General features: G+C 35.1%; 5 protein-coding genes across 7 annotated transcripts in view; 2 read left to right on the top strand and 3 right to left on the bottom strand.

Moving 5' to 3' along the window:
* Window positions 1-1,682, bottom strand: part of LOC126822293 (elastase) — a 5,169-nt gene extending 3,487 nt beyond the window's left edge. Inside the window, exon 1 of the mRNA XM_050551091.2 lies at window positions 1,577-1,682. Within this exon, the coding sequence (XP_050407048.1) occupies window positions 1,577-1,634 (58 nt within the window). The 5' untranslated portion in view covers window positions 1,635-1,682. The remainder of the gene's footprint in view (window positions 1-1,576) is intronic.
* Window positions 1,683-20,225: 18,543 nt separating this feature from the next.
* Window positions 20,226-45,475, top strand: LOC126822280 (potassium voltage-gated channel protein eag). Its single transcript, XM_050551068.1, has 10 exons — window positions 20,226-20,572; window positions 25,459-25,689; window positions 36,484-36,612; window positions 36,991-37,112; window positions 39,934-40,329; window positions 40,759-41,176; window positions 41,801-42,000; window positions 42,643-42,895; window positions 43,827-44,023; window positions 44,373-45,475. The coding sequence occupies exons 1-10, from the start codon at window positions 20,494-20,496 to the stop codon at window positions 45,318-45,320; spliced, it is 2,973 nt and encodes a 990-aa protein (XP_050407025.1). The 5' UTR covers window positions 20,226-20,493; the 3' UTR covers window positions 45,321-45,475.
* Window positions 45,476-47,836: 2,361 nt separating this feature from the next.
* Window positions 47,837-59,957, bottom strand: LOC126822298 (egl nine homolog 1). The gene is made up of 5 exons (XM_050551098.2): window positions 58,818-59,957; window positions 56,223-56,342; window positions 53,204-53,340; window positions 52,033-52,097; window positions 47,837-51,826 (listed from the first exon to the last, which is right to left on the bottom strand). The coding sequence occupies exons 1-5, from the start codon at window positions 59,727-59,729 to the stop codon at window positions 51,765-51,767; spliced, it is 1,296 nt and encodes a 431-aa protein (XP_050407055.1). The 5' UTR covers window positions 59,730-59,957; the 3' UTR covers window positions 47,837-51,764.
* A 940-nt stretch (window positions 59,958-60,897) lies between these two features.
* LOC126822273 (bifunctional glutamate/proline--tRNA ligase) lies at window positions 60,898-91,674 on the top strand. Its single transcript, XM_050551053.2, has 35 exons — window positions 60,898-61,502; window positions 62,673-62,760; window positions 64,152-64,251; window positions 66,103-66,259; window positions 67,073-67,233; window positions 68,310-68,395; window positions 68,736-68,862; window positions 70,362-70,554; window positions 70,826-70,997; window positions 71,894-72,018; window positions 72,226-72,334; window positions 72,654-72,738; window positions 73,343-73,402; window positions 73,724-73,834; window positions 74,092-74,228; window positions 74,413-74,467; window positions 75,331-75,483; window positions 75,936-76,048; window positions 77,573-77,687; window positions 80,343-80,501; window positions 81,596-81,802; window positions 82,031-82,246; window positions 82,507-82,713; window positions 83,420-83,662; window positions 83,892-84,118; window positions 84,622-84,673; window positions 84,768-84,977; window positions 85,773-85,925; window positions 86,199-86,300; window positions 86,555-86,710; window positions 87,226-87,420; window positions 87,844-88,017; window positions 88,220-88,380; window positions 90,179-90,322; window positions 91,032-91,674. The coding sequence occupies exons 1-35, from the start codon at window positions 61,466-61,468 to the stop codon at window positions 91,186-91,188; spliced, it is 4,947 nt and encodes a 1,648-aa protein (XP_050407010.2). The 5' UTR covers window positions 60,898-61,465; the 3' UTR covers window positions 91,189-91,674.
* Window positions 91,675-120,479: 28,805 nt separating this feature from the next.
* LOC126822292 (spermatogenesis-associated protein 7) lies at window positions 120,480-131,493 on the bottom strand. Of its 3 annotated transcripts, XR_007680756.2 has the most exons (10): window positions 131,376-131,493; window positions 128,917-129,026; window positions 128,667-128,756; window positions 128,118-128,165; window positions 127,784-127,911; window positions 125,788-126,503; window positions 123,832-123,909; window positions 123,517-123,574; window positions 121,061-122,990; window positions 120,511-120,705 (listed from the first exon to the last, which is right to left on the bottom strand). XR_007680756.2 is itself a non-coding variant. In XM_050551089.2 (9 exons), exons 2-9 carry the CDS (start codon window positions 128,963-128,965, stop codon window positions 122,193-122,195), a joined length of 1,965 nt encoding a protein of 654 aa, XP_050407046.1. In that variant the 5' UTR covers window positions 128,966-129,026; window positions 131,376-131,493; the 3' UTR covers window positions 120,480-122,192. The 3 variants fall into 3 exon arrangements, 2 of the variants coding, with proteins under 2 accessions (XP_050407046.1, XP_050407047.1); XM_050551089.2 differs by having other exon boundaries at window positions 120,480-122,990; XM_050551090.2 differs by lacking the exons at window positions 120,511-120,705; window positions 121,061-122,990; window positions 123,517-123,574; window positions 123,832-123,909 and having other exon boundaries at window positions 123,927-126,503.
* Between the last annotated feature and the right edge of the window lie 4,630 nt (window positions 131,494-136,123).

Genomic DNA, 136,123 nt, shown 5'->3' with positions numbered 1-136,123 from the left:
GGATCATCATGGGGGTCCAACCCAAGATTTGCACGACTCTTGACTTTGAATGTTACAGTCATTGTGGCATTGAATTCCAGGGTGGAAACATCAGTTTAATTGTTTTAGTGACCAGAAAACAAATTTTGATATGCTTCGGCTTACCCAAAATGAAAGGTTACGTGCCCTTGGCATGCTACAGATCGGCACAACACAGGCGGTTGTGGCGCGGACGATGAATGTTTCTCAGTCTGTCATAAGCAGGCTATGGTCCAGATACCGTGATACACAATCTGTACAGGACAGACCACGCTCAGGTCGACCAAGGGCGACAACTCAAGCCCAGGATCGATTTATCCGTACCTTGGCCTTGAGAAATCGTGTCATCACAGCAAATCAGATCAGCGCTCGTCTTCAAACAGACACTGGTGTGAGAGTGAGTGGCCAGACGATTCGGAATCGACTGCATAGGGGTCACCTTCGCGCCCGACGTCCTCGCGTGATCCCTTGTTTGAGAGATCATCACATTCAGGCAAGACGTCGTTGGTGTAGGGATCGTCAACACTGGGATAATCGACGCTGGAGCAATGTGATGTTTTCAGATGAGTCAAGGTTCACTGTTGATTTTTTGGACAGACGTAGGAGGGTGTGGCGTCGTCGAAACGAGCGCTTCCAAGACGTTAACGTCATCAGACATGATCGATTTGGGGGTGGTTCTGTTATGGTGTGGGGAGGCATCACTGTTGCTGGAAGAACGGCTTTACATGTTGTTGCAGGGCGTGTTACAGGCCAGTACTACCGGGACAACATCTTGGCAGTCCATGTTGTGCCGTTCGCACGACGTCATGGCCGCCGTTTCATCTTCCAGGATGACAACGCAAGATGTCACAGGGTCAGGATCGTTACAGGTTACCTCCAACAACAGAACATCACCACATTACCTTGGCCAGCACTGAGTCCCGACCTCTCCCCCATCGACAACGTAAACAACGTCCTGCCAATGTCCAAGAACTTGCTGCTGCGTTGCAACAGGAATGGGACAATCTGGACCAAAATGACCTTAGACGTCTCATTAGGAGTATGCCACGTCGGATCAATGCTTGTTTGGCAAACAGAGGAGGATTTACCCGTTACTGACTTGGTTGTGATGCTGTGGTAACTTTGCTGTTTGACCCCGGGTATCATTTTACCCTTATAATGGTCAGTCTGTGCCTTACTTAGTCTAATGATCATTTGGAATAAATCGATGAATGTGAACTTCATTTCATTTTGTCACTTGTTTCTTCGTCAGTTTCATTAGGTGACTTTAATAACACTTAAAAATCAAATATCCCCTACTTTTTTTGAATAGTATATGTGAACTCTTCAGACTTTACAAAAAAGACCATTCTATTGCAATAATTCAAGTGATATGTTGATATTATTGTTTACTATAATATGTGAACTCTTCAGACTTTACAAAAAAGATTGACTATTCTATTGCAATAATTCAAGTAATATGTTGATATGTGAACTCTTCAGACTTTACAAAAAAGATTGACTGTTCTATTGCAACAATTCAAGTGATATGTTGATATTATACTGATATTATACTTACATGTGCTGATTAGAATTATCAAGAAACATTTATACCATACTGTACTCATAGAAAGCATACTGCAGTTTATACAAAAATGGACGCCGATAATTTCACCAACCTTTATTTTGACACGATGCCGGTGCGGAAATAATAACGTTATTATGAACATGATGGTGACCTTTATAAGCGATTTTATTATGAGTAATACATATTTTCATTTAAACTGCTAATCCCCGGTCTATTTATGTTCACTAATGGTTAATAAATTACCCGGTGGGCGACACCATTTAAAAACAAATATATGCATATTGCTATGACCTCTAATTGGACCATCTGATTCCACAGATCTGATCCAACGATACTTCTTATTAGAATTCTGTAAATCGCTTTCTGTAAAGATTATTTTCACCTGCATCTGGTGGTGGTTCTTTACGAGGTGACGATTTGTTCGGTACGGAGTCTCTGGTTCCAGCTGTCGATTAAATTTATTAGGGATTGGAAAATTTGAGGGACAATAATAATTATATGATGACCGGTGTTTTCTAAGGCGAAATACAATGTCGGATTTACCTGTAGGCTTGCCATGTTGATGCCAAGGCCTCAAGATCTAGTGGAATGAGGCGAAGGTGTATACTATTTTGACACTGTCGTGAGCCTTTCTTACACGCATTTTAGTCTTACACACACATCACCATCAATTGTGTTTAAAATGCACTTTCATCTTCCTCTAGTCTGGAACTCATAAGTGAAATAACTTAGGGTCTCTCTCTACATCAAAATCTGGCTCTCGCAAAATACATTCAGTTATTCAATCAAATTAAAATCAGATTACTCTTTCGTTTCATTTATTTTACACTTTACTGTAATCTAACAAACCTATCAGCACGCTGTTCTCAGGCCTCTATATGTTTTTAAAAAGCTACCTGTCGCAAGCATTCAGGAAGCCCTGTACATCCAGGAACCACCCTATTTAATCCTTGTCGAAAAAGTGTCGGCCCCAGTCAATTTTACTGGGTAAATTTAAGAGCTGGGTGGCTAGAGTCTGATGAGGCAGGAGACATGTTTGATATTGGTTGAGCAATATGATTATGAGGTAATGGAGACCAGAATCTGTCAATGAATCTGTCCACTAAAATATAAACCCACACCCCACATACCCTTTCAATTAGACGATGCCCTATTTTTACTAAAGGTATATGTAGCTGTAAACCTCTAATTCAGATATGATTTAAGGCCAAAATTACAAACATATTTAAACTGCAACCCTATCTATGATTGTGTAATTTGCCAACAAAAACAGGCAAAAACTAATTATTTATTGAAGTAAAACAATTATTGAAAATCAAAATTACGCAATTACTATCATCGCTGTCACTACATGTATAACATCAAATTCGTTGTCTTTGACAGTCTTTTTGTTTCATTTTCACAATGACTACACTTATATACAGATATATATATATATACAAGATAACTCTGGTGCCCCACCCCCCACACCCACACACACGTCAGTAGTACAGGGTGGGAGGGGGCTGGAACGGATAGAGCACATTCGTTCGGATGGGAGGGAAAGCAATAATTTAAACAATATTTGAATCGGATTGAACAACAGGTCAGGGGTTACATAAGTTCTCTGAAAACAGTATTTCTAATAGAACATCTGTAAATCTTTAGTTTATATAAGATTTGAGGTTAAATTCCTAACAAATATTTGAATTGAAACAAAGCATCTATGAATATGTAATTTTCTCACTAAAATAGATATAATAGCAAAAACTAAATAATACTGTAAGGGAGTGACAATTTTAATGAATAGAAAATAAATCAAATGGAGTTTAATGTCTTATTGCTCAGTGTCAACCAAGATAATGAAGATCTACATATCTACATACGCCATGCATTATGCTTTAGGGAAAATTGGCCCAAACAGCGAATTCGAACTGCCAAAAGTTCTCTTATGTGAACGCCAACGTGTACCCGCGACCTCAGTTTTATATCCCATCTGAATAACTAGACACTGTCCCCTCTCACAGTCCCTTTGCATCACTGACAAGGGGAAACAACGCTAGAAAAATTTGGAGGAAATTTCTGTGCCAACAAGGGATCAAACCCCGGACCTTCTGATTAGTGAGCCAGCACCTTCAGCACCTTACTCAGCGAGCCCTGTCATGTAACACTATTGTCACTCCTATTACAATATTATTTAGTTTTGACCATATCTATTTTAGTGAGAAAACTAAATTTCTATAGATGCTTTGTTTCAGTCTAAATATTTGTTATAACTTTAGCCTATCTGAAAACAAAAGGTGTACAGTTATTATAGTAGATATAAATTGTGGGGAGAACTTATATAGGCGCTTGCATGAGTCTGTTGTTAAATCCTATTCAGTTTATCGAATAAATTGATACTGTTATCAATACTTATTGATATTTTCCATAAAGGGAGATGACTCTGTGTACCTTGTACCGTAAATGGATTTTCGAAATGCCTTATGTTACCTTGTCCTTTAAGTTTTCTGCATTTTGGTTTAATCAAAATCTAACCAATACCATATTCTTTGCCGAGGATGAAGGCATCGGGTGTTTTGCCAATATTTAATTTTATGTCAACTTCACATTTCTTAGTATAAATATAGCCTTTATTTAATTTTATGTCAATTTCACAATTGTTAGTATAAATATAGCATTTACTTGACAATTATGACGTTCTTAAATGGATTTTGCACCGAATTCAATTTAAATGTGAAAAAGTCCCCCTTTAGACCGTTCTTAAATGCGTTTCGCACCAAATTTGTCACTGAAGAATGGCACATCTGTAATCACAGTGCCAGAATGAAACTTGGCACCAGTTTGATCGATGTACTCAAAAATGTAATTTAAACTGACTTTCGGGGATACTTCAAGCAGCGCCCCCTACTTAATGCTCTAATTAGAAAACTTAAGAATGGTCAAACCTTTTGTACTCGAGATGTAATACAGATCTCTGGTAGCTCCCAGTCTAATCCTATTCTTAAAGGATATGGTCGACCTATTTCTACATTCTATAAATCAACTTCTGAAAATGCTCATACACAGTCTTTGATTAATAAAGATGACAGAATCCTCGTAAGATTTAGATATAATAGTTCAAAAATAGATAATGAAAAATGGCTATATTATTGAAATTTTCTTCTTTTTTTTTTTTTTACTTTATTCTATCTCAACCCGATGCTCTAGGGAGTTGATTATGGGCTTGGCATATATAACATTTAAAATTTGAAGCCAAAATAAAGACCTGCAATAGTCGGATTTAGCTCTTACACATCTATAAGTAACTTGTATTCCTTTCATATAATTGTGTCATGTGTTACCATAGTAATAAATTGTGTTCATGGCGTCCCTGTCATGGCCATACCAGAAATGTGCCAAATTGGTAGAAGCACGAGTAACAGTTAAATCTTGACACACGAAATAAAGAAATGTGGCCGAGCTATTTAAAACATCGTCATTTTAAAACTTTGGGTGCCATATTGAAACGCCACTAAACGGTGGTGCTTGAGCATACGTCATCTGGAATTTTTCTACAATATAATCAGAGTGATTGCCATCATTCAAAAATTCCACCCTAAGTGAAGCTGGGGAAGATACGATAATATTTATTAATAAACTAGAACTTGTTAATTTTAACAATCGTGTTATTGGTTCAGGTCGGCAATAGCCGAGTTTATTATCATGGGGTCGTACTGTAGATTATCAGCATAGGCGTACGAGCCGTGGGGGCTGGGGGCAGCCGCCCCCCCCCCCCATTTTGGGCACACAATGCTGGGAAAATTTGGGCACACAATTGTATTTTGTAAAAGTTGTATAAAAAAAAGATATTGTGTTCTTGAATGTGTCCAATTTAACAGCGAAATTATTATTATTATGTCACATACTAAGAACCTAACTACATTTTTTGGGCACCAACCACCACCGCCCCCCCCCCCCCCCAGTCAAAAATTTCCCCGTACGCCTATGATCATCAGTGATCCTAATGTACGACATTAACCCCGTCGATTGTGGTACTAGAATCATCTTATCTCAAAACACAAAATTCTTTATCAGCAATTTCTGAAGCGTTTCATATCGATGATGCAAAATCCTTCTGTTACCTCTACTGTATACGTGCTGAATGGTGACATTTAAATAATATGTTACTCACAACTGTTATAGAAATATATCTTCATACAATCGATGTAGGTTATGATTATAGACAAGAAAATAAAATAAACAAAGGCATAAGAACTGTTAAATCGATCTGTTTATGTAGGCAGATAATACACATATATCAGATATGATATATGCTTATGTTTACTCTAAATAAATGCGAGGTCGGTGGCAGAGGGGGAGGGGTCCGAATGGTTAACTCGTGTACGTGTTATCATAAGGTCTGTCTTTCAGTCAACTGATGTGGTTTCGATTCCCCGGTTGTACGTGACAAGAAGTAGGGTCGTCTGTCCAACCTCGTGATTTTTCGCCGGGTCCTCCGGTTTCCTCCAACTGCTAAAGACCCCTAAGCGCAAGCGAACTATTGAAATAAAATTGAACTATATGTTAGTCTCAGAATGACCTAGTTTTTGTCTAAATCATCTTAAAATTTACAGAAAATCAAAATGTCTAAGGCTGAACTGTTTGCCTCAATGGGTGTGACTAAGATGTTATATTACATTGAATTTATGCACACATACTGTACCACAGTGAATCGTGTCCAGTAGTTAAAATCACTTGAAGGATCCCGGACGGAATATGCACAGTGATGATAGATTGTCGCATAACAATAACCTCAAGCATAGTTGATTTCACACTTTTTTTATGTATTAGAAAAATAAATTTCCTATTTAAGTGTGAATGGGTATTAAAATGAGTAAAAGGCGCCATTCTGCTCGAATCTGTAACGTCTTATGTAAACAATGCACGCGCCATTGAGGCAATGATTGACGCCGCGTGATATGACGTCATTTGTTGAAGGCATCATCTTTTACAGAGATATTAGAAGACTTTCCTAATACGCTGTGAAACAGATTTGAGCTGATTTGATGCATCCGAACTATGCGCATGCACGCCATTGATACAAGGGCACTTAATGCAAAATTATTTTATGTGTCGCAGTGTCAAAAGTTAAATTTAGCAATACATTACAGTGAGTGTGATGTATATAATACCGAAATGAATGCACATGATTAATATAAGAAATGCCTCCAAGCTCCATCATAGTAGTTTAGATTGCTGAAGGGTGACACAACATCTATAATTTAGATATTATCCATAATTATATCTAATATATTTTCTCATTTTTAGTCAATCGACAAATGTTAATATATTCAATATGTTAGTCCTTGGTTCATGCTGGGTGTTAGTTAGCGGAGTATGCATTAAAACTAATGATTCATCTTAATGAATGATATTATCTTTGGTAGACCCCAATATAAATTCATATCTATCAACCTGCCAACCCCGACAATATCGATACGATTTTTCACTATTGATCATTAACGGGACAATACGCCACATTCATGGTCAAATCGGAAGCAAGTTCGAAGTTTCAGGTGGTTGTGAGTGTAGGGGTTTAAATACCAACATCCATGCAGTTGCCAAGAGGGGAGCCTCGTTTCTTGACTAGGGGCGGGGGGCAACACGAAGCCATATATGAGGCCCCACCCCAAATGGTAAGGCGCCTCATAATGTATCACACGATTAACACCACAAACGGCGTGATCTGTGAGGTGCCTTATCCCGGAGGGTGCCCATAATGACATGATTGGTGGGGCGCCTTATAATGACAATATATGATTGTCGGGCTGCACACCTGATCAATGGGGCGCCTAAAATGGCATGATTGGTGGGGTGCCTCATCCCGGACCGGCACCCATAATGCCGAGATTGGTGGGCCGCCCACGACGAAATCTACCATAAAAAAGCCAAATGTATGGAGATTGTTGGAAATTTTCCAGGTCAAATTCACGATGGGGATGAGAATGATTCAAGCCCGCGCCAAGCGTGATAATCTTCAAAATTCAAACAGGTCGAATTCTAACCCGATTCCGAACTTTTCGTTTTTCTCATAAATTATTACAGGTACGCTAAAGTCGTATTCCTTACTTCAAATTTTTATAATGTTCATATCAAAATATCATAATACGCCAATATGCAAATACAGCCTCAAAATTGAAATTTTCCGTCATATTCATAGTTCCTCTCCTCCGGTGCAAACCCTTATTTTCCAAAATGTTCTGATGGGGAGAACACCCTAGACCACGGTAGCGTTCGCCGTGGACCGTTAAGTGTAGGTACATCGGCGCCCCCGGCGAGGAGTTTGGTATAAAGACTAAATAAAACTGATCCCAGATAAGATCCTTGGTCGACTCCTGACGCTAAAGGTGAGGTAGCAGATGTTATATTATTCAGGGTAATACTTTGTGAACGACCTTTAACATTATGACCCCAACAGTGACAGCGCATTTCCAGACACACCGATCTCCCATTCCAGCCTACGAAGAAGAGTATCATGGTCGACCGTATCAAATGTAATAGATAAATCGTTGTGAACACGGACCATGCCGGTTTCGGTACTATGGAATTTCCTAGATAGGCACTCGGGATTTCGTCCATTAAAACGGTTGTCACCTGACAATCAAGGCAGTAATTATTTCCCAGGATTATGAATCAGTTTGGCCTTGTTAATCAAAGGAAACATACCCGAGTGTTTCTAGAGTATTACGTCCACTTCCACAGGGTGATATCATAGACAGTTAGATAACATGAATACGAATCAAAGTTAATTAGTTGCTAAGCAACATTTTATCACGTCATAGATAATAATTTATCTTATATTATGAAAGAAATGCAATAAAACTTCCCTTATTACATTTAAGGTTTTATTTTAAATTTACGTCACAAGTAATCTCAATCCAATAAATACGCTTAACCAAGAAAACTTAAAGGAGTGGAAATTGCATAATATACCCCCCACGTTAATTTACCATCCAATTTATCGACATGGCTAATCGAACAATACCTGATAATCGCTCACACGGTGTGTTCTACTATTATCAATATTGATGTCCAATACCTACATTAGACTGTCAGCTAAACAATCTACAAGATCGAGGTAACCTTGGTTATGCAACCTATTGAAAAGCTTCAGTGATACAGCTGACTGAGTGATATGAATAGATTTAAAACCAATGAAATAAAACACTGTTGAAAACTCAACAAACTTGATAAATCATGTATTGAAAATTTCATTACAGTGTTGACTCGATACTTTACCCAGTGCATGCCAACCGGTAGAGGTAAAATGGCACTCTAAATCCCTTGGCCCTAGATGTCATTAGTCCATTGCCTTTTTATACGCCCACGTTTTCATGTGGACGTATTATGCCCTCGCCCCTGCAGTGGCGGCGCTAGCCGTCGGTGATTGGAGGGGCAAAGCTGGGGCAAAGTCCAAGGTTAAGGGAGCAAAGGCACGAGCTTCAACTAGGGGTAGGGGGCCTCCCCCAGAAAATTTTGAAAAACAGGTTGCCGGAAATGCAGCCTGGCAGTATTTCAGGCACTGATCGATGAGGTAAAGTGTCAAACGAACGGACACCGATCGTCAGGCACCGATCGTCGAGATAAATAGATCTGCCCAGATACCGTTCGTCGCCTGATCACTAGTTTATCCGACTAGAGAACAAAATGTCAAACGAACGGACTTGCGAACCTCAACGAATTCCCCTTGTGAGCGCCAAAGTAGCGAGTCCATTGAGGACCTCGCCAAGAAAATTTTGAAAAATAGACTGTCGGAAATGCTCTACAACATGCATGTTTATGACTGAGTGGGGATGTGGGATTTATACACCGTAGAAGGTATTGATTACCGAAACGTATCACATATACTTTTTTTTTATTTTCTAAAATTATTGGGGGGGGGGGGGCAAACAGAGGGCAGACAAGATTAATGAGGGGGGGGATTAATGCCCCCACCCCTGGCGCCGCCACTGTGCCCCTGTCCGGCCGTCCGTCCGTCCGTCCACAATTTGTTTATGGAAACTCTACAGTTCACAATTTTTATCCTATTTTGACGAAACTTAAAATATAGGTCTATCTCCCAACGATCTCGGTTCCTATCGATATTGGCATGTATCGGACCATAACTTCATTTATTATAGTCCCTAATTGTACGAAAAACCACGTTTTAGCTTGTGGACACGCTAGAGGTCAAAATTCTCACCCGATTTTGATGAAACTTGAAATGCATGTTTACAATCCAAAGATCTTGGTTACTTTCAATATGCACGCATATCGGATCGTAACTTCCTGACCTATGGCCCCTTATTTTACGAAAAATCGCGTTTTTAGCTTGAGGTCCCTCTAGAGGTTACAAATATTATCTGATTTTAAAAAAAAAACGTTTGAATATATCGCTGTTACACTGTAATGTTGGTTGAGTTCGAATTTCGTGAAAATCGGACCAAAACTGCCGGACAAAATGGCCGCCCCTCGTACGCAAATAGTGTAAACAACTGGTAAATCAAGGTTTTGGACCCTCTAGAGGTCACAATTTTGATCCGATTTTGATGAAACTTGAAATACATGTTTATAACCCAAAGATCTTGGTTCCTTTCGATATCGGATCGAAACTTCCTGAATTATGGCCCTTGATTGTACAAAAATCACGTTTTTATCCGATTTTAAAAAAACGTGTGAAAGATCTTGGTTCTTTTTGATAATCGCACATATCCGAACGTAACTTCCTTGATTATAGCCCCTGATTGTTCCAAGATTCGCATTTTCAGCTTGCGGATTTTCTAAAGGTCACAATTTTTTTCCCAAATTTAAAAACCGTTTAAATGTACCACCATTCCACTATAACGACGGTTGAATTCGAATTTCGAGAAAATTGAAATGAAACTGCCCAACAAAATGGATGCTCTTTGTACGCAGAGGTCACAATTGTTATCCGATTTTGGTGAAACTTAAAACATATCTTTATATCCCAAGGATCTCAGTCCCTTTTGATATTTGCGCATTTCAGACCATAACTTTCTTGATTATTGCTCCTGATTGTACAAAAAAATCGCGTTTGTTTTTAGCTTGTTCACTCCTGGCAGCCGCTGGTTACTGATAAATATTAAAACTAAACAGCAAAAAAAAAAAACCAAAAAAAAAAACCGTCAGTACGATTTCAAAATCAGAGAGGCACTTTAATCAAATCATTCTAGAAAAAGACTTACTAAATGGATCAAGTTTGGCAAGTTTTATGCAATGCGTCTATTCAGAGTAACATACCAACTTGACGTTTCTTTTGCTGCTTAGTGTATTATTATTAGGCCATACGTTTACTCAATTGTTTGTTTTAAAGGCGAACACCAAACATTGCTTAATTTGCATTTCTTCATTATAAAGTATGGAAATAGTTTCAGCCATTCTTAACTCGTGGATGATATTGTTTCGCATTTAATTAATAATTCGCTGAGTTATTGTAATCAGGGTCGGATTAAGATCTTTATTCTGGTCAAAGTATATGTAAACAAAAAAATAAAAACTTATCTATCGAAACGAAACAAACAAGTGGGCATCACGTATATAAATGTTTCATTTGGAACATTAATGGTCTTAAGGCAAAGGTTATAGTTATAATATATATGGATTATAAAGTTATAAAGAAAATGCATGCAGCCCATTCGTTTTCACATGTTTAGCTTGTGTTGTAAGGTTGGGGTTATGACATGCGTAGACTGTGTATTGGTTAATCCAGCAATTGTTATGTTTCCTAGAATATTGAATATCGATATATAATTGGCTTTCTTAATGACTAAGATGATGAATGGAAAGTTAAAGAATTATTAAATCAAACTGGTCACATAAATCTTATATTTTAAAGTCTGATTTTTTAACCAACTTTCAACTATCCAACGGAGCATGCAGAAATGATTAGAATGGAATATGAAGCTATATGATTAAAACATTTGTATTATATTCAGTAGTTTCGTCTTTAGACAATTTCCAAACTTAGAATACATTCTCTGTCGCGCATATACAAGAGTCAAGACATAGCTAAAGGGCTTGTTGGGGTTTTTTTTCCTCTTGTCTGCGATATCACCCCATCCCTCGCCCACACACCAAAGCTACAAATGCACACATTGAATACCTTTATTTTACCTACAGCCCTGGTGGTCGTCACCTTTGCACGATAACAACTACCCAGAAAACGCCATGAATATTGTTGGGTATAGCAGATTAAAGTACTCGTAATCACACATTCTAGTCACATTTTTAGTTTTAATCGGTCAATTCTCAATTCTACAAGATATAGTGCGTTTTACGGTTTTGGGCCGTTACGGTCACAAATTACGGCGTTATGTAAAGTGACCAGATTTATACTTACATTCGCTTGTATTTTAAAATCCCTGCAATTCATCACAAAATGACTTCCTGTATCCTATTGACACTTTTATTAGTCGATATGATCACTGCGGAACAACATTAAAATTAAAACGAAGAGCAACTGACATCTGACATTAATCAGATTACGCATTTATTTGAACTTTTGTTTTTTGGAACCGCGTTTTTGGAACATCCCCCAATGAATTCTGAATATTATTACCCCGTTTTAAATTTTAATTTTTTTTGATATAGGTATATTGATTCAATTAAGCCAAAAATTCAGACTCAGAGTTTGTTAATTAGACATTGGCTGTTTGTCTCAGGTGTATTAACGTTTTACTTCTATGATGGGACCTAGAAATTGACACAAATGGGTCGCAACACATATAATAATGTAGTATGAATGTATATAAACTGATTTACATTCAGTCGTTTCCGTTTTTACTCTAATTTCAAATCCTTTATGTTCGGCGAAATACGCCAGAAGTCTCAATCTAATAGCAATCTCTAGCGTCTGGTTATTCCAGTCTCCACCGTTAGTATTTAATGGGCATGCTCTCCAGATAAGAATATGGCGTCAGTGACTTGTGGAATATGTCTAGCCTCGTTCTTCGAGTCCTATGTTACAAATGGCGCCGAAACACATTATGGTACACGATTCGTGTACCAATGGTAAAAGGTTTATTTTGTCTTAAACTTTAGATATCAGAAGCCCATCTTTTCCCGGTAAGATCACAACATCAATGTTGGATTAAATTGACAAATAATTTGTGTTTTCAATGTCGAAGACTTTGGGTGATATTTAGTTAGAGACTTAGCTACTTTAATCTTTGTCAATACATTTGACAGCATCTCAAACATTATCTGGCGCTCATTTTATAATGATATATTTCTATTATGCAATCGACTCTTCGGCTTGTGATGATTTAACATTGGTTACGGGAATTGTGAATAAGCGCTGGTGGAACAGCTAAGAAAGGACACTGCATTTGGTGTCAATCGGGATGGGAGAGCCGAACGATCTGGGGCCGGTTGTTCAAAGCTCCGTTAACTTTTACGATTCGTTAACATATAGTTAATGGATCGTTATCTTTAACGGAGAGAAAGTCTGTTGCTGGAAGCCCCGTTAACTTTAAAATGTCGTTAACTTGCCGTTATATTTATCCGAGGTGTTGGGCTCCGTTATCTATTTTCTATAGAACATTCTAGAGGGTTGGGCGATGGCTATTCCATTTTCTGTAGGATGAAATTCTATAGTATTCTACAGAATTTTGGGGGCTGTAGGAAATAATAGCTCCAAATATTCTACAGTTTCTGTTGTGCAAATCTCATAAAAATTTTCTACAGATTTATGCTAAAATCTCTAAAGGAAAACATAAAGTATTCTATAGTTTTTGTATAGTGGTATTCTGTAGTAAAGTCTACAGTTTTTTTTTGTAACGGATAATGAAATTGACTTTCCAGCAAGAAATGTACCGGACCATTAATAAACGACACGTAAGCGAAGATAACGATCTATTGGACAATGCCCTCTATGGTTCTGTAGGAAAGTTTGAGTAGGGAAAATTATTTTAAAGAAATGTTTAGTGGGTGACGAAGAAAGTATTTGGGTGAACACTCAACACATGGTAGGTTATTCCACTATGACGTCATCAAATATGGCCGCCGACGTTATATCAATTTTATCCTCCCTGCTCTAGTTTTCTGTCAATTTCTATGAAATAAAGGCCAGAATGAAGCCTTTTATGTGAACTTATTTGAAGAACATATGTTTTAGTAAATTTTTATTAATTTTCAAGAAAACACATACCACATTTTTAAGTGGAAACATGAAAAAAAGTTCAAAAATAGAAAATAATTAACACATTTGCAATGCTATAACAATAAGAATACTTTAATAACACTCAAAAGTTTTCTCTTTTTATCTAAACAACTTTATGTGCATACTAATTTATGATTTCAAGTATAATTACCGCAAGATGGAGTATCTTCTGACTGTGAAGAAATACACCGAGTGGAATCTCTCATCTGGAGTCAAAATGAAATTAGCAAACATATAAATAGCGTCAATAAAACCTATATATTTATGTGTATCACGATAATAATTGTTACCTTTATGATAGAAACATTTTAATACATGTTATTACCGTAAACATACTAAAATATCACAAACTGGCCACGCAGAAAAGGGTATGTTCACTTTGCTTCAAACAGTATTCAAACCATCTTTGGTGGCAAAATGTTTTTTATTGCACAGAATCAAGGGATGAATAAACTACTAAACTGCAAAATGTCATAAGCCTCCTAGGTTGCATTTTATTCAGGACGCCTATTTCGCACAAAATCTTATTTTAAATCCAAGTGGACCTCCCATATAAACATCTATCTGCATAATAAGTTTATGAAAATATGCATTTAAACAGCATTTAAATAGTGTCTACCACCTGTAGCACTTTCCCCTCGAACTAACCTTAAATTGTTTATTGGAATTTTCCATTAAACGGAAACGTTCTTGTTCCTGTAAAATACTCGATCAAACAACCAAGTGTTAAAGATACATTATGGGAGATTAGATAAAGAGCTGGCAGTTCTCACTATAAACGAGATAATGTAAAGGGAATTTGCTGAAAATTTCCGTCAAATTGATCCACATTGAACCGAGATTTTAGCGATTGAATTTTCGGCCTAGCCTCAGTCATCATTGCTAAAGTCGGCACGATAAAAAAAAAACATAGTCTCGATTATTCGTTTCGTGATTAAATTATGAATGAAAGTCGAACAGCAAATCGGAACCTAATCCAATAAACATCACAGGCTAGCTAGCGATGACATCGAGAGTTGATTATCGTGTGGATAAGTTAATTAATGTCTAATTAATAATTTAAATAACTTTTTGAGAAGGATTGGAAGCAAAACTTTGATAGATTAATTAGTTTGAATATGTTTTTAGTTCAAATATATCATCAGATCACCCCGTTCGTACCGTGAAATGTATCTTTAATTGGTATTAAAATGTTATAGTATTATCGTGATAAATATAACGTCATGTAGATAGGGTTTTATTGGCGCTAGGGATATGTTTGCTAATTTCATTTTGAATCCTGCTGCTGGAATATGGGTACATCAATGTCTTGATAATGTAATCATTCATTTAGAACAATGTCAATTTGGCTTTGAAATATCCAAAAATGGAGTGGCTCCGCAATTCAATGTTCAAAGTATCCTGCTGTTCGTTTTGTAGATGTATGATTGTCAAAGAATCTGATGGAACTTGTAAAAATCTGTTTAGAATGTTATCAACACATTTCTTATTGTAGGCCTATTGTAATTAATTTTGAAGTGTTATTTTTTTTTTTATATATTTTAGAGCTTTTTTCGTGAAAAATTAATAAAAGTTTAATAATAAATATATTTTTCACTTTAGTTCGCATAGACATAAAAATTGACAGAAAACTAGAGCAGGTAGGATAAAATTGAAATAACGTCGTCGGCCATATTTGGTGACGTCATAGTGAAATAACCTACCACGTGGTGAGTGTCCACCCAAGTTCAAAATACTTACTTCGGCAACCACTAAACATTTCTTTAAAAAAATTCTCCCTACTCAAACTTTCCTACAGAAATATACACTGTCAAAAATAAATGTAAAATTACAGTGAAAAATATGTAATTTCTTTAACATAACGCTGTAAAAATACCACTGCATGTTTGTACACTATAAATTTACTGTATTAGTGAGGTAACATGTAAAAATTGGAAAATTAACAATAAAAGTGTAGTTTTAAAAGTTAGAACGGTATTTTTATAACATGTAATTGGTATTCATACAACTATGTTGGTTAAAAGTACATGTATGTTGTACTTTAACTGTTTTTATGGGTAATTCTACTATTCAAACATGTTTAAATACGGGATTTGTGTACAATTACAGGAAACGTTTACTTTAGAACTTTAACATTGATAGACCTAGTCGTTGGATGGGACGAAACACTAATGTCCCGTGTACACGTTGGTGTGCACGTAAAAGACCCCTATTAGAATGTTAAAATTATATGTATATTTACAGTTATAAGTATACTTAAAATACAGTTTCATTTGTAATATCACATAGTTTGTTAATTTAGATTTAAAAGGATGTAAATGCATATGAATACAGAGCTTATGTAAGATTACATCAATTTAATGTAGAAATACAACCATATGTCAGTTTACATTATGTGAGCTGTATATTAACGGAATTGCCATTTGAATTATTATTTTTACAGCAAATTATAAATTAACTTTCAAATAGTGGCCACATCGGTTATTCCCTCTTTGGCCACATGTAAGATTACACCAAACATAATGTAAAAATACAACCATGTGTAAGCTTACATTATGTTAGCTGTATATTAACAGAATTGCCATTTGAAATAGTATTTTTACAACAAATTGTAAATTTACTGTCAAATAGTGTTCAAATAACGTTGAGGTCAATTTACTACCACAGTGTAAATTTACAGTGAGTGTAAGATAACTTTGATCTAAATTTACAACCACAGTCTAAATTTACAGTGAACGTAAATTTACCCCACTTTCTATTTACAAGAACAAGTTATTTTACACTCACTGTAAAATTACATGCTCTTTGTAAATCTAAATCTACCACTTAGGTGTAAATTTACAAGTCAGTGTTAAAATACAGTCAATGTTCTGGCAACTTTCTGTCAGTCAATTTACGGTAAAAATACACAAATATTATTTACAGTGTAGTCAGGTCCAGGACTATAGATTATCTTTGACTTATTTTAGGAAGAATTTCTACTTTTTCCTGGGCACACCTTGTAAATGTTTGTTTCGGGGTTTAGTAGCAGGGTCAATAACTCGTCAACAATTAATCACCGATATTTCTTTCTAATTGTTGGTATGGAGAATTGATTGTATGTTATTGGGACATGTTTCAATAACAGTTAACCAGATATCTGTGATGCAAAATGCATTCAAAGTTGCTTGGGAAAATTCCATATCATTCATCATAATCAGTGCGATGTGACATCAAATTGTGATTTGTTCTGATTTCGAATATCAAACAAGTATCAATACTAAACGCATTGATAATAATAATAATAATAATGAAGTTTTATATAGCGTCTTCTCCATGTTGACACATGCTCAAAACGCTTTTTGTAATGGCTCTACTGGTAAAACTGTTGAAACAGGAAAGTCTTTAGTGCGGATTTAAATTGATGAAAAGTTTGTTGATTCTTGATCTGTTGTGGAAGTTCGTTCCATAATCTAGGACCAGCTGAACTGAAAGACCTATACCCATATGACTTCAAATTATATCTTGGAACAACTAGTGACTGTTTATTTTGAGAGCGAAGTGATCTAATAGGATTGTAGTCATATAAGAGTTCAGATAAGTATTGAGGCGCTGCATTATTGCGACATTTATACACTAATGTTAGTATTTTGTATTTGACCCGCGCCTCAGCAGGTAACCAATGTAAAGAAGCCAGCACATTCTGGATGTGATCAAACTTATGTGTCCTTGTTACTATTCGGGCTGCAGTATTAAGAACCTTTTGGATCTTGGCTAGAAATGCTTGTGGGATTCCATAGAGTAAACTATTACAATAATCAATCCTTGATAAAATAAGTAATGTAATGTGCATTGATAAAAGTAAATTATACATGTACATTTATTTTAAGATAACAAAATACGTTACATCAAAGTTTTGACACACATAAGCAAGTTTCCGTTAAAAGAAGGGGTCACGCCTTTATGGAGCACCAGGTATATAGTCCCAAATATTTGACATTAATTTTCGTTAACCTCGATTTGGATCCTGACCTTGTACTCAATGTGTCATAAACAATTCCCTTTACATACCAAAATATCGCGCCTATAAGTCTTTAAAACAAAATGTAAATTAGTCATACCAATTTGATTTTCTGTTATTCGGGGTCTCAATAAAAAATATAGCCACTTACTCACGTGAAAGATGTTTTGTTTAAAATTTAGGAACTTAAAACTTAAAACTTAAAAATTGGGAACTAAAAGCGTCTGAACTGCACAGCCAAGTACTTTTGTTTTTAAATAAATATTTTCCTGAAGAAATACGAAGGAAATATTTAACCGGTATTCCGGAAGAACAGAAAATCTTGTGGCTATACCAGAGTTTAAAGTAGCTAAGTCTCTAACTCAACATCATCCAAAATCTTCGACATTGAAAACACTAATTATTTGTCAATTTAAATCAACATTGATGTTGTGATCTTACGGGGTAAAGATGGGCTTCTGATATCCAATAATTAAGACAAAATAAACATTTTACCATTGGTACACGAATCGGGGTCTTCCCATATCGCCGACTCACCGAGTTTTGGAAAGTCGACCGCGGCACCCTTTGATTGGATTAACACGGATTAAAAGCGTTAATGAGGCAGGGACCAGTCATTATTTATATAGTTCACTGAAATTGATTTTTACCACAGACCTTTATTGACTTTTTTGCCGAAACAATTATTAAAATTCGTGAAAAGTTTGTTGACTCCCCCACCCCTTACACTGATATTAATGTCCCACCCAAGTGTAATTTCTCTGCTTTTGAGCCATTGAATGTTGATGATGTAATATCAGTGGTGCGTCGAATGAAGTGTAAGTCATGTGCTCTGGACCCAATTCCTACAAAACTACTAAAAGAGTGTCTGGATGAAATAGCACCAGCTTTGACGATTATTATAAATGATGTGCTCTCCTCTGGTATTTTTCCGGATGATTGCAAGGAGGCCATTGTAAGACCTCTGATTAAAAAAACAAGTCTTGACCGTAATGCACTCAAAAGTTATAGACCAGTGTCAAATATTTCATTTTTAGCAAAATTGCTTGAAAAGATCATTTTATCTCAAATAATAGATTATCTCACTCGAAACTCACTGCTCGGTAAATTCCAGTCTGCTTATCGAGAGGGGCATAGCACTGAAACCGCACTCCTAAGAGTGCATAACGATGTTATAGATATGAACAAGGAAGACTGAATTTATTAGAATTTTTGGACTATGTTGGACTGAGTGCAAAGATTTAAAATTGTGTTATGTTATGTATTATAAATTAAAAAAAAAATAAATGCTCCCAAAATTATCTGCTTAATGAGGTTTATCCTTCAGCTTGTGTCTATTGTTCTTGGCCACTCATTCCCATAACGTCGACCAAAATTTTCCCCCTAAAACTCGGTGAGTCGGCGATATGGGAATGAACCCACGAATCGTGTACCATGGTGCATTTCAACGCCATTTTTAACAAGGGACTCGTAGAAAGAGGCTAGATATATTCCACAAGTCATGTCAAACGGTGACGTCATATTCTTATCTGGAGAGCATGCGCAATAAATACTATCGGTATAGAGTGGAATAACCAGACGCTAGAGATTGCCATTGGATTGATACTTCTGGCTTATTAGAAATTGCAGTAAAAAACAGAAACGATTGAATGTAAATCAGTTTATATACATTCACATTAAATTAATATATACGTTGAGACCCATTTGTGTAAATTTCTAGATCCAAAATATTAGCGATTTAGATCCTTTAAGTAATAATTATTTGGAATGTTGTAATATTTCCATTATGTATTTTTATAACTAAGCGCTAACTTATCAGATAATCAAAATGTTTGCTGAACAATTACTAAAAACCGAATCAGATCATCGTAAAAATAACAATGGTGTCTATACGTATAAGCCAATGAGATACCAATTCTACATGAATCCCAATTTCTAATCTTCCTTTTTAAATATCAGTCTGTCTGTTCCTATGATCAGTACTTAGAAAATGCGTTACTTCATGATTTAATGTTAACCTTTTATTTTGTATAAATACAAAAACAAAGTCACTGATTTACAAACAAATTGGTATCGCCACCTCTATGAACGATCAAAATACCAATATACCGTTGTTGAAAAATGAATACCTGAAGGTCGAATATTTAATTTATTTCTAATAACTATTGATATATCTTCTATTATAGCCTCACATCAATCCTGTTACCACGTGGAACGTCTCTTGGGATTTTATCCAATTTTACCGTTTTTGTGTTATCTACCTGTCACTGATGTATATTCGGTCAAATGTTCGTCGTACTTAAGGATGCAATTATGGCTGCAATTGTCTGGCATTCCATAGATATTATATGTATAGACAGGTATTGCATCTAGCTATATATTTTGATAAATAATTCTTATAATGGAACACTTTATGATTATTGTTGTTCTAACCCCGTGACGTCGTCACCAAGGTAACAATACACTGTGAAGGTCGGACAGGAAATCGGTAAACTGCATGATATTAATTTTGCCTGATTGGAGAAACTACCTATCTCTTTTTTAACATGCGCCGAATAGGTAATCAATTATTCGGATTCAGTGAAACCGACTAGGTAACGGCAAGGATTAGTTTTTGGGAAATGATGAATAGCTAAAACGTGATGGTTATCTAATGTTAGGAGATCAGAGAGGATAGGCGTATCGATTTTTCTACTGTCTACATGGTAAAACAGAAAGAAGAATAAAATGCCCGGAGCGAGGCGGGGACTTGTCGCCCCACAAAATACCTTCCTCGAGAACATCATCCGTCGTTCTAATGGACAACGTAAGTAGAAATTTTATCACCTTTACTTACTGACATTTTATTTTATACAAAATTGTAAAAAAGATTCTCACAGAAATGTGAATTTAAAAAACAAAACAAACGGGTTGACAGTTCCATTCTCGGCGACATTAGACTAATTGTACTTCAATAGATACATACATAAAACATAGGTGTTTTGTCTTTTTTTAAATTTATCAACATCTGTGTATATGAGGTATCAAATACTTATAGGCCTATGATATTATGTAGTATAATATACCATTGTTTATTATTACCTATATAAGTATTGAATATATGTATATACATGTCTATTGTGACAAGACTACAATGGAATGATATCTCGCACTGTATTATCGATTGCTATATAACAGTGAGTGATATGGACCCATCTTTTTAACAACTTTAGTCATTTCATTGCACAATTCCATCGACTTTAGATAAAGGAGCTGTCACATAGAGACAACACAATTCTGTGGATTTTAAAGACGGTTTTAAAGGATGTATACTTTAGTGGGTTAATGAATTGAAAATCGTTATATTATGATAGTGTAAATTAGTCAGAAATCAATGAGCTGATATACTAACGTGTGTGTTCATTTTACCGATCAATATACCCTTCGTTACCGGCCAGCTGGCTTGCCAACGGAACCACTTGATAATTATGTTAAAACATCTTTTCTATTTTTGCTTTATTAGGCGAACAAACTGCTTGGTCGCATCTAAAAGCTCTTTGAATTATTAATAGGCAGTCGCAACACGCCACTGGGATTATATTCTCGTGCCGGAATAGACACCTTTCCACTCAAACCCACTCATAGAAATTGCCAAAGCCTCTTATAAGAAATGCTATCCAGTTAATGGCTGAAACTTGTCTAATGACGGACAATAAATAGATTTAGTATTCTGAAATTAATAGAACATTAATAGTTTTGAAAATCTATTTACAGAATAAATAATTATTAAATAATTTTTCAGGAATAATATAAATTTATCGGAAAAGGGAACATCCTAAGATTGTAGAAATTACAAAAAATATCTGATAGAATTATAGAAATTTGCAAAAAATACATGATGGGATGATTGGATTTAAAAAAAAACCAACTTATGGAACAATATTTATCAACGCATTAGAAATGTACACTTACAAAGGATTATGAGAGGGGTTGGGTGGCCGAATGGTTAGCGCGTGTGTGTTGTATTATAAAGTCTGTCATTGAGTCAACTGGCGTGATTTCGATTCTCCGGTTGTACGTGACAAGGAGTAGGATCACCTGTCCAACCTCGTAGGTTTTCTCCGGGTCCACCGGTTCCCCCACCCTCTCTCTCTCTCTCTCCCTCTCTCTCTCTGCCCCCCCCCCCCTCTCTACAAAGGATTATGGAAATGAAATGGGGGTTATCGTTCTGATTTTTCAGCTAAGGATTATTGACATTCAGAAATGTTTATCTTATTTCAAAACAAAATCTAAAAATAATGTATAACGGGATTAAAGAAATTGAAGAAAGTATACGATGTCATTATAGGAATGTACATCTCATGATTGAAAGTAGAAAGATTAGCACTATATTATCTTGGGGAAAAAACCTATATAGCTATGACAGGATTATATACTTTTCCAACCCATAACCTAAATTCGATATGATAAATGTGTCTGTAATGAGCACATAATCCATATGTCTGATTGGACTACACTTTTAAATCATGACAAATGTAAAGAAAAAAAAAATCGTAGAATTATTGGAGACACACAGATAAGCACAGATCTAATTAGAACCATAGAAAACAAGCAGCAACCAATATACTCCCGCCTCCAGCTCCATCAAAAACATTACCGGAAACCGATGTTTTCTGCCATTTTTACATGACATTCTGTGGTGATTCATGTAATCCCTACACCCCCCACCCCAGAAATGTAGCGTTTTCAGGGGGATATTTACTCTTCTATCTAGGGTAATATAATTTTTACTAACCATTAAATAATTCGGAGTTAAAGAATTATTGTGCTATTAATTGTCTCCAGGGCATGAGGTATTTATTTGTAAGTGATGATGTTGTTTGAACAGTCGGACGGTTTAATTAATTGTTGCGTTCTCATTTGGATTGATACCCGAACTTTTCTATGGATTCCAGTCCACTGTTTGTATGTAGCACTGGGGTGAAACTCGTGTAAAATCGTAGTTAGCTTTCTTATGCTGTTTTTGAATCATGTCATATTTACTGTAATTACGAGTTACCGAAAATTGCCCGATTCATATTACTAGTCATAATTTTACACCCTATGGCCTTAAAGGCTTAAGTAGAAAGTGTGATTGCAACTTGATTATCGCCTCAACTGACTGGGTTTTTTTAACGGCTTCTTCCACATAAGTGATATCGCAGATAAGTTATCGCCTTATTTTCTATGGTAGATTTATACGTACGAGATAATAATAAAAAAACTAACGCATGGGGCGGGTCCAGAGGCTACATAAGGAAATGTAAAACAAAACTTTTACGAGAAAAAAAAGTGTCAAGGTCGTGTGCTTTATCCTTTATCAGACGGTGTGATGGAATGGGCATTCAAGGCGCGAGATAATAACATAGTGATATCACAATCAATGCTTTGTATCAATAAAATTGAATCACAATGGGATCCTATTGATTTATAATAAAAATTGATGTCAAACGGGGTGTTGGATTTCACTCTTTAAAAAGCTCAGTATGTATGTATGCCAACGTACTTTGCATCATGCATTGTCAACTGTCAAATTTCCTTAACGGGAACCTGGCACCCCCCCCCCCCCGCAACAGTAACGGACTAATCCATGAATTCTAATCCGCTATGTTTTGATCCCAATCTGTTTAGTTTTGTAATTTGCTTACCGAAATAGAAATTGGCATTATAGGGTTCCAGCGGTGTAATTTTTGTGACAATCCGAGAAGATTGAACTCCTGAAAGTTGCCTCCCTAGGAAAATACATTCATACGCACTTTCAATTTCTTAATCACTAGAAACGTACTTTGCCTCGGCCTCAGTCAAGGTAAAGATGACCTTTCTTCCAACTTGGAGTGTTGGAATTTTATCAAAGGTTAATCAAACTCTGAGACAGTATTACACGAACCGTTTTAAAGCTCAGTATATAAAATGAAAGATGGTAATTTATAGAATTACCAGTGGTATCCATTGTTTCGGTTAATTGCATAAACGGACGAAGATAAGCCCAGGAGAAAGCGTTTTTATTTTTATTTATTTATATATTAATATATATATATTTTTTTTTTTTTTTTTTTTTTTTTGGGGGGGGGGGGGTCTTTTAGAATCCGTTATTCTTGTGCTAAGCACACATCCGAAACTCTATGATAACTTGTCTAATCACCCTGCTCTGCGGAGTGAAAATCTCCCTCTATGCTTTCGTATTGATGTTTTCCAGCGAGAACGGTTACTGCTGCGTTTCAGTATCGATTAGTCGAGTTTGTCAGGTCACTCAAAGAAAAATTGAAGGCGAGGGATCTAAAAGAGTTGCATAACTCCCATACACTCCTTTGGCGATCATTTCCAAAATGGCACAATATTTTAAGCCGAAACGTTCCGACAAGATACATACTAGCAAGGTTTCTCATTTGGGTGATATTTAAACTTTAAGAACAGTATATTGTAGAAAAGAATATGGATTTCTCAGCAAATTAGAAAACTGAGATTGCGTGAATCTGTTATAGATTGCACCTAGCCAGTGGTATATTATAATCTTTATGCAAATGTAAAATTTCGATATGTACGTCAGTCAACTCCGTGTCTGTCCCTGGGTTATAAAATATTAAACAAAGATCACAACGACTTATAATAATAATTAAGTAAATAAATCTTCCCAAGAGTCAACTGATCTGCCAACCAGTACATGTACATGTAATAATGGAAGTTAGATACTCATGCATATAAAGTAGTCTATATGATTAAATATACGGTTGACATCGAGAGATAACGCTTTGATTTGGAAGGTGAAACCCAGAAGCAGATTATAGCAGGCAGGACTCCCGCGTACTGTGTGGGTGGATGGGGGAGGGGTCGAATCGGAGAAAAGGGCTCCTCTGTGTTAAATCGAAAGGCACGCGAATCTTCAAACAAATTTCTCCTAAAGATATTTTAATTCAGGTTCCAGATGGCGAAGGCCAGTTTCTTTTGTCAGCTTTATTTCCAGGGAGTGGGTGGTTAACAATTGTAGAACTACTGTCCAATTACAATCCTTAATCTATATCGAATTCTCTTTTTGCGCAATAAAATAATTGAGTTCAGTAAAACCTTGCCAAAGAGTTAAAACACTTATATGGATATACTACTTCTGAATTTATTAACATGCTACGTTTCGATACACATACAGATATCGTTATCAAGCAAAAGAGATTCTATGGTTTGAATAAACTTCTCATATTCTTATTATCACGTGTTTCACCTCCGTATACACAGTTTCGCCACGGCGAAAATGTCAGACGCTTTCCGTACAATCAATAGGTCGCCCTTTTTTTCGCCATGGCGAATATAAATGAAATGTTGTTTGACCTCTTACTTTTCGTCAGATTTGGCCAACGAGATGATCATTTCAATTTTGTATCTAAACCAAAAGAAAGGTCCTCTAAATCTCTTCTAAGGCGATGTAATGTTTAAAATTTTCTGGGGGAGGACACCCCCCTCGCTAGGTCCCTTCGGAACGAACTGCCTCCTGTGGCCGATCTCTTAATCCGCCCCTGGGAAACCAACCGGGCATTGTTCTTTCTGTATCACTACAGTTCAGATTCTATACGATTCACCCATTTTACCAAGCTATACATATGTACCGTGGAGTTCTTCATGGTGACTTTGTACGGGATAAATGTATTATATTAAGTATAAACATTTTACTTTGTTTTATTGTAGATAGCAGCTTTCTCTTAGCTAATGCTCGAATTGTAGACTACCCGATTGTATACTGCAATGATGGCTTCTGTAAATTATCCGGTTACAACAGAGCCGAGGTCATGCAGAAGAGCAGTACGTGTAGTTTTATGTACGGTGACCTCACTGATAAAGAGACCATTGCCAAACTGGAAGGGGCGTTTGAAACCTTGGAACAAGAACACGTTGAAATACTCATATACAAGAAAAACCGTAAGTCTTTACAAAATAACACCAATATATAATAAAACAATTAACCTAATCAGAAGAAGCAGAATTAAGTAAAGGGTCCCAAGTAAAGTTTAAGAAGATTAGGTAGATCAATGAAGGACTCATTACGTTATTTTTGGCTCCCCGACCAAACACAATTCACCCCCCCCCCCCCCACACTTCTTGATCTGGTAGGGTCGACTGCTATCTCTTGTTGCGCGGAAACTATGAAAACGGTTTTGCTTGGTACGAGTGCCTTACAAGTTACATTTTTAGTATAGTTGCAAAAGTCGACCAAAACCTGAACACTAAGTATAATGGTAGATCTGTACCGTTGGCCTAATGAAATAATACTAAGTACAAAAGAAAAATAAATTATATAACTAAAAGCTGTAATTAATTAATAACTTATACTAAAATTAACACACGAAATTACATAAGCTGTCAGTAAAATAGTTACTATTTGAAAATGAAGAAACCGAATAGAATTCCAGTGCCTAAGGAACCGAGTTAAAACACCTGTTCATCAATACTTCTAATATATTTACCTGTATTAAATTTATATATATATTGTTAGTGAGTCCATAATAGCTGGTTCAATGGACTGTATTGGGATGGCGTGGAGAAAAGGGTAGACAGAATGTAGTGATAGGTCACAAGACTATGTCTTGCTAACTCCTGACTAATTAATGTTCTATAGTTGTCTATCTACATGAACTGAATTGTTTACCAGCAATTCGCAGGAATTCGTATTGTAGATAATTAATCAGTCGTATACCGACACACCAACCAACCAGATGTTAGATAAACAAATTAGTATGGATATAGCTCGTGATATTAGAAAGATGGTTAGATTTAATCATTACATGTTTACATAGAGGTTTTATTGCATGACGCAGACAAAATAAAGCTATCCACATGATGATGTTTTACAAGTACGTGTATCCTATAGTTATGTTCCTACAATTACGAAACAGTGGCTGCATCGCCGTCCAAAATTGTGGTGTGGCTATTGTGTTTTGATTTCTTGTCATCTGAATAGTGATAAAAAATAAAATATAGCAAATACAATTTTTTAAATTACTGTGGAATTGGTGATTCTTTCGCAACCGATACAGCTTTCTACGCGTTGACCAAAGTCGTCGTTGCAAAGCTAGTTATCTTCAGTGACAACTGATAACATTGTCTGGAAAAGGGTGATCGCTTGTAACTGCCATCGTATTATCACCCAATCACCGAGCTCTCACCTTAGGTGCCAAACCACACCCCCTTCACGCGCATTTTATGGGATATCGCGAGACTTTCTCTCTTAATATTTATCTTCACTGAAATTTGGTAACATAAACAAAAATTACAAACGAAACCAAATAGTAAAACATAAAGCCGACCAGGACACGTCTACTAGCTAAACACCCAACAACTTCCTTTAAACTAAAATATACTGAAACCCCCTTTTTAAATCCAGATTCTCTTTGATCTAAACCGAGACTACCTATAAAACTTCTATAAAGACAACCTGTTGAAAAGTCCAGCATCTAAACCGTGGCTATCAACAAGTTTTGTATAAAACAATCTATCGCCAATAAGAACCGAAAAGGGCGTGAATTTTTTGTTTTGCCATAGCACCCGAAGTACATGACTATCTACTGGAATGAACGGTCAAAATCAATGATACATAACGCTTGATTTCAACCGATAATAAATTTCAGTTATGAGAAGGTGGTTTTGCTACATTGGGCTGGGTATGTTTAATTAGTCGTAATGATATATACTTATTCTATTTTTAAGGCGTTATATATGGGAGCAGGACGGGGGGGGGGGGGAGCTGACAAGGACAACTGTCTAGTTGTTCGGATGGGACCAAAATAACTGAGGTTCCGTATACACATTGGCGTGCACGTAAAATATCCCTTGACAGTTGGGATTCGATATAAGAGTAGGCCGTATTGCCGCTGTCCGGGCAAAATTTCCCTTATAGCACACTGTATGGCGTATGTCCGTCTTCATTAGCCCAGTTCGGAGCAGAACAGTAGGACGTTAAAACCCCAATTTAATTTAATTTCTCTTTCTCTCTCTCTCATCGCCAATTTTTAATATAAAATTGCACCATATTAGTCACTGAATAACTCTTAGTTTGTGTCGAGTGGACGTTACCCCCCCACCCCCCCACAGAACAATATATATTCAGCCTCTACACTGCATTTCTATCCAAGTATTTCCCTTTTTAACGTTTTGCATGTACAATATGCCTATTCTTAATTGCAGGTACCGTAATGACCCAGAATCTGAATCCTCATAGAAATTTCAATTTTATTTGTAAGACATGCTTAAAATCATTAGAGAATTTTGGCGGCGGTACTGCAATGAAACGTCACTATTCGACTCGTTCTTACATTTCCTAGCCATGGTGATAATCTAATTTGAAATAAAATAATAATATACAATCGGGAAAACCTGTATATTTTATATGCGGTATGAAACCACAGTAGGCCTAAATACAATTCAATTATCAATGCGCGTATTCTAATGTGACCTTGAAAGTAAAAACTACATCAACTTCCGAGGCGAAAAGTCGACAGCACGACAGCAAGCCAAAATCATAGGTCGCTAATATCGCCTTCAATACTAGAATTTATCATACAGACTGTTAAGGCAAATTGCATGTATACTATTCAAAAAAAGTAGGGGATATTTGATTTTGGGCGCATAATACTAAAATATGCAAATGACTACGAAAAAAGTCACTATAGAACCTAATAGAAGAAACATTTCCAGTTACATGTGACGCCCAAACGCACCAATAGCTACCGCATGGAATGCAGGTGATGCTTGGGATCATCATGGGGGTCCAACCCAAGATTTGCACGACTCTGACTTTGAATGTTACAGTCATTGTGGCATTGAATTCCAGGGTGGAAACATCAGTTTAATTGTTTTAGTGACCAGAAAACAAATTTTGATATGCGTCGGCTTACCCAAAATGAAAGGTTACGTGCCCTTGGCATGCTACAGATCGGCACAACACAGGCGGTTGTGGCGCGGACGATGAGTGTTTCTCAGTCTGTCATAAGCAGGCTATGGTCCAGATACCGTGATACACAATCTGTACAGGACAGACCACGCTCAGGTCGACCAAGGGCGACAACTCAAGCCCAGGATCGATTTATCCGTACCTTGGCCTTGAGAAATCGTGTCATCACAGCAAATCAGATCAGCGCTCGTCTTCAAACAGACACTGGTGTGAGAATGAGTGGCCAGACGATTCGGAATCGACTGCATAGGGGTCACCTTCGCGCCCGACGTCCTCGCGTGATCCCTTGTTTGAGAGATCATCACATTCAGGCAAGACGTCGTTGGTGTAGGGATCGTCAACACTGGGATAATCGACGCTGGAGCAATGTGATGTTTTCAAATGAGTCAAGGTTCACTGTTGATTTTTTGGACAGACGTAGGAGGGTGTGGCGTCGTCGAAACGAGCGCTTCCAAGACGTTAACGTCATCAGACATGATCGATTTGGGGGTGGTTCTGTTATGGTGTGGGGAGGCATCACTGTTGCTGGAAGAACGGCTTTACATGTTGTTGCAGGGCGTGTTACAGGCCAGTACTACCGGGACAACATCTTGGCAGTCCATGTTGTGCCGTTCGCACGACGTCATGGCCGCCGTTTCATCTTCCAGGATGACAACGCAAGATGTCACAGGGCCAGGATCGTTACAGGTTACCTCCAACAACAGAACATCACCACATTACCTTGGCCAGCACTGAGTCCCGACCTCTCCCCCATCGAGCATGTCTGGGACATGCTTGGACAGAGGTTACGTCAACGTCAACAACGTCCTGCCAATGTCCAAGAACTTGTTGCTGCGTTGCAACAGGAATGGGACAATCTGGACCAAAATGACCTTAGACGTCTCATTAGGAGTATGCCACGTCGGATCAATGCTTGTTTGGCAAACAGAGGAGGATTTACCCGTTACTGACTTGGTTGTGATGCTGTGGTAACTTTGCTGTTTGACCCCGGGTATCATTTTACCCCTATAACGATCATTTGGAATAAATCGATGAATGTGAACTTCATTTCATTTAAAAATCAAATATCCCCTACTTTTTTTGAATAGTATATTTAAATGCGACCTGGCAAATTGTGACTACAACCACTTCCGAGGCGAAACTCGAAAAGTCGCCAGTACGACAGCAAGCCAAAATGATAGGTCGCTAATAGCGCGTGTGTTTATTTCCTAATTTCTACTTTTCGAGTTGCATTTTGGCTTGGTATGCGACAGTTGTCCTTGTCAGTCCCCCCCCCCCCGCCCTGCATCACTGACAAGGGAGAATCCGCCGGAAAATCTGGATGAACTTTCTCGGCCAATGCAGGGATCGAACACCCGACCTCCACGTCCTGCATCACTGACAAGGGGGAATCCGCCGGAAAATTTGGATGAACTTTCTCGACCAATCCAGGGATTCAACACCCGACCTCCAGGCTGGCTTAACATCCACTCGTTGCAAACTAAATCATTTCAATAATTCGTTTGCACGTAGGGGTCTTTAGCAGTCGATAGAAACTGGGGTATCCGGAGAAGACCCACAAGGTTGTTTAAGCAAGGAATCGAAACCACACCACTTGAATCAATGTCAGACCTTGTGATTTCACGCGCACGTGTTAAACCACTAGACCACCCAATCCCCATGTATGTTATTGTATATTGTAGATATCGGTACGAGAAATTTGTTTTATAATAGGCCTATATAATAAATTAAATTGTTGTAGCCTAAGGTGTGGGGTTTTTTTTATCAGACATTTTTGGCAGATAAAATATCCCAGTTGGCGGGAAAAAAATATGAACATTTTTTTTATATAAAAATTATTATCCATTTTGACGGAAAAGAATGAAATACAGTGTGAGCCCTGATTGCACGTATTCCAATGCGACCTGGAAAACTGAAACCATAACAACTTCCGTGGCGAAAAGTCGCTAATAGCGTGGTGTGTTAATTTCCTAATTTCTACTTTTCAAGTTGCATTTTGGCTTGTATAGCGTGTTGGCGCATTCTTACTGACATCAATAAATACAAAAATATGACTAAGTCGAAAGTCGACAAGACGGTATACAAGTCAAAATGCAAACTGTTATTTCTTAATTTCCTATTTTCGAGTTGGTTTTGGCTTGTATAGCGTGTTGTCGCCACACATTTTGTCGTAACTTCTACTTTTCGACTTTTCGACTTTCGCGTTGTGAAGAGGCGAAAAGTAGAAATTATGAATGGTAGTTATAGGCTTCCATAGTTATAGGCATAATTAAACAAAATGAGCCTGCAAGGTGAAACTAAAGGTCTTCATTCGTAGCGAAAAACATATTACAACGTTCTCCTAGTAACGTGGCAATGTGTTTTACATGTAAATCGGCCCCGGATTAACAGTTTACTTCTCCATCCATATTGTTCAGCAAAAAGAAAGTAGTGGCACTTTGCATCTTTTGGTTTCCTTTGAAGTTTGATATACTACTTACGACCACGCGAATCAAGGCAAAGGTTTGATTTAAAGGGCCAATCTCGATTATAATTAGGAGAATAAAACTGCTTAATTTGGTGTGAAAAGCCCTTAAAAACCTCTACCTTAGAGCCGAGTAACTAACTCAGCTAACGGTGCCTGAATAAAATCAGACTTTTATTTTATGAAAATAACGTGTAGGTGAAATTTACCGTTCGTTATCAAGTACAGAACATGCATCACACACCGTTTTAACCTCTAAAGGACCGGTAATAGATTATAAGGTCACCCAACGAAAAAAATTGACCCGAAATCTTAAAAGGGTTAGTGTCCGAATAAGCGGTTGTGACGTTCACGTCGAAACGACTCAATATTTTGAGCTGAAATTTTCAGACAAGGTAAATACACTATTCCCGAGACTGTTAAAATCGGGTTGGTCCCTGTAAGTTCTAACATTAAAACTGCGCCACTTAAACGAGACATACGTTCTACCACGCTCAACACAACTTTTAGAAATGACGGTGATTTGATACAATTATTGAACATTTTCTCAAAACTATAGGATAGTCATTTGTTCTTTTTCAAAATTTCCTAAATTACAAGACAACCAACCTAAAACTGAGAAAAGTTCGTGCGGACCGTGATACGAAAATTTGAGTTGAACTAGAAACGTAACTACAAGGGGGTATCAAAACATAGTTAAAGGGCTAATCCCGATATTTTTTGGAGAATAAAACTGCTTAATTTTGTGTTAAAATCCCTTAAAATCCTCTAGCTGAGGGCCGAGCAACTAACTCAATATTTGTGATGAGTTTTCAACCCACTTAAACCCGTCAGTCTCCGTCTGGAAATGGAGACCGGTGTCCAAAGCTGTATTATGCGGTGTCTGGATAAAACCAGACTTTTATTTTATAAAAATAACGTGTAGTTGAAATTTACCTTTCGTTATCAAGTACAGCACATGGGTCATTCACTACATAGACCTCTCAAGGAATGGGAATCGATTATCAGGTCACCCAACGAAAAAACTGACCCGAAATCTTAAAAGGGTTACGTGTCCGGATAAGCAATTTTGACATTCACGTCCAAACGACTCAATATGTTGAGCTGGAATTTTGAGAGAAGGTAAATACCCCATTCCTCTATATTTTGGCGCTTAAATTTCATACGTACTCCGACTTTTATTTTTGAGACTCTCTTGATATCGGGATAGTCCCTTTAAAGAAAACACATCAGAATAACCAGCGTTTTTAGAAAGTTCTGGTAACAACACGGCGTCATCTTCACTCTGTTGGTTAGTGAAGAAGGTGCTGTCTTGGGAGTGACGTTTTACTTCCACGAAACAGAAAATAATATTTGAATTCATTATCTACATTGACTATTTGTCCTTTAGTTTATACAACTGGGTTAATCATAATGAATTTGTTATGTTAAAATCGAATTATTCTAGCTTATAATGACCCAATTATCCACACAACTACACTATGTACTGAGAAAGATAAAATGTTATACCCACACAAATACGTTAATACAGGACCGAATTTCATTGGGGGTGGATAAATAATTTTCCTTAATATAACAGATTTCTGTCAAATATCCCCCAATAGAGAAAAAACTAGTGTACATAATGCCAAAAATAAATCCAATTACGAATGTAAATGTAGAATGTTAGTTGGACGTGAAAACAGCAGATGAGACAATTAGCAGTGTGGTGTTTCATTAAATACGCTTATGTATACGCTTATCACTAATTGTCTGAAAGTTTTATAAATGTTTTGAGTTGTTCAAATAAAGTAGTTTTATAAAATCAATATTGATTTTGCTCGCATAGGAATCAAACTTTGCCATAATAGAAATAAATACAGCCGCATTTATTATAGGCTAGTCCAGCCATGTGTAACCGGGCTCAATTAAAGGCTTTTATTGTTGATTTTATGGTAAATTTCAGACCAGAATATATGTAAAATGTAGACTATATGAATATTTTTACTACAATATTTTATGACTACAGTGAACCTAATTGGTCAATAATTCACAGAGTTATTGTCTTGGAAGTTGTTCACTGGACTTAGATTTTCCCTGTCACCTATGCCTCCCATATTCCCATATTCCTGAATTTTCGACCTAGCCTCGATCATCATTACTAAAGTCGGTACGATAAAAAACATAGTATCGATTGTCCATTTTATGAGTTAATCATGAATGGAAGTCGAACAGCAATTGGAACCTAATTCAATAAACATCACAGGCTAGCGATGGCATCGAGAGTTGATTATGGTCTGGATAAGTTAATATGCAGATTTAGCTCTTGCATAATGTATGTTTAAACATTATGCAAGAGCTAAATCTGCCTATTGCAGGTCTTTCTTTAGGCCTGAAATGTTGTCTAAATTATTAATTAGACATTAATTAACTTATCTAGACCATAATCAACTCTCGATGGCATCGCTAGCCTATATTTACTGGATTTGAATGCATTTTGTGATGGATGATTTAACTTCAAAATGGATAATCGAGACTTTGGGTTTTTATCGTACCGACTTTAGTAATGATGATCGAGGCTAGGCCTAAAATTCAATCGCTGATATCTCGGTTCAAAGTAGAGCAATTTGGCTGAAATTTTCAGTATATTCTATTTACGTTATCATTTTTCTTTTTACTATTATAGCAAGAACTTACTGCAACTCTTTATCTGATCCCCCACAATGCCCCTTTAACATTGCGAACTTTCGTATATTGCTCTATCTTTTTGCTACGAAGGTCGTGGTACATAATAAAATAGGGCTGCTTTCCACTAAATAACCCATAGTGCCGTCATCTTCGAAGCCAATTGCCTTCTACATGTAATTCAACGCTGAAGTTCTTAAAAGTTGAAAATGCAATTGACGTTCCTGTTAATTTGTTAACAACCCAAACTCGATTGCTACCATTTCCATTTCCGAATCCTACAAGCAGACGTATCTGTTTTGTCATACTATGTAGTCAATTATTTCCATCGAACATTTAATAGCGATTTCAACAGTATCTTTAACGACGATGAAAAACACTAAACATATATTGATTTAAACTTAAGTTTATATGGAATACCGGTATATGGATTTATGGATTACCGGTAGTACACCATGACATGTTCGGCACTTATGGCACTGGTATACTAATTATAAAGGAAGTTGCTATGTAACATGTATTATTACAATGGTACTTTAGATCCCCAACTATATATTACTTTCAATTAATTATGTTTTATTGGATCAATGCAAAGAAGTTCCATTTCAAGTATTATTCTCATAATGAAATTTTCCATCGTGTGGTTGTATAATTTTGATGCCATTTATATTATATGTAGCTATTAAAAAAACACTGGTAGTTGTATCTGCAGGGTTTCCAAAAGTGGGGGGGGGGGGGGTCATTAAATTTTCAAATTAATTAAGTTGATATTAAAAAAGTAAAGTATGGATTTACAGTTAAATACCTCCAGGCCAACATTTGTTTTTACAGAGCAAAGCCTGGGTGCACCAGAAGGCTAATGTTCATTTTTACTCATTTTCCTTGTAGAAAGTGGTCAAATAAGGGTAGACGAATCTAGATGATTAAAACACAAAAAGTGAGGTTAGATACCACTGTTACATCTGAATTATCATTTGGACACGCTACTCGAATATGTCGGTGGTTTCACAAATACTACACTGTTAAAAATAATATGGCAGCTTACACCAATTCAGGTGGAAACTAGTTACCACCTAAATAGGGGTAACTCCTAGCCTTTTGTGGTGTAAACTGATAACACCCAACTAGGGTATAATATTTCACCAATTCAGGTGGAAACTAGTTGCCACTTCCAGTAGTGTAACCTGCCTGATGCACCGCATTCGGATGAGTGTTGCACACAGACAGTGAAATGTTACACTTAAACTATTTAAACATACATTATGCAAGAGCTAAATCTGCCTATTGCAAGTCTTTGTTTAGGCCTGAAATGTTTTCTAAATTATTAATTAGACATTAACTTATCCAGACCATAATCGACTCTCGATGGCATCGGATTTCTCCGATATTAAATAGATTAGAACAGTTCAGCCATATTTTGATTTAAGCTAAAAATGGAGGAGCAAGACTTAGCTTCGAACAATCAGTACGGTGGTTGAAATTATTGCACAGGTCTTGCCAAAACTTCAAAGGCTAATATCTTCGGTCGCAATAGAGTAATTTGAATGAAATTTTGAAATTATTCATTTTACATTGTTTATTTTCGAACTATTATAGTAAGAATGGCTAGCTCTTTATCTAAATCTTACACAATGTATCTTTAATAGTTTACACCCGTGGGTGTAGATTAAGCGTTACACCTCAAAGATGTTTTGTAAATTACCCTTACATTTTAATTATTACGGGGGTGTAATTTGTTTTGTTGTATATTTATTTCAAGCCAACGACTTCTAAGCTCAGAAAGCTTGAAATTGTATCTATGATAATTAGTATAGGGCGTTTAGCCCGACCTAAAGTACATATAGACCGTCGGCTATTTCGCTTCATTTTACAACGACATTAAATTGACAAATATCCATCAGACTGATTCAAATTCAACGGCTGTTGGGCAATCAGACAACCTGTATCAATTTACAATGAAAATAAACACGAGGAAAAATCAATACACATATCCTTATAACTTAGCTGAATAATGTGGTTTATTCATTTATGCACCTCGCCTGAATTAAGAATAATTAATTAAGATAGAGTACTTGGTAATATTTTGGAACAATTACACGTCTTTAAGTGTATACAAGCTAAAATAATCTATACTTGCGAGGCATTCTGAAAAATTATTAAGATTATTATACATGATAATATTCTGGAAGACTTATATTCGTTATGAGTAAACACTCTAAAATGAGTTATAGTTGTGTTACTAGTGCAATTAACGTCATCCAAAAAAAACCCAACTTAAATTGAAGTCACGAACACTTTTGCAACCCAATAAACGCTGTAAAATTAACACTGTTCTGGGATTTATTCCCCAATAATAGTTACACACCTAGGTGTAAATGCAGTATAACACTGGTAGTGGAGTAGCTTAACCAAAATACTCCACAATTACACCTATTCAGGTGTTCAGTAGTCATGAATATAGGTTACACTTGTTAGGTGTAGCTCTTTTAGTTGGTTACCCTTGCGCAAAAGTATTACATTTTAAAAACGCTAGTTGTGGTGTAAAGTTCACACTTAATTAACACTGCTTATAGTTTTTAATTACACCCATTTTGAACAGTTTTATATTAATCCTTCATATTTTATCTCTCTGATACAGGTACACCATTATGGTTGATGGTACATGTGGCCCCTATTAAAAATGAAAAGGATCAGGTGGTGTTATTTTTATCAACGTTCAAAGATATAACCGCGCTTAAACAACCTATTGATGACGAAACAGGAAGAGGTACTTATCTTTATAATAAATTACAAAATGGGTTTATGTAAATCCGTCAAACACGCATCCGAATCAAGATTCGTGGAAAGATCCCCTTCTTAGCACATACATTGCATGGTGTATATCTAACTATTTTCCCTGAATATGACATTGACATTTCCACTTGTCTTCAATATAGAACTCACTCTATAATCGAGGTTCATTATTATCAATATTTTTTCGTTGGTAATTAATTTGTGCAACTCACAATCTATACAATAGTTTAAGTACAAATCCATGCATCAATCAGGCATACTTAATCGCTATAATATTGTATTTGCTCTAACTTTTTTACATGCTCTTTTCAGAGATCCATATTACTAATCCGCGAATGTCTTTTTACAATAGGTTTAAGCAAATTTGCACGTTTAGCTCGATCTGTCACCAGAAATCGATCGACATTATTGCAGTTTTCATCACATATGCCAAATACCAAATTCGACAGCTCTAAACCATCACAGATTGCTAATGTAAGTTTCAAAGTAAAACGTTTCCATTATACGAATAAGGTCCATTATCCTGATCCATATTTGTATGGGCATGGTCTATGCTGTTGTCAGTATTTGTAACTTATGTCTACTAAATTCAGAGCTGCGAGCTTGTTTCCGGGGCAATGGTTCCTCGGAGAAATTTTTGAATTTAGAGTTACTGAAATGCCATTTCCTGGAATTCTGATGGTCCGAATACACTTATAAAAGTGTGTACTACGCATGGGAATTCATGTTATTTATTAAGAATTTTGCAAGGATGTATAAAGTACTGTGAATATGTGACAATTTACATAGACCTATATCTTCGAATATACATAAATTAGCAAAAATATGACTATGTCATCATATTTTCATCAAGTGTGACCACCAATCAGCGATGTTGTCATAGGCGTATGAGCTCGATGAAAGTTAGGGGACAAAACCCGAAATGCCCGAAAAAATTCGGGTTACAGACGGCGGCGACAGTCGTCTGCGAGAGGGGAAGAAGTGGATCTTACGTGTAGGCATCTCCAAAGATAATTTGGAAAATTTGACGGTCACAAACGCGTTTTCCTGCTATTCCAGCCCGTGAATATAGAAACTTCAAAGTGGTTTAATATAGCGTAATTTAGGTGGTTAAGTCAAATTTCCAATCAACCAATCGTTTACAGTCCCTGGAGACGGGTCCGTCGGGAGAAAATTTTGAAAATTTAACTGCCGCAGGCGAGTTTTCGTGCTATTCCAGACCGTGAATAAAGCAACTTCATTGTGGTCCAATTAGCCTGTTGGGCGTTCTTGTTTCATTACTGAACGCATAACAGTTTTTACTAATTTCAGCTTTGAAATACTGGCGCGTATTGTGATATCAAATCATACGTATACACAGATATATTCATACATACATGTACATACATGTATATCAAATATTTGGGATTTTCCCTTCTATTTTGGCATTGTTTGTTTACTCATTAATTTATTTAGTCGCCAATGCATAATTTTTATACCGACTTCAGTGACTGCACTTAGTTTGAGACCAACTATTTATTGTGACACCCAATACTCTCCACACACACATTTAATCCCCTGTGCATCTTATATCATTCGATTTTATGTGAAATAATAATTCAACTAGACCGGAGACTCAGTGCGCGGGGGTGTCCATCAAATGGTCACAAAACCAAACCAAACTTTTTTATAGTAAAATTTTGCGTAGAATACGATGCCGAGTGGGAATCAGTCCGCCGTTGGGGCGTTTTAGAGATATTCGGGGTCAAAGGTCAAATGAGGTCATTTGCACTGAAAGTGATTGCGCAGTCATTCTTGTATCATGAAATTATGCTGAAAATGATCGAAAGTAATCACTCTTTCAATAAAAATGTAAACTTGTTAAATTCACCTTTAGTCTTAGTGACCCCGGGGGTCAAAAGGTTAAATTTTCCGTTTTTGCACTAGGAAGATTTAAAGCAATAAAATGTCAGTGTAAAATATAAAAACTAGATCTCGATCTCGGTTCTATTCGATATTTGCGCATATCGGATATCGGACTGTAACTTCCTGTACGGAAAATCGCGTTTTTAGCTTATGGACCCTCTAGAGGTCACTTTGTTTATCCGATTTCACAAACCGTTTAAATATATCTCCGTTGAACCCTAATGACGGATGAGTTCGAATTTCGTGAAAATCGGACCAAAACTGCCCGATAAAATGGCCGCTCCTTGTACGCAAATAGTGTAAAGGATGTAATACCAAGGTTGTAGACTCTCTACAGGTCAACGTTTTACCCGCTTTTGATGAAATTTAGAATTTATGTTTATATCCCTAAGATCTCGGTTCCGTTACACCATAATGAGTTCAAATTTTGTGAAAACTAAAACGAAACTGCCCGATAAAATGGCCACTTCTTGTACGTAAATACTGTAGAAGTATGTAATGCTTGTGGACCCACTAAACTGCGCATATCGGATCGTAACATCTTGGATTATGGCCCCTGAAAAATCACTTTTTTTAGCTTGTTCTCTGCCCAACGCTTGCAAAATATGGGCGTATCTTGCATGGCAACCGCTTGTTAAGATACGGAATAGTGTCCTGCACAATGAAATCGCTTCTTGAAATAATGAGATAATGCCATAGTTAGAAAATATGGAGATTTTATTGATATGCTTAAGGGCTATTTATTCTCAATTAGCCAGGTAAAAAAGTAAATTGTCCAAATGGAAAATAAACAAATCGATAAATTAGTCCGTAAAGTTTATCCTTCCCCCACTAGCCTTTTATGGTTATTGTGATGACTGCCGACCAGGTGAAGATCAGCGAAATAAGATCATGCGTAATTTGTTAGTTTCCGAAGGGTCGGTGATTTTTGAGGCATCTTCAGGGGTGTTTTGGCCATACCGTCATTTGAAACCCCTGTGTAAAAATCTGCCGCTGGATGGTATACAAATCCTAGGTAAAAGATGTCCGGGGGTTTGGAGACGCATCTTGGGAAAGGTAACCATTCAGCTTTCGAAGGTAGGGGACGGAACCCATGTGTAAATTATCGTAAACCACGGAAGTTCTGAAAGAAAACACTAAAAAAAAGAACAGAACCTTCGTATCTTTTTTTTATCTTCACCGAGTATCAAACTCATGAAATTAAAAATAAAACTAACAAAAATAGGGTATCTCTGCCTCTCCAAGGACCATCAACCCTACATATTGCCATCAAAAACGCAAGTAAAAGAGTTAGACGATTCGGATTAGTAAAGAATATTGACCATTAATGGTTTCTGTATACAAAACCGCCTATGTTTTCATGTTAATGAGATATACCCTTCTTTTTCAGATGATGAATCTGAATGCAGACGTTTTACCACAATATCGCTTAGAAGCACCCAAAACACCCCCACACATTATACTTCATTATTGTTTGTTCAAAACCATTTGGGATTGGATTATTCTTTTTCTAACATTCTACACGGCCATTATGGTTCCATTTAATGCAGCCTTTAAGATTAAGACAATGGACCAGCTACCTTTATTGGTAATAGACAGTATGGTTGACGTAGTGTTCTTTGTTGATATTGTTCTCAATTTCCACACATCATTTGTTGGGTCAAGCGGTGAAGTTATATCCGACCCGAAGGTTATTAGAATGCACTACCTAAGAAGCTGGTTCGTGATTGATCTCCTGTCTTGTTTACCGTATGATGTCTTCAATGCATTCCAGTACGTAGATGATGTGAGTACCTCCCGTTATCTGTTCGCTAAAAGAGACAATAGACTAGAATATAAAGTCAAAACCTAAAGTTTTAAATTAGTTGTATATACTTTCTTGATAATAGTATTAACATTGTTTATAAAGAGGCATTATAAATTTCAATAAGAAAATTAATGTAAATAATTTCAAGGCAAAACAGACCAGATGAGTAAAGGATGGTTCTTTGAGTCATATGGCACAACCGTCTGTCCCTTTCTTTTTAACGAAGCATACAGCAGTAGCTCAAAATTCAAATTCCAGTTTTAAACCACAATAATTTCTAATATTTATTTTTAAAAAAAAAAACCAAACCAACAAGTGTCTTACAGAGTGTGGATTTCTTTTATCTGGCGTCTGTTATGTAAATGGCTTGCATTTAAAAGTCATAATTTATTTTTCTTTTTCTTTTAGGGAATAAGTACTTTATTCAGTGCTTTAAAAGTAGTCCGGTTGCTTCGGCTTGGTCGAGTGGTGCGTAAATTAGACCATTATTTGGAATATGGAGCGGCCATGTTGGTTCTTCTAATCCTGGTTTTCATTTTGTTCGCGCATTGGTTCGCCTGTATTTGGTACTCTATTGGCTACGCAGAGTTGGGTAGCAAAGTAACGTATGGATGGCTACCCGCATTATCCAGGGTAACAGGAGAGATGTTTTCCTTTTCCAATCACACCACTCCAAATCAGTTACTGGGTGGGCCGGATGTTGAAATGAGATACCTGACGTCACTTTATTTTACACTCTCGTGCATGACTGGTGTTGGATTTGGAAATGTGGCAGCTAATACCAAAGCCGAGAAACTTTTTTCAGTCTTCATGATGATTGTTGGAGGTAAGGGGGTTTTTTTCTAGGAAAAATAAATACCATGATGTTACCTTATTAACAAGTTTAGAAACTCCAATACAACATCAACGCCAATACCCAATGAATCTGCTTTTGTAATTTTAATACAAAATAAATAGTTATACGGTCATTATGATTTGCACAAATAAATGTACAATATTATTTTAGAAAATATCATATTTAGACAGACCTACTTATCGAAAATCCAAGCACTGTCCTGCTTAGAGTAAACAATATCTAATCTTTGTTATTTATAATTGAACACCCTATTAATGAAGTAAATCACTTCAAATCGAACTATTTGTTTTTGCCTACCGACGAAGACCTTCGTAAGAATAGCATGTATATGCTCGATTATATTTTACAGAAGCCGCGGTAATTAAATGAGTAAGACGTTGGCTCGCTAACCTGAAGACCCCGGGTTCAATAATCAGGCGTGGTTTGCCTTGGCAAGGAACGGTCTCTAGTCGTTCGGATTGGGTGGAAACAGGGGCCCCATGTACACATTGGATTTAGCACAGCGAATGGCGTAAATCCGTCTTCATTGTCCTGGGTGGAACAGAAAAGTAGGACGTTAATCCACATTTCATTTCTTTTATTTATATTTTACAGCTTTACTGTATGCCACAATTTTCTCAAACGTCACCACCATCTTTCAACAATTCTATGCCAGTTTTGCTAGATACCACGATATGTTAAATAGTGTTCGTGAATTTATGAAACTTCATGATGTACCTAAATCATTGAGTGAAAGAGTCATGGACTATATAGTCTCAACTTGGGCAATATCGAAGGGAATCGATGCTACGAAGGTATGTTTTTAGAAAGATAAACGCTTAATATTTAAGAATGAAAAGCAGATATAGCTTTTCAGAACAGCATATTGGTACAAATACTATTACTTAAGTTATGGCCATATAAAGTTCACATTATTTTCTATTGATTTCACGCGGCAATAAAATTCAAAATCATCGATGATCTAAAGAACACTTTTCATTTCTTAATTTAAAAAAAAAAATTTACCCTAGAAAATCTTTATTGGCCATTTTCCACACTCTGCCTTTAATTAGGTTGGGCTAGTTTATAACTAAAAATTTTATAGCAATGTTATGACGGGGTAGCTTTGATTCCTTGTCAGCGGCTTTCTTTTTTAAAATCTAACTACACGGCTATTTTCAACGGTTCTTTTCTTGTCCACTGTGCTATCTTTAAGTTGAGCAACGTCCTTTCTAAAGTTTGAAAATCCCAATAGCTTTAATCCGATACGATCGTTCGAATAACCCAGTCTGAACATTCCTTCCTGACAACTGATTAAATACATGCATATTTATATTCAATCATAACGACCTACCTGTTCAGAAAACCCCACCAATGAAAACTTGGATATATTTTACGATGACCAGCTACCTTTTGTTTATATTGTAATCGTTTTGAACATAATGGACATTTTTCAGGTTTTGAATTTCTGTCCAAAAGACATGAAAGCTGATTTGTGTGTCCATCTAAATAGGAAGGTGTTTTTAGAACATCCAGCTTTTCGACTGGCCAGTGATGGATGTTTACGTGCTTTAGCAATGCATTTTAACATGACTCACAGTGCGCCCGGTGATCTTATATTTCATTCTGGAGAAAGCCTGGATGCTCTCTGTTTTGTTGTCTCTGGATCTTTAGAAGTGATACAAGATGAAGAAGTGGTTGCCATATTAAGTAAGTTTAAGCCAGCACCCTCACCCCACCCCTGCCAAAGAAAAAGAGCAACAAATGTTCAGCTCCACCTTGAAATGAAATGTACTTTTTTATCGATTGATTCCAGGATTCATATTTAATTGTTATGTCCATCGACGTACAGTTACTTGTGATCTTTGTCAGTAATCTAGGAAACCTTTAAAGATGCATTATGTAAGATTTAGATAAAGAGCTAGTCATTCTTGCTATAAGAGTTCGAAAATAGATAATGTAAAATGAATAATTTGAAAATTTCATTCAGATTACTCTATTACGAGCGAAGATGTTAGCCTTTGAAGGTTTGACAAGACGTGTGCAATAATTTCGACCACCGTACTGGTTGTTCGAAGCTAAGTCTCGCTCCTGCATTTTTAGCTCTTGCATAATGTATGTTTAAATGACTGACTGGAAATTGCATGTCTTCTCTTTTTAACAGCATGTGGATCTGTCATTGTCTGTTATATTATATTTAGTCCTGTTTTAGCCACGCAAACAAGTTTTGCCTCAAATTCTAATAGGAAAGAGTGTAATCCTATACTGATAACTGTAAATATTATAATGTGACATTTATTAATGATATTCTATATTATAATTAATGGGAACACATGAATTAAACTAATGGTGTACTAACACGGTAGCAAAACAAACAAACATAATTAAGACTGAAGTATTTTAATAGAATCTGGTAGTATGAACACACTGCAGTGAGGCAGATATGTGAAAACGACGTCCCCCTTATTAGACAGCAGTAGCATCATAATTTGTATATATATACATGTATGAACAAGTTGAGCAGGCACTTAGGCGATCAAAGTAAACTTCTCAAAAATAAGATTGTTTAGTTAGTACTCTTGTTGTTTTAATCCCATAATAATTAGTGAGAATAAAAATAAAATAATACATTTTATTTCAGGTAAAGGAGATGTATTTGGAGATATTTTTTGGAAGGAAACTGGCATTGGTCAATCAATGGCAAATGTGAGAGCTCTAACTTATTGTGATCTTCATACAATCAAACGGGAGCAACTATTAGAAGTTTTAGATTTCTACCATGCCTTCGCTAATTCCTTTTCGAGAAATATGACATTGACATACAATCTTCGACACAGAGTAAGTATTAAGCATTTTAATGACCACATACGTGCTTTTAAATCCATCTTGTTGTCCAGCGGTTAGGAAGACCAGGCAACCAATCGTTACCATTGCTTTAGGAAAGTGAATCAAATCACGGGCCAAAAAGAATTTTCGGGTTTTCCCCAAGCCCGCCTCCCTCGTGCCAAAGATGTGCTATAGTGGCTGCAATCTAATATAAATTAGATCTTTATAGTTTTCCCGTCCTAATTTTAGTTAGTGATGGTTAAATTTTATTCAGATCAAAGAGAGGGTGCCATTTTATGCATCCGTTAACATTTTCCCTATTTCAAAACTCGACGTATATATTCTAATCTTTTATTTACAGTTAATATTTAGGAAGGTGGCCGACATGAAAAAGGAAAAAGAATTGGCTGAAAAGAGAAAGAATGATCCCCCGCTAGATTTGTCGAATGATCACCCGGTTAGAAAGTTGATTTCTAGGTTCCGTAAGATAAGCGACAACAAACACTCCGTGAAGGAAGTAGACGAAGAAGCTGGAAAACCTTCTGTGGCTAACTTTATTAAAGAAAAGAAGAAAGAAAATAGTGTTGGGCCATCTCAATGGGGAAAATTTCTCAATCGCATTGGCAGAAATAGTGCCTCAACAAATGATTTAGCCGAACAAGAAGTACAAGAGAAGGCACCGCCGACAACAAAATGGAATATCTTAGACAAAATAGACTCGGCCTACGAAAATGTGGATAATGTGGGCGTCAAGTCCAATCTTCAGAAAACTGAATCCGTAGATTCTGGGTTTCTCAAGAGTAATAATAGGCTAGATGAGACGGATGAGGAAGTTCGGTCGTACCCAGGAAAAAGTGCTCTTTCACCCGTCGAACAACACCTAATAACCTCCCTTATCAACATCAAACTTGAAATCAAGGAAGACTTGGACATTTTGAATCAAAAGATAAACAGAATTGAAGGACAAATGTGTGACATTATTCGTTTCTTTTCGCCACTTTCAACACCGAGTTATTCATTTATTTCAACATATCCAAGTTCTAAATATAATTCTCCACATGACACCGTTTCCTCCAATAGTGAAAACTTTTCTCCCAAAACATACTCACCAAAAACATCACCCAAAAATTCCCCCCAAAGAACAGTAAACTATAAGAATGATCACCAGGACACGACGCCTCGGCATCATTCGTGTGATAATTCCGGTAGTTCCTCGCGACCCAAATCACCGGATAATAATAACCTGAATAAGGTTCCATCAAATGAGAAAAAAGTACATATCAAAGATAGAGATCTAGATATTATTTAGATCAACCATTTTTTAAATCTTTATTATTATTATTACCTTTATTACTACTAATATTATTATTGTTATTTTTTTCTTCTTTGCATATTATCACGACAAATGCCTTACACACAAATTTAAAATTATTATTATCATTTTAACTTATTCTAAAATTAAAATTTTGTTTGTTGTTTGTTTCTTGATTATGCAAACACATAGTAAACAAACACTCCGTCCTAAATAATTGCTAAGGCAAAGAGTATTGATCTCGTATAAATTAAGTTATTACTTACAGAGTTATTGTTCTTGATTCAATCCCACCTTTTCCACTAAACTGATCCACGACACTGGCCGTAAACCAAACCTAATCAGTCGTTTCATGAGTGCAACATCATTGAAAAACCTAAAAAAAAAATTAGGATGATATTCATCAAGCAGTTTAGCTGTTGTCGAATATGTATAAGCTATCAGTCGGGTGACAAAACAGGTCAGAAATAGAATTGCTAGTGGACACTTGGCCTCAGAAACGCTAAAGAAAGGATGATGTACGTTATGTCAGAGATTCTTTCTAACAATGTAGGGCAAAATATTCGAAGAACCTAGTATGTGAACAAATTATTAGAAAATACAAAACGCCACGGCAAAACGGAATATGCTATCTCATCACCTTAATTTTTGAAAATGAACCAGTGCAAAACATTTTACAAGTAACTATCTCGTCAGTATTTATCAATTTGTTAGTTAGATAAGCGACTTAACAAACAGGGCCGAAGAAGCAACTCTTGGTTGGGGGGCTACCATCCTAGGACTTTAGGCGAGGGGCCAGGGGTCGCCCAGGCCCTGGAAGCTCCCGGGGGTCTAGATCATCGGCGACACTTTCAAAGCTATTTCTGGCTAGTAAAATTACTGAGCATTGAAGTGGCCGCAACTTCTTGGATTATGGCCCCTGATTGTTCGATAAATCACAATTTTAGCTTGTGGGCCCTCTTGAGGTCACAATTTTTATTGATTGTAAATGAAATGAAATGAAATGGAGTTTAACGTCCTACTGTTCTGCTCCTAACCTGGGCTAATGAAGACGGGCATACGCCATACAGTGTGCTATGAGGGAAATTTTGCCCGGACAGCGGCACTACGGCCTACTCTTATAGAGAATTCCAACTGCCAAGGGATCTTTTACGTGAACGCCAATGTGTACACGGGACCTCGGTTTTTCGTCCCATCCGAACGACTAGACAGCTTTCATTGTCAGCCCCTCCGTCCTGCATCACTGACAAGGGAGAACCACGCCGGAAAATCTGGATGAACTTTCTCGGCCAATGCAGGGATCGAACACCCGACCTTCAGGCTAGCGTCTTACCCACTTAGCCACGTGATCCCCTTTATTGATTGTAAAAACCGTCCAAATATATATCCGTTACACCATAATTATGGTCGAGTCCGAATTTCCGGAAAATCGGATCAAAACTTTCCGTCGGATGGCCGCTACCCTTTACGCTGATAGGGTAAGTATGTAATACAAAGGTTGTGGACCCTCTAGATTTCTGATTTCGATGAAACTTAAAACATGTGTTATAGGTATCACAAATTCATGGATGAGTCCAATTTGGTACGCATCCGTTCTGGAGAGTTATGCCCCTGCCTTTTACGCAAAATGTGAAATTATGGAGTTTGTGAACCTTCCAGAGGCAACAATTTTTGTCCGATTCATGAGATGAAAATTAAAAGTTCTTGGATGAGTTTCCCTTTGGTACGCACCAGAACTTCCATTCTAGAGCTATATCCCCTGCTATAGAATGTGAAAAACTCTATCCCGTCGTGGGCAGAATATTACCTGTAGATTTACTGTTCTTTGTCCATCTCTTGAAAAATATGGGCGTATCTTGCTTGGCAATCGATTGTTATATAAGATAGCCACGCACAACGTGGAATACACCCAAACAGCAGCTTTGTCTGAAAACAAAGTTTGTAGCCTCTATCATGTTTACAAGCTTTTCGAAAAAGTGAGCACGACTCCAGAAAATAAGGAAAAAATCTGTTTAACATGTGGGCTCAAAAAAATTGCAATCAGAAATGGGGCATAACTACCTTTAGAGAAGTCAATAAAAAAAATGGAATGGTTCCGTCATTTAATATGAACATGTTATTTTTCTATGGTTAGGTGTGCGCAATCCAATCAAATCTACTCTTTCTTGATTTTCAATTGCAAGGCTTTTACTATTTGCATGGTGATGTGTACACGTATGGACATTCGTTTTGCCTTCCATCAGAAGCACTAGGGACAATGTTAGTTCTACAGGCGCCACTCATGCTAAGGTGAAGACAGGGCTTGAAAAATCCAGAGACATCGTCTAACACACCCTGGAATTCAAAAATGAGATATCCGAGTCTAGGGTCCAGTGCCCTAGACTACCGCCGCCCAATATCAAAAAAGCCTCCGGCCACGAATGAGATGACCGACTGTTCCACGGGTGGGTAAGTTTACATTTCCAACAGCACCCAAGTACCAGGATTTCATCCGGAACTACAGAATTACTATAGATTTTACAATAAGATTTATTTCATAACATTAAGATTGGTATAAAAATAATTTGATATTATACAATTGATTGCCTATTTATGAGTTTATAGTGCAGTGGTTCTCAACCACTTTTTGCCAACAGCACACCTTGGAACACATGAAAAAATAGCGGCAGACTTGGCTAAATGTATATGAAAAATATTTGAATTTTGCAAAATAAAAACATGGTAAATCAGACGGCATACAACCGTAGACAGAGACTAGTCATACCCGCATAGAATGGCTCAAACTAAATAAAGCAAAAAAAAAGCTATGAACTTATCCGTTACATCAGTGAATACTCAATTGGGATCACATGGTTTTTCGCATTTTCTTAGTGTGCCGTTCAAAATTTGCGGCACACTTAGGAAGATCTCGCGGCACACAGGTTGAGAATCACTGCTATTATAATAATTAATGCAGCCTTAAAGGGACAATAACACTCTTGCTGGCTTGAAAGCTCCAGAAAATAAATAATATCGAAGTTTCATTTGAAAAGGTTTACGTTAGACCTTTCAAACCATTATGTTGAATTTTTCAAAATTTTTAAATAAGGTGTGTAAAGATAAAATTTATATCATCAATTAATTTAAATAGTCTACAATAGTACAATTTGTTGACCAGAATAAAGATTGGGACATATTATTCAGTTACAACAAGAGTGGTATTGAGCCTTTAAGAGTATATAACCTCTGAATGAGGTTTACCATTGCCCACTTTTTACTAAAAAGTCAAAAATTGTCTAATTTGTTAACTTTTCATATATTTATTAACTTGTTCATGTAATTAAACAGAATGAAGGCTTTTAGCCGAAGAACAATTAATAAATCTAAATAAATATGTTTTGCAATTTACTCATCTAATATTTAATTTGGATTCTCAAATTTCCACATCTTAAAATTTTCTCTCTTTTTAGACCAATACTGTTTGGGGTCATTTTTCTAAATGTATTATTCTCATTCCAACATACTATTTTCTCCTTCACCTGTCCTACACCATTTCAGATTATAAAATCAGAAATCCAACAAATTGTATCATAATTAAATAATTATCACAACAAAATAAAACAAGCATAGATTTAACAACCTATAACAATTAGTTACATTCGAAAACTCATTTAATACATTCTATCATATCTTGGTAAAATCGCACACTCATTTAATTCAAATACAAAAAATAATGCCATAACACATACACATAGTAACACAATCCAAAACACTGTGTTCTTTTGAAGAAACCACAATATTTATTAACATATAGCTTTTGAAAACCTATCCAGTCTCATTGCCTTACAAATTTCCCCATAACTTAATTCTTATACAGAACTGCCATTAATTGTCTTAATGTTTTGAGCTCTAATATTAACTAAGAACTAGCTAAAATATTGATAAACATGCATTATAAAATCAAACATTAATAAAATTGGTTTCCTACCATGTCACAATACAAATCATGTTTTAAAATTATTGTCAATCCCTTGTCACAAGTTCCAACATTCCAAATAAAGGTGGTGTCATCCACACAACAAAGTAATATTGATAAAGGATAGGAACTACTTCATCCATTTTTTCATGTTTCTCTGTGCCGACACTATATTTGACAAGCCAATCAAGCGGCCAAAGATAAAATTTTGAACTGATTCAGTTATGTTCTGGAATTGCTCCCTGTTTAAAAGACAACTTCAACATCCCATAGACTTTACATAATAGGTTAGAATAGGTTAAACAGACTCCAAATATAATTCTAAAATAAATATCTTTGCTGTGGTTGATCCATGGCCGTAACTCTCAAATTCCATATTTGGTATGTCAATAACAAATCAGTTGTTATTGATCAAAATAAGTAGATAGCTGTAGAACTAAGTCTTGATGGCAGCAACCACTCCCCTACTTCAGTCAAAAATAACTATAGTAGTCTTGGTGGCAGGAACCACTCTCTACTTTAGTCAGTAACAACTATAGAAGTCTTGGTGACAGGAACCACTCTACTTTAGTCAGTAACAACAATAGAAGTATTGGTGGCAGGAACCACTCTCTACTTTAGTCAATAACAATAGAAGTGTTGGTGACAGGAACCACTCTCTACTTTAGTCAGTAACAACAATAGAAGTATTGGTGGCAGGAACCACTCTCTACTTTAGTCAATAACAATAGAAGTGTTGGTGGCAGGAACCACTCCCAACTTCAGTCAATAACAACAATAGAATTCATGGTGGTAGGAACCACTCTCTAGATTCTAATTTAGTCAATAACAACAATAGTTATGTTATCTACACATTACCAATCTCTACTTCAGTCAATAATAACAAGTTTGTCACTACACATTACCACTCTCTATTTCAGTTATTAACAACAAGTTTGTTATATATGCTTCACATCTGAAAATTTGCAGATTAAGGTCATGGATCAACCACAACAAAGACCTTAGTGTTAAAATGATATGAAGAATTTGCTTATTGGACCTTAAACCTGTTTTTCCAGTTAGACATTCTGTGGGTCCATATATAAACCTGGTAACTCATAAAAATTTGAACAAGCCGTTGCCATGCAAGATACACCCACATATTGCAAGAGATGGACAGAAAATAAGCTAAAAAAGCGATTTTCGTACAATAAGGGGCCACAGTGCAGGAGGTTACAGTCCGACATGCATCAGTATCAAAAGGAACCAAGATCTTTGAGTAATGAACATTATCATCAAAATGGGATAAAAACTGGGACCACTAATACCCCAGCCTTGGTATTACATACTTTTACATTCTATTGGGCATTTTCAATCCAATTTTCACAAAATTTGAACTCTAACCGTCTTGAAGGTGTAACGGTTATATATTGTTTAACCTATTCTAACCTATTATGTAAAGTCTATGGGATGTTGAAGTTGTCTTTTAAACAGGGAGCAATTCCAGAACATAACTGAATCAGTTCAAAAGAGGAACCACAAGCTAAAACATGATTTTTCGTACAATCAGGGGCCATAATCCAGGAATTTACAGTCGATATTCAGCAATATCAATAGGAACCAAGATCTGTGGGATAAAAACCCATATTTTAAGTTTCATCAGAATCGGATACACATAGTGACCTCTAGAGGGTCCACAATCTTGGTATTACATACTTTTACACTATTTGCAGCCATTTTGTCCGGCAGTTTCGGTCCAGACAGGCGCAACGACAAAATATGTCCACCTGAAAATGATATTCAAAGGTTCAATACTCCAAACCTAATGCTATCAGATATTGTTTTAGATTTTTGATTGTGTGAAAATGGAATTATAAATAAGTTTGAACATGGTATTGGCCCGCCACAAGTAATTTCTGATTCATGGGTATTCAGATTTAATTATTGTGTCACAGAATTATATTATTATATCGAGAAATAAACTCTGTTTAAGCCAGAGTAATCGCTTATTAAACAGGGACCACAATGTCAACAAGAAATAAAACAATGTCAATATTCCATTGTTCACATGAAATTTAAAGTCAAAGTAAATTCTTCTGTGCCAGTGTTTTTCTTACTTTCACTGTACTAACTGCTCCAGGATAAAAGGATTATGCTTGCTCGTAAAGCAATTGTTCTTTTTCCTTCCTTTATACACCAAGATAATGAAAATATGATGAGGGAATAACAGATGAAGAATGTACAGCAACTGCATGATTCAGATGTGAGGGAAATAAATCTTGTATCATTGCAACACACATTTATTTTCAATACTATACGATAGGCCTATTTTGTGGCAAATTTAATTCAATATCAACAGCAAACATTTTGATTTTTTGTTCAATTAGATAAATTAAAAAGAAAGAAGATTCACAGTAAATAATCTGAAAAAAAAAATCAATTTTCCATTCAAATCATATACACCGGTATCTATATAACATACTCTCTAAGACTAGACCAACATTTCTTCATTTTCCATTACCAGTAGCATTTTTAATAAGAGGTATAGCAACTTTCCTGGGATTCTGACCTGTAAAACACATAATAAGAATCTGTTAAAAGTTTTGATGGTGTATTTTTTAGTCCAGACAATAAATATTCAGAAGGAAATTAAAGGGGAATAACTCTTTTTTTTTTCCTTTATATTTTCAGAAGCATTCAAATGAAAACCTTCAGTATTGTTGTGACATTTAACAGTGATATACTGCATACTTTCAAAAGACGTTGTTAACTTACCTTTAGTCTGCTTCAAAGCTTCAGCTCGTTCCTCTTTATCATAATACCAAACAGTAATAGCATATCTAAAAGAAAATTAATTATTATATATAACACAACATACATGTATAGCTGGGGATAGCTAGGTATGGAGTTAGTCAAGGTATTGATGTAATGCACCTATACAACAAGTTTCATCACTTCTACTCAATTAGAATCAAAGTTATTGTATCTCAAAACATCATCAAAACAAATTGCTTATCTGTGCTTAGACCAAATGGAAAATGCTCATCATCAAAGATCTGTGACTATTATCCAATTCAGTCAAAAATAACTTACTATCTCCTTCTGCACAAAAAATGTAAATTTAATTTTGGAATCATAGAGATTATACGATATTCTGAAACTTTCAGGAATATTTTTTTTGAGATGCTTTCAGATATTATAATAATTACATACAGGAGTTCTCAGTTATATTATTAAATTGGGTAGACTTTATGATAATAAAACCAGCTGTAAACTGTTCTATGACCTTGTGTACCAGAGTTACACCCACAGCCTTTTGCGAAGACCTTGTGAACACCATAGAGGCTATACGTCTGTGAATTATTGGGCTGATGAGCGAACGAACCGTATCGATATTTAGCGTTCCACAACCTTCAGTCCTTAAGTTATACCTGCTTTTCCAAAAACCTTCTGAACTCAATAGAGGTTACAGTTTTAATGATTTGTTTCCAATTTAGTTTGAATCAATGGGATTTTGAGAGGATAAACCTCGTTCTGCATCCCTCCTTTGCATAGTTACAACTCTCTAGAAGCTACAGTTTATAACTGATATTTTTCAAATTGTGTGTGAAGCATTGATGGCAGAACAAATCATATTGATTTCAGTGTTACGCAATCTTCTATTCTGGAGTTATCCCCCTTACCGAATGCAATAGACGCTACACTCTTAACTTTTATTTAAAGATATTTAAAATTGTGAATGAATAGATAGATGAATTTATGAACAGAGATGATGAAAATACCCCGACAATTTAAAGTGACAGTTAAAAAAACACAACAATGTTGTGTTTTATTTCAGTGAACCCAATAAGTTGATATTAATGATTCCAAGATACAAAGGGTCAAATAATAACTGCAGTCAGTCAAAATTCCTGAAATACAAACTAATAAAGCTCCATATACACACCTTTCTCTTTGTGCTGGCCGAACTTCGTGGGGATTTCTCCGGTCTGCCCAGAAAAATAATAACCTATCAAATATTGGTTCAATGTTTGCCACTTGATCTTGACCTTCTGGATATATCGTCAACATACCACCATGTTTCTGTCAAAAAAATACTGGTAAATTCACCTTCAAAGTATAAACTAAAGTATTAGTACCAGAGACAATGCTTACATATCAGACATGTAGGGCTTAACCAATCACTACAAGTCAACAATGAGGCTGATGTCCCTGTCGCAACCCCAATATAAATAGATGATATATACTAATTAATTGCACATGTATCTTTTTGAAAGGTATTCAGCAATTAAACTGATTATTAACTTAGTGACTAAGCAGAAAATGTTCAGGATTGAACTCAATCAAGGTTTTGAAGTAGCTGGTAGTGAAACCCAACACTAAGTTTCATCACTCTCCCCAAGTTAGAATTAAAGTTATCTTGTCCCAAAGCATCTACCAATGAAATTATTTAGCTCTGCTTAGCTTTAGCGGGAAATTTTAATCATTGACTCTGTCAAGACATTTACCTTATGAAATGAAATGAAATGAAATGGGGTTTAACGTCCTACTGTTCTGCTCCTATACTGGGCTAATGAAGACGGGCATACGCCATACAGTGTGCTATGAGGGAAATTTTGCCCGGGCAGCGGCACTATCGCCTACTCTTATATCGAATTCCAACTGCCAAGGGATCTTTTACGTGCATTCCAATGTATACACGGGACCTCAGTTTTTCGTCTCATCCGAAGGACTAGGCAGCTGTCCTTGTCAGGCCCTCCGTTCTGCATCACTGACAAGGGGAAACCACGCCGGAAAATCGAGATGAACTTTCTCGGCCAATGCAGGGATTGAACACCCGACCTCCAGGCTAGCGAGCCAGCGCCTTACCCACTTAGCCACGTGATCCCCATTTACCTTATGAACATCTACACCAAATTTAAACATTGTACCTCAATCAAAGGCAGAGTCGTTATGATCTGCTTACCCTTAGCAGAAAATGCTCATTATCCAACTTAGTTAGGGTATTGATTTAATGAAACTATACACATCATCACTCTCAAATAATTAGAACCAAAGTTACCATGTCCCAAAGCATCAACCAATCAAATTGCTTATCTAGGCTTAGCTTAAGCAGAAAATGCTCATATTCGAACTACATCAAGGCATTCAACTAAAGAACACCTACACAAAGTGTGAACATTCTACCTCAATTAGAAGGAGAGAAGAGTAGTTGTGTTCCAAAGTCTTGACCGATCACATTGCTTATCGCTCTTCTTACCGAGCAGAAAATGCTCATTATCGAACTTAGTCAGGCTATACATGTATTGAAACGATAGACCAAGTTTCACCACTCTCACTTAATTAGAACTAAAGTTTTTGTCTCATCTTCGAACTCCATCAAGGCATCCACCTAATAAACATCTACACGAAGTTTGAACATTCTAGCTCAATTAGAAGGCGAGTTATTGTGTCCCAAAAAGTGTTATGGATAGACAGGCAGACCCATTTTAATAGTCCCCTGCTTTCTTCGAAAGAACAGGGGGACAAAAATCTATAGTCTACTAGTTAGTTGTGCTACAAATTAGTAAATTATATTTTAGTAAAATTTTCAAAACAATATTTTGACTAGTAAACTGGCATATCAGTCCGAAGCAAATACTTGTAGACTGTAGTTTCATCCCTACAGCCATCTTTCTATTCAATGTAAAGACTGCAAAAAATAACAAGTATCACCAATCTATTGGGCTACGATTTTTAACAGACACACGCCAATGGATATGCAATAATACAGTCCAAACTACAGTCCACATTACATAGTCTTGTTCTGTAAAATAAAACCCATTGGAAAATGTTGAAGAAAATGGTGATGTTCTGATTTACTTTGATCTTAATGACTTTCTAATGGAACATATTTGCATTAATACTCATAATAATCGAATGTCAAACTTCATTCAGTATTTTCATCTTAATCAAAGACCCATAAAGAGTTCATAGCTACAATGTAGTATCGAGAGTCAAGACCTATGAACCCTAAGATTTTCCCTATCCTTGCAGCATAACAAACTATATGCCATACGTAGAGCATTTCGTGTCAGCCACTTTGTCACGGAAAAATCCATTTCATCACTTACATGTAAGTAAAACTATGCACAATAAAAGACAGAAGGGAAATAACTCCAGTTAATGCATGGTCAAATTGATTCATGTCAAATTTCATGTCGTCCTGTAAATTCATATTAGTTGTAGCAGTGTAGATAATAGGAAACATTAACATCTAAAGGACTTCTTTGCATCATGTACATACATGTAAACACTGAGTAAATTTTCAAGTCAATGGGATGATAACTTTAGCCTTTAGATCGTCCACAAATGTTTCCAATTGATCGAGGGCCATAACTCGGACACTTATTATCAGAAATCATTGAGAGAGAGAGAGAGAAATGGAGTTCAACGTCCAATCGACACAAACTAGGTCATTTCGGGACTAACATATGGTTTGATTTTATTTCAATAATTTGCTTGCGCATAGGGGTCTTTAGCAGTGGGAGGAAACCGGAGGACCCGGAGAAAACCCACGAGATTGGACAGGCGACCCTACTCCTTGTCACGTACAAAAAGGGGATTCAAAACCACGCCAGTTGACTCAATGACAGACTTTATGATTGAAAATCAAACATAATCACTATGAACAAATGACAAGTCAATCCGACAACAACATTTCAATGTACAAGAAATAATCAAAATATTTGAAATTGAAATTGAATTAAATTCGACTAAAATTGACCTGACATAATATGAATTGTACTTAAGTAGAACTTTTAAATCTAATGTATTTCAACTAAATGTCCCCCTATATACAAGAATCAAAGCCAACACCAGGTACAGTGGATACACAAAGTTTACTGAATTTATTATAATTATGCAATATTTTGACTTGGATATACTCTACTAAATTAAAGAAGTTAAGAATTTAATATACTTACAGTTACATCCCAGTCTTTATTAAGATAGTAAATACATGTAACGCAGCGACCATCATTATTCGGATTATCAACATGACGTACATAGCCTGTTTCCTTACCCGGATAACATGCTACCATTGCCTGAAGGAAACAAAAATAAATTTGTATAATGTTTTTTTTATAAACTATTCTTACAAAATACTGTTTAATAACCAATATTTGTATTTACAGATACTGTAAATAAATAAATAGAAATATATAAGCTTTAAATCTATTAGTCTTATAATGACCTTTGTTTTTAATTTTGAATTCTATTTCTATTTCACTTTCACACAGCACTTACATAAATATACATTAATAATCAAAACAATGTAAATTATGATTTGAAAATCAAGTTCTTTTGAAACAGGAGTACGTCCACAGAATATTTGACCCTAATAAAAATTGTTACAAATGTCTTCCAGATTGGTTCTTGAAATCAGGATGCTATACAACTTTTCTATAGAAATGACACTACCTCATTCAAAGAAGTTAAAAGAAAAATGTTTAATTGGAAGAGAACAGTTAAAAAAAAAACATTGATTACCAAATCCTGTTACTAAGTAAGGTTTTAAGTAGATATAATTTTTGGCAATGTGAACACTATTCCAAATACTATCAACAGTCCACAAACACTACCCACTGGTAGTACAACACATTTGCTGAACAATTTTGCTTTTTGTTTTGAAGGATATAAATCAAATGTTTGTGTTTTTATATGGTTCCCCTACAGTTATAACTGTTAATATGACTTAATAATTATCCGTTAATAAGTTAGGAAAGCCAACCTGGGAAAATTTATGCAATCTGTGTTCAGTACATAGAGACAAGATATAACTCGTAAATCAAGATCCAAAACTGTCCATGTGATAATCAGAAATAGTTTACTTAAACAATGCTGTGTGCATATAACTTTCAAATAGAATGAATGATATAAATTTTTGACACTAGAGTAGTCATAAATTCTAGAATGCTATAATATTAAATGCAATAACTTACTAAATAATTAAAATTAACATAAATTGTGAAAATTAACTGGCTTCTTCATCTTACTAAAGTAAACAATACATTTAAAGACAGTTTGTCAGGCAACAAAACATATGCCCACAGCATCTAAGTCATCCGGGGACGCTGAAAGTCAACAGGGGTTGTGGCATATTTTTTCTTTTGTCAGAAATGTAAACATTTACAACACACTAAAATCTGATTACGAGTAACAACCCATTTGGCTACTAGTTCTGCCCTTTTCTAACATTTAGCATACAAATCATTTAAAGAAAATTGCCATAATCATTGGAAATCGTTGAAAATTGATAGGCTTCTTCGTCTCATGACCTTAAACACTGTATAAAATATAAAGTCAATCAGATATTAACATTATCAGAAATCATTGAAAATCAATAGGCTTCTTCGTCTCCTGACCTTAAACACTGTATAAATTTAAAGTCAACCAGATATTAACTTTAGCCTCCAGAGCGTCCACAAGATTTTTCAAAGTGCTTAAGGGCCATAACTCTGGCATTAATTATCGGAAATCGTTGAAAATTAATAGGCTTCTTCGTCTCATGACCTTAAACACTGTGTATAAATTTAAAGTCGATCAGATAATACCTGTAGCGTCTAGAGTGTCCACAATGTGCTCATGGGCTACAAGTTATAACTCTGGCAGTAATTATCCGAAATCAATGAAAATCCATAGGCTTCTTTGTCTCATGACCTTAAACACTGTGTATAAATTCAAAGTCAATCGGATATTAACTTTAGCCTCCAGAGCGTCTGCCGTCCACAAGAGTTTTCAAAGTGCTCAAGAGCCATAACTCTGGCAGTAATTATCGGAAATCGTTGAAAATCAATAAGCTTTTTCGTCTCATGACCTTAAACACTATGCATAAATTTAAAGTCAATCGGATATTAACTTTATCCTCTAGAGCATCCTCAAGATATTTTAAAGTGTTTAAGGGCCATAACTCGGGCAGTAATTATCGGAAATCTTTGAAAATCAATGTAAATAGGCTTCTTCGTCTCATGACCTTAAACACTGTGTATAAATTCAAAGTGAATAGGATATTAACTTTAGCCTCCAGCACAAGATGTTTTCAGAGATATCAAGGGCTCATGACCATAACCACTGTGTATAAATTTAAAGTAAATCAGATATTAACTTTAGCCTCTAGTTGCTTGTGGACGCTGGACCACCGGATGGGGCGACGACGTGGACAATATATGACCATATTTTAATGTGGGTGTATAAAAAGATAGTAAAAGCCTTTCCAATTAAATACATTGTAATCTATGTTGATGAGTAGGCCCAAGTTAGATATAGTGCAATTACATAGGTATCAAGTTAATTATACAAGTCAAAATTAATTATGCAATTCTTGGGTTTAGTCATTCCAAATTTGATTAAAATCTGTTCTAACAATAATCTACTTCTTCTTCTTCTTCTTCCTCTATAGTGCCTGACTCTAGTAGAGTGTAAATACGCACTCTTGGTTCTTTTGACAAAAAATGGCCCAGGATGAAAAATACATACATGTACATGTAGAGTGTTTACAAAGAACTGTGAATATACTGTACCTTTGTTCTTTCATTGATATTATATTGTTGAAGCTTTCCTGCACATCGCAAGATTACGTCATCCATAGAAGATATCAGAAAGTGGATATTGCTGCATCCAGCTTCACGCCCATCTACCCATGTTAGAACATCACCTCTAATTTCTTGTGTGGAATTGGTAGTCGAGTTAACTAATTGGCCTTCAGTGAAAACTCCAGATGACCTCAATTTAATCACCTCTTCAAGAACTTCTGTACCTTTGGAATCCCCAATGAAATTGTCAATCACACAAATACCATATTTATTGAGACAATCTATCACATACTTAGAAAGCACATCTGTACGTGATTTTAAAACAGTAACATAGGTCTCAGAATTGTCTATCTCTGCTTTTGGTTGATGGGGTTCGTTTTTGCTCTCCTGTCGTACACCATCATTATTAAGCCAAGCAGAATTTATTTGTGAACTCTCTGGTTTGGTATGTGATTTTTGGCTCTGTGACATTGTAGACCTAGGCCTACTTTCATTAACTTTACTTGATTGACTGGCAGTTTGTTTACAATTTATACATTTATTTCCATTTTTTTGTTTTACACTTGACACATTTTCTTCCTTCATTGTTATTTTCTCAACTGCACAACATTCACATATGTCCTCTTTTAATCTATTTGGGGCAAATTGTTTTCCATCCCTTGCATTTGAGTTGACAAGTTGATTTCCATCATTATCATGATTGGATTCTTTGACTTTTAAAGTTTTTTCCTTGCAAGCACCTTTATGTTTTTTCCAATCTGCCTTTTGGTGTTCTCTGCAGCAATACCAAGTATCACGGCAACCAGAGCATAATGATAAATTTTCTAGTTTACCGCATAACTGACATACATTACGATCGTCACGTACGCCAATACTATTCGGGAGACATTTGTCCGCCATAATGAAAATTTATAGTAAACATAGCCGTGTATATAAAAACGTTTTAATTATTCTTGTCCGACTTTGAGACAGATTTAGCCATAGCGTAACTTATCTGTTAATTAATTTGGTAAAATTTAAATCACCAAAGATGGATCTGTTACAATTAATACGATACACATGTAATTAGCCTATACCCAAAAAACATGTAATGCTAAAAAAAAATATTTTAGCCTGTGTGTGTAAAATTAGTGGTCAAATGTCAAGGACGTATGACTAGCCCGCAGTAAAAGTTTTAAAGACATAGTAACCGATTTGGAAGGGTAAAGCTCACTGATCTTATATAGATCAATGGCAAAGCTGCATAATAGATTTTACCGGGAAATATATTTGTATTTCTTTGACTTGCAACGTTACGTCGATCGAGCGCTAACGTGCTTAAAGACCACCCGATATGGCCAAAACTGAAAGTAGAAAAGATTCGGGTGTACTAATCACCGGAAGTCACTAATAAACACCGGAATTCACCGTGCAAATATCAGAATTCGACCGCAAGGCCTTCCTATTTACATATATTTTGCATTAATATTAATAATGAATTATTTAAAAATACCAAAAATCGCCGGAATTCACTTTGAAAACATATAAACACCGGAAATCACTTTCAAAATATCGGAATTTGACTGTAATGTATAATTTACATGCTGCCCGAAAAGGGTTTTTGTGTAATAAAGTCTATCTATCTATCTATCTATCTATCTATCTTAAGACCTTCCTATATACTAGTATTCTGTATTAATAATGAATTACTTTAAAACACCGAAAATCGCCGGAATTTGCTTTGAGAAAATCGGAAGGTGTTGTAGTTGTAGTTGTTTGAAACTACCGGAATTCATTTCATAACGTGTTACATTGTCTAATGAATAATTACATATTTATTTCGATCTTTCAACAGATTACATAAAAAAACACGGCCACACACTATAATGTTTAGGGCTTCCCCGGCCTGGTTATCATTATTCACTGGGAAGGTGATATTATTTACAACTGTCTAAACGAGGAACGCTAGATCGGAGACGGTCTAGCCCATAGAGAACGCTAGTTTGGGGTCGGTCCTGCACATTCTAGCAATATGGCGTCATATGTGGATTTGTGCAAGGGTTAGGACCATAGAGGTGTCAATATATACACCTCCATGGTTAGGACCTGCACATTTCGTCAAGGTCTTGAGATGTAAACAGTGCTAGCTCTAACCCTGGACTAAGCCTAACCATAGAACTGTACTGATACGATCCATGGCCTAACCCTTACCCTCACGTCCATAATGCACAATCAACATATGACGTCATATATAAGACCGTCTCCGATCTAGCGTTCACCATGTGCTAGACCTTCTCCGATCTTGCGTTCTCCATGCGCTACATCTAGATCGCCTTCGATTTCGATTTTCCTTGACCTTGTTACAACATTTATTTAAAGTAAAATTGACGAAATCTCCCGCAATATCTTTATTAAGATTACAACCCATACTTATTTTTCTCATGCAATTGAGTGAAGTATAAATAGGTATTTAAACACAAACAAGGATTTATAAATTTTATTTGCAGACGAGATATTGAAGAAACTTAGGTTAGTAATAGTAATCGAAGTATTGTGTATGACTGGATAACGGTGACTTGTGCCGGTACAACGTTTACAACAACGATATTAGTTCACATGTTGAAAGCTGATAGCTCATTAGCTGAGTGGTATTTACAATGACTCTAAAATTGGTTACCAATAAGGATAAAGCTGGTAATATTTATATCATGTTATAACCCCAAGCTTTTAAGAATTATGTTAAATAACGGTTCTATTTCAATAACGGTACCTCTACTATTTCAGAAACGTAGCCTACTCCCAGCTGAAATTTGATATGATGAGGTCATGGATCATTGGATGGCTATTCTCCCTTAACATCCACTGAAAATTTCAGGTCCCTACGACCACCGTAACTGGTAGAGGTACATTAATGAAATAGAACCAATTCTCTACAAGGTTTTATTGTACTGTAGGGATAATTAATTGGCCTGAAAGACTTTGGGATTTCATCATCTTTTTAACCAGCTCAAGCTGGCTTAAAAACCTCATCTCTGGAGTCTCAGTCACCGCCCAGTGTTTCAGATGGTGCGATATATATAATAATTAATAGTTATATACATTTCCATCTGGCAAATCCCAACGGGGATCACATTGGGCCACAATAAGCAGAATTGACAGCATTTTTCATCAAAACAATGATTGATTATTGTTACTCATAACATTTCTGCCACATTCAACTACTAATATAATCTTACCTGACACATGTACAAATCATGTCTTTTTAAACCAAAGCAATTGAATAATACCTGGCTCTTCGGCATTTTAAATTTATTAGGAATGTAATTATAAATGTAATTATGAATGTCCGTATCAATTTCAATAAAAACAACACTTGATTTAATGTATTGATAATATTTGCAGATAAATCAAAGTTGTTTCACCAGAGTGATTATGTTTAATAAGTTTTAATAGTATAAAATTAACTTATTTTCAAGATGTTACATACATTAATAATGAAATTAAGTTTTCTAGGAAAAACTAAAGACACCCAATCGTAGCCAAAAACAAGATCAGTACATCTCAAATTTTTTTTATGGCTATTGCCTAGCTATTAGCAATTGTAATAGCCATACAAAATCAAATGATAGCATGGTGTAGGCTAATGGTAGCTGAAGTAGTTATAAATAGTAGCATTTGATTCGTATTCAGCCTTTACTGCTAAAACCCCATAATTAATTTACTTCTATATACATGTATCTATGATTTCCCCGGGCAAAAAGTAAGACTGGCCTCTGGGCCTAATTTTCCACAGTTCTGAAATAAAGTAAATATTATTGCTTGTGTGTACCTGAATCTGTCATAATTGTATCTCTAAAATTTCAGCCGTTTTGTTGACTAGTAAATATGTCCAACTCAATGGTGGCAAGTTACAAATTGAGGAAGGTGTCAATACAAGTCTTTCTGTTGATGGGTGAGTCTCTATATTTTATTATCCCCCACCTTTCGAAGAAAGCAGTGGACTGTTAAAATGGGTTCGTCCGTCTGTCTGTCCGTCACACTTTTTTGGGACACCATAACTCTCTTTCTAATTGAGTTAGAATGTTCAAACTTGGTGTAAGTTTTAATTAGGTTGATCCCTTGATGGAGTTCGAAGATGAGCATTTTCTGCTTAGGGTAAGTAGAGATAAGCAATTTGATTGGTTCATGCTTTGGGACACAATAGTTCTGATTAAGTGAGAGTGACCAAACTTGGTGTATAGTTTCATTACATCAGTACCTTACTATGTTCAATAATGAACATTTTCTGCTCAGGGTACGAGAGCGATAAGCAATTTTATTTGTCAAGACTCTGGAATTGAGCAACAATGTTCACACTTGGTGTAGGTGTTTATTAGGTGAATGCCTTGATGGAGTTCGGAGATGAAAATTTTCTGCTAAGGGTAAGCAGAGATGATCAATTTGATTGGTCGATGCTTTGGGACACGATAACTTTAGTTCTAATTAAGTGAGAGTGATGAAACTTGGTGTATAGTTTCATCACATCAATACCTTGACTAAGTTCGATAATGAACATTTTCTGCTGAGGGTAAGCAGAGCGATAAGCAGTTTGATTGGTCAAGACTTTGAAACGCAATAACTCTCCTTCTAATTGAGGTAGAATGTTCAAACTTGGTATAAGCATTCATTAGGTGAATGCCTTGATGGAGTTCGATGATGAACATTGTCTACTTACGGTAAGAAGAGACGAGCAATTTGATTAGTTGATGTGTTTGGGCATAATAACTTTGGTTATAATTAAGTGAGAGCTATGAAACTCTGAGTATAGATTTGCTATACCTTGACTAAGTTTGATAAGAATTTTCTGCTTAGGCTAAGGAGCGATAAGTAGTTTGAGTGGTCAAGACTTTGGAACATAAAAAATTGCTTTTAATTGAGGTAGAATGTTTAAGCTTGATGTTCATTAGGTGAATATCCTGACTGAGTTCAATGATTAACATTTTCCACTAAAGATAAGCAGACGTAAGCAATTTCTTTGAATTTGATTCTATCTGATAGAGAGTGATGAAACTTAGTGTATAGTTGATAATCAGTTTGATTGCTCGATACTTTCGAAAAAAATAAATGTGCAAAAAAATCATAATCTATTAAACAAAGTAGTTAATGAAAATCAATGGATTACTAAATTCCAGGATTTTTTTCTGTGTCAGTATAATTGTCACATAACTTTATAACTAAAACATCTGATGCAAATTGTTAGATCTAATAATACTGGTATATTGACTATTATTCTGACTTAAAAATTGCATACTCTGTAAGTTGTGATAGCAAACGACTCCATTCTTAGTGTATTTCAATTTTCAGACAGACCAGTTTTACAACACCATCATCTATTTGTCGTTACTTAGCTCGAAGTAATCCAAGTCTTGCTCTACAAGGTTCAACAAATCTACAAAAGACCGAGGTAAATGTTCTGTTTTTGAAATCTTTTTTCATTGTGGTCTAATATTATACACATTTATCTCCTTGGTTGTTTTGGTTTTTTCTCTTACAATAAAATATACAAAGTAAACTGATATCACAAATGGTTTCGTATTCTTTTTGATTTTATATTTGGTTCATAATCTAGAGTAGTATTGAAATAAATGAAATGGGGTTAGCGTCTAACTTTTCTGCACAGATTGGACTATTATGAAGACGGGCGTTTAATGTACAGTGTGCTATCAAGGAAATCCTTACCCATACAGTGGCACTAAACCTACTCTCATATCAAATTTCTACTCTCAAGGGTTCTGTTACGTGCTTGCAAACAAGTTCACAGGACCTTATTTTTTTGTCCCAACTGAACGAATAGACTACTGTCTTTTCCCAACCATCCGTCCTGCACCCACTGACATGGGGAAACCACACTGGAAAATACTAGGGAATTTTCTCAGCCAACACCAGGATTGAACCCCAGACCTCCTGATTAGTGCCTTACTCCTGTATCTAAATGCAACCTGTAGTACAAAGTAGCACACATGCTACAAGAATCTGGAATTCAACAATATAGCACACACACCAGATTTGTTTTAAGACATCAAAGTGGTTTTCATTTTGGGTTCTGAATTGTGGACTCTATTTTGGTATTAGGTAATGAATAAAGAATGTCCCACAATAGCAAACTGGATCACAAAAATGTCAAGGACAACATTAATGTGAAAAAGAGTGTTATCCCACAAGAAAGCCTACTAGCTTGCCACTGAGGGATTCTCATGAACGTATAAGTAGGATGTCCCATTCTTGGAGTCATGGAGTTATGTAATGATTTGATGATTATGCCACATAATCCATGTTGCATGTTGTCGCCATGACGTAGTCAATGCAAATTATTACATTGCTCGAAGTTATTTTTAATTTTTTTTATGCCCACATTGAAATGTGGTTGTATATTGCCGTACAATTTCTTGTGAAAACTCTACAGATTACATTTATCATCTGATTGTATTGAAATTGATATATCTTGTGTACATCAGTAAGATGAAGAAGTCTATTTAATTTCAATAATTTTCATGAATTTCATTTCGAGTCATGGCCCTTGTTTCACTTTGTTGAACCTTTTGAACACTCTAATGACAAACATATCATCTGATCTGTATGAAATGCATATGCATCATTTAAATTAGTGAATTAATTTAAAGAAGCCTATTGAATTTCAGCAATTTCTGTTAATTATGTCTTATGATCACTCGAATGACGGAAGTTATTATCTGATCTGAATAAGAATCATATTGAATTTCAGCAATTTCCGTTAATTTCTTTTTCAGTTATGGCCCTTGTTTCATTTTGTTTCACCTTGTGAACACTCCAATGTCAAATGTTATCATCCGATTTGTATGTACTTTATACGCATCATGTAAATTAGTGTAATGAAGAAACCTGTTGAATTTCAACAATTTCTAAATATAATTACTTTTAGAGTTATTGCTCTTGTTTAACTTTGTTGAACCGTGTGAACGCCAAACGTTATCATCCGATCTGTATGAAATTTATATGCATCATTTAAATTAGTCAAACGAAGAAGCTAGAGTTAAGTCCCTTGTTTCAGTTTGTAGAACCTTGTGAACCCTCAAATGACAAATGAAATTGTCTTGTAAATGCCCCCAATTACCTACAAAAGAATAAATATGCGACAACCCTTGTTGACCGCTCGGATGATTTAGCTGTTGTGGTTGTATGTTTTGATGCCTGAAGTGACAACCTATCTGCACTGTTATTTTTGTCCTACTGCTAAAAGTATATATTTAAACACTTTTTAACAAAATATTTTTTTTAGGTGGACCATTGGATGACATTTTCTAGAAGACGTCTAGCTTGTACATCAGATTTCAAAGATGCCATTGAATATCTGGATAGAGCTTTGGCCCCAGTAACCTATCTAGTTGGCCATGGTCTAACATTGGCTGATTTTTGTGTGTGGGAAACCTTATACAGTAAGTATGGTCACTATCCGTTGAATTGTTTGAAAATAATTTTCTTGGATAAATGATTATTTTTAGAAAAATTGAAAGTGATATTCTTGATAAGAATTGAAATATTTGAATTGAAATATATAACTTTTGATTTGAAATTATATCCAAACTTATAAGAAATATAATCTTTCAAGATTATTGAAGACAGTACATATTGAATAATAAAAATATTAATGCAGATACCATTATGAATGACATGCTACTCTAATTTTAAGACAATAAATAGCTGTCTGTGCCAGCATGAGAGTAGTTACTGTACATGTACCAGGTCATGAAATGTCGCTATTTTTTTTTCAAACTTGTTGCTTTAGTAAATAACCTATCACTCTCAATTATCAAAGTCCAATCACGTCACACATTATCCATATATGTACACAAACACTTAAATTATTTAGGAAATCACGTACATTGCTCCACAGGAATAATGTAGTATGCAACCTTTTTATTTCTTTGACATCAGAAAACTTAAAAATTCTTTCAAGTTCGTGAATCTGCTTTGGTTCAGCAATGCAAAGATTCATGCAATTCTATAATCCGTACAGTACTGATATACAGCTGGACCAACAGCAGTTGACAGTCTGTAATAATTAACTTATTTATTGTGGGCTTTTTGTACTATTTCGACCTATAAATCTATTTATCCTGGTCATTAGAAATACACTTTCAGCTAAAAATAGATTTTTTGTGTGATATATACTTGAATGAACATATTGTGACAAGGATAACTATTCAATAAATGTACTAAAAATATAACTGTAATTCATATTTTTTAAGTGAGCTCTGTGTGGCAGAAGATGGTAGACGATGCGAATTGTTGTCTTAATGTGAAGAGATATTATCAGTTTTTATCAAATCAAGAATTGTTTGGATCTGTTCTCTCCGAACTTAAACCATCAGGAAATTCTACAAAAACAGAAAAGGCTGGGGATAGTTCTGTAAGTGACTTTTCATATTGTCTTTGTTTTCCAATTAAATCATACTCGCAAGAACATTTGTTTGTCATTAGCAGGGATCCAAATTGATGGACGCAAACACGCGAAATGCGTGTTGATTTTGTAGCACTTGTTACAAAAATGTCATATGAAAGAAAATGCAGGTAACACATATTTTCACTTATTGATATTGAATAACAATAAAATTAGGACCGTAATGATGACCAAAAACGGAAAGTTTATTGATTTTTTTTTTACTTCCTTGCAAAATGTAAAAACATCGCTTTCTATATCAGACATTTTGTGACATCTGTGCATGTGTCAGGTATTCAGAATTCTTCGTCAAGTATACAGAATTCTTATGTTTTTTCCCTGAACTTACATTGGGTTACCAGAGTTTACCCTATTCAATAAAAAAAATACACATATCATAATTGACCTCTTTTAGTGTTCGACTATATGTCCTTCCATTATCGTCGTTATTTTCCATCAAACAAATTCTGACATCACACGATCTTCAAGTAGGTTAATGTTATTCATTATCGTACGTTTTCAATATAAATATAAACAGTTTATACTCCAAAGTATAACATAACTTGTAATCTAAAGATAATAGAATTATTTTCATTAAAAAAAAAATTGCCTCTTGAATTTCTTGTCCATTTAAAATCGACAAGCAAAATTTTCCTGTCCGTGTCATTAGGAAATAAAGAACATCTACTACTGTAATAAACTCATCTTGGGAAAAAAAGATGAGTTATGTAGGCATACACGTAAAAGAACCCTTGACATTTGGAATTCAAAATAAGAGTAGGACATAATGTGGTCTGGGCAAAATTTTCCTCATAGCACATACATGGTGTACACCCATCTTTATTAGCCCAGTAGGTGCAGAACCATAAGTTGTTAAACCCCATTTTATTTCATAATAGATTTTGAGTACATTTAGTGTGAATTAAACCATTAAAAATGCCAATGATGACAGGCAGCTTTAAAAGTTATTTGCAGTGTAAACATATTTTTCCAGCTTTCCTTTCACAATCTTTTGTCAGTTATTTAGTTGCCTTCATTATATATAGATTAAAAAGGATGAAGGTAAATTTGTTGAGCTACCAGGTGCAGAGATGGGTAAAGTTATTGTTCGATTTCCACCAGAAGCCAGTGGGTAGGTTGATTTTTTTTTTCTGACTTTAGGGTGACATATATTGAAATAATGTCCACTTGAATGAGGACTGTTTGACGAGCGATGAAGCACCCACAATTGTCATTGTTACAGGCAATCAAATTACCGCATGACCATTACAGTATCAGATTTTAGTTGAACCCGAGATACTTGTTTTAGTCTTGATTATACAGAAAACATCTCTATGATTATGCTTTGATTTTATATTCAGTTATCAGAAGTTTTTCATTTAGCACTTAAGTGCTTATAAGAACAACAAATAAAATTCTTTTATTATTAAGTTGTCAGATATATTGTAATTACTAGAGAATATGTTTTTCAGATATCTACATGTTGGTCATGCTAAAGCTGCCCTACTTAATCAATACTATCAACAAAGTTTTAATGGTAAGCTTATCATGCGTTTTGATGATACTAATCCTGCTAAAGAGAATGCTGAATATGAGAAGGTACGTTCAATTATAACAGGCCTTAAGATCAGAAATTCACACTGGAGTGATAAAATGTGTTTGCCAAATATTTTGCGGCAGCTATTTAACACTTGCAAATTTCTATGCTTATTACATTAAATTTAAAAATGCATAAATTATAAATAAACACTGTTTATGTATTATTATTACTGTAGTAGGATAACTCAGATAAACACCGTTTATGTATTATTATTACTGTAGTAGGATAACTCAGATAAACACTGTTTATGTATTATTATTACTGTAGTAGGATAACTCAGATAAACACTGTTTATGTATTATTATTACTGTAGTAGGATAACTCAGACTCAAACTATTCATAAATAAAAAGCATTTGAAAGAATTCTTTTTCTTTTGGTATCATACATGTGTATGTCCAATTACATTTCAACAGACAAGAAAATATCAAATTACATTACGACCTGTTGACATCTAACAGAGCCTAATAATCTAGTTGTACGTTGTAAGTAGCTTATCGAACATTGACACAATACTGGGCTTCTGATATGCCTTTTAATCACAAATTATGCCCATTGTGACAGCTTGTGTGCATATTCTTTATTTACTATCAAGTTACATGAAATAATGAACAAAAACAAGCCTTTCTTTGATAGATTATCGTAATCGCTAATTATGATTGGCTACTATTTTCTGGATTCAGATAGAGGTTCTAATTGAGACGAAAGGATTAGGATTAGATTTCTTCACTGTAATTTGAATATTTTTTAGTTTCATATTCTTTATAATTATTTTAAACATAACTGTCAATGTCTTTAAATAGTTTTGGCAAAATTCTCAAATACAACAGATCTAAATTTCACGTTTCCCTTCCAGCCTCGCACGTGTTTCTTCACCTAAAAATCGCTTGTTCGATTGCTAATTCCAAGTATTGAGGATAACTTTGCACCTGAATTAATGAACAGCAATGTGATGGTGACATCGAAAATCAACCACAGCATGGTTTTGGGAACATGTCGCCCACTATTTTAAGCCCAAAAGATCTATTAGTAAAATTCAATAATTTAATGGTGCGATAATTCGTGTTCGCTAATTTCATTTTGCGACTTCAAATTTCAAGGCCTGATATAAGCTTATAGTGTAAATGTAAGTAGCGTTCAATACACTTTTCAGGTTGGAAGTCGTAATATTAAAAAAAGATACACGAGGTAGTTACATTGATCATTTTATTTTCGGATGTTGCTAACACGTAAAAACATGCAACACTTTAACAGAGAAACAGGAAAATTATAGATGTAGCAAACTATTTTTTTATTTTTTATGGACAATAAAGAATATGCACAATTTGTGCATGCACCAACAGTAATGAATACAGCATTGTTTACGGTCTTCTGTATATACAAGATCTGACCAAAGCTGAAGGTATTCACAGGCTCGAAAACCTCATGTACAAGCTGATGAAAAAGAATTATCATCATCAATGAGTTATTGTATATTCAACCGTATTTCACGGATTTCAGGTTATTTTGGAAGATATAGCCATGTTGGGTATAAAATATGACATCTTCACCCATACCTCGGATCATTTCGAAAAATTACAAGATTATTGTGAAGTTATGATACGTAAAGGCAATGCATATGTTGATGACACAGAACCAGAAGTCATGAAACAAGAAAGAGAAGATCGCAAAGAATCTAAAAATAGAAACAATAGTAAGTAATGTTTTTTTGTTTAGACAGTAATTACACTTCAAATTAAAATTTGATATCAAAATTTGAGCAGATCTTTAGATAATCAGATTCATTCATGTGGTTTTTTTTTCTTTCCAAACCATTACTGCATTTAGCTACATGTATATGAGACAGTGTATTACCACATGTCTACTTTTTTGTTTAGAAAACCTGATACCATTTCTCATAGCTAATAAAATTTTGTGGTACTTTTGTTTTATCTTATTATGTCCACACATAAATTTCTTTTTAGGTGTCGATAAAAATATGGAAATGTGGAATGCAATGAAGAAAGGAAGTGAGTTTGGGCAGAAGTGTGCTGTTCGTGCTAAAATCAATATGTCTAGTGATAATGGATGTATGAGAGATCCAACTATTTATAGATGTAAAAATGAAACCCATATTAAAACAGGAGATAAATACAAGTATGTTCACAGATCTAGATTTATAATGAATTATTGATCAAGATGAAATGAAAATTTTTTGATTTCTCGTATAACTAATAGTTGTCAACAGGACAAATTGATACTGCTTCTGCCAGACCTTTTGGAAAATGAATATTCCATGAATAAACAGGGCTACATTTGCACACCCCATAGAATTAGTAAAGTTACTTTCATTAACCAATCTGCACATCGAACAATCGCTTGCAAGATTGAGGTTTGATATGCAAAATCTACAAATGCTATATGTTTTGACATGCTATATTTTTCGGGCATTGACAGCTTTTGTCGTACACAAATAGTTGACTACTTTCTAACGTGTAATTCCAAGGCATGTACACTGTGTTCAAACTCCTGATTCCAATATTGATAGTTGTACGAAACTTAAAGATATATTAGTTAATAGTCTAATAAAGAGTTAGTTATTCTAGCTGTAATAATTCAAAAATAGATGATAGAAAAAGAAAATATTGAAAATTTCATTCAAATTACTTCATTCTGAGCCAAATTATAACTGTTTGTAATTTTGACATGATGTTTACATAGTGGTAACCAGGGTTCTGGTATATTCGAGACTTAGCCTGGCTTTCCCATTTTTATAAATTAAATTTTAAATGGCAAACCGTTCTAATCTAGTTAAAATCTGGAGTATCCAATTCCATCGAGAGTTGATTATGGTCTTGTTTTGTTAATAAATGTCTAATTAATAGTTTATATATAACATTTCAGGCCTAAAGAAAGACCTGCAATAGGCAGATTTAGCTCTTGTATAATGTATGTTTAAAATATTGCAGTTACTCCTAAGATTATTTCAACTGAATATTTCAAAAAATAAAGAAATAATGTTAGATATTTCAAATAAAATTGTTTATTTTCAGGGTTTATCCTACGTATGATTTTGCATGTCCTATAGTTGATAGTGTTGAAGGTGTAACACATGCTCTAAGAACAACAGAGTATCATGATAGAGATGATCAATATTTCTGGTTCATTGATGTGTTGGGTAATATCAAATTTAATTCTCGGTATTGTAGATAAAACAAAAAACTCTCTATTAATAGAATTAGTACTATTTTGTATATTTGTAATTTTAATCACAGGTCTTATGTATTCTTGTAATAAATTTGTTGTAATGCGGTTTATTTAATGGTAACATAATTTTTGATATGTCACAGAATGATTGTCAGTTAAAGAATTATCTTTCTTTCAGGATTAAGGAAACCACATATATATGAATACAGTCGTCTGAACCTACAGAACACTGTTATGTCAAAACGTAAACTGACATGGTTTGTAAATGAAGGTCTGGTTGATGGCTGGTAAGATTTAAATTCATTACTTTTGTGAATGTCTAAATCTGTCATTGTAAATGCAGGAGGACCGCACCACACCTAATGATTTTAACTAGAAAACAGGTGAACAAGATAGAAACACTGACATTGTAAGACATAAAATAACTAATAAATCAAGTGTCTGTATTTGTAAATGTGTGATTTGGTTCTAAAAATTGCTTTTTTGCCCACGATAAATGTGGAAACGTATTGTTATCACCTTTAGACTGGTTGATTTGTACATATTGTAGCTAATGCCAAACAATAATAAACTATTGTTTTATAGACATTTATTGTTATATTTTAGGGATGATCCTCGTTTTCCTACAGTTAGAGGTGTATTAAGGCGTGGTATGACTGTAGATGGTCTAAAGCAATTTATCATTTCACAGGTACATTAAACACTTACCTTTTATCTAGTATATTTTATTCACTAAGCATTATTGAGTGATGTATTTAATATCAGTGAGGTAAATAAGAACGTAGACTTTATATTTCTGAATATTGTTGATTGTGTTTTATGAATAATAGAGATCAGTTTTTCAAGGCTATTTGAACTAATATTTGGTGTTCATCAGCTAAAAAAAATCAACTAACATTCAAAAATGAAATAGATAAAAGAGAAAGTTATTGATTGGAGAAATATATAAGTTTTAGATTCTAAAAAAAAAGCCATCCAAAAATTTATCATTTGAATTGAATAGCATATTTGAGTAAGATTCAAATAATGAATATTTGAATCAGGGTCAGAGTGACCACTGAGTTTGCATGAGGAACAGGATCTTGTGGGGGCACAAAAACTCCAATATATATATCGTTAAGTGGTCCCGGGGGGTTCTCTTCCCACTGTGCCGCGAAATTGTGGGCTGTGTGGAACATTCTATAGTCTTTGGATACCTTTCACTTAGCCCATGATTTGAGTAGGAAAATCAATAAAAAGAGATTAAAGATCTATGATAAGATTTATTAATCAATTAAGTTAATTATACTTTTCAGGGTTCTTCAAGATCTGTCAATATGATGGAATGGGACAAAATCTGGTCTGTCAATAAAAAGGTCAGATTTATAATATGTAATCTTATGTAATAGGTTATAAATCACCACCTAAAAGGTTCACTACATCATTAGCCATGTTGAAATATACAGGGAAATTAATAGAACAAAAAATATCGTAAAATCTGTGGTGACATTCAAAGAAAAACATACTTTGGTTGAGCTCACTATGTAGAATACAATGTACATAACTCAAAGGTTATAATGTGCTAAATATATTAAATTTTGTTTACTAGCGAAAGTACAACTGTCTCTTCCAGGATATATTTCATTGTTTTTGTATTAAAGCTGTATAATACAAATACCATCTTATTGATTTTGTAGGTAATAGATCCTGTTGTACCAAGATATACAGCTTTATCAAAAGATGATGTTGTTCCTATTCATGTAAATGGAGCTAAAGTTGAATCAAAAGAAGTAGCTGCTCACCCTAAGGTAAAGTTTCTTGTTAGGCAAATGTTTTAAATGGTAAACTGAAGTGTAGAGTTATGGAAGTAATAGTTTGGCCTGTGCTAATTAGCATAATAATTACTGTGAATTGAATTAAATTCATTTATTCAGTACAGATATACAGAGTTCGAAAATAAACTCAAAAACAAAAATAACAAAACTGTTAGTAATACTTCTTGAACTAGTTTTAGCAATAGTTAATGACTTTGTTTATTTTTAATGTATGCCTGGTACTTATTTAGAATAAAGATGTTGGTAATAAAACAGTATGGTATGGACCAAAGATATATATTGATGGAGCAGACGCTAAGGTTATCAAGGAAGGAGAAACAGTGACATTTATTAACTGGGGAAACTTGGTCATTAAATCTATTAAAAAGTAAGAAACTATTTCTTTATCAATTAAGGGAGAAGAAAACTGATCTAAGGTATTTGATTCTTCAAATTGTCTTTGATAAAGATGATGTTTATCTACTATTATCTAAACAATTGTGAACCATATGTCAATGTCTAGTATGCTTGATTTTTTTAAATGATTCTGATACCTTTTGTGTTGTTTTCAGGGATACTAAAGGCAATGTTACATCAATTGAAGCTGATTTGAATCTAGATAATACAGTAGGTTTAGTTTATATGTTTTTGAAGCAATATAGATTAATTCAAGCAACTATTCCCATAGATGATACTTAACTTCAGTTGAATTCATTTCAATACAAATTTCTAAAATACGGACTAATTTAAGTTGTAATATTAATGTTGTCATTTTCTGACTGATATTTAAAGTTGCAAGAAACCACTTTGTTGGAAACGGTCATTTTAAACAGAGTACTGCATTAATTTCTATGTACACTGTTTTGTGAACTTAAAGATATATTATGTAAGATTTTGATAAAGAGCTAACCATTCTTGCTATAATAGTTCAAAAATAGGTGATGAGAAATTAATATATTGAGAATTGCAATCAAATTGCTTTATTCTGAGCGAAGTGATGAGTGTTGGAATTAGCGTTGATTGTTTATTATCGTTTTAACTAAGTCTTGGTTATCCATTTTATCATTCAATTAATTTAATCTTGTGGGCATTCTAATCCATTGAAATCTCTGCCATCCGATTGTCAAGAGAGTTGATTATGGGCTTGTCATGTTAATAAATGTCTAAATGATAGTTTATATAATATTTGAAGCCAAAATAAAGAACTGCAAATAGGCAGATTTAGCTCTTACATAATGGATCTTTAATATGCAAATGGATGTAGTTTGCATATTTTGTATTGTTTTATACACCAATATTTAAGCTTATTGTGGTCACTGGAATCCTAAGAATATTCTACCGAGAAGATTTCTTAGCAGAAATTTTCAGATTGTTCAGTTTATTTAATTGCAAGTCATGTAGTTTTCTCCGGGGTTGGCTAGTCATGTGTGTGTCTGCTCTTTGTGAAATGAATTATAAAGAAAGAATGACATACTATTTCTATTTGACAGGATTTCAAAAAAACACAAAAGTTAACCTGGTTATGTGAATGTCCACAAGGTGCCTTTATACCAACAGTCTGTGTTCAGTATGATCACATCATTTCTAAACCAGTTTTAGCTAAAGATGAAGATTTTAAGACCTACATTAACAGAGATTCCAAGGTAACTCTATAATTTATAAATGTACAATTTTTGTGATGAAATTATTGTGAGTAGCCAAAGATCAGAGTTCATATCTACTACCATATTCATGTAGTAAATGTGATCATAGGCGTGTTCAATCTTCACATTAAAACTGCATTCCCTGTTTGATCTTGATCAAAAATAGAATTGTTGATTTCATTGGATAATTGTGACAATCTGTCTTCATTCAAAATTACCAATTCTGTGTTTAAATTTAAAATTTAATCTTGCATCTATATTCAAATTAATATATTACTTTATTTTAACCTAAATCAGCCCCTTTCAATTCCAAATTTCTTATTTTATAGCAATTTCAGTTAATTGTTTATAAAATAAATCAAATAGATCTGATTAGTAAACTTGTATTTATGTACCGGTATCTCTTTCTCTGTTTTAATAAACCTAGTAATGACTGTATATTGGTTTTATAGAAAGAAGAACTGATGTTGGGTGATCCATTTTTAGCTTTATTAAAGAAAGGCGATATTATACAGTTACAGAGAAGAGGTTATTTTATATGTGATCAACCATATGAACCAATTAGGTAAGCATTCAGCCACTTTCCTTAAAGAATGAGAGGGGTATTTGCAGAAAACTATGGTTTTGTTTTATTCTAAATCAGATGCTTATCATCAATTTTGCATTTTTATACACCCACATTTTCATGTGGACATATATTGTTGTCGCCCCTGTCCGTCCTGACTTCCACAATTTGTTTGTTTACACTCTATAGGTGACAAATTATCTCAAAAAGATCTTGATTCTTTTCGATACTGGCATGTATCCGACCAAAACTTCATGGATTATTGCCCCTTATTGTATGAAAAATCATGTTTTTAGCTTGTGGTCACTATTAGAGGTAACAATTTTTATCCGATTTTGATGAAATGTATGTTTATAACCCAAAAATCTCAGTTCCTTTCAATATTCGCACATATTGGACCATAACTTCCTGAAACAATATCAAATTTTTTCACGGCTTAAAGCCGCTTAATCCATGCTAATATGTACTTAGATTGATGTAAGTAAGAAAACTAAATTAAAAGATCAATGCTAGATAAACATATGGCTTGGATTCAACAAATTTAAAATGGGCTCATCAGTTGTGTTTACAAACACAGGCTTATTACATTGCTAACAGTGTAAGGTGGTCCTTATTTTGCAAAATTTTGAAAAGTTAAGGGGCTACCATCAATTTATGTCGGAATTGATGAAAAAATAATAAAAAAAAAAAAAAATTTAGAGGGTGCTACCGTCTATCAAAGTTCGAACAAAATGTAACTTTTTGGCATCTTTTCATTTTTTGTAATTTTTATGGAAAAAAGTTACACATGAAAATAAATCCTGTTTCCTGGTTAAATAGAATGTGAACAAAACAAAAATAATATTTATAAAGCTACACAAGTGATTCCAGTGTTTTATACAGAGGTTCGAAAATTAGTGGAATCAAGATTTTTCCGGGAAATTGTATTTTTTTTCTATATGTTAACTTCTAGCCCTTCGGTTTTGGTTTCCAGTTTACCCCAAGGGGTCTGTCCTCGAAGTGATCTTTTTTAGCTTATACACTAAACCTCCAAATCTTAAAAGAATATTAACATCCTCAAAATTTAATTCTGACATTTTGGTACCCTGTGTATCCAAGTGTGGGGACCTACGTTGTATGACCTGTTCCGAAATTTTAGAAGGAACATTTGTTCAAATTACTACAGATGTGAAATTCTAAGTGAAACAAAATATGGATTGTAAATCCAAATATGTGATTTACCTGTTAATTTGTAATGGTTGTGGTGGCAAGTATATGGGTAAAACCATTGACTAATTGAATTTATGCATTAATCAACACCGCTCAAAACTTGTATGAAAGAAAGCCTTACCTGTTAGCGAACATTTAGATATTTGTGGTAAAGGCAAACTCAAGGTTTTCACTTTATATAAGCTCAATTTTAGCGATAATGTTCTCTTGGACACAAAAGAAAGCAATTTTATCACGAAGTATAATCCAAGCTTGAATGCCAAGGGATGATTATACGTATATATACGTAAATTGTTGTTTGCTTTATTTTCACAGTCCAAATACAGGAAAAGCTAACCCTTGTGTATTATTGAATATACCTGATGGTCATCAGAAAGAAATGCCAACTGCTGGTTCAAAACACAAACCTTCAGAACTTAGTGCTAAAGAGGTATGTATATCATTGGCATTGATTTATAAGAATTCAAAGATGTAATGGTTACCATAATGCTTCAGTTAGCAGCATCAAATGTTGCTTTCCATTGATAACTCAATATATTAGATGTGATGCACCAGATAGAATTTAACCTAACTATAGGATCACAGTGACCTTTTGATTATTTAGTTGTACATAGATTTATTCAAATGTATCCAGTAAACTTTATTTGTTTCATCCATGAACTGGTCTAAATTACAATGAACAATATGTCTGAGAGAAAAAGCACTAAATCTAAAATTATTCATTAGTTATTTAAATATAAATATATCCAGTCTATGCTAGTATTTCTTGTTATAAAAAAAGAAGTTTAGAACATAATTTCTCCCACTTGTGATTGCTGTGCAGGAAAAAGTCTTCATCCCCAGACTTCAATAGTATAGTGTGAGTCTGGTTGAACAAGACTATCTCTAAATAAGACTGGATGATCATGTCACATATAAGTCTTGTACATCTGGCACACTATTATATTGCCCACGTTGGCTGTTGTTAGAGTGAACACAACAGCTGTAAAACTTCTAAAGTGTGGGGTATTGCTAAATATGATTTCATATAATAATACAGATAATTTTAGTATGAGAACATACATAAGACATACCAGTTGACTTGAGTGGATTGATTGTTTACTTCTTATTGACATAAACAAGAGATGATGCAATAAGGTGGGACACATCCAGAAATTAATTAGTTGTTAAACAAATTTAGCTTTGTCAGTATTTGTTAGATGATGTAATTGATTTCAATAGAGATCAATTGTTTTACAATTATTCCATAAAGTATTGTAATTAGGTAAAATAGGTCACATGTACTATACCAGTAGTTATCTATATAGGCTTCCATGGTTGAGTGATTTTATACCAATGAAACTGATGTAAATATATGAAATAATTTTTTAGAGTGATTAAACTGATGTAAATGCATGAAATAAGTTTGTCTGCAATATCACCCTATAAGACTGAGAAAATCAAAACATGTTGTATGTAGAAAGGATATATATATATATGAAAGTTAAATGGAAACATGTTTAAATTTGTCAGATATTGGCAGTATTTCGAATTAGACAAAATAGTTCAAATCCAGTTCATTTTCGTTATCTAAATTGTAAAGGTTTAAAATGATTTTTCTTGGTGAAATTTCCTTTGGATGTTAGTATAATGTCGAAGTGCAGTAGTAACATGAGTGAAAAAAGTTACTAATTCATAATAAATACTGGTAGGATATATAACAGTTGCCTAAACTTAATACAATTTTTATACTGTCTTATTTAGTGTTGACACTGACAGATTCGTCTAAATTCCTTGGTCATATAAATTGAGAGACACTCTCACCTGCCAGAATAAAAGTGTTTTGACCACAGATCACATTTTATACCTGTGTCCATATAAAACTTGACAGCTCTCTAATGTATTTTGTAACACTTTGAGAGACTGTTCACAAGTGGTGTATAGTATCTGTTGGCAGGACTGAGTGTCAACACTTTCTTATCAAAAGAAAGTGATGTTTTTAAACTGACAATAGAGTTAGAAAGTATTTATTATCCCCCGCCTTTCGAAGAAAGCAGGGGACTATTAAAATGGGTTTGTCCGTCTTTCTGTCTGTCCGTCACACTTTTTGGGACACATTAACTTTCCTTGTAATTGAGCTACAATGTTCAAACTTGATGTAGGTGTTTATTAGGTGAATGCCTTGAAGGACTTCGAAGATGAGCATTTTCTGCTTAAGGTAAGCAGAGATAAGCTATTTGATTGGTTGATGCTTCGGGACACGATAACTTTAGTTCTAATAAAGTGAGAGTGATGAAACTTGCTGTATTGTTTCATTACATCCATACCATGACTAAGTCCGATAATGAGCATTTTCTGCTCAGGGTTTACAGCGTGATAATCAATTTGATTGATCGAGACTTTGTAACACAAACTTTCCTTCCAATTGAGGTAGAATGTTCAAACTTGGTGTAGGCATTCATTAGATGAATGCCTTGATGGAGTTCGAAGATGAGCATTTTCAGCGAAGGGTGAGCAGATAAATGCAATATAATTGGTTGAAGCTTTGGGACACGATTACTTTTGTTCTAATTGCGTGAGAGCGATGAAACTCCAAATATAGATTCATTATATCAATACCTTATATCAATAAGTTCGATAATGAGGAATTTCTGCTTAGGCTTAGTAGCGATAAGCAATTTGATTAGTCAAGACTTTGGAACATAACTCTGCTTTTAATTGAGGTAGAATGTTTAAACTTGATGTTGATGCTCATTAGGTGAATGTCTTGACTGAATTCAATGATTAACATTTCCCACTAAAGCTAATTTAAGCAGAGCTAAGCAATTTCCTTGGTTGATACTTTAGAACAAGATAACTTTGATGATTCTAACTGATGGAGAGTGATGAAACTTAGTGTATAGTTTCACTACCAGGTACTTCAAAACCTTGACTGAGTTTGACCGTGAACATTTTATGCTTAGATTAAGTATAGTTGATAATCAGTTTGATTGCCCAATACTTTTGAAAAAGATTAATGTGCAATTAATTAATATGTGTCATCTATTTATTTTGGGATTTCTGCGGGGGACATCAGCCTCACAACTTAATGTTTATTTAATTTTAGAAAGTCAGCAGTAAGAAAGGTAAAGCTAGCGAGAAATCACCACAAGATGACAGTCCTCCCCCAATAAAATCTGAATCATCATCAGCAATTGATGTCGACAAGAAAATTAGATCTCAAGGAGATCTTGTACGAAAATTAAAATCCGACAAAGCTGAGAAGGTTTGTGTATTTCTTTATATTGTTTTCAACATCGTTACATGTTGTTTATGACTTGTAGTAGCTCAAAGCAATTGTGATTAGATACATGTGATAAAAAATTTTGTTCCAAATATATTAAACAACACAGATCTTCAAAAACTTTTTCTACATACTACGGTTCCAATTTTATTTTCAATTTGCAAGGACTGTTTATATTGTTGTAAGGAACAACCCTATTTTTCAAATGCAAATATTCACATTTAGACTTATGATATCTTGTGAGTGTGTTGCAGTATAAGAATTTTATAGCTTTGTGTTATTGTTCATGAGGGTTTAAGTCAAAATAATATTTGTTTCACAGAGTTATTTTTCCAAGTCAGCATTCATAATAGATTTTTTTTAAACTTGTTCTATGTGGTATGTTGACATCGATTTTAGATTGAATATGGACGAATTAAAGATACATTATGGAAGATAAGATAAAGAGCTGGCAGTTCTCACTGTAAATGTAAAGGGAATTTGCTGAAAATTTCAGTTAAATTGATCCACTCTGAACCGAGTATTTAGCAATTTAATTTTAGGCCTATCCTCGATCATCATTACTAAAGTCGGTACAATAAAAAACAGTCTCGAATATCCATTTCATGATTTAATCATGAATGAAAGTTGAGCAGCAAATCGGATCCTAATCCAATAAATATCGCAGTCTAGCGATGACATCAAGAGTTGATTATGGTCTGGATAAGTTAATTAATGTCTAATTAACAATTTAGATAACATTTCAGGCCTAAAAAAAGACCGGCAATAGGCAGATTTAGATCTTGCATAATGTATGTTTAACTGCTGCTAGGCATATAGGGGGCCTGACATGCCCTTGTCTATGGTCGCAATATGGCACAATAGTAGAGTAGACTAAGTTTCATAAGTAGCCTTCTTTTTACTCAACAGAGAGTGCAGGATAACTGTACATCTAGCTAAATAGAACTCGGACAGCCTATTAAATATACATTTCTATTTGTATACCGTTAAAACATAAAGGCAAAAAAAATATACAATGAAAAAATGGTCTGTTGTCCACATCCGTCATTTTTTATATTTCGTACTAATTTTTATAGGCGAAGATAGATGAAGCAGTAAAAGAGTTACTGAGATTGAAAGCAGAATTTAAAGGTATTTTTGGCAAAGATTGGAAGCCAGATCTTGTCATTGCCCCAGAACCAACAAAGCCAGTAGCAGCAGACAATAAATGTACAGATTTAAATCAACAAATAGTTGAACAAGGCAATAAAGTCAGAGAACTGAAATCTGCTAAAAGTCCTAAGGTAATTTAGTCACTGGAAAAAAAAAAGAAACACATCAGAGGAAATGGGGCAGCTGAAATTCAACTTTTATAGTATTTAAGTGTGCAAGGGATTTAAAATCCTCCAAATAACGATCAGAGATCTTAAAAATATATATTTTATATTATTGTAACACTTGTCTTTGTAATTTATATTATTGTAATACTTGTCTTAAGATATATATATTAACATTTTTGTAAATTATTACAGGCTGATATAGATGCCGCCGTTCAAGTTCTCTTGTCATTAAAAACTGAGTTTAAGACATTGACTGGTAAAGATTGGAAACCAGGTGTGGCAGTACCAACAACACAATCAACTCCTGCATCTACCCCACCATCAACCGTTGATATCTCTTCACTCAATACAGACATTAAAAATCAGGGAGATAAAGTTCGAGATCTTAAAGCTAAGAAAGCAGATAAGGTAATTAGATGATAATCCATCTTTTTCCCATAAAAAGTACAACATTAATAAAGATATTGCAATCAGAATCCACAGATGAAATAAAAACTTGAATCCCGAAGTTGTGAAGCCCACCATACAAAATTGATTTAAACTTGTGAGACACATTCTGAGGCCTGAATTAGTTGACAAGAAGTAGTTACTAGTTATTTTAACGCATCTAAAAATATACTCTGTTGTCCACATCCATCATGTTTTATATTTTGTACTAATTTTTATAGGCGAAGATAGATGAAGCAGTAAAAGAGTTACTGAGATTGAAAGCAGAATTTAAAGGTGTTTTTGGCAAAGATTGGAAGCCAGATCTTGTCATTGCCTCAGAGCCAGCAAAGCAAGTAGCGACAGACAATAAAAATATGGATTTAAATCAACAAATAGTTGAACAAGGCAATAAAGTCAGGGAACTGAAATCTGCTAAAAGTCCTAAGGTAATTTAGTCACTGGAAAATATGAAACACGTCAGAGGAAATGGTGCAACAGTTCGCCATCTAGATCTAAATAGTCACGCGCAAGGCAACCTAAGATAATCGCGCCAAGTGTCAAGCAAATTACTGATTTAATTGTTCACAATATGAATGATATTTTAGATTTATTTACGGAGTCCTTCTAAACAGATATTGGCGGGGATCATGTGGCTAAGTGGGTAAGACGCTGGCTCGCTAGCCTGGAGGTCGGGTATTCGATCCCTGCATTGGCCGAGAAAGTTCATCCTGATTTTCCGGCGTGTTTCCCCCTTGTCAGTGATGCAGGACGGAGGGCCTGACAAGGACAGCTGTCTAGTCCTTTGGATGATATAAAAAAACGAGGTCCCATGTATATATTGGAATGCACATAAAAGATCCCCTGGCAGTTGGAATTCGATATAAGAGTAGGCAAAAATGCCCTGCCCGTGCGAAATTTCCCTCATAGCACACTGTATGGCGTGTCCCCGTCTTCATTAGCCCAGTATAGGAGCAGAAAGTAGGACATTAAAACCCATTTCATTTCAGATATTGACGACTCCAGTATGGGCAAATGGCTCAGTATCGATCGAAACCGATGTTAAAACCGATTATCGGATCATCACTAGTTATTTTAATACAGACAGATGGTATTTAGACCTGTTATTTTATTTATGTTTTGTCTGTTTTGTAGAGTGCTATAACTGATGCAGTTAAAGTTTTATTAGAATTAAAAGAATCTTATAAAAAAGCTACAGGCCAGGATTGGAAACCTAACCAAGAAAGCAATCAAGCACCAAAGACAGAGTCAGCTCCTAAAGTTGAACAAGCTTGTGCCAATAATTCAACACCATCAGCTACAGCAGAAGCCTTGAAATCTAAAATAGATGCTCAAGGTGAAAAAGTCAGGAATTTAAAAACTTCTGGAGGAAGCAAGGTAAATTAGTTCTCATCACATTGCATATAATAACTACAACTCTAGAAAAAAATTGGGTTTGAAACTGTAAATTTATGTCTTATTGTAATAAAGTGGCAAATTCCTTGTAGTACTTCTTAGGCCTGGTACAAACTGTATTTATCAAGATCATAATCATTGGAATTGCCCCATAAGATTTAATAGTACAATTCTTTATTGATTCTCATTACAACCATCTGTATATCAACAGGAATCTATTGATGCTGAAGTAAAAATCTTATTAGCTCTAAAAGCTGATTATAAAAACTTAACTGGAGAAGATATAGGAGGTGGCGGGAATAAAAAGGGAAAGAAAGAAAAAGTAAAGGAGGAAAAACCTGGAAAAAAAGAAAAAGAAGTCAAGAAAAAAGATCAGAAAAGTGCAGAAAAAGAAACTAAAGGTGCTGATGATGGTAGAGAAGTTAAGAAAATAACCAGGTATTATCATTCAGTCGATCAAAATATAATTGTCGATTCATTTTGAGAGATGCCAATCTGTCTTCATTCCAGTATTGAGATTATAACCAAATGTGTGGTCGATCAGTAGTCATCATTTTAAGTCAAAAACGAAAATAAAACTAGACCTGCAATGCAAATATGAAAAATTTCATTGGTGTCCTTTAATCTTTAACTGACGTCACATCCCGTACGAATGGAACCGTTAAACAGATTTCCATAAAATTGGTTTAAAAATTAGAAACCAAATAACCATTAATCAAGACATATTAACTTAGTGTGAAACCAGTAGATCTTTCTAATCAAAAATAACACATCAACCAAATTCAGCACTTAGTTATAGCCTAAATCAAGGCAGCTTAACTCCTGTCAGTGTCCACTGTCCATGTTTGGCAAGTCCTACTATTCCATAATGGCTTCTGTTTAGTTTATGTTGCTATGAGTGAAAAAGTTTTTATTTAAATGAATTTATTTATTTTTTCTAGACTTGGATTAGAGGCTAAGAAATCTGAAGATTTATCTGATTGGTATTCACAGGTAAGTGATTACATGCCATCTATAGTATTAACAGATTTTTCAATCAAACAGTACAGAATTGTCAGTAATTATAGTAACTGTTTCTATATTTCAGATTATAACTAAAGCTGAGTTAATAGAATACTATGATGTTAGTGGTTGTTATATATTAAGGCCATGGGCGTATGCTATATGGGAAAATATTAAAGCATTTTTCGATGCTGAAATCAAGAAGATGGGTGTTGAGAATTGTTATTTCCCAATGTTTGTTTCTCAAGCAGCTTTAGAAAAAGAAAAAGAACATATAGCTGATTTTTCTCCAGAGGTAAGTACAACTTTTGACTTAGTTTAAATACAATTTCTTCATAAAAGTTTAAATACAATTTCTTCATAAAAATTTAAATAAAATTTCTTCAAAAAATTTATGCATCAGATAAAATAATGTAAGCTTATGCTATATAAAATATATATTCGCATTGGTGTAATCAGTAAAATTCATAATTCACCGCAATATCATTGAAAGGTTGCCATCATCACAGAAATATTTATTTAAAGAGAACGAGATCTATTCAAATCACAAGTCTTAATGATATGACAGAAATTGAGTTTATTAATATAGATAGTATCAATTAATGTGGAATTTTGTGGCCGCGGTCTATCTTCATGAGGTTTGAGGGTAAAATGTATAAGATTATCTAGGTTTAACCATAGTATAACCAGAGTACCCAAATTGTAGAAAATGTTCATGAATTCTCACTGGTTAAACCAAGTTAAGAAATGAACCAAATCTCTACGACCTCTTCAGAGAATATAGAATTCCGCCACAAGCAAATTAACCACAGTGAATTTGTCCCCCCCATCACAGAAATATTTATTTAATCCTTTCCATTTTTATGTGACTTGTTTAAATTGAAATGTAGCAGACGTATGTTGTGCATGCAACAGGGTATGCTTTCCTTTTATTTTAAACTCATAGTACCACTTTTCAAATGAGATTTATTTTCTCAATTCAAAACTTCCACTTAATATTGCTTGATTTTATTTTATATATTTTGGTTTTGACTAATGGCTAGGTTGTCTGGCTATATTTTTGTATACTTATAATATGTTTTATTTGTAGGTTGCATGGGTAACTAAATGTGGATCATCGGATTTAACTGAACCGGTAGCCATTAGACCAACGAGTGAAACAGTCATGTATCCATCATATGCTAAATGGGTGAAATCTCACCGTGATCTACCTTTAAAACTTAACCAATGGTGTAATGTAGTTGTAAGTATTTCATGGACAAATAAATCAGATCAAATAGTAAGTGCAGGGCCTGGGGGGACTGCACACACATAATTTACACAAAAACAAATCTATACGGACACGATTGGTTATTTTAGAGAAAACTTAGTAGCGGGAGGAAATGGAGAAAACACACACAAAGTTAGGCAGTGAAATTTTGTAGGATGTAATATATTATGTATTGTACCTTGCCATTAAATTGAGAGAGTTAGCTACTGTCTTGTGAATACCATTGTTTGGTTATTTGTTTTCTAGAGATGGGAATTTAAACATCCACAACCATTTTTACGAACACGAGAGTTTTTATGGCAAGAAGGACATACAGCTTTTGCTACTGAAAAAGAAGCAACAGAAGAGGTAAGACATCACTAATAGGAATAGTGGGCAGAATTTACACTCTATTTTTACCATCTGTGCCATTAAAGTTTTTGTTGAAGTTTTTTTCAGAACAGAGTGATGTAAGTTGTGAACGACTAGTATATGAGAAGCATAATTATTGGCATAGGCTTCTGCTTCATTTAAGATTTATAAAAGAATTTGTTTTCATCAACCAAAATTAAGTAGTGTCAATGGTGTATGTCGGACATATATAATGTTATTTTCTTTTATAGGTTTATGAAATCTTAGAACTTTATGCCCAAGTCTACGAGTATTTATTGGCTATACCTGTTGTCCGAGGTAGAAAAACAGAAAAGGAGAAATTTGCCGGAGGAGATTTTACTACAACTGTTGAAGCTTATATAGCTGCCAGTGGGCGAGCTATACAGGTAAATTTCATTTACAATTGATTAGTACCCTTGGAAGGTCATGTTGTAGTCCAGCATGCATCAAAAAGAAAAGTTAGGGTTTTATAAGCCCGACCTTCACATGTTAGAGTTGGTGCCTGTGAGGTTGACATGAGAAGTGTGCCTAATTGTTCAGATGGAACAGAACACCTAGGTCCACCAATTTATACATTGGTGTGTATGTTAAGGACCCCTTGACAGTTGAAACCGAAGAAGAGTGGGTGGAAATGTTGCTGTCTGGGCAGAGTTATCCTACCTTGCATTGCGCACATAACCACTGAAATAAAACCACCATAATTTGTCTCAAAATGACGAGACATTAATCCACATTCCATTACCCTGTGACTTGAACAGTTTGTGGTTTCAATAATGATAGAATTTTTCTTTATCCAATTTTTAGACCAGTCCAAAACAGACTTTTATGTTGTTGATAAAATTTTGCCTGACTGCCAGTGCCAGTTTAGTTTCTATTTATCCCAAGATGTTTTATTTCATAGGGTGCTACATCACATCATTTAGGACAGAATTTTTCCAAAATGTTTGAAATCCAGTTTGAAGATCCTGAAACTAAAACCAAAATGTTTGCATACCAGAATTCTTGGGGTTTAACAACAAGAACTATAGGTGTTATGGTTATGACACACGGAGATGATAAAGGTTTGGTTCTACCTCCACGAGTTGCTCAGATACAGGTATTTATATTTCACTCTATAATTTGTTTTAGGGGTGCTGCAACTTTCATACCCCTGATTTAAGAAATACAAAAAAATTGTGCCTTTTGGAATCCTATGATTTGATTTAATATCTGTTCTGAAATAATTCCAAGACTGTGACGAATAAAGTTGTAGTGGGAGTGGGTGGAAGTATCCCTGGTCATCGTGGATCTCAGTGATACCGTTGGGGCGAAAAGGAAACAATCCTTCTAAATTAATTCCAAAATAAAATCCCCTCGCAACACAGGGGATTGTTTGCGGGGATCTGTTATGAAAGTGGAATTTCAATATAATGTGTATGTAATATTTTCACCACATCTTTATTTTTCACGATTCCTAGGTTAAATGTTTACAAGTTAAGTGACAGTATTTATTTAGTGTTTTATTTGTTTTATTTTCAAGGCTATTGTGGTACCATGTGGTATCACAGCTAATTTACCAGAAGCTGACTTAAATAATTTATTGGATAAATGTGATGAATTATCTAAATTATTAAAAGCCAATGGTATAAGAGCCAAATCTGATTTAAGAGACAATTATTCACCAGGATGGAAATTCAACCATTGGGAATTAAAGGTAAATAGCAATAAAAAATCCCTTATTAATATCTGTAATGAATGCTATTTTATTAAGATCTGTGCTTTTGCTCCTACACAGATTACAGATTTATTATGGTAAGACAGACTTGATTCTAACATTCATATCCATTTTCATACTCTTTTTAAGCTTGATATATGTAATACTGTTTTTGTGTAATGTTTGTATATTTGTTTTAAAGGGTGTACCAATTCGACTAGAACTTGGACCTAGAGATATTAAACAAAGTACAGTTGTAGCTGTAAAGCGTAATACTGGTGAAAAACTTACTTTAAAACAAGAAAACATTTCACAACAAATTAAAGATATACTAGAAAATATACAAGACAGTCTATATCAAAAGTAAGTTTGTTTTTTTTACCTTATATATTTGGAAGATATAATTAAATCTGTATACTTATTAATTTATGCTGAATTACTGATTTTCCATGGAATAGTGTATGGCAAAGTAATAAGCAAAGCTTTGAAATGTTATAGCATTTTTATACGCCCACATTGAAATGTGGTCGTATGTTGTCGTCACCCCCGTCCATCTGTCCGGACTCTCTAGAGGCTGAAGTTAACGTCCAATTGACTTTACATTTTATACACAGTGTTTAAGGTCATGAGGCAAAGAAGCCTATTGATTTTCAGTGATTTCCGATAATCATAATCACTCTAGAGGCTAAAGTTAATATCCGATTGACTTTAAATTTATACACAGTGTTTAAGGTTGTGAGACGAAAAAGCCCAGTGATTTTCAATGATTTCTGATAATTACTACCAGAGTCATGGCCCTTGATCCCTTTGAAAAATTTTGTGCATTGAAGTATATCTGATTGACTTTAGATTTATACACAGTATTTAAGGTCATAAGATGAAGAAGCTTATTGATTTTCAACAATTTCCGATAATTACTGCTAGAGTTATTGTCCTTGATCCCTTTGAAATATCTTGTGGACGCTCTAGAGGCTAAAGTTATCATTCGATTGACTTTAGATCAGAGGTCGCCGCAGTGGATCGAGTTGCGTAAAAATATGCAGACATTCAAAAATTTTGCATTTTTGCTCTCTACATCTGCGTGATTTAGAGTCTCAAAATACTCAATAGAAGCAAGTAAAATCGTTACGTGAACAACCCTATTTTAAGCGTCCTTATTTCATTGATACTGTATTTAGTCTTATGGCGACTGAGGGTTGACAGCATATCTATGGTTGACGGCACAGTTATTTCAATCTTTCACTCTGACAGGAAGTAAAATGCAAACTATCACTATGAAAGCCAATATTTGATTGGCTGATTGTAAACAGTTTATCGTGTTCTAGCCAATCCAAAGTCTTGTATGAAATGCGCTTTATTGCTTCCAGTGCGGTAAAATAGGGGGTCTCAGATTTGCTACATATAGAATAGAAGGCTTACTGCCATGAACTTAAAGATTATGAACGAAATAAGAGGAATTATAATAAATCTACGTACAGTAGAGGTGTGTAAATGCCACATGAAGCACGGAAATCGATGATGTAGTGTACAAACTACGAAATAGAATAATCTAATTATCCTTACGTCAGGGTAATTTTCGGCGTGTAAATTACACAGCGTCCATCAATATTTGCGTTTATTTTGAAAAAAATGTGTGAAAAAAGCAGATTTTTGCGTGACTGCAACCTCTGCTTTAGATTGATAGTTTAATGTCTTGAGACGAACAAGTATATTGATTTTCAATGAATTTTGATAACTTGAACAGCTAAATCCATGATATTAAATGTTTCGTATACATTTAGCATGGTGCAAAACTAAAAGCCAAACAATTTCTAATGATTTTCGGATAATTACTTAATGAGTTGTTACTCTTAATCAGATTTAATGAGTTGTTACTCTTAATCAGATTTTAGTGTATTATAAATGTTTCATTACCGACAATAGAAAAAATATGCAACAACTCTTATTGACTGCTCGAACGACTTAGCTGCTGTGGGCGTATGTTTCGTTGCCTAGCAACCTATCTTTTAACCTTGGTGTAAAAATCCATTCACATTCTCTTTTTAATACAGTGCTTATGACGAAAATGAAGAGTATTGGTAGAGCAATATAAACTTAATACAATGTTGCTGTTGAAAAAGAAATCTATATGATAAAAATACATTTTAATTTCTATTTGTAGATGTAAAACAGATATGGAAACATATATGGTTGTTATTCAAGAGTGGGAAGAATTTTGTAATGCTTTAGACAAAAAGAGGATCATCCAAGCTCCATTCTGTGGCAACAGTGATTGTGAAGATAAAATTAAGAAAGACAGTGCTAGGTATGTGGAGCAATTGGAAATATTTAAAATTTGTTTGGCTGAAGTACTGATATAGTTTAGATCTTGGTCACATTATGATCACATACAGTTGAATTTTTTCTGGAATTTAATTTTGCCCCATTACAATTTGCTTTGTAAGGATTAAAGGACTCGTATAGATCATAGATCAGTCTTGAAAGTCATCTATGTGTTTTTTACTTCTAAGATTGGATTGGCTACAATACTTAAACATACATTATGCAAGAGTTATATCTGCCCATTTCAGGTCTTTCTTTAGGCTTGAAATGTTATCTAAATTATTAATTAAACATTTATTAACCATAATCAACTCTCAATGTCATCGCTAGCTTTAGATATTTACTGGATTTGAATCCAATCTGCTGCTCAATGCTCATTCATGATTAAATAAAAAAAATGGAGAAACGAGACCATGTTTTTTATTGTACCGACTTTAGTAATGATCATCGAGGCTAGGCCTAAAATTCAATCAATCGCAAAATTCTCGGTTCAGAGTGGATCAATTTGACTGAAATTTTAAGCAAATTCCCATTACATTATCTAGTTTTTAACTCTTATCTAATCTCCCATAATGCCCCTTTAATTGATTTGAAGCAATTGTAATTGGTTAAGTGTCTGACCTATTTCAATTTTAATCTTTTAATTTACCTATATTACTATAGCTCAATTTTAAACTTATTTTAACTTTCAGAGAAGTTCAAGTAGAAGAAGGTGCACCATCTATGGGGGCTAAGAGTCTTTGTATACCTTTTAAACCACTAGCAGAACTAAAACCCAACACTAAATGTGTTCATCCAGCATGTAAAAATACTGCCAAGTTTTATACACTATTTGGCAGAAGCTATTGAAACTGTAGAATAGAATTTCTGCAATGCTCACTTTACTTCTCATATTTCTTGTATTTAAGACTTTACATTGTATATTAAAGTTTCATTGAGTATATAAGCAATCCATAAATCAACCTAATTACTGATACCGGTATGTAGTTTCTTTCATTAAAAGTTAAATTTACAAGAACCAAGTACTATTTTCAGGGCCTGATTCATCTAGTGTGTGGCCTGTGACATTTTATAAAGGAGAAATAAATTAGGAAACAAAATATATAGATACCTTACTACCATTAATTACTCTGTTAAAATAATAACCCCAATTAAAGTGATAATTGGCTAAAATTTGTGACACAGGGTCCACAGCATTTGCTACTAGGATAATCCAGCACTGAACATTTCATAACAAGACTCAAAACTATTTCAAATTTATAAATCATGTACATAAATCTATGTTAAAGTGATAACACTGCATAAAGTCATCTAGCGTGAACACATATTACTGTCGGTAATTGCGTTTTGTTTTTATTAATGTATTTTGGGATTTGTGTTTATTAATATATTTTTGGATTTATAATTACAACCATCCTCGGTTATCCCAAGTGGTATCGTTCCATTCTACTCCACTTACCCGGGGATCTATTCACAAATTATCTGCCCTTGATGATTTCATGGGTTTCTACGAACCAATCCAAAAACAGATTATAGACCAGTCATTGTTTATGTTCGATTATGAGAAACTTTGCAAGAAATTTAATATTAAAGTGACATGTCCTAAAGTATTTTGACAAAGTTTACAATGATTCGCGATCTTAGTTTCAACAAAATGTGACTAACCTCCCTTTGTCAGCTAGCTTTATATTCATGGTTTGTTTTTGATGGATAAAAATAGCAGTTATCAAGGTAGATAATTTGACAGTCTCACTGTGAATGTACCCAGGTGTTAGTGGAGTGGAAGATACCACTGGGAATACAAAGGATGAATCATAACTTGCATGATCAGAATATCATACTGAATGCAATTGAAAGCCGTTATTCCTTCAAGAGTGTGAACCAATATTTTGGTTGTTTTTTGTATAATTGACAGTTCTCAACAGGGATTCTGTAAACATTAGATCTAGCTACTTTTACATGAGAATGTGGTCAGATTGATATTGGTTAAAGGACAATATTGGTGTCAGTCATTATCACAAATGTGATAGAACTAATTAAACCCGTTCCAAATATAATTTTAACACAGAGATCATTGCTACGATAGCCGAGTAATACAGGTTTCCTGAATCGAAAGTGACGAACGCCAAAGGAAAACACGAGTCATCCCTCTATATAACTGACTGAAGTGACGAGTAATCACAGATACATGGGCGAATTTCTGCTCACTAATGATTCCTTCCAAAACCAAAAGTTGTTGTGTGAGACTGTGAGAGGATAGTTCTGCAGTAACCATAATTTGCCAGGCAATGACACATTGTTACCCAGCACAGCTAAAATGACCTTCAGATGTTTATTGTAGTTGGGACTACCGTTGAAACCAGCAGTTGAACAGCAAATGACCGCAGTTGTACGTCATTTTCGGATATGTACTCATTTTTGACATGTAGCTTACAAATAGGATTAGACAATATCAAAACCTTGTTCACTAAAATCATTTAACCGAAGAAACCTTTATAATTAAACCCTTTAAAAAAGGCTAACGGTGCAATGTAACTTGATTAACTTGGAAATATACTCTTCAAAAAAAGTAGGGGATATTGAAATGCAAATACATATGCAGGTTGCGATATGATAAATAGACATGGACATTTGACATGCTTTGAGAGTATGTTCACAGATGAAGAACTTAATGCCCCAACAGAACCACTGAGCTGCACATGCGATACACGTGGGAGGGATTCATTGTCAAATTTGACACTTCAAGGAAGAGTTGATGAAAACTGTCGCGTGCTGGTTTATCTATGTTTGCTTTCCTATCTGTTCTTGCATACGATTTACTGTTTAGTGTATCTTTGCTTTAGTGTGTTACGTTTAATTTATCGGGAGATGTGTTCGTCTACGTCAACCGACAACACTGCAAGAATTGACTGTGGCACTGCAAGAGGAGTGGGTCAGATTGCCCTAAATTGTGATTGGACGGTTGATTATGAGCATGCCACGACGAATTGCTGAAATTTGCGAGGATTGGTGGAATAATTATTTATTATTAAGACAAAAATCAAAAACGTCCATTTTCACTTTTGACGGTGGATCTCTTTGCGAGTGAAATGGGGCCGTCAGATAAGCCGCCCATATGAACTGTTAATGTGTAGGCAATTGGCCCGTTGTTAACATACACTGGTTACCTCTAATAAAAACAGCAGTGCATTTCGGCAGTTTTATATAGTTTCTGAATATCCCCTACTTTTTTTGAAGAGTATATATAGACTTTGATTCACGAGATAGACAATCCACATAAATTCCAACAGGTCAACTTGCAAATACATCTTTTTCCAAATACATCTTATTACAAAGCAATCAAATACTTAACAGAAGCAGGTTTATCCTACAAAAATGCTCCAAATGCGAGACCGCATAAAATATGGGCAAATAAATATTGCCTACAAATCAATGTCTGCAATCAAATACTGATAAAAGATAAATCAAACTCTAAAATACGAGAATGGATTTTTTATTGTATGTACAACATCATGAGTTATTCAACCCAATTCGAGCTCCAATACTTCCAATAAACTTTTCTCCATATCCCACTCCAAAATTAGTTGTACTGCAAAATAAAATTTTATTTGTGATTAGTTTTAACTTTTTTCACCACAATGAAATTGTATGCACGACTGCACGGACATTAATTTTTGAAGCCAGTAATATCAAAATCATTAAACTTTTTTTTTGCAATGGGGCAATGATAAACAAGGCTACATTTTGTTCTAAATTACAGGAATCCGGAATTTTAAAATCCCAGACATTCCAAGTGTTACTAAAGAGTGATTCTGATGGGATTAGTGCTAGCATAATTATGTATGTATAATTCAGACTGATCAAAATAGGCGACTTGCTGGTGATAGAAAATTGGTTAGATTAGAATGTAGTGCAAAAATCAGAAACTGTAAGCTTATTAAAACTAGCCTGAATGAGTGGACACACCAGGCGAATCCTTCGCCCGATTCGCCAGTCGATTGTATCACCTTTCACGTCAAATGATTAAGCATGGCAGCAAACAGGTCTTCAAACATTCACATGACTTCTCGATATGAGTTGGGATTTACAATTGGATTCTACAATCAGGTGAATAAATTCAGCCGAATTTTGATGCGGATTGATTCGTCCGAATTTGGCTAGTGTGTCCACCACTTTAGGAATACAGATTTTCAGAGGGCTTGTCATTTTCCACACAAGCTATACAAAAGCTGAAAGTGCATATTACAATTTCAATACACCTGTAAAGTTTGACATTTTTAAACAAATGGATCTTGTTCTAGTAATAACCACTATTCACCTTTTTAAATCCAATCTCCCTAGCATAATGTCTAAAGCATCTTCTGCAAATATTTAAACCATATTTTCTTATTAAACCATGAGTGTTGCTACATACACGACTGAAAAAAAAGAAAGTAATCAATAATCAAAAAGCTGCAAGTCGATTTATCCATTATGTTCACTATGTATACTTCCAAATATCACTCAATAGTAATACTACTGCATATTATTTATGAAAAAAAAAATATTTCCTGGAAATTTGTATCGGTTTCTGTCATTTCAATGACAGCCAGTCAGGATCCGAGTAACCCAGAAAGTATATTAATTGTTTATCAGTAATAAAGGGAGTCAAATAAATCACTTTCGTCAAATTAACATTATTGCTGAAATAATTGTAGTTCCATATTTTGTAGGACAGTAATAGTGTGGTAATATTGGGAGATTATGTATTGGGCGATTCAGCCTGCTTTCAAAAAACTACAATGGAAAATATCATAGGGATCAGATTAAAAGCAAAATTTTAAAACTTTACTGTTGAACTTCACTCGACTTGATTACCGAAGATGAGCATGCTGTGACAATTTTTCTCGGACAGCTATCTGAGCAATGCTAAAATATACTATTCAAAAAAAGTAGGGGATATTTGATTTTGGGGGCATAATACTAAAATATGCAAATGACTACGAAAAAAGTTACTATAGAACCTAACAGAAGAAACATTTCCAGTTACATGTGACGCCCAAACGCACCAATAGCTACCGCATGGAATGCATGTGATGCTTTGGATCATCATGGAGGTCCAACCCAAGATTTGCACGACTCTGACTTTGAATGTGGCATTGAATTCCAGGGTGGAACATCAGTTTAATTGTTTTAGTGACCAGAAAACAAATTTTGATATGCGTCGGCTTACCCAAAATGAAAGGTTACGTGCCCTTGGCATGCTACAGATCGGCACAACACAGGCGGTTGTGGCGCGGACGATGAATGTTTCTCAGTCTGTCATAAGCAGGCTATGGTCCACATACCGTGATACACAATCTGTACAGGACAGACCACGCTCAGGTCGACCAAGGGCGACAACTCAAGCCCAGGATCGATTTATCCGTACCTTGGCCTTGAGAAATCGTGTCATCACAGCAAATCAGATCAGCGCTCGTCTTCAAACAGACACTGGTGTGAGAGTGAGTGGCCAGACGATTCTGAATCGACTGCATAGGGGTCACCTTCGCGCCCGACGTCCTCGCGTGCTCCCTTGTTTGAGAGATCATCACATTCAGGCAAGACGTCGTTGGTGTAGGGATCGTCAACACTGGGATAATCGACGCTGGAGCAATGTGATGTTTTCAGATGAGTCAAGGTTCACTGTTGATTTTTTGGACAGACGTAGGAGGGTGTGGCGTCGTCGAAACGAGCGCTTCCAAGACGTTAACGTCATCAGACATGATCGATTTGGGGGTGGTTCTGTTATGGTGTGGGGAGGCATCACTGTTGCTGGAAGAACGGCTTTACATGTTGTTGCTGGGCGTGTTACAGGCCAGTACTACCGGGACAACATCTTGGCAGTCCATGTGCCGTTCGCACGACGTCATGGCCGCCGTTTCATCTTCCAGGATGACAACGCAAGATGTCACAGGGCCAGGATCGTTACAGGTTACCTCCAACAACAGAACATCACCACATTACCTTGGCCAGCACTGAGTCCCGACCTCTCCCCCATCGAGCATGTCTGGGACATGCTTGGACAGAGGTTACGTCAACGTCAACAACATCCTGCCAATGTCCAAGAACTTGCTGCTGCGTTGCAACAGGAATGGGACAATCTGGACCAAAATGACCATAGACGTCTCATTAGGAGTATGCCACGTCGGATCAATGCTTGTTTGGCAAACAGAGGATTTACCCGTTGCTGACTTGGTTGTGATGCTGTGGTAACTTTGCTGTTTGACCCCGGGTATCATTTTACCCTTATAATGGTCAGTCTGTGCCTTACTTAGTCTAACGATCATTTGGAATAAATCGATGAATGTGAACTTCATTTCATTTTGTCATTTGTTTCTTCGTGTTTCATTAGGTGACTTTAATAACACTTAAAAATCAAATATCCCCTACTTTTTTTGAATAGTATATATACATATTTTTGTCCCATATGAAAACATAATAATTATGGTTATTTAAAAACTGCTGCAACAGTCAAACTTTATGCCTTGGAATATTTATTGTCTGAACTGTCCTATTTAATTGTACAACAGACTTTATTTAACCCGAGATGATTTCAAACACACAGGTAAGTTTATAAGGTAAGTAGTTTGTTCATACTCGAAGAAATCTTGATAATTTAGAACAGTTCAGACAGTAGTAGAATGGATTTTATTTAATCAGAGCTTTTAATTCAGTTTTTTAAATAACCATCATTAGTTTATTTTTACACATAATGGAAACATCTGTATATTCATCAGATACTTGCCAACATGGCTATTCATCCGACAAGGAGGTTATCAAATTCTTTAATGAAGAAGATTTCCATGTCGAATTTTAAACTACCTGGAGCCAAGGTGGCACAGTGAGTAGGACACTGCCTCACTAAGTTTCGATCTCGTATGGGGTTTAACATCCTACCGTTCTGCTCCGACTGGGCCAATGAAGTGCATACGCTATACAGTGTGCTATGAGTAATTTTGCCCAGGCACGGACACTATGGCCTATTCTTATATCAAATTCCAACTGTCAAGGGATCTTTTACCTGCACACCAATGTATACACAAGACCTCGGTTTTTTGTTTCATCCGAATGACTAGACAGCTGTCCTTGTCAGGCCCTCCTTCCTGCACCACTGACAAGGGGGGAAACCACGTCAGAAAATTTTGATGAACTTTCTCGGCCAATGCAGGGATCAAACACCCGACCTCCAGGCTAGCGAGCCAGTGTCTTACCCTTTTAGCCACCTCTGCTCCATGACGTAAATTTTAAAAGATTTCTTTGATTATGAACAAACTAAAGTAAACCTCGCTAACTCCGATAAAATCGTTTGAACCCTTTGATCCTGCACGATTTTCTTATTAAATTTCTGGGCGTAAGTTGGATTTCCTAAGTCGGATCTTCGCTCAACTCGGATCAAAATGTTCAGTCCGCTTGATCTAATTCCGGCCTTTTTCCTTCGCCGGCAGTATGGATCGGCAGTATGTTCACAACATGCTGTTAAAAATAGGTCTAAATTTCGTTTCATGTTATATGGCTGAGGTGGCCGAGCCACGTAAATCCGTACGCCACCCCACATCTAGACCTCAACGGCGTTTGCCAAAGACGTTTAGCAGAAGGGGACGCTTTTTAAACAACATGTTACGTTGCACATACTGACTCAATGTTCAGACGTTCATAGAGACTGACATGCGACCTTTTAGTAGTAAAAAGTTGCAAGGTAAAATTGACTGGGAACCGATTTTATTTTGACAAGGATTCAATAGGACGGTTCCTGAATGTACAGGGTGATAATGAGACCTACGTTCAGAGCTGAACTAGGTCTTCGGTTAACTCTGACCTTCGTGTAACTCTGATAAAAATGCTCAGTCCATTTAGATCCGACTTATGCGAAGTTTACTGTACTTAACTTCGGTTATTATAAACTTAACTGTGTATTTGAAATCACTTCCCGTTAAATAAAATCCATTGCACAACTAAATATCCCAACAAATAAAATGGTTTTCTTGAAAAAGTGAAATCCCACAAACTTCTGACACAGAAAAATAACAAAATGGAAATTGATTACATCACTCTTCGGGTGATATCATTTTGTATAAAGGGGTTACAGCATGGCAAATCAAACAGTTTTCAGTACTTTTAGTTTTACGACAATTCAAGTTTGGTATTAAGTTTGAGCATTCACACACATAACTGCCCGTATTCCTTTATTTTGTTACCGTCAACTACATTCTAATAAATTTAATCTCTGCAAAGTTTATAACTTTACCTTTTGAAATATTTTGTTTTAATTATTTGATTAGTGACTCAAAGGGGGCAATTTTCTTCTGAACACACATGCGGCACAAAAACTATTACATTCGTTTTACGGGTCTTAAATATTACCCATGATTATCTTTGATATGATTATAAAACGATAATATATAGATTTAACGTATGTATAGGTAATAGGTTATTTACAATTATTGGGTGATGGTGTATTAAGCATTATAAACAATCCAATAGGCACTTTGAGGGCTTCCGCAACACGCTTATACTTATAGATGTTATTGAAGCGGTTATTATTTGATCGAAAGAATGCTATCATGATCCTTGTTAAATTATTTAAAACATAAAGATAGGAAATTTTTAGTTTATATATGACTTTTTTAGGCCCCCTATGGGTATCCAATCCATGCAATCAGTGATATTTTCATTGTGAATAAAATTTTATAGACTTGCGGTCAATGGTTTCAAAATCTATGTAATTGCCTTCAGTCATATTTTCGTTGCCCAAACCACGTTTTGATTGCAACATCATGTTGTCAAACTATCTGTCAAAATTAAACAACATTTAAAGGGACAATAACACTCTTGCTGGCTTGAAAGCTCCAGAAAATAAATAATATCTCTATCTAAGTACTAGATGTTTATGTGTCCTACCTGTAGAGTAAATTATCCATTACATCCCATTTTACTTGTCCAGAGGGTTCGAAAATATTTTTAAATCGAAGTTTCATTTGAAAAGGTTTACGTTAGACGTTTCAAACCAATATGTTGAATTTTTCAAATTTTTAAATAAGGTGTGTTAAGATGAAATTTGTATCATCAATTAATTGAAATATTCTAAAATAGTACAAGTACAATTTGTTGACCAGAATAAAGATTGGGACATATTATTCAGGGCGCTATTGCACTTTCGTACCTCTACCAGTTCCCGTGGTCGTAGGAACTTGAAATTATTAGAGGATGTTAAGGGGGACTAGCAATGACCACACACCAAATTTCAGCCGAATCGATCAATAACTTTTTATTTTACTGACCTTTTAATTTCTAACGAGAGAGAACTTCATCTGTTTCACGCCATTTGCTTTGTTTACTATTTAGACTCGAATAACAAGACACTAAGACGGAAACCGACACACTGCACTAGCTGCCTATCTCTGCAGTTCATAAAAATTAATATAATTTTCGTATACTTTAATTTTTGCGCGAAGCCACCATGTTCTATAAAATACTATTTGGTGTTGATCAGTGGATTGGCCTTTAGGTGTAAATATTGCCGTGACCTTGATTTTGACCTTGAGTCTTAACTTCCCATCCATATCAGGGCCTTTGCGTTTATGATTGCCGTGGCCTTATTTCTTACTGTATTTTCAAAGTTAATGTTCGAGGTGAAAGCAGAGACGACGTCCTTCAGAAAAGATAATTGGGTCAAAGTCGTAGGTCAAGGTCATAATACAGAAAACTAAACTCAAACTTTTCAAAGTCATTTTTTGAACATTTGACCTTGACTTACGACCTTGACCCCGTAACCGTTTTCGAAGGCTATCATCTTGGCTTGAATCATGGACGTTTACCTTGGTTCTGTCACACACTGCTCGGTCAGAAAAGGGTCAAACGCAGAGGGGCCGTGTCCGAAAGGAAGTCAATGGGCGTGGTCAATGTGAAAGGTCGTGGTGACCTCCACTAGTCACCGTTAACCATCCGTGACCTTGACCCTGACCTAGTGTCCGAACTTCCCATCCATCTCGGGCCCTTTGCGTTTATGCGTGCCGTGACCTTATTTCTTACTGTATTATCAAAGTTAATGTTCGAGGTGAAAGCAGAGACGGCGTCATTCAGAAAAGATAATTGGGTCAAAGTCGTAGGTCAAGGTCATGTTACAGAAAACTAAACTCAAACTTTTCAAAGTCATTTTTGGGACAGGGCCAGGGTAAACGTCGATGGTTCAAGCCAAGATGATGGGCTTTGAAAATGGTTACGGGTCAAGCTCGTAAGTCAAGGTCAAATGTCCCAAAACTGACCTTGAAAAGTTTGAGTTCAGTTTTCTATAACATGACCTTGACCTACGACTTTGACCCAATTATCTTTTCTGAGGGACGTTGTCTTTGCTTTCACCTCAAACATTAACTTTGATAATACAGTAAGAAATAGGGTCACGGCAAGCATAAACGAAAAGGGCCCGAGATTGATGGGAAGTTTGGACTCAAGGTCGAAGTCAAGGTCACGGATGGTCAAAGGTGACTAGTGGAGGTCACCACGAACTTTCACATTGACCACGCCCTTTGACTTCCTTTCGGACACGGGCCCCTCTGCGTTTGACCGTTTTCTGACCGAGCAGTGTGCGACAGGGCCAAGGTAACCGTCGATGGTTCAAGCCACGATTATGGGCTTTGAAAATGGTTATGGGATCAAGGTCGTAAGTCAAGGTCAAATGTCCCAAAACTGACTTTGAAAAGTTTGAGTTCAGTTTTCTGTAACATGACCTTGACCTACGACTTTGACCCATTTATCTTTTCTGAAGGACGTTGTCTCTGCTTTCACCTCAAGCATTAACTTTGATAATACAGTAAGAAATAGGGTCACGGCAAGCATAAACGAAAAGGGCCCGAGATTGATGGGAAGTTTGGACTCAAGGTCAAAGTCAAGGTCACGGATGATTAAAGGTGACTAGTGGAGGTCACCACGACCTTTCACATTGACCACGCCCATTGACTTCCTTTCGGACACGGGCCCTTTGCGTTTGACCCTTTTCTGACCGAACAGTGTGCGACAGGACCAAAGTAAACGTCGATGGTTCAAGCCAAGGTGATAGCCTTCGAAAATGGTTACGAGGTCAAGGTCGTAAGTCAAGGTCAAATGTCCCAAAACTGACTTTGAAAAGTCCGAGTTTAGTTTTCTGTAAGATGACCTTGACCTACGACTTTGACCCAATTATCTTTTCTGAAGGACGTTGTCTCTGCTTTCACCTCGAACATTAACTTTGATAATACAGTTAGAAATAAGGCCATGGCAAGCATAAACGCAAAGGGCCCGAGATGGATGGGACGTTTGGACTCAAGGTCAGAGTCAAGGTTACGGATGGTTAACGGTGACTAGTGGAGGTCACCACGACCTTTCACATTGACCACGCCCATTGACTTCCTTTCGGACACGGACCCTCTGCGTTTGACCGTTTTCTGACCGAGCAGTGTGCGACAGGACCAAGTTAAACGTTCATGATTCAAGCCAATGTGATAACCTTCGAAAATGGTTACGGGGTCAAGGTCGTAAGTCAAGGTCAAATGTCCCAAAAATGACTTTGAAAAATTTGAGTTTAGTTTTCTGTAACATGACCTTGACCTACGACTTTGAACCAATTATCTTTTCTGAAGGACGTCATCTCTGCTTTCACCTCGAACATTAACTTTGATAATACAGTAAGAAATAAGGCCACGGCAAGCATAAACGCAAAGGCCCCGATATGGATGGGAAGTTTGGCCTCAAGGTCAAAATCAAGGTCACGGCAATATTTACACCTAAAGGCCAATCCACTGATCAACACCAAATAGTATTTTATAGAAAATGGTGGCTTCGCGCAAAAATTAAAGTATACGAAAATTATATTAATTTTTATGAACTGCAGTGTTAGGCAGCTAGTGCAGTGTGTCGGTTTCCGTCTAAGTGTCTTGTTATTCGAGTCGGTTTCCGTCTTAGTGTCTTGTTATTCAAGTCTAATTAGTAAACAAAGCAAATGGCGTCAAACGGATGAAGTTCTCTCTCGTTAGAAATTAAAAGGTCGGTAAAATAAAAAGTTATTTATCGATTTGGCTGAAATTTGGTGTGTGGTCATTGCTAGTCCCCCTTAACATCCTCTGAAAATTTCAAGTTCCTACGACCACGGGAACTGGTAGAGGTACGAAAGTGCAATAGCGCCTTATTCAGTTACAACAAGAGTGGTATTGAGCCTTTAATTGTGCAATGGATTTTATTTAACCAGAGTGGATTTCAAACACTCAGTTAAGTTTATAATATTATTTAATAACCAAAGTTAAATAGGCCTAGTTTGTTCATAAATAATCGAAGAAATCCGTTTATAAAAATAGGAAGGTTCAGATAAGAGTAATCTAATGTAATAATCACTAAGTATTGATCACAAACAATTTAAACAAACAGTAGGGGCATTTTTAAAAGATCAATCATTATCGAGATAAATAGTCTTCTCCTGAGAATCTCCGTGATATTTAGTAACAAGCCCCCGCGATTGTGAATCCAAAAGCTCTTTTACTTTTACAATATTTGTAACAATTGCAAACAACAACGAGGGTCGCGTGTAGGAATCTCGAAGCATCATTTACTCTTATTCCAGTTTACTCGTGTGGGTAAAAGATTTAAAATCGAATAATAAAATATCTGATAGCATTTCTTGTCATGTAAACATTACTGTGACTAACCAGCTTCTTGAGCCTGAGCCATATTTTCTAGGGTGAGAAAACCATGTGTCTTGGAACCCCATGATGGCGAATTGAAAGACCGCTCATGCGCGAAGCATGCGCAGGTGCCCTTTCCTACCCAGCATGCCGTGTGATAGCTTTGGACATACGGACACAGATCACCAAATATTCCTACGCCGTCACCCACGAAACAAGGGCCAAAGCTATTTTTAGTCTTCCTCTCCCTTTTCCTTTTTCCCCCTTTTGCATGGCGATTTTTGTTGACTTTTTGGTGTAGAATTGAGGAAAAGGGTTTGAAAATACATTTTCTGCCAGGTTTTGGTGAATATTCATAATTTTGATGCGGAAGGATACAAGAGTTGAGAGGTTGGTTACGTTGAAATGTAGGGCCTGAAATTGCATGTTTACTTGTCTCTACTTCCAGCTTGTGTATCTCAAGTTTTTCATGAAGAACCTCATACGTGCTTTTGGGCAAGTGGTTGCCACATGTTGCTCCATCTGTGGTAGAAAGCGTTCTACCCAACGAAAATTTGGGAAAAAGTTAGAGCCGGTCTAAGATACGAGAATTAACATTGGAGTCAATGGGGCAATCTTTAGTGATCTGTGTCCTGTCTGTGTGTGATAAGGCTGTCACTGATATGCCTTAGTTTTGAAAATATGAAGATTAAATTCTCAGAAAATATGAATAAAATAGTTTGGCTACAGAAAAACTAAAAAAAGTTAATGAAAAAAAAAAAAATAAAAGTTTTGAAGAAAAATTGTAATTTTACTGCAAATTTCTCAATTTTCAATTTTTATTGAATTTTTAACAGTAAGTAAAATATTCTAATGCCCAATGTTGGCTTATTCAGTCTCAGAAAGCACAGATAAAGTGAACAGTATTGAAATTTCACCAAATTTTGTCTAAAAATCAGGAATATTCACAAAAAATCTTGAGATTCCCCCCATTTGGATGTAGAAATTAATATTTTCATGACTACTAAAATGAGTCAAAATGTCTAAAAATGCCCATATTTTCTTTGCTAATATAACTTAGATGGGATCTACATGTTTGTCAGGTTTAGAAATAGCTCCAGCTTTCCTACAGAAAATTTAAAATTGGTAACACTGAGTTAATAATGTACAGCAGATGGGTTTGTACAAAATAGTCAAAACAGGGGTTGGCTCAATTTTGCCACTATTTTACCCAGAATAAGCATTTTTTTCTCCTTTGAAACATTAAATTCTTGCATTTCCTTCATGTAGGAAGCAATATCCCAGCCTTTCTAGACATTTTTTACTCCATCATTCTGTTTAGAGAGGCAATAAATGCCCCACCCCACCCTTTTCTATTAATGTGTTTTGAGGGATTTAAATGCACCTGTATTGACATGAAAATGATCTTAATTGGACTTTGTGGTTGAATTACAGCTAAGAATGTTATTTTTCACCCAAAAATATTTTTTTTGTGCATTTCAAGGATTTCTAACCCTTATTTGTTCAGAGTCAAACGTAGAACCCTGAGGCATTTCAGGCCAATGAGACCAGACCCAGATATAAAACTGGTGTAGATGTGTAAATGTCAGTTTAATGTTCAATATTTTCTTATCAAAATCCAGCATTTGTGGTGTTTGCTGCATTTATGTTGCCTATAAAACAATAAAATGTTAATTTTTCTCCTTTTCAGGCCTCTTTTTATGTTGTCAAGTCTGTCATGGCTACTTTTTTGACTTCATTTTTTCAGGAAATTAATGTAAAGTTCCAGACATCTTGCTTCAGCACAAGGATTGCAATACAAATTTGTAACATGCCTCTGAGGTTTGAGATGTTGGAAACATTGAAATATTCCCAAATTTGTGAAAATTGTGTATTCTGTGACCCTTCTGTTAGAGAGGGGTGATCATAGACCAAATATGGCATTTTTTTCATTCATCAAGGCCTATTTTTAACCATAATTCATATTTATTGCACCTATTTTAGTTTATATGTGCATATGTTAGCCAGGGATGGTAAAACATAGCTGTTAGACAGATTCCTTTGGTAATGTAAGTTCTGCAACCATAGATTAGATTAATTCAATCAGTGGCATGTTCAGGGGGTAGGCATACATGTTTCAGTATAGATCTCTAATATTACAATCATTGCAACTGGTTTGCATTTTTTCTGTTTGCATATTGTCCACAGATTCTAAAAATATATTTCTTGTCCGTCCGGATATTTAAAAAAGTGGAAAATTATTGGTATTTTGAGAGATGCTACATGTAAATTTTGTACATTTTTCATCACATGGCAGTAAAAAATTATATTTTTGAAAAAAATTCCAAATTATGAGTGTTTTCTATGTAGTTTCTTTGTAACTTGTCTAATTTTTTCACAGAACTCAGATACTGCCTTTAATAAGAAAGATTTTTAAATTTTAGCACAAAAGGCCTATGGACCTGAGATGCACCAGTGTACATAAAGCAGCATGTGTACTTAAAGGGCCATCATTTTTACAGTTATTCTTTGATTTTGATTTTCTTTCACCGGCATGTTGCCAGAACACATGGGAAGGAAATAAAAAAGGCCTTTTGGTGATACCTGAAGTTTCACCCCTATATAGGACACAGATCACCAAATATTCCTACGCCGTCACCCACGAAACAAGGGCCAAAGCTATTTTTAGTCTTCCTCTCCCTTTTCCTTTTTCCCCCTTTTGCATGGCGATTTTTGTTGACTTTTTGGTGTAGAATTGAGGAAAAGGGTTTGAAAATACATTTTCTGCCAGGTTTTGGTGAATATTCATAATTTTGATGCGGAAGGATACAAGAGTTGAGAGGTTGGTTACGTTGAAATGTAGGGCCTGAAATTGCATGTTTACTTGTCTCTACTTCCAGCTTGTGTATCTCAAGTTTTTCATGAAGAACCTCATACGTGCTTTTGGGCAAGTGGTTGCCACATGTTGCTCCATCTGTGGTAGAAAGCGTTCTACCCAACGAAAATTTGGGAAAAAGTTAGAGCCGGTCTAAGATACGAGAATTAACATTGGAGTCAATGGGGCAATCTTTAGTGATCTGTGTCCTGTCTGTGTGTGATAAGGCTGTCACTGATATGCCTTAGTTTTGAAAATATGAAGATTAAATTCTCAGAAAATATGAATAAAATAGTTTGGCTACAGAAAAACTAAAAAAAGTTAATGAAAAAAAAAAAAATAAAAGTTTTGAAGAAAAATTGTAATTTTACTGCAAATTTCTCAATTTTCAATTTTTATTGAATTTTTAACAGTAAGTAAAATATTCTAATGCCCAATGTTGGCTTATTCAGTCTCAGAAAGCACAGATAAAGTGAACAGTATTGAAATTTCACCAAATTTTGTCTAAAAATCAGGAATATTCACAAAAAATCTTGAGATTCCCCCCATTTGGATGTAGAAATTAATATTTTCATGACTACTAAAATGAGTCAAAATGTCTAAAAATGCCCATATTTTCTTTGCTAATATAACTTAGATGGGATCTACATGTTTGTCAGGTTTAGAAATAGCTCCAGCTTTCCTACAGAAAATTTAAAATTGGTAACACTGAGTTAATAATGTACAGCAGATGGGTTTGTACAAAATAGTCAAAACAGGGGTTGGCTCAATTTTGCCACTATTTTACCCAGAATAAGCATTTTTTTCTCCTTTGAAACATTAAATTCTTGCATTTCCTTCATGTAGGAAGCAATATCCCAGCCTTTCTAGACATTTTTTACTCCATCATTCTGTTTAGAGAGGCAATAAATGCCCCACCCCACCCTTTTCTATTAATGTGTTTTGAGGGATTTAAATGCACCTGTATTGACATGAAAATGATCTTAATTGGACTTTGTGGTTGAATTACAGCTAAGAATGTTATTTTTCACCCAAAAATATTTTTTTTGTGCATTTCAAGGATTTCTAACCCTTATTTGTTCAGAGTCAAACGTAGAACCCTGAGGCATTTCAGGCCAATGAGACCAGACCCAGATATAAAACTGGTGTAGATGTGTAAATGTCAGTTTAATGTTCAATATTTTCTTATCAAAATCCAGCATTTGTGGTGTTTGCTGCATTTATGTTGCCTATAAAACAATAAAATGTTAATTTTTCTCCTTTTCAGGCCTCTTTTTATGTTGTCAAGTCTGTCATGGCTACTTTTTTGACTTCATTTTTTCAGGAAATTAATGTAAAGTTCCAGACATCTTGCTTCAGCACAAGGATTGCAATACAAATTTGTAACATGCCTCTGAGGTTTGAGATGTTGGAAACATTGAAATATTCCCAAATTTGTGAAAATTGTGTATTCTGTGACCCTTCTGTTAGAGAGGGGTGATCATAGACCAAATATGGCATTTTTTTCATTCATCAAGGCCTATTTTTAACCATAATTCATATTTATTGCACCTATTTTAGTTTATATGTGCATATGTTAGCCAGGGATGGTAAAACATAGCTGTTAGACAGATTCCTTTGGTAATGTAAGTTCTGCAACCATAGATTAGATTAATTCAATCAGTGGCATGTTCAGGGGGTAGGCATACATGTTTCAGTATAGATCTCTAATATTACAATCATTGCAACTGGTTTGCATTTTTTCTGTTTGCATATTGTCCACAGATTCTAAAAATATATTTCTTGTCCGTCCGGATATTTAAAAAAGTGGAAAATTATTGGTATTTTGAGAGATGCTACATGTAAATTTTGTACATTTTTCATCACATGGCAGTAAAAAATTATATTTTTGAAAAAAATTCCAAATTATGAGTGTTTTCTATGTAGTTTCTTTGTAACTTGTCTAATTTTTTCACAGAACTCAGATACTGCCTTTAATAAGAAAGATTTTTAAATTTTAGCACAAAAGGCCTATGGACCTGAGATGCACCAGTGTACATAAAGCAGCATGTGTACTTAAAGGGCCATCATTTTTACAGTTATTCTTTGATTTTGATTTTCTTTCACCGGCATGTTGCCAGAACACATGGGAAGGAAATAAAAAAGGCCTTTTGGTGATACCTGAAGTTTCACCCCTATATAGGACACAGATCACCAAATATTCCTACGCCGTCACCCACGAAACAAGGGCCAAAGCTATTTTTAGTCTTCCTCTCCCTTTTCCTTTTTCCCCCTTTTGCATGGCGATTTTTGTTGACTTTTTGGTGTAGAATTGAGGAAAAGGGTTTGAAAATACATTTTCTGCCAGGTTTTGGTGAATATTCATAATTTTGATGCGGAAGGATACAAGAGTTGAGAGGTTGGTTACGTTGAAATGTAGGGCCTGAAATTGCATGTTTACTTGTCTCTACTTCCAGCTTGTGTATCTCAAGTTTTTCATGAAGAACCTCATACGTGCTTTTGGGCAAGTGGTTGCCACATGTTGCTCCATCTGTGGTAGAAAGCGTTCTACCCAACGAAAATTTGGGAAAAAGTTAGAGCCGGTCTAAGATACGAGAATTAACATTGGAGTCAATGGGGCAATCTTTAGTGATCTGTGTCCTGTCTGTGTGTGATAAGGCTGTCACTGATATGCCTTAGTTTTGAAAATATGAAGATTAAATTCTCAGAAAATATGAATAAAATAGTTTGGCTACAGAAAAACTAAAAAAAGTTAATGAAAAAAAAAAAAATAAAAGTTTTGAAGAAAAATTGTAATTTTACTGCAAATTTCTCAATTTTCAATTTTTATTGAATTTTTAACAGTAAGTAAAATATTCTAATGCCCAATGTTGGCTTATTCAGTCTCAGAAAGCACAGATAAAGTGAACAGTATTGAAATTTCACCAAATTTTGTCTAAAAATCAGGAATATTCACAAAAAATCTTGAGATTCCCCCCATTTGGATGTAGAAATTAATATTTTCATGACTACTAAAATGAGTCAAAATGTCTAAAAATGCCCATATTTTCTTTGCTAATATAACTTAGATGGGATCTACATGTTTGTCAGGTTTAGAAATAGCTCCAGCTTTCCTACAGAAAATTTAAAATTGGTAACACTGAGTTAATAATGTACAGCAGATGGGTTTGTACAAAATAGTCAAAACAGGGGTTGGCTCAATTTTGCCACTATTTTACCCAGAATAAGCATTTTTTTCTCCTTTGAAACATTAAATTCTTGCATTTCCTTCATGTAGGAAGCAATATCCCAGCCTTTCTAGACATTTTTTACTCCATCATTCTGTTTAGAGAGGCAATAAATGCCCCACCCCACCCTTTTCTATTAATGTGTTTTGAGGGATTTAAATGCACCTGTATTGACATGAAAATGATCTTAATTGGACTTTGTGGTTGAATTACAGCTAAGAATGTTATTTTTCACCCAAAAATATTTTTTTTGTGCATTTCAAGGATTTCTAACCCTTATTTGTTCAGAGTCAAACGTAGAACCCTGAGGCATTTCAGGCCAATGAGACCAGACCCAGATATAAAACTGGTGTAGATGTGTAAATGTCAGTTTAATGTTCAATATTTTCTTATCAAAATCCAGCATTTGTGGTGTTTGCTGCATTTATGTTGCCTATAAAACAATAAAATGTTAATTTTTCTCCTTTTCAGGCCTCTTTTTATGTTGTCAAGTCTGTCATGGCTACTTTTTTGACTTCATTTTTTCAGGAAATTAATGTAAAGTTCCAGACATCTTGCTTCAGCACAAGGATTGCAATACAAATTTGTAACATGCCTCTGAGGTTTGAGATGTTGGAAACATTGAAATATTCCCAAATTTGTGAAAATTGTGTATTCTGTGACCCTTCTGTTAGAGAGGGGTGATCATAGACCAAATATGGCATTTTTTTCATTCATCAAGGCCTATTTTTAACCATAATTCATATTTATTGCACCTATTTTAGTTTATATGTGCATATGTTAGCCAGGGATGGTAAAACATAGCTGTTAGACAGATTCCTTTGGTAATGTAAGTTCTGCAACCATAGATTAGATTAATTCAATCAGTGGCATGTTCAGGGGGTAGGCATACATGTTTCAGTATAGATCTCTAATATTACAATCATTGCAACTGGTTTGCATTTTTTCTGTTTGCATATTGTCCACAGATTCTAAAAATATATTTCTTGTCCGTCCGGATATTTAAAAAAGTGGAAAATTATTGGTATTTTGAGAGATGCTACATGTAAATTTTGTACATTTTTCATCACATGGCAGTAAAAAATTATATTTTTGAAAAAAATTCCAAATTATGAGTGTTTTCTATGTAGTTTCTTTGTAACTTGTCTAATTTTTTCACAGAACTCAGATACTGCCTTTAATAAGAAAGATTTTTAAATTTTAGCACAAAAGGCCTATGGACCTGAGATGCACCAGTGTACATAAAGCAGCATGTGTACTTAAAGGGCCATCATTTTTACAGTTATTCTTTGATTTTGATTTTCTTTCACCGGCATGTTGCCAGAACACATGGGAAGGAAATAAAAAAGGCCTTTTGGTGATACCTGAAGTTTCACCCCTATATAGGACACAGATCACCAAATATTCCTACGCCGTCACCCACGAAACAAGGGCCAAAGCTATTTTTAGTCTTCCTCTCCCTTTTCCTTTTTCCCCCTTTTGCATGGCGATTTTTGTTGACTTTTTGGTGTAGAATTGAGGAAAAGGGTTTGAAAATACATTTTCTGCCAGGTTTTGGTGAATATTCATAATTTTGATGCGGAAGGATACAAGAGTTGAGAGGTTGGTTACGTTGAAATGTAGGGCCTGAAATTGCATGTTTACTTGTCTCTACTTCCAGCTTGTGTATCTCAAGTTTTTCATGAAGAACCTCATACGTGCTTTTGGGCAAGTGGTTGCCACATGTTGCTCCATCTGTGGTAGAAAGCGTTCTACCCAACGAAAATTTGGGAAAAAGTTAGAGCCGGTCTAAGATACGAGAATTAACATTGGAGTCAATGGGGCAATCTTTAGTGATCTGTGTCCTGTCTGTGTGTGATAAGGCTGTCACTGATATGCCTTAGTTTTGAAAATATGAAGATTAAATTCTCAGAAAATATGAATAAAATAGTTTGGCTACAGAAAAACTAAAAAAAGTTAATGAAAAAAAAAAAAATAAAAGTTTTGAAGAAAAATTGTAATTTTACTGCAAATTTCTCAATTTTCAATTTTTATTGAATTTTTAACAGTAAGTAAAATATTCTAATGCCCAATGTTGGCTTATTCAGTCTCAGAAAGCACAGATAAAGTGAACAGTATTGAAATTTCACCAAATTTTGTCTAAAAATCAGGAATATTCACAAAAAATCTTGAGATTCCCCCCATTTGGATGTAGAAATTAATATTTTCATGACTACTAAAATGAGTCAAAATGTCTAAAAATGCCCATATTTTCTTTGCTAATATAACTTAGATGGGATCTACATGTTTGTCAGGTTTAGAAATAGCTCCAGCTTTCCTACAGAAAATTTAAAATTGGTAACACTGAGTTAATAATGTACAGCAGATGGGTTTGTACAAAATAGTCAAAACAGGGGTTGGCTCAATTTTGCCACTATTTTACCCAGAATAAGCATTTTTTTCTCCTTTGAAACATTAAATTCTTGCATTTCCTTCATGTAGGAAGCAATATCCCAGCCTTTCTAGACATTTTTTACTCCATCATTCTGTTTAGAGAGGCAATAAATGCCCCACCCCACCCTTTTCTATTAATGTGTTTTGAGGGATTTAAATGCACCTGTATTGACATGAAAATGATCTTAATTGGACTTTGTGGTTGAATTACAGCTAAGAATGTTATTTTTCACCCAAAAATATTTTTTTTGTGCATTTCAAGGATTTCTAACCCTTATTTGTTCAGAGTCAAACGTAGAACCCTGAGGCATTTCAGGCCAATGAGACCAGACCCAGATATAAAACTGGTGTAGATGTGTAAATGTCAGTTTAATGTTCAATATTTTCTTATCAAAATCCAGCATTTGTGGTGTTTGCTGCATTTATGTTGCCTATAAAACAATAAAATGTTAATTTTTCTCCTTTTCAGGCCTCTTTTTATGTTGTCAAGTCTGTCATGGCTACTTTTTTGACTTCATTTTTTCAGGAAATTAATGTAAAGTTCCAGACATCTTGCTTCAGCACAAGGATTGCAATACAAATTTGTAACATGCCTCTGAGGTTTGAGATGTTGGAAACATTGAAATATTCCCAAATTTGTGAAAATTGTGTATTCTGTGACCCTTCTGTTAGAGAGGGGTGATCATAGACCAAATATGGCATTTTTTTCATTCATCAAGGCCTATTTTTAACCATAATTCATATTTATTGCACCTATTTTAGTTTATATGTGCATATGTTAGCCAGGGATGGTAAAACATAGCTGTTAGACAGATTCCTTTGGTAATGTAAGTTCTGCAACCATAGATTAGATTAATTCAATCAGTGGCATGTTCAGGGGGTAGGCATACATGTTTCAGTATAGATCTCTAATATTACAATCATTGCAACTGGTTTGCATTTTTTCTGTTTGCATATTGTCCACAGATTCTAAAAATATATTTCTTGTCCGTCCGGATATTTAAAAAAGTGGAAAATTATTGGTATTTTGAGAGATGCTACATGTAAATTTTGTACATTTTTCATCACATGGCAGTAAAAAATTATATTTTTGAAAAAAATTCCAAATTATGAGTGTTTTCTATGTAGTTTCTTTGTAACTTGTCTAATTTTTTCACAGAACTCAGATACTGCCTTTAATAAGAAAGATTTTTAAATTTTAGCACAAAAGGCCTATGGACCTGAGATGCACCAGTGTACATAAAGCAGCATGTGTACTTAAAGGGCCATCATTTTTACAGTTATTCTTTGATTTTGATTTTCTTTCACCGGCATGTTGCCAGAACACATGGGAAGGAAATAAAAAAGGCCTTTTGGTGATACCTGAAGTTTCACCCCTATATAGGACACAGATCACCAAATATTCCTACGCCGTCACCCACGAAACAAGGGCCAAAGCTATTTTTAGTCTTCCTCTCCCTTTTCCTTTTTCCCCCTTTTGCATGGCGATTTTTGTTGACTTTTTGGTGTAGAATTGAGGAAAAGGGTTTGAAAATACATTTTCTGCCAGGTTTTGGTGAATATTCATAATTTTGATGCGGAAGGATACAAGAGTTGAGAGGTTGGTTACGTTGAAATGTAGGGCCTGAAATTGCATGTTTACTTGTCTCTACTTCCAGCTTGTGTATCTCAAGTTTTTCATGAAGAACCTCATACGTGCTTTTGGGCAAGTGGTTGCCACATGTTGCTCCATCTGTGGTAGAAAGCGTTCTACCCAACGAAAATTTGGGAAAAAGTTAGAGCCGGTCTAAGATACGAGAATTAACATTGGAGTCAATGGGGCAATCTTTAGTGATCTGTGTCCTGTCTGTGTGTGATAAGGCTGTCACTGATATGCCTTAGTTTTGAAAATATGAAGATTAAATTCTCAGAAAATATGAATAAAATAGTTTGGCTACAGAAAAACTAAAAAAAGTTAATGAAAAAAAAAAAAATAAAAGTTTTGAAGAAAAATTGTAATTTTACTGCAAATTTCTCAATTTTCAATTTTTATTGAATTTTTAACAGTAAGTAAAATATTCTAATGCCCAATGTTGGCTTATTCAGTCTCAGAAAGCACAGATAAAGTGAACAGTATTGAAATTTCACCAAATTTTGTCTAAAAATCAGGAATATTCACAAAAAATCTTGAGATTCCCCCCATTTGGATGTAGAAATTAATATTTTCATGACTACTAAAATGAGTCAAAATGTCTAAAAATGCCCATATTTTCTTTGCTAATATAACTTAGATGGGATCTACATGTTTGTCAGGTTTAGAAATAGCTCCAGCTTTCCTACAGAAAATTTAAAATTGGTAACACTGAGTTAATAATGTACAGCAGATGGGTTTGTACAAAATAGTCAAAACAGGGGTTGGCTCAATTTTGCCACTATTTTACCCAGAATAAGCATTTTTTTCTCCTTTGAAACATTAAATTCTTGCATTTCCTTCATGTAGGAAGCAATATCCCAGCCTTTCTAGACATTTTTTACTCCATCATTCTGTTTAGAGAGGCAATAAATGCCCCACCCCACCCTTTTCTATTAATGTGTTTTGAGGGATTTAAATGCACCTGTATTGACATGAAAATGATCTTAATTGGACTTTGTGGTTGAATTACAGCTAAGAATGTTATTTTTCACCCAAAAATATTTTTTTTGTGCATTTCAAGGATTTCTAACCCTTATTTGTTCAGAGTCAAACGTAGAACCCTGAGGCATTTCAGGCCAATGAGACCAGACCCAGATATAAAACTGGTGTAGATGTGTAAATGTCAGTTTAATGTTCAATATTTTCTTATCAAAATCCAGCATTTGTGGTGTTTGCTGCATTTATGTTGCCTATAAAACAATAAAATGTTAATTTTTCTCCTTTTCAGGCCTCTTTTTATGTTGTCAAGTCTGTCATGGCTACTTTTTTGACTTCATTTTTTCAGGAAATTAATGTAAAGTTCCAGACATCTTGCTTCAGCACAAGGATTGCAATACAAATTTGTAACATGCCTCTGAGGTTTGAGATGTTGGAAACATTGAAATATTCCCAAATTTGTGAAAATTGTGTATTCTGTGACCCTTCTGTTAGAGAGGGGTGATCATAGACCAAATATGGCATTTTTTTCATTCATCAAGGCCTATTTTTAACCATAATTCATATTTATTGCACCTATTTTAGTTTATATGTGCATATGTTAGCCAGGGATGGTAAAACATAGCTGTTAGACAGATTCCTTTGGTAATGTAAGTTCTGCAACCATAGATTAGATTAATTCAATCAGTGGCATGTTCAGGGGGTAGGCATACATGTTTCAGTATAGATCTCTAATATTACAATCATTGCAACTGGTTTGCATTTTTTCTGTTTGCATATTGTCCACAGATTCTAAAAATATATTTCTTGTCCGTCCGGATATTTAAAAAAGTGGAAAATTATTGGTATTTTGAGAGATGCTACATGTAAATTTTGTACATTTTTCATCACATGGCAGTAAAAAATTATATTTTTGAAAAAAATTCCAAATTATGAGTGTTTTCTATGTAGTTTCTTTGTAACTTGTCTAATTTTTTCACAGAACTCAGATACTGCCTTTAATAAGAAAGATTTTTAAATTTTAGCACAAAAGGCCTATGGACCTGAGATGCACCAGTGTACATAAAGCAGCATGTGTACTTAAAGGGCCATCATTTTTACAGTTATTCTTTGATTTTGATTTTCTTTCACCGGCATGTTGCCAGAACACATGGGAAGGAAATAAAAAAGGCCTTTTGGTGATACCTGAAGTTTCACCCCTATATAGGACACAGATCACCAAATATTCCTACGCCGTCACCCACGAAACAAGGGCCAAAGCTATTTTTAGTCTTCCTCTCCCTTTTCCTTTTTCCCCCTTTTGCATGGCGATTTTTGTTGACTTTTTGGTGTAGAATTGAGGAAAAGGGTTTGAAAATACATTTTCTGCCAGGTTTTGGTGAATATTCATAATTTTGATGCGGAAGGATACAAGAGTTGAGAGGTTGGTTACGTTGAAATGTAGGGCCTGAAATTGCATGTTTACTTGTCTCTACTTCCAGCTTGTGTATCTCAAGTTTTTCATGAAGAACCTCATACGTGCTTTTGGGCAAGTGGTTGCCACATGTTGCTCCATCTGTGGTAGAAAGCGTTCTACCCAACGAAAATTTGGGAAAAAGTTAGAGCCGGTCTAAGATACGAGAATTAACATTGGAGTCAATGGGGCAATCTTTAGTGATCTGTGTCCTGTATACAAGCCTGACGCCAATCTGTAAAGGTCTATGGTTTGACGTCACATAATAAAACTGTACAAGATCGGACGTAGTGACACAAACTCATCCGGGCATATGATACGCCTTCGCGTCCCTTTATGTACCCATATTACACTAACTATTTTTTATCCAGATATAGGCTACCCATCATAGAGATGTATTATACACCCCTATGAGGCTATATACCGTAGACCTACTTCCAAGACATTTTTTATTGTTTTTAGGAGGGGGGGGTGGTGTTTTTGGCCGAATGGTTAGCACGTGCGGGCTGTATCATAACGTCATAAGGCATGATAAGGTCTGTCAATGAGTCAGCTCGCTTGTTTTCGAATCCCGGTTGTACGTGACAAAGAGTAGGGTCGCCTGTCCAACCTCGTGGGGTTTGTCCGGGTCCTCCGGTTTACCCCCACTGCTAAAGCTAGACCCCTCCTAATCCTATGCGCAAGCGAATTATTGAAATAAAATTGAACCATATGCCATGGTAGTCCCGAAATGACCTAATTTGTGTCGAGTGGACGTTAACCCCCCCCCCTCTCTCTCTCTGCTAACACAATTTTAATAAATTGTGTTAAAATATATAATTTGCAAAAGCCAAAAAAAAAAAAAAAAAAAAGTTAATATAGTCCGAGCGTCAGGGCAGCTAACCCACTTTAATTTGATATACTTTTTTTTTCTCTGTGGATGATTGTTGTAGGCCTATAGGGTTAATGTCACCCTAGGGGGGAAAACATAAATCCAAGATGGCGGCCAAAAATGGCGGTAAAAATTTTAAAATTCGATTTTCTCACTAAGGCATTAAGATGTCGTTTTATATATTTTCGAGACTGCTGATCACGACTCTGCTGTCAATTTGTCAAACCAACCCGCCAGAGCGACAGAGATATCCAAGATGGCGGCCAGATGTACGGAAAAACAATTTCTTAATCAGAGTCAAAAACGTCAGAAATCAGAGAGGCACTTTAATCAAGTCATTCTAGAAAACGACTTACTAAATGGATCAAAGCAATTTTTTGTGAACAGTATGTTGACACATTATAGAGATTAATTCATCACAATTTCAAGACATTACGAGAAGGTTTAGAGTCTGTACAGTCTATACATCAGTATCTGGTGTGTCCACTGCAAGTGTCAATAACAGCAGCGCAGCGTCTGTATACATACATGGAGTGGACCAGACGAATGATGAATGCCATTGGCACCTGGAACCACACTCTCAGAAAAGCCATGGCGCAATCCATGGGTTGTGTTTGGTCTCGGTACTACGTTAAGTCATCTCTGAATTTCATCTCAAGGATTTCAATCGGGTTTCAGTCCAGACTAAGGGCTGGCCAGTGCATAACGTTGAATTGACACCGTTCTGTTGTAGAAAGTCCCAAGGAACTCTGGCAGTGTGGGCACAGGCGTTGTCATGCTGGAAAACGTCGATTTGATGACGTGCAAAATGTGGTCATGACGTGGGGTCTGAGAGCTTGATCGATGTAGCGAACTGCTGTGATGCCGCCTCCTTTTCCTGGACCAAGATTTTTGAACACCACAAGACCCACTCTCTGGTTCAAGCCGATTCCACCCCAAACCATTATGCTTGGACCTCCCCACGAATCTCGTTCCATGACACGTTGGTCAGAATAACGCTGGCCACGTCGACGCCCTATTCTGGTCCTGCTATCTGCAGTTGATATGCAATAGGCCTACCGACTCATCTGTGAACAGAACAGTTCTCCATTGCCTGTGTCGCCAGTTCTGGTGTTGTTGGGCAAACTAGACGTTTACATCGATGGCGTGGGGTGAGGATCGGTCCATGGTAAGGTCTACGACGGCAATGGATGTTCTCTCTTGTGAGACGTCGGCGCACTGTATCGGTATTGATGGGTCTTCCGTGTGTTCCCACTGTCTGACGTGCTGTCTCGGATGCCTGTGTGAAGGGATACTGCACGTGCTATTGCACAACTTGACGGTCTTGTCGCCTGGTGGTAACCCCAGGTCTGTCAGTTCGGGGCGATCATCTGTGGTGTTAGTGGCCCGAAGGCGTTGCTGAAGCCTGTAGACCGACCGAACATTGACCTGGAAGTGATTGGCAACGGCTTTGGCAGTGTGGCCAGAGTCGTGTCTTCCTTGGAAGCGCCTGGTTCCTCTGAGCTGTTGTGAGTCGTGGCATGCTGCTGACGTTGTAGTGTGAATGATTCAACCATTAAAATTATTTCTGAAAGACTTAGACCCCTCATATTTGTCATTTTAGACTAGAATAAGAATAAAAAAAAGACTCCTTTGGGATCCGAGGAGTATCATTTCAATTCAGTTTGGCTTTAAAACAGGTGAAAACTTGTTTTGTCTGCTTAGAAAGTTGAAATCCGAAATATTTAACGCATCGTCTTATAACTTTGCATACTAATTATACCATAAGGATGTCTCCAACCAATTGTTTTTGGTGCTTGCCCGACCCCCAGGGGCAGAGAGCCACGCTCAATTTTTGTAGGCCTATGTGTCAGTTATTAACGGATTCTCTTGAAGTTGTGCATACTTATTCCTTATACCCTGAGAATGGTCGTTATTGTTTTTGGTGCATGACCAACCCCCAGAGGCAGAGCTACGCCCATTTATTCTTTATGTGTCTGTGTATTTTGATCATCTTGAAAACTTTTCATACATATTTCTATACCATTAGGATGACTGCTATTATTTTTGGTGAATGCGCGACCCCCAGGGGCACAGCAACGCTCATTTTTTTTTTTTATGTTTATCGCCTATGGGACGCAATTCTGAATGGATCATACTGGAACGTGACAGAGGTCAGGCATGCACCAAAATCAAGTTGACCGTCCTTTGGAAGTTCAGAATTGCAGTCTGTGGACAAAAACACAAAAATCTGGTGTTGCTGTGCCCCTGGGGGTCGGTCATGCACCGAAAATAATAACAGTCATCATTTGGATAAGGAATATATATATATGAAAAGTTTTCAAGACGATCCATTAAGAATTGCAGCCTGTAGGCAAAACAGAGACACGTAAAGAAACAATGGGTGTGGCTCTGACCCTGAGGCCAGATTTTTGTTTTGCGTGTAGTGCGGTCCACCTGCACTTACTATTAGTAGTATTAGAGTAGAGTTTTAGCCCTTCCGCCCTTCGTACTGCAGAATGTTCTTGTTGTCGGGCTTTGCTCACTACACTTATTATTTTATCGTTCTCCGAGATTCTATCCGGATTATCGCCCTTATTGTTGAAATTGTTTGACGTTCTAACAACTGACGTCAACTGGCAGACTATTGACCACTGTCAAGATTGGTCGCATTATTTCTGTTACATCTTTTTTGTAAATCATTTTTAGTGAAGCCTGTACCATAACGACAGGCCCGGGACTGTACAGCGCAGTGGACGCTAACGATTGGCCCCCAGATCCATTCACTTGATTTGATATTTGTTGCAATGTCCATTTTCTGTCTTGTCCGCAGGTTTATCGTGTAGATTTTTGTTTTACGTGTAGTGCGGTCCTCCTGCACTTACTATTAGGGTATGAGGAATAAGTATGCAAAGTTTCAAGATCATGCGTTAAGAATTGCGGCCTGTAATTTTCAAGTGTTCAGTGATAGCAAAAGTGTTTTATAGCCGAGGCGCTGCAGGCGCCAACCTTCTCGCGAAAAAAATCAAAGTTGAAAAAAAAAAAACGGGAGAAAAATGCTAAAACCGACGAGAAAAATGAAAATGTACCCTGGTTAGGGAGAACTCTAAAGACAGACAAAAGGGCCCCACATCTGACAAAAGGGACCCTCTGGCCAAGGGAAAGGGCCCCGAGCCCGAGTCAATCGTTTTCTATACACAGTGTTCAGTGATAGCAAAAGTGTTTTATAGACGAGGCGCTGCAGGCGCCAGCCTCCTCGTGATAAAAATCAAAGAAGTTGAAAAAATAAAACAGGAGAAAAATGCTAAAACTGATGAGAAAAATGAAAATGTACCCTTGTTAGTGAGGGTCCTAGAGGCCAAAAAAGAGCAGCCACGTCTGACAAAAGGGCCCCTCTGGCCAAGGGAAAGGGCACCCGAGTCCAAGTCAATCGTTTTCTATACACTGTTGCTGGAGGATGTCAGAATGCACCAAAATGTTTTCTATTTTGCAAAATTTATCAACCTCCGGTGGCAGAGACCCCCCCCCCCCCCCCCACGAAAGCGGGCCCTCAAAATAGTATAGCCTCCGCCATGATAAACCTTAAAACGCCCCTGAGTGATAGTGTAACAACTGTACTTCAACTTTCTAAACAGACAAAACAAGTTTTCCCTGTTTTTGAAAGCAAACTTAAATTGAACCGATACTCCCTGTAGCCACTACATTATAAGTTGCTCTAAAATAACAAATACTAGGGGCCTTAGTCTTTCAGAATTAATTTTAATCTGATTGTGTTTGTCAAAGCCCAATATTCCAATAATTTGTGAAGTGGAAGAGCCATTCTTTTTTCTCATTTGGGAGGCAAAAAAAAATAGAACAATACAATGTACATTACAAATGATTGCTTATTCGTAATCTACCCAAAAAATCACTCTAAATAGACACGTTTGAGGAGTATCGGTCATTTAGAAGTTATTTTAAAATCAACGAGAAAAGTCAACATTTTTCATAATAGCCATTAAAACTTCATCACCGCACAGATTTCAAGTGCCAATTAAAAATATAAGCCATCAAATATACAAGATGGACTTTAATTATGTAACATGTATAGTAGGATAATTGAAGTTTTATTATCAAACTTTTTCAGAATTTTAACCTGGATACATGTATTTGGAAAGGATATCCCATCGACTCAGAATCCTTTGTAAATTGATAAAAGACAAACTAGACATAACTATGCCAATTTTGGAGGTTGTGTATACAAATAGTGACTTTGCCAGTGGCTGTGGAAATCCTGAAAAAAAAAAGTGAATGGTTCATTCTACATTTTGCCACCTGGTGGCACGAACTGTCTTAGATTACAAAGTTGGAGAATTCTACTCCTATTAGAAATGTGAGTTTAAAGCACCCGAAAACCTGAAAAAAAATTACCGAATTCACGATCCTTTTCAGTACCCTAATTCCAAATGGCCACATCTCGGGGAGTTTTCGACCTAGCGGGGTATAATTTTGTATTACATATAAAATTGGAGAGGGTCATGTTCCCAATTTTCCGAAATTTGGTCCACTTGACATGGAATGACCCAAATGTACAATAAAAACATTTGGCAAGTTTTATGCAATGCATCTATTCAGAGTAACATACCAACCTGACATTTCTTTTGTTGCTTTTTCAACATGGCAGCGATTCATTGCAGAAATCTATAGTTGTCTTTTTGTGCAGAACAGATTTGAACAGCTTGAATTAAGTGCTACTATGAATAGAGGTGTACTATGATATATCCCAATATGAAATATAACTGGCTCATTAATTATTGACCGATTTTAATTATCTTATTTATTTAGAAAAAAAAAAATCTATAAAGGGTGAGCAAATAAACAGATAGCAAGAATACTGTAGTGATTATTACAACTTTCAGATCAATTTGACATGTGAATAAACAAAAAAATAACATTTTTAAATTTAAATAAATAGTATATCTTCATCTATATTGCCATCTAGAACAAATATCACAGGACATTTAAATGATTAACAAATAGAAATAAATAAATTAATTATCATTACAATTTACAACACATACATAGACCTGATGCTTATTTTCATTTATTTAGGAATGTCACAATGTCCTAATTCATAGAACAGAATATAAATCTACCACACTCAATTCAGTAATGACTGATGGAAAATAATTTACAATTCTAAGTTTCCTGTCATGAAATTGATAAAATTGTTTTGTATTCAACTCAATATTCAACAATAAATTTATCAAATAAATATTCCAAATTCTAATATAAGTCTTATCACAATTAAAATGGACAGTACATGTGGACAAAAATACAGTATTCTTGAAATGTAAAAACATGATATAAAAAGCATAGATATTATGATCAGAGACAGTTGAGTTCTTTAGAAACATCAATAAAACAAAATTAATACATAATACATAATAAATAGATTGTAAAACTAATTACAGATTACCTTTTAATAAGGGAATTATTAACAGAAACATGACCTTTTTGGAAATAAATGAAACAAATCCTCCAATATTCTTGATTGTATCATCATAAGTAATAATTTCCCAGGATAAACTCCCTAGAACACTACACAAAATAACCATAATTATAATTCATTCTATTGAGATATAAAATCAAAACCTTGTTGATTGTATGAGAACCCTCACTATGATTTAGGAATTTGGGACTAGAAAAATTATTAAAAGCACTTCATGTACATATTATTATTATAGTTTGTATTCTGATCTATGGTGGAAAACTATTAAGTTAAAAATCATCGTCAGAAGAGTCATGTTTGACTGTATCATGATCAGATTCATAATCATCTTCATATTCAGCATTATAATCCTCATCTTCATCAGCAGTTTGGTGTACACTGGTTTCTTTCAATGTCTTCATGTTATCATTTTGGAATTCATCTTTAGATTCAGAGATCACATGATGTTTGGAACTGTCAGGACTCTGACGACTCTGGCTACTCTGATACTGACTATCTGTTTCTTCACCATCCTTAGCCTTCATTGTCATCATTGTCTGATATTGATCTAATATTTGTGTTGATGTGAGATCATCATTATCACCTTCAATATTATCAGATTGAATGGTACTCAGTAGTTCACCTTTGGTGCTATTAAAGTTCAAGGTATTGGTTGAGTCAATAGACCACCTTGTTCTCGAATTAGGCCTATTTGAATCAGAAGTTTTTCCAAAATAACCATTTGATTCATTTGTATCACTTGTGGCAGTTTTTTCCAGTTGACTATTTTTGGTTTCATTGTTTGTAGTCTTTTCCACATAACCAGCAGTATCATTTGTAAAACGATCAGCAGTTTCTTCCAAGTAACTAGAAGTATTTGGGGGCATTGTGTGACTATCAGCAGTGTTTGTATGGTAACGAGAAGTGCTATTTTGGAGAATGGTGTCAATTTCAGCAGTTCTGCCTAAGTAAGTGTCATTGGTTAAGTGGATATTACGTCTGGTATCAACATAGTCTTTGTCATTTCCGACTTCTGGATGAAGATCTAATTCACGGCGCAATTTATCAAGTTCACGTTTCATTTTCACCTGAAAGAACAGTAAGTAATAATTAGTTGTTTAAATGAATATTTGAAGGTCAACAGCTGGGTTTTACCAAATGCATAGTCTATCAGTAACAACAGCCAAATATTTTGTTCATCTCCATACAAACAAAAATACAATTTTGAAAAAATTTTGTGTGATGGTTCTGATACTCATGCCCTCTCTAATATACACAATGATTTGTTCTCAGTGTTCAGATGTCAACCTGATAATGTTGCATTTTCCACATAGCTCTAATTGTACTGACCCTACCTTTTTAAAAGCCACATTTTATACCCCATGTCTGCATTGTAACATCATGATTATTAACAATTCTATTCTGTTGAATTCAACATTTTGTATTTGAAAGAATTGATCAGTGTTGCATTTATGCAATCATGAAAAGATCATTCTCACATGTTGTGATCTGGTGTCAGAATTGCTAAATTACAATGTATCTCTCAAACGAGATTTACAATCACCCATTTATTATAGATACACAGAAAAGAACATTAGAAACCGAAAAACTCACCTGATCCAGTTCATGCTTTCTTCGTTCAAAGTGTTCATTAAAAACTTGCTTTAGCATTCTGAAAGAAAACAAATAAAATTTAATGTTAAATTTCTAATGTATGGGTAAAAGATAGTTAGAAAATCATTTTATTAGTCTGATACTAATTACTATGGGCTTATTATAAGCATGACTCATTAGACCTTTTGTCTATTACTTCCCATGAACACAGCTTTCTGTAAGGTAGAATGAAGCTAAAGAACTGAACGTAAAGCCACAAGGTAAAACAGAATCTTGGAATTTCAACTCCTGTGGAAATTTTTTTAATAATCTTACCTATCTGTATATACACCTCTACTGATAATATCTTTAGTTATACCATGTGCAAAATCTACGTATTTTTGTTCCTCATCTCTGTAAGTTAAAACAGTTTCACTCATTAGAACTGTTCACAGCTGTACTGATGATTCTTCAAAATCAATACAAACTTAAAGGCAACATTCTGAGACATTTAATTTTGATGCTTCATACATCATTGGAAATCAGGACTTATTTGCAAATTGACTTTACGGCAAGCTGTTATCAAGAAATAAATTTAAAGGAAATGAGCTAATATAAAACAAAAATCACTTTGGTGCTAAATCAATCAATCCATAGGTAACATGGGCAAAGACCCCCAAAATGGTTAAGACCCCTAAAATGGTAAAAGAATAAAATGTGAAAAGATGTCAAATTTTTTAATATAAAATATTTTGATACAAGTCAGAATATTATGTTTATATTTATAGTACTTTAAAGTGATCACTGAAATCCAAATTTCATATATAAATACATTATATATGCACTACTAAATTTTCTTTCTACATAAAATAACAACAACTCTACTACACATATAAAATTATATCTTTCACAATTAGGAGAAGCACTTAAATCAAAAATAAAATCTTTAAAAGTGGAAGGATATTTAACAAATATAGTGGAAAGTAACAAACTTTAAATTATTCTAATATCAGTAAATCATTTAACAACACATAGCAATACTTTCATTTACAGCATAACTGTTACTGATACATTTCTAATTACTAATAGACTTCACTTTTTCTACCATACACAAAAAATATTCTTTCTAATCTACTATCATGGAAGATTTCTGAGGTATTTTTATTCAACAAAAAATCTTAGGATTAAAATCAGTGCACTAAGAGAATTGCATTTGAATGAGATCTTCCCCAACTGAATGCAAGATTTACAGAATATTTAAAGTAATGATACACAATTGGCATTGGTCACTAAAATTTCAAAATTCTCACTGCTTAATCCACGCTAATTTAACATTTACTTTTAATGATACCAAATCAATATACAACGCTAAATAATGTTCTGGCTTGGATTCAATCCGATTTATAATAGGCTCATCCAGAGGTCGCAGTCACGCAAAAATCTGCATTTTTCACGCATTTTTTTCAAAATAAACCCAAATATTCACGGACAATTAGTAGATTATACTATTTCGTAGTTTTTACACTATGTCATCAATTTCCATGCTTCACGCGGCATTTACACACCGCTACCGAACTGTACATAGTCTCCGTAGGTTTTTATATTTCCTCTTATTTCGTTCATAATCTTTAAGTTCATGTCAGTAAGCCTTCTATTTTATATGTAGCTATTCTGAGACCCCCTATTTTGCCGCACTGGAAGCAATAAAGTCATACAAGACTTTGGATTAGCTAGAACACGATAAACTGTTTACATTTAGCCAATCAAATATTGGCTTTCATAGCGATAGTTTGCTCTTTACTTCCTGTCGAAGTGAAAAATCGAAATAACTGTGCCGTAAACCATAGATATGCCGTCAACCTTCAGTCGTCATTAGACAAAATACAGTATCAATGAAATAAGGACGCTTAAAATAGGGATGTTCACGTAACGATTTTACTTGCTTCTATTGAGTATTTTGAGAGACCCTAAATCACGCAGATGTAGAGAGCAAAAACGCAAAAAATTTTAATGTCTTCATATTTTTACGCAACTCGAAATTGATCCACTGCGACCTCTGGGCCCCATCATTAAATTTTCATTAAGAACTAAATTACGGTGGGCTTATTGCATAGCGAGCAGCATAGATCAATGAATATCTTTCTAAATACTGAATGGAATTGAATCATTTTTTGACTAATATTCCTAATAGAGATTCATATTTCACAATATAGTAGTTTACAAGAGATTCATACTGCTTAAAACGGTACATCGGGACTTTAACAATTAACATAAAAAAAAAAAATTCATTACTGGATATATTGAGAGGGGTCATCATCATTGATGTTGGAGTGCAGAATGTGTGGTGCTTTTTCTCTTCTGAACTCTGCTTTTCCAGCCTGTTCTTCTAACCAATTCCGATGATCATTGTCAACTGTAATGTCTAAAGGAGGAACATCTGCATTGCTTTTATTGTAGTTGTTACTAAAATCACGAGTTTGAAAGCTTTCACGCATCATTGTACTAGACATTGTGTGTTCAGGTTGAAATTGGGAAGATTGCTTTCGAGGTTTCGCTTTAGGCTGATTATCAATTTTTTCCTTGTTGGGATTATCTATCTGTTTTTCTCTGGATGTTTCCTGACTTTTGTTCTTGTTTTTCTTTGGTGGTGTATAGTATTTGTATTCGCTTAGTCTTGACTTTCTGTCTGTTTTAAGTGTTCGAGGTGTAAATGGTTTTTCTGGTTGGTTAAAGACTTCCTTTCGTTTTTCCAGAATATCACCATCATTTGGCCCTTTTGTGGCAGCTAATGCCAGCTTGAGTCGCGATGCACTGCTTAGCATTGATCGCTGTGAAACAGGTCTTGTCGTCTCAAAGTTACGAGAATCATAGACATCTTGTTGATGATAATTATGTTGTGCATGATTGGTATTGAACGTTGCATGATGGCTGGGATTAGGTTTTGTTTGTAGTGTCGTTCTCATTATGCTTTGAACTAATCTATCATCCTCATCTTCAAGTTCCTCATCCTAAAAATACACATTTAAAATATAAGTTACATTGTACAACCCCAGTGATCCAATCAAGAATATACATAATTATAAGCTATATTCAAATCTTGCTGGGTTTTCACAACTGATATCACTGATCAATAATACCTTTAGAATTGATCTTGTTGAAAATCAATTTTAAGCAAAACCATTTTCTTTTGCCAAAATGTATTAGCATCTACAGTATGATATCTTCAGCACAGCAGTGTGTATCCTACATTATATGCATGGTCAAAACACCTATTTATTGTCTGCTGTATGCAGTTGAAGTATTTTCTCTGTCTTCTTTTTAGAAGCTTACCAGAAAGTTCTTGTTTACTATCAATATCATTTAGAACAATAAACAGTTATAAAGTGTAATAATACATTATGATGATCAATTGTTTAGGACACCCCTAAATTACATTCTAGATAACTTTTAGACAGGAGAGCGACAAAAAAGGGTGACAGAACAAAGACAGACACTACACATCCTGAACAAAATCAAATAAATTTAAAAGACAATTCATGTTTGGTGGTTTTAACTGTAAGCCAATAATAACTCAAACATATAGTTGTAAAAGCAACGACACGGTGAAATAGTAAAAGATATTTAAGTAAAGCAAGAAGGTTTAAAGCCATTTTCAAACTTTAATTAAAACATAAGGGATACGCAAATTGTTTGAAATTTCTTACCACTGAAAGTTAGTAGCCATAGCCTAGGTTGTAGTTATTAAATAAGTGTAAATTTGTCATGTTTCTTTTGTTTATGACAAAATCTTTACATATCACAAAAGTAAAAAATATGTACCGTTATTAATATAATTAAGTAGAAAACATAATTATACAGGGGCTTGTCCAGCCACTATATTCAACAAAGATGCTAAATATAAAATTGTCTACAAATACCAAAGAGCAAGTTTTAAAATATATATGACTTCAGTACTGAGCTTTGAAAGTAAAAATTTGAAAGGAAAAACATCTACCAGTGTGAAAAACAAATACCTGATGTCAAAAAGAACAACTTCATGAAGTTTCAAAAATTCAATTGAAAACTTTTGAATTCTGATGGCATTATTATTACTACTAATACTACATAATTTATTATTTTTTATAATACTTAAGTTAGGATTGATTCCTTTGAATTATTTTCTTTCAAAATTTTCTGACATGTTGGAGATTTAACACTGCTGATTCAAGGAAACAATATTGGTCTATTTTGTTGACTTGAATTAAACAATTATCTTGACACACTTTAACTGCATGTATCATACTCTTACCCATAAGGCATCATTATAGTGTTCATCTGTTCTATAGTGATTTGGTGATGGTGTATGCCTAGAGATCTGAGATGTTGTACGAGTTGGTAGACCTTGTGAAATATTCTTACGTCTTTGATTATCTCTTGCTAAAAAAAACCCCAGAATAACCAAGAAAATATTATAAATTAGTTCTTCAAATTTTCAAGAACATATCCAAAGTTTACACATACAAACCCTTGAACAAACAATAAAGTTGTACACTGTAATCATGGCCTAAGAAATATTACAATGTTTACAATACATTCAGTTACATAATGTTACAACATAATACTGAGAAAAAAATTATACAAACCTTTTTGACTGCATACCATTGATTTTGGACGTGTACTGTCAATGGCAGCTAGAAAATGAAATTAAAACAAAACATTATTTTATTAGCGTAAAATCTAAGCTTATAAATATACATGATGGTAGACCACTAAACAACATGTTATTAAATGGAAGAGTCATTTTAAAGACATGTTCCTTTGTATAATTCGGTCATCTATTCCAATTACAAAATATATTTTTATCTGAAAGCTTATTTACCAATAATAGTTGGGCAAAATAAATTTATACACTTATAACAGCATTCACCTATACACTTTATATAAGGGCAGAAAGTTTGTAGATTGTAAAAGGAGCTAGAGTAGATGCATTTAATAAGATGTACTATTCCAGGTAGATGTCCATTTAGGATCTCAACTTTAGCGGACATATCGTTATGGCAGTTAATCAATTTGTTGACAATATTAAGGAGGAAATACTGAGCTTTTTGTTGACACAAAGTCCTTGATTTGTAAAAGAACATTACCAAAACATTTACACAGCTGTCTGTCATTGATTGAACATGAATACTTACATTTAGCCTTACTAATTTTTTTATAGTGACTGGCCATGTGATCTAAAACAAGGTATTGAGTTGATAGTTTACTTGATGTTGGAGACAAAGCTGAAATACACAATGGAAATTAAAAAGCATCTGTATGTACCACTCATATTGATGCAATATGTTCACCATCTGATTATTTTTAACAGTTTGATGCTCTCTGGCCTCTTAGTTTCACAGAACATTCTATTGACTATATCTTAAAACTTTAACATGTACTTACGACTGCTCCTTAATCCTAGGTTTCCCTTTAAAGCTGTGATTGAATTCATGATGAGTGTTGACACCCAAGATCCAATGTAAACTAACCTTTAAAATTTTTGTTGTTCACAACTGAAATATGGTATAATAAATGGTGCTTATCAATATTATGATTTGCCTACTGTCTGTTCCAGGCAACACTGCGACTCGAAAATTGTTTGCTATTTCTTCAATTTTTATTTAAAATGGTTGAAATTTAACAACCTACATGGAATTGTCATCCCATTACTTTCTTCGTTGAGTCTTAACACCCGTCAGTTTGAAAAATCCATTATTTCAACATATTTCGATACTGACAATTTCTCGGAACATAAACATTACCACTGCGACTGCACAAAATGGGTCACTCGTATATCATTTAGGGGTATAAGGGTATTCCACAAATTGGGTGCATTCGGTTAATAATGTCTTGTGAAGGAGGATCCACATGTATGGCAAATTCATGTTACCGCCCGTAATTAGCTCTTTAAAAAGCAAGTTCCAGTTATATTTTACTGGATCGAAACAACCATCTAAACATGCAAGTAGGACGAAACGACCCCAAGCCAAACCCACACCCCTGTTCGATTTTGTATATTACAAAAAACTAGGTCAAGCATGGCAGTCTTCAATACCGCGAAGTAAATAAACCACGATTTTTCAAGAGAGAAAGGTTATGTAGCTTGATCTGAAATTAGTTCCCACACGGTAGAAAGTAAAGGGACGACAATTCCAGATAGGTCGCTAAGTTTTAAGTTTTAACCATTTTAATTAAAAATTGAAGAAATAGCAAGTCATTTTCGAGTCGTACTACGTAGTGTCACCTGGAAGTAGTTAACTGGTGGGTTGTAATTCTTTGGGGGCAAATGTAAATGTGTCGACTGACAAATGTGATCAAAATGTGCAGTTGCCCCTCTATAAATAATCAAAATGGTCTTTTGGTAAACAATTTCAGATGAGTGTTCTTTATGGAAATGGGGGAGGTCAGATCAGATTTTTGATAAAGAGACAGTTTATGGACTGGTGCTGTAGAACTATGGTTAGAAGTTGTGTCCAAAACAATCTGCCTACAAAAATGCATGGAACTTTGAAGTAAACAATTAATAAATTCAAGGATGATCTATAAAGTACAATAATTTACCGTAAGAGACCTACCGTACATGTAGACCTATCTTATATTTAAAGCTTATGATATGACTACCGGTATGTTGTGGATAGAAACTGTGAGAAAATCATCAAAAACCTGGGATGATCTAAAAGTAAAATACTGTAATACTAATAGGCCTTCTAATATGAGCTTAGTAGTAATCTAGTATATTACTATATTATATGTCGCTCAAAGAATCTGTGAGAAAATGATCAAAAACCATTCAGATCGAGTCTATGAAGGGTTGCAATGGGATTTGGTGGACAACAAAAAAATTAAATATCTCCAGAACTAAATTCCATATGCCGTGGTGAAATGGGATTAACAATAGCAGTGCAAAAGCTCGCTAGAGGCGCCACTGATACTTTTTTTTATCAATGTCAAAAAAAATGACAGTGTGTAGTTTTTGTTCCACGTCTTCGGGAAGTTGTATGAACACCAACATCGATGACTTTGCACTTTTCGTGTTGAGACGAAATCAGAGTTTGTGTCGAGCGTGGTTTGGACATTTAGAAATGTATTTACGACTTATTTCTTATATTTAGAAAACATAAAATTATCACTCAGGAAAAGGCAAAAACGGCGCTCGTCACTGAGAAAGTAAACACGTAAGCTTATTTTCTCATAGAAAGACCCAGGCTATATTTCAAAGGAAATAATTATAAGCTTATAGCCCAAATTTAAAAATTCCAATAAATAGTTAATGTTTGGATGGATGTTTCCTGAAAATTTGATGCCTATATCTTCAATGGTTGCTGAGAAATTGTCTTCGCTTTGGTCACTTTTTTTTTTTCATTTTTTGCAATTTTGCGTCATAAAAGTCCAATAACATTCTTATTTCTTAATTATAATAATTGATTTTGAAATTGTTTTTGGTTTCTTAAATGGGAGGGGGGTTGGAAAACTAGTGAATATTCAATTTTAGTCAGATTTAAAAATTTAAAAAAGCTTTTGCATTGCTATTAAAAATCCCCCCCCCCCCCCAAGCCCAATATGGCTGCTGATGGCAATGCCCAATGGCAGGCCTATGGCTATTCTCAAAAGGATTTATCTTGGTTTGTTGAAACAACGATTTGACATACATATATTTGTTTGCGTATATTATTGATAGATGTTTAGTCTATCGATCAGTTGATGATTCACGCGAATTGTAAATTATTGATGTACAGCATAATAACTTTTTTTTACCATGCATGTCACGGCACCCCCATCATGGCATATCGCCATCCACATCCTACCTTCACTCTGCCCTAAAAATAAGATAGAAACGCATACGATTCTAAAGCAAAACATACCATGTGTTACGGTTTAATCTTGCAGAAGTCGTCAGAGATAAATCATCTTTCACTGCATTATTATTAGATTTTGAAACAAATTAGAAAGTCAAAGTAATCACACGTCCGACATCTTAACGGTAACTATAAACTTAAAGAGACGCCATCTGTCGGTATAACAACAGTTATTCCCCTTATTTTTAATTCTGCAATTTTTTTTTCTGATTCTTATTATTTTTTTGTTATTTGTGACTCAACTATTACCAATTATATGATGTGTGTTTCTGCATAGTCTTGTGGGATATGTTTTTCTTTATGGGGCGCCGTTTGTAAATTAATTATTTAGCTTTTTATATAGCAAAAAACACTATATTTAATTTAAATTTATATATATATAGTTAAATCTCGACTTTTGTGCAAATTTTTCACTTTTAATATTTAAACTAAAAATACAACAAAAACTCAATATTTAACTTAAATTTCTTGATTTATCTCTATTTTCATATTTAACATTTAGCATTGAATATTAAGACCAAAACAAGAGATTTGATGATATATAAATATTTAGCTAAATATTTAGTTAAATGTTTAAACATTTAGCTAAATATATATTTAGTTAAATGTTAAAATATTTAGTTAAACATTTAGCTAAATATATATTTAGTTAAATGTTAAAATATTTAGTTAAACATTTATATAATTAGTTAAACATTTATATATTTAGCTAAATGATACATATTTAGCTCAATAATATATCAGAGGCGGATTCAATTTTCGACAGTGCCCTTTTTACTGCTGAAAGTGCCTTTTCTCAGATTCAAATATGTCCGTTCCCAACCCGTTGGGACTCAAACCATCGACTCAAACACACCAGTCTGGGAAATAGCTCTTGGAATGGCTACAGATGCAAGGAAATGACGGATAATTTTCTTGGGGACCCCCCCCCCCCCCCCGGCGTGCCCCGTCTCCGCGGTCATGCCTTCATTTTGCAGCGCCCCCCCCCCCTTTTCAAAATTCCTAGATCCGCCCCTGTATATATTTAGCTAAATAATATATATTTAGCTAAATTAAATAATTATATATTTAGCTAAACATATATAGTTAAATTTACAAAGCGCAACCGTACCACGCCGTTTGTAAAATAATTATTGTTGTAAGCGACTTCACACTAAACGATGACGTAGTGTACAACTTTCCATTGACTGCACCTTGCCTTGATCTGTGCGAACGGCACGGAGTACCGCGGCCGTGATTCGGGTTACAAGTTCGTGGTCAGCTTCCATTTCTAATTGCTAGTAGGCAAGGCTCACGTGTCGGGTACAGGTCATCATTTTATGCGCAGTTTTTTGTGTCGCTTACGATAATAGAAATATTGGCGGGACCACAAATATTATGTTTAGTTAAATATTTATACATTTAGCTAAACATATATATTTAGCATGATATTTATATATTTAGTTAACTGTTTATATATTTAACTAAATATATATATTTAGTTGAATGTTTATATATTTAGTTAAATGTTTATATATTTAGTTAAATGTTTAAATGTTTATATATTTAGTTAAATGTTTATATATTTAACTAAATATATATATTTAGTTATATATTTAGCTAAATGTTTATATATTTAGCTAAATATTTAACTTTAGATTTTTCAGTGATTTAGTATTTAGCATTAATTTTATACCTACGAAAAACAGCACATTTAGCTATATATTTAATTAACTAAGCGATGTGAAATCAAGATATAACATTTAAAGTTTTTCATAGACCAAAAACTTGACTTTTAGCTACAATATTTTTTGATATTTACATATATGCCATTTTTGTTCTAATATTTATCTAAATATATATATTCAGAGTTAAATCTAATGTTTTTTGCTATAAAAAAAATTAAATAACTATTTTACAAACGGCGCCCCATATTTCTTCGTTCATTATGAAGTAGGGTGAAATTTATAAATGTTTTGTTATATATATAAATAAAGTTTATGTAATAATATGGTGTGTATGTGTTTATATCTGCTTGGTGTCTTGGAATCTAGCCAAGATGTGGTGTCCAGTGTGTTGTAGTGTTCACTGAGTTCTTTTAATGAGTTTACCTTTGTTAACAAGGGGGAAAAAAAGTAAAATAAATTTCATACCTAAAGTTTCCACCTCTCTGGCATCTCTCAAATATTATTAGGCCTACCGAAGTTCATGATTTTCACTTGAATATTGATATTGCCCCACTGCTAGTGTGTTTTATTGTCCCCGGCGTCTGTCATACTTTTTGGGACACAATAACTCTCCTTCTAATTGAGCTAGAATGTCCAAACTTGGTGTAGGTGTTTATTAGGTCAATGCCTTGAGTTGATGGAGTTCGAAAATGAGCATTTTCTGCGTAGGTTAAGCAGAGATAATCAATTTGATTGGCTGATCATTTGAGACACGATAACTTTAGTTCGGTTCTAATAAGTGAGAGTGATGAAACTTGGGGTAGCCTATAGTTTCATTACATACATCAATACCTTGACTAAGTTCGATAATGAGCATTTTCTGCTCAGGGTAAGCAGAGCGATACGCAATTTGATTGGTCGAGACTTTGGAACACAATAACTCTCCTAATTGAGATATGTGCAAACTTGATGGAGTTCGAAGATGAGCATTTTCTGCTTTAAGGGTAAGTAGAGATAAGCAATTTGACTGGTTTATGCTTTGGAACTTTAGTTCTAAAGTGAGAGTGAGGACACTTGGTGTGTAGCTTTTTTTTTTTACATTAATACCTTGACTAAGTTCGATAATGAGCATTTTCTTCTCAGGGTAAGCAGAACGATAAGCAATTTGATTGGTTGAGACTTTGGAACACAATAACTCCCTTCTAATTGAGCTAGAATGTTCACACTTGGCATAGGTGTTTATTAGGTGAATGCCTTGATGGATTTCGGAGATGAGAATTTTCGACTTAGGGTAAGCAGAGATAAGTAATTTGATTAGTTGATGATTTGGGGCACGATAACTTTAGTTTTAATTAAGTGAGAGTGATGAAACTCTGAATATAGATTCATTATAATTACCTTGAATAAGTTTGATGATGAGACTTTTCTGCTTAGGCGATAAGCAATTTGATTGGTCAAGATTTTGGAACATAACAACTCTGCTTTGAATTGAGGTAGAATGTTTAAAGGAGCTAAATCGCTAATATATTTTGGGACCTATTTTTAACAAAATTATCGAGCAATCAAACTGATTATCAACTATACACTAAGTTCCATCACTCTCTATCAGATTGAATCAAAGTTATCTTGTCCCAAAGCATCGACCAAGGAAATTGCTTATCTCTGCTTAGCTTTAGCTCAATATGTTAATCATTGAACTCAGTCAAGACAAACATCTACATCAAGTTTAAACATTCTACCTCAATTAAAAGCAGAGTCGTTATGTTCGAAAGTCTTGACCAATCAAAATGCTTATTGCTCCTTAACCTAAGCAAACAATTCTCATCATCGAACTTAGTCAAGGTATTGATGTAATAAAACTATACACCAAGTTTCATCACTCACTTAATTAGAACTAAAGTTATCGTGTCCCAAAGCATCAACCAATCAAATTGCCTATCTCTACTTATCATAAGCAGAAAATGCTCATCTTCGCACTCTATCAAGGCATTGACCTCATAAACACCTACACCAAGTTTGAACATTCCAGCTCAATTAGAAGGAGAGTTATTGTGTTCCAAAGTCTCGGCCAATCAAATTGCTTATCGCTCTGCTTACACTGAGCAGAAAATGCTCAATATGGATGTAATGAAACTATACACCAAGTTTCATCACTCTCACTTAATTGGAAATAAAGTTATCGTGTCCCAAAGCATCAACCAATCAAATTGCTTATCTCTATTTACCCTAGGCAGAAAATCCTCATCTTCACACGCCATCAAGGCATTGACCAAATAAACACCTACACCAAGTTTGAACATTTTAGCTCAATTAGAAGGAGAGTTATTTTGTTCCAAAGTCTCGGCCAATCAAATTGCTTATCGCTCTGCTTACCCTGATCAGAAAATGCTCATTATCGAAGTTAGTCAAGGTATTGATGTAATGAAACTATACACCAAGTTTCATCACTCTCACTTAATTGGAAATAAAGTTATCGTGTCCCAAAGCATCAACCAATCAAATTGCTTATCTCTGCTTACCCTAGGCAGAAAATGCTCATCTTCGAACTCCATCAAGGCATTCACCTAATAAACACCTACACCAAGTTTGAACATTCTAGGTCAATTAGAAGGAAAGTTATTGTGTCCCAAAAAGTGTGACGGACAGACGGACGGACGGACAGACAGACGGACGAACCCATTTTAATAGTCCCCTGCTTTCTTCGAAAGGCGGGGGACAATTAATGCATTAATGGCAAATAATTTCTTCTTTGACTGTAGATTTTGAAGTTGAATGATGTAAGTCACTTGTCATGTGTTTTCATTATGCTATATTATTATAAACTACAGCCATCATTTTGGTAGCTCAGTGAATAACACCTTGGCTCACTATAACCAAGAGGTTTTAAGTTCAATCACGTTTTTAGCTGAGAAAGTACCCTTGCAATTGTCTGTGTTGCAAGATGGAGGGCTTGGCAAGGAACAGAATCTAGTTATTTGGATGGGATGAAAAACTTAGGTCCTGTGTACACATGTCTGCATGTAAAGAACCCTTGACAATTGGAATTCAATAAAGAACTCACTGCATAGCATAATTGCCTATCTTCATTAGCCTGGTTGGTGCAGAAAA

Source organism: Patella vulgata, chromosome 5, assembly GCF_932274485.2.
Source record: "Patella vulgata chromosome 5, xgPatVulg1.2, whole genome shotgun sequence".
NCBI lineage: Eukaryota > Metazoa > Mollusca > Gastropoda > Patellidae > Patella > Patella vulgata.
This window is presented reverse-complemented; position numbering and strand designations above follow the sequence as displayed.

What these genes read in the sequence shown, in the direction of transcription:
- LOC126822273 (XM_050551053.2), top strand. Translation starts at nt 61,466, where the DNA reads ATGACTCTAAAATTGGTTACCAATAAGGATAAAGCTG. An exon ending in TCTGGTCTGTCAATAAAAAG is followed by an intron (nt 73,403 to 73,723) that starts GTCAGATTTATA and finishes TTGATTTTGTAG; the next exon opens with GTAATAGATCCTGTTGTACC. An exon ending in CAAGACAGTCTATATCAAAA is followed by an intron (nt 88,381 to 90,178) that starts GTAAGTTTGTTT and finishes TTCTATTTGTAG; the next exon opens with ATGTAAAACAGATATGGAAA.
- LOC126822292 (XM_050551089.2), bottom strand. Translation starts at nt 128,965, where the DNA reads ATGAATTCAATCACAGCTTTAAAGGGAAACCTAGGATTAAGGAGCAGT. An exon ending in CCTAGGATTAAGGAGCAGTC is followed by an intron (nt 128,757 to 128,916) that starts GTAAGTACATGT and finishes TGTGTATTTCAG; the next exon opens with CTTTGTCTCCAACATCAAGT. An exon ending in ACTATAATGATGCCTTATGG is followed by an intron (nt 126,504 to 127,783) that starts GTAAGAGTATGA and finishes GTGTATTTTTAG; the next exon opens with GATGAGGAACTTGAAGATGA.
- LOC126822280 (XM_050551068.1), top strand. Translation starts at nt 20,494, where the DNA reads ATGCCCGGAGCGAGGCGGGGACTTGTCGCCCCACAAAATACCTTCCTC. An exon ending in ACTCATATACAAGAAAAACC is followed by an intron (nt 25,690 to 36,483) that starts GTAAGTCTTTAC and finishes TCTCTGATACAG; the next exon opens with GTACACCATTATGGTTGATG. An exon ending in CTTCATGATGATTGTTGGAG is followed by an intron (nt 41,177 to 41,800) that starts GTAAGGGGGTTT and finishes TATATTTTACAG; the next exon opens with CTTTACTGTATGCCACAATT.
- LOC126822298 (XM_050551098.2), bottom strand. Translation starts at nt 59,729, where the DNA reads ATGGCGGACAAATGTCTCCCGAATAGTATTGGCGTACGTGACGATCGT. An exon ending in ATAAAGACTGGGATGTAACT is followed by an intron (nt 53,341 to 56,222) that starts GTAAGTATATTA and finishes TTTTTTTGACAG; the next exon opens with AAACATGGTGGTATGTTGAC. An exon ending in AGCTTTGAAGCAGACTAAAG is followed by an intron (nt 51,827 to 52,032) that starts GTAAGTTAACAA and finishes TGTGTTTTACAG; the next exon opens with GTCAGAATCCCAGGAAAGTT.